A 124,054-nucleotide genomic window follows, 5' to 3' on the forward strand; every position below is an offset into this window, starting at 1 on the left:
TTCAGACAGCAGTTATTGCAGTATTTAAAACAGCTGGACAAGTCACAACAAATAACATTGGCTAACACCAAGGATGCAGTGTTATCAAATGAGGAATGTGTGGCAGGTACTACTCCTTTAATATTGGCTTGTCGTGATGGATATACAGATATGATACAGTGGTTGTTAAATAATGAAGTGGAAGTGGATTATCATAAAGATGATAGGGTCACTGCACTAAACATGGCATGCTTTAAAGGTTATTCGGCTATTGTGAGTATGCTATTAGAGAAGAATCCTAATGTTGATCTATGTGAAAAAATCGGCTGTAGTCCTTTATTAATGGCAAGTCAGAAAGGATATGCTTTAATTGTTAGGTTACTGTTAAAGAAGAATCCTAACGTTGATTTATGTAACAATAAAGGCAATAGTCCTCTGTTACTGGCAAGTCAGAACGGACATACTAATATAGTAAAGTTACTTTTAGAAAAGAATCCTAATATTGTTCTATGTAATAATAATGGCCGAAATGCACTACTTGTAGCAATTCAGAAGGGGCATACTACTATTGTAAGATTGATGTTAGAGAGGAATCCGAATATTGATCTTTGTACCCATTTGGGGGCTTCTGCACTTACCAAGGTTTGTTATAAAGGGTATACTCCAATTGTTCAAATGTTATTAGGCAAAAATATTAATGTTAATTCATCAGATAATAAAGGCTCTAGTCCACTCTATTCGGCCTGTCAGGAAGGACATGTAGATATAGTAAGGTTGCTTTTAGAGAGGGATCCTGATGTTGACTTATGCAATAAACATTTCTGTAGTCCGCTGTTGACTGCAAGTCAGAATGGCCATACTGATATAGTAAGGTTGTTATTAGAGAGAAAACCTAATATTAATTTGTGCAACCATAATTTCAATAGTCCCCTTTTCATGGCATGTCAGAATGGATATACTGATATAGTTAAGTTGCTTTTGGAGAGAAACCCGAAGGTTGACCTTTGTACCATAGATGGGGTCACTGCCCTCAACAGGGCGAGCTATAAAGGATATACAATTATTGTTAGTATGTTATTGCAGAAAAATCCTCATGTTGATTTACGTGATAAAAATGGCTGTAGTCCTCTGTACATGGCAAGTCAAGAAGGACATACAGATGTAGTAAGGTTGCTTTTAGAGAGAAACGCTAATGTGGATCTATGTGATGAAGATGACTGTAGTCCTCTGATTATTACAATCAATAAAGGATATACTGATATAGTGTTGTTGCTATTAGAGAAACACCCTAATGTTGATCAATGCAATCACAACGGGGTCACTGCACTGTCCACTGCATGTTATCAAGGTTATACCAATATTGTGAGTATGATTCTGGAAATGAGTCCTAATGTTGATATGTGTCAACATAATAGTTGTACTCCACTGTATATAGCAAGTCGGCATGGGCACACTGGTATAGTAAGGTTGCTGTTGGAGAAGAATGCTAGTGTTAATATATGTACCAATGACAGCTGTAGTCCTCTGTACATTGCAAGTAAGAATGGGCATGCTGACATAGTTAAATTGCTGTTGGAGGTAAATGCTAATATTGATTTATGTAACAATAGTTCCTGTAGTCCTCTCTTGATTGCAAGTCAGAAGGGACATACTGACATAGTTAGGCTGCTCTTGATGTGTAATCCTTATATTGATCTTCGTAACAATCAAGGTGTCACTGCACTCAGTTTGGCATGTGAGGGAGGTTATCCTGATATTGTGAACATGTTATTAGAGAAGAATGCTAACATTGATCTATGTGACACAAATGGCGGTAGTCCATTATCTAAAGCTAGTATGAAGGGACATACAGTTATAGTAAGGATGCTGTTACAAAGAAATCCTTGTGTTGACAAACGTGACCTCAATGGTTTAAGTCCTCTGTTCGCAGCTTGCTTGAAAGGACATACTGATATAGTTCGGTTACTATTACGAACGAACCATGAGGTTGATGCATGTTGCGTTCAAGGTTTTAGTCCTCTGCTCATAGCAGCCATGTTAGGACATACGGATGTGGTAAGGTTGCTTTTACAAAAGAATCCTTGTGTTGATCGGTGTTGCATTTATGGAATGAGTCCTCTGTTCGAAGCATGTGAAATTGGACATTATGAGATAGTACAAATGTTGTTAGCTACGAACCCTAATATTAATTTATGTGTCAATTTTGACTCAGCTAGAATTGCTCCCTAATCCCTGTAACATTGAAAATGGAAACTTTCCTCTGTACGTAGCTAGTCGTGCAGGACATACTGAAATAGTTAGATTGCTATTACAGAAGAATCCTAACATTAATCAATGTGACAAAGATGACCGTAGTTCTCTAATCATTGCAATTCAGAATAGACATACTAATATAGTTGGATTACTGTTAAAGAATAACTCTAACGTGGATCTATGTGACAAACAAGGGTGTAGCCCTCTGTTAACTGCAATTCAAAATGAACAAATTGATATAGTTGGAATGCTGCTAGCGAAGAACGCTAGTGTTGATCTTTGTACAACAGATGGGTCCACTGCACTGATCATGGCATGTTATAAAGGGAATACTGCTTGTGTGAGGATGTTATTAGAGAAGAATGCTAATGTTGATTCATTCAACCGTAGTGGTTGTGGTCCTCTGTTTCAAGCAAGTCAAGAAGGACACACTAATATAGTTAGGATGATCTTAGAGAGAAAGCCTAATCTTGATTTATGTAAAAAATTTCCGTGTAATCCTCTGTTGATTGCAATTTTGAATAGGCATACTGATATTGTGAGGTTGCTGGTAGAAAATAATCATAGTTTTGATCTATGTAACACAAATGTGTTAACAACACTGACCGTTGCAAGTAGTCAAGGGAATGCTTCTATTATGAGTATCTTATTAGAGAAAAATCCTAATGTAGATTTATGTGATAAAGATGGCCACAGTCCTCTTTTCATGGCAAGTGAAAAAGGACATACTGATGTAGTAAGGTTGCTTTTACAGAAGAAACCTAATGTTAATCTTTGCAATTCAAAACAATGTAGTCCTCTGTTGATTGCATCTGCGAGAGGATATATTGATATAGTTAGGTTACTATTAGAGATGAAACCTAATATTGACCAATGCTCCATTGATGGCTGGAGTTCAGTATATTATGCATGTAGAGAAGGACATGTTGATATACTACGGTTATTGTTAGAGAAAAATCCTAACATTGATCTATCTGACGTAGATGGGATAAGTCCTCTATTTCTTGCAAGTCGGAAAGGGCATACTGATATAGTAAGGTTGCTATTACAGAGGAATGCTAATGTTGATCAATGTTACACTAAGGGCGATAGTCCTCTGTTTGTTGCAAGTCAATTTGGGCATACTGATATAGTAAGGTTACTGCTAGAGAGGAATGCAAATGTTAATCTATGTAACAGGTATGGCAGTAGTCCACTGTTAATAGCCATTCTCATTGGAAGTATTGATATAGTAAGGTTGCTTTTAGAGAATGATCCTAACATTGAACTGTGTGACGAGTCTGGTCGTAGTCCTTTATTTGTGGCAATTGAAAATGAACATACTGATATAGTAAAGTTGCTATTAGAGATGAACCCTAACATTGATCTCTGTGACAAGTCTGGCAATAGTCCTTTATTATTAGCATGTGACAAAGAATGTACTGATATAATAAAGTTGCTATTACAGAAGACCCCTAATATTGATATATCAAGAGATGACGGTGTTACGCCACTGATCACATCATGCAGCGCCAACAACACCAGTATAGTAAAATTATTGATTCAACATAACCCGAAACTTAACATCAATGCCCAAGCAAATGATGGTGGCAATGCTTTATATTTAAGTTCACTGAATGGAAATGTAGAAATAACCCGATTACTTTTAGAGAACAAGGCTTACTGTAATATGTGTATCCATAGTAAACAGTGTATAACAGATACATTTACTGACCATCCAACTATAACGTTAAATAAGGAAAAACAAGATTTCATGGAGAGCTTTATGGAGCTTGGTTCATCAAATGTAAAAGATCATGTCAGTAAGAAGTCGTTAGATTATGCATTTGATGTAGTAGCTGGTTCTTCACCGTTACACATTGCATGTTTCATGGGTTGGAAAGAAGTAGTCAGTTGTCTTCTGGATCACCATGCTAACATCAGTTTGAAAAAAGAAGATGGCACCACGCCTTTGTTTTATGCATGCGAACTAGGACATAGTGAAATTGTACATTTATTGTTAGAGAAAGGAGCAGATACAGGCATATGTAAAATTGATGGGAAATTCCCTTTAAACATTGCAATTGATAATGGACATAAATCTGTGATAGATATGATGAAGAGACACATTCTACATCATATGCTTTTGGTATTGATGGGTCATGTTTGAATTCAATCTTTCAGTCATAATGTCAATTTTTCAATTTTGTACTGGTACTAGATTATGAAACTAATTACCTGAAATTTGTGTCATGGCTTTATCAGTTTGAATACAAAATTCTGAAAGATATGGATTGAGTAATTGAGGATAAAAATGCTAAAGAACAAAACAAAAAGTTAAAATTAGTTGAATTCTATGAAAAAAATAAGTCAATTTCCAAAACAACACGAGAATAACAAAGTCACTACTGAAGATCTGACATTAATGGATAAAAAAAACCACTGAAACGTAAAAAAATTACAACGAAATATTTGACATATATACCAACGCAACGGAAAAAGTGAACAAATGAAAATTTGATATTACCAAATAGAAAACAACAACGCCAAAAGTAGCTAGAGAACATTAAATGGATTGAAATTTGGACGCTTAACGCAAGTTAATTCAGATTTTCAACATCTCAGCTTAAACCGTTCCAGAATAAGTGTACTTGGTTGTTTTAAGCTGTAAATTTTCACACGTTATTACTAGAACACAGACGAAAAACCTATACGTACAAATAAATCAACATGGTATTCCTGTATTTATCCTTATCTAAAGGAGTAGATGTCTGTCGATCACTTCATTAATAAATAACGGTTGTTATTTAGATTTATTATTTCTTTCATAGTATCATCTGAAAATGAAAAAATAGCAAGATAAAGGAATTTGGAAAAATTCCTCTTAAATAACTTCTTTGGTTGAAATCATTGTAGTGTGTTCTTTAACCCCAAACTCCCCCCCCCCCCCCAAAAAAATAATACCCAAGACAACAGAACAAAAACAACAAAAAAACACAATAACAAAACAAGAATGAATCCCTAAACTAAACGACTCTCTAGCCTAGAGTGACCTAAATGTAAAACACTTCATTAACTTTGAGTAGAAAGTATTTTTAAAAGAAGTTAAAGAAAATTTTATCTGACTTGTAATGGACATAAAGTGTTCTAAAACTTTTTTTATAATATATATATTTGTAGTTAGATTTTACGCATATTCTGTTACAGAAAGTGTTTGGAGAATTTAAGAAATAATTAGGTTCAATTACTTCACACAGTGTAATGTGTTTGTTTAATAATCATGTATTTCATTCCATCTAGTATGAAATATAGTAAGATATTAAAACCAAGTGTAGCACTTTTGCTAACTAGCTCGCCAACTTTTATTGATGGATAGTATCAGTAAATTATCAGCAATACTAGAATTACTAGAGTAAAGCATGAAAAAACGTTGACGACGTCACGGTCATATGACAAATTATGACTATGAGCTGATAAACAAAACACCGTCAGCCAATCAGAAGACGCGTTACATCCATAATTAAATTATTGTTTGATAGCTACCAAGGTATTTGTATATACAAATATATGACGTAGTCTTATTTTTAATGCCGTTGTGTATATTTAAAAAAAATAGATATTTTTCTGTTACCTAACTTTGAATGATTTCCGCAATATAGCCTTTTTGTGCTGATGCGGGATAAGGCAATCAACAATCAATCAATTAATTAATCAATCAATTAATCCATCCATCAATACATTAAATTACTGTAAATACTTTTTTCTTATAGAGATATTTTGATATACCCTTATGTTTAAAGTTTGTCACTATGTGTGTATAGAAATATAGTATGTTGATTTGTATTGTCTGTCGTTATGATTGTATCTATATAGGAAGAACAATTTAATGCAACTTTATATTTATTAGTTGACAATGTGTTTATACATGTACTCACATACATATGATAGATTTTGATGCAAACATAATTTTACCTATATATGTAAACATATTATAATAAAACCTTTGTATTTCATGTGTAAATAAAAGTAGATATAATTGAACCATCTGGGGTTACTATCCCTATGTCTATGTATTAATGACTGTTGCATGTAACAGTATTGTGATACTCTTATATATACCTAAAGGTAAATAGCTGTCATTATGTTATTATAATCAAAGACTTTGTTCTATGCTTATTGAATCTTCGATTTATTAGCAACTTCTTAATTCTTATTTATTGGTAAAATATATATATGTATTGCTTTGAAATATCAAGGTCTAAATCTTCAATTAATAGCTTTCATGGTACATTTTCGTTGACCCTAAAAAAAACTCTGATTGATTTACAGTATTATTCCTCAACATGCAATACTTTGAAATGTCTAGATTAAAAAATTACCTAGAGGTTTATTTTTCAAACAAGAAAAACGTGAGATTGGTAATTTAATTTTGAAATCAGAATATTTCATTCTTAATTTTTCACTGATCATTAGCTATCATAAAGTATCTTTCCCTTACTGTGGATTTTCTGGGATATTTTGTATTTTGATTTTAAACAGATTTTAGACAAAAGTATATGTGTATGTAAATCTTGTTTTTTTAATACAACATAGTATACTTGTATAGCGAATCGTGTTTTAATAACATTTTACTTATATGTATATAGCGAATCTTGTTTTTTTTTTATACCACTGTACATATGATATGTGTATGGTGAAACTTGTTTTGAATGCCGTTGTACAAATAATGTGTATGGTGAATCCTGTTTTTAATTCCACTGTACAGATCATGTAATATGTGTATTGTGAAACTTGTTTTTAATACCGTTGTACATATAATGTATAATTATGACGAATCTGGTTTATTTTTGTACCACTGTACAAGTAGTATATGTATGGTGAAACTTGTTTGAATACCGTTTTACATATAACATGTATAATAAGTGTATGGTGAGTCTTATCTTTTAATTCCACTGTACATATAATATGTGTATTGTGAAACTTGTTTAAATACCGTTTTACATATAATAAGTGTATGGTGAGTCTTATCTTTTAAGACCACTGTACATATAATATGTGTATGGTGAAACTTGTTTTGAATGCCGTTGTACAAATAATGTGTATGGTGAATCCTGTTTTTAATTCTACTGTACATATAATATGTGTATTGTGAAACTTGTTTAAATACCGTTTTACATATAATAAGTGTATGGTGAGTCTTATCTTTTAAGACCATTGTACATATAATATATGTATGGTAAGTTTAGTCTTTATAATACATAAGTACATATAATAAGTGTATGGTGAAACTTGTTTTTAATACCATTGTACACAAAATATGTGTATGGTGAAACTTGTTTAAATACTGTTGTACATATAATATGTGTATGGTGAGTCTTGTTTTATTACCAGTATAGACATATTAGGCAGCAACCATTTGATTTTCGGGGGGGAGGGGGCTATGGTCATTTTTGGAAAAAAAAGTTTGTTTCCAGTTTTTGGAGAACAAAATAATTTGTTTCTGACCCTGAGAAAAAAAAGTCGTTTGTTTCATACTCAGCTGCCACTGTATGTAATGCTAAAATTAAAAGAAAAAATTGTTTCCGACTTGTCGCCAAAAAAATAGATTGTCTTTTGCCGAAGGCGAAAAAAAAATTTGTCCAGAAAAAAACCCATAGCCCCCCCCCCCCCCCCCCCCCCCCAAAAAAAACAAAAAACCAAACAAATGGTTGCTGCCTTATGTGTATTGTGAATCTTATTTTTTTAATACCACTGTACATAAAATATTTATGGTGAAAAATATGTGTATGGTAACTCTTGTCTTTTTATATCATTGTGCATTTGTACAGTAAATGAAAGTAATACCATGATGTAAGCAGTCGGGTTTGGCGTGTGATATGTTCACCCTATCAAATTATGAAGTGACAGAAAAAAGAAATAGTTTTACGAATATATTGACATTGTTAATGATAGTGATGTTTTTATTTATTTTGTATTTATAGTTTGTAAGACACAAACACTGATACCCTGTTGGTGGTTGCCCCCGAGGTAAATGGGTAGTTTCTCAATAAATACATATATAGCATTGTAAGTGCATGAACGACATAGCCAATATTTGTAGTGACAGCTGTGTGTTTTATTTTGAGTTTACAATGCTTCTTCGTGATAAGTTTGTAATTAAACAATTGTAATACAATTTAGTTTGATATTGAGTTAGTATGCATGAGACACAGATTGGTTTATTAGGTTTGAAAGTGTTTGTTTTTTGTTTTTACGAAAGTCAATCCAGAAAAGAACTTCGGGTGCATCAAATATAGAAGTGTTATTTTTTTTTCATTTACACGAATTGTTTTCATTGTTTATATATCATGTTTTATGAATCATAACATGTCTGTCATTGTTTAAGAAATAATTGATGCAAGCTATACTTTATTGTAGTTTTAACATGGGTAAGCATTATATTCGTGATTATTTTTGCCCGAGCGATAGTGAGGGCTAAAATACCACGAATGTAAATTGTAATGCCTACCCATGTTAAAACTACAATAAAGTATAGCTTGCATCAATTACTCCGATTCTGATTAGGACAATAAATATAATTTCTATGTCCGATGTGTATAAGCGTAAAGCAATTGTGTGGGCTCTTCCGTGAACCTCCCTTTTTTGTTTGTAAAGAAGAAAACAGCTGGGACTGTGATTTTTCAGATGAAGGAGTATTTAAACAACCAGCATAAACGGATTTCGTATCTTGGTCAAATAATTTCGGAATGCAACACATTTAATCATTACAGTCATAATAAATGAATTAGTAACAGCATGTTCATTTTTAAGAGTTTGGATGTGTTTTAAGTTTGTGAAATATATTAAATGCATGCCAGTTTGATAAAATTCATTATTCTGCAGTAGTCAATATACGCATGTGCAAAAACAAATTATTGGATTAAGAGCATGGGTTAATTCATGAAACGAAAGAAGCACGCCATATTAGAATTGTATATATGCATCTAGATCCTCAACACAGAAAAAAATCACGAAAATAACAAAATAGTTCAGTAAAATTTTAAGTTTCTTTTTTTCTCGAAGCTAAATACAGTCATTTTATATGTCTGCCTTTTATTAGAATATATCGCAAAAAACCTTGAACCAACCATTATATTTCATATAATTGAGATGAACTGTACCAAAAGCTGATTCACAGTTTTCAAATTAATGTCTTGAAAATCGGGTAATGACAAGAAAAGTGTGTTAAATGTGTTTTTGTCACTTTACTAAATCGACCCTCTGTATTGCACTGTTTATAGTTCTAAATAATATTTAAAAAAAAATCTGTTATTTATTCAATGGCATTTAATATTTGGCACTCATCTCTTTGTACCTTTCCTGAAAATATTTAAAAAAAAATATTTGACAGTTTTCTACCAATATTTGGATTGACATTAAAGTGCAATGAAAATTGATTAAAAAAATAGTTGGATTGATAAAATATTGATAAACAAAATTATTTACATAATTAATTTGTTTTATTATATTACTTGAATGTGTTTTTTGTAGATAATAAGTCTTTTTTAGTATTCATTAAACAAATTTAAGTAAATGATACGGTATGATCATATGAATGTTAATTATTTTGTTAAAAAAAGTGTCACGTAAGCCAACTTAATGGCTGGGTATCAATTGTGCTAATGAATAGTTTTTTTTCGTGTTATTGCATAATGTACAATCAATATGTGGAAATAGAATAAAATATATTCATAATTTATTTATCTAAATCCTTATTTTTCTAAACTTTTCTTCAGGCCATGGATGAAACGTGTGACAGAAATAACGTACTCGGAGTTATTTTTTTTCAAAGAGAGGAAGTCTCTTGGACCCCGATTTGGACCAACTTGAAAACTGGGCCTATAATCAAAAATCTAAATACATGTTTTGATTCAGCATATCAAAGAACCCCAAGGATTCAATTTTTGTTGATATCAAACAAAGTTTAATTTTGACTACGATTTGGACTAACTTGAAAACTAGGCCCATGATCAAAAATCTAAGTACATGTTTAGATTCAGCATATCAAAGAACCCCAAGTATTCAATTTTTGTTAAAATCAAACTAAGTTTAGTTTTGGACCCTTTGGACCTTAATGTAGACCAATTTGAAAACAGGACAAAAAAAATAGAATCTACATACACAGTTAGATTCAGCATATCAAAGAACCTCAATAATTCAAATTTTTATGAAATCAAACAAAGCCTCTGGGTGCGGGAATTTCTCGCTACATTGAAGACCTGTTGGTGACCTTCTGCTTTGTTATTTTCTACGGTCGGGTTGTTGTCTCTTTGACACATTCCCCATTTCCATTCTCAATTATAAAGTTTAATTTTCGACCCTTTGGGCCCCTAATTCCTAAACTGTTGGGACCAAAACTTTCAAAATCAATCCTTTTATTGTCATAAACCTTGAGTTTAAATTTCATAGATTTCTATTTACTTATACTAAAGTTATGGTTTGAAAACAAAAAAAAATGTTTATTTGGGCCCCTTATTCCTAAACTGTTGGAATCAAAACTCCCAAAATCAATCTGAACCTTCCTCTTGTGGTCATAAACCTTGTCTTCAAATTTCATAGATTTCTATTTACTTAAACTTAAGTTAAAGTGGGAAAACCAATAAGTCTCCAGACGACGACGAACGTCGTCAACGTCATACCAATATTTGACCGCAAATTTTTTGCAGTCGTATAAAAATGTAACACTGAGCAATAAACTGTGAAAATGAGGTCATGGTCAAATAAAACCTGCGCGACTGACCTATGGATCATAAAATATTTCCATACACCAAATATAGTTGACCTATTGCATAAAGTATTAGAAAAAAGACCAAAACTCAAGCACTGAAACATGAAAATGAGATCAAGGCCAGATTACACCTTCCAGCTAGACGTGTTCACCTTGCAATTATTCCATACACCAAATATAGTAGACCTACTGCATACAGTAAAAGAAAAAGACCAAAACACAGAAACTTCACTATAACTACTAAACCATGAAAATGAGGTCAAGGTCAGATGATACTTGTCAGTTGGACATGTACACCTTACAGTCCTTCCATACACCGAATATACTAGACCCTGGACTTGACCACTAAAACTAACCGTGTTCACTGATCCATGAAATAAGGTCGAGGTCAAGTGAAAACAGTCTGACGAGCATGAGGACCTTGCAAGGTAAGCACATACCAAATATAATTATCCTATTACTTATAATAAGAGAGAATTCAACATTACAAAAAATCTGAACTTTTTTTTCAAGTGGTCACTGAACCATGAAAATGAGGTCAAGGACATTTGACATGTGACTGACAGAAACTTCGTAACATGAGGCATCTATAAACAAAGTATGAAGCATCCAAATCTTCCACCTTCTAAAATATAAAGCTTTTAAAAAGTTAGCTAAAGCCGCTGCCGCTGGATCACTATCCCTATGTCGAGCTTTCTGCAACAAAAGTTGCAGGCTTGACAAAAATCTTTAACTTTTTTTCAATTAATCACTCAACCATGGGAACATGAGGTCAAGGAAATTGGATATGTAACGGATGAAAACTTCATAACATGAGGCATCCATATACAAAGTATGAAGCATCCAGGTCTTCCACCTTCTAAAATATAAAGCAATAGTAATAAGGTGTGTTGGTACTAAATATAACAAGAATGTGTCCTTAGTACACGGATGCACCATTTACACTATCATTTTCTATGTTCAGTGGACTGTGAAAAATACCTCTTAATTTGGCACTAAAATTAGAAGGGTCATGCCATAGGGAACATGTGTACTAAGTTTAAAGTTGATTGGACTTCCACTTTATCGAAAACTACCTCGACTAAAAACTTTAACCTGAATCAAAAGACAGACGAAAACATAATGCTCCTCTACTATTGGAGGTGGGGCATAGTGGGGCATGAAAACTTTGATTAAATAACAATAGATGGTATGCAAAATTGTCTTTTTATTTCAATAAGAAATATTAATTCTACAGACAAATCCATTAGTTAAAATATACATTACACCTGGACTAAAAATACCATTGAGAGATTACTTCACTCTCTCAATATGTATCAGCACATGCAATTAAAAAGTGGTTGTACACTCCTCCAAAACTGAAAGGTTGAATGAGATTCTGCTGTCTATAGTTATTTGCAAAATGATCTCTTGAGTACATAAAGGTCTGGATGGGGGGTCCTTCATTTCTGTCATCTTTGACTTTTTTCTTTACTTTAAACCCCCATCCACACTTTTATAAATCTGTTTATCTAAATCACTGACAATATATAAATGAACTCAAACTTATGGTGATAAGACATAAGATTTTAAATTGATCTTTCAATGGTATTTCTAAGCATGGTATATGAGTTCTGATGACTTGATTGAATTAAAAATGTACAACAACAACACAAATAATGTATCATGATTGCTGAGACTCCTGCAATCCAACACATGGTTGTACTTCTAATTTGACTACAATAATGAGATGAATGATGTACAGCACAAAACATCATAACAGTTGACTTTTCTTCTCATTTGTGGCCTCAACATGTCAATCAAAGTATTGGATGGTTCAAATCGGGATCTTATTATTAGTAAAATTTCATCAACCACATTGACATTTGTATGTAATAATAAAAAAATATCTCCTAGGTTTAGTTGCCCACTTGATAATATCTAATTTCATTATTTTACATGATATATATGAATGTGATGTGAAATGAAAGATGATGAATAAAATATAAAACTTATCCTATTAAAGACCTCTTAAAACATACTTTCTAAGTATAGCCTATATTGTAACATATATGAAAACAACAGTGGGAATTAGTTTTTTCTAAGTATAGCCTATATTGTAACATATATGAAAACAACAGTGGGAATTAGTTTAACCTATTACATTATTTGACACATGATTTTTTTTTTTATGAATAACAAAGATCTTGATAAAACAATTTTCTTGTCATAATAATTGAAAGAAAATCTATTCAATATATCCAATGAAATGTTTCAGTGAAATTGGATGTCATACACACATCTATACTGTAGCAGGGTATTCCAATGAAAACAACAATATATCAGACAAAATGTCTGACATCACATGGTCAAATCACGTGACCACATCACATGACCTATTCATTCCCTATCTTCTCTATCCCCTCTATCTCCTCCTCCTCTGACTCTCTCCATTCTCTCTCGTCTTTCTCCAACCTCCGAGATTGTGTTTGGTGAGAAGCACAATTTAAAGATGAATGGTGCCTTGCCAGCTAAAAAAAAAAGATAAGTACATGTCAATCTAATGAGTTAAGCCTTTTCAACAGATTTTTTTATAGTTCATTCTTATGTTGTACAGTTACACCAAGGTAAGGGAAGGGTTGAGCACTCACAAAAATGTTTAACACCACCAATATCTTTAAATGTTTGTCCCAAGTTAGGATCCTGTAGTTGAGCTGTTGTGGTTGGTTCATGTCTGTTATTCATGTCTTTTTGTTAATAGTTTTATTATAAATTTGGCTGTCAGTTTTATCAATTTTGTTTTTCAAATTATTCATGTCAGGCATTTTATAGCCGACTATACAGTATTGTTTTTCTCATTGATAAAGGCTGCAAGGTCGCCAACAATTGCTTACATATACTTTATTTGAACTTTGGTGAATAGTTGTCTCATTGGCAATCATACCTCATATCTTTATTTTAATAAAGGTTATATTGTTGTCATGGTTGGTCTTATATAAAACCTGTGAGTAAATTTCTATTTTATTGACACACTCAAGTAGATAAGCTGTAATCTTTTAAGGTTATATTTAATGTTCAACTTACTTGGATTATCAATAGACACATGGTTTGTCAAAATCAGAGCCTCGATAGCCCAGGCTTTACTCTCAAATTCACATAGACCAGTGCAACTTCTTTCACCTTAAATATAAAGATAAAAAGTTATTAATGATGCATTTAAAATGTTAATTAATCTACAAATATAAGAATTCACTAAAATAAATATATCAACAGTATATTGAATATAAATACATAGGTGTGTTCTTCTTTTCCAGGAGTGTCTAAATTGACGTCTTCAGTTTTTAAAGTTTATTAAATAATGCATACCAGTTTTTACAAAAATCCATAACAAGTGAAACTTCGACCTACTGCTCACTGATGATACCCCTGCCGCAAGTGGATAATATTAATAGTGTAAAAATATGCAAGTGTTCGGTAAACAGGAAGTTGTTGAGTGATGAATCTGAAAACGCATCACACAGTATAGCTGACATATATAAATCCTGAAACCAAATTTCAGAAATCCTTGTATTGAAGTTCCTGAGAAAAATGTGACGAAAATTTTCAACTTGGCCATCATGTGTAAAGTCATACAAGTGTTCGGTCAACAGGAAGTTGTCAAGTGATCAATCTGAAAAGGCATCACACGGTATAGCTGATTTAGATAAACCCTGAAACCAAATTTCAGAAATCCTTGTATTGTAGTTCCTGAGAAAAATGCAACGAAAAATATTCATGGGACGGACGGACTGACAGACAGAGGTAAAACAGTATACCCCTCCTTTTTTAAAGCAGGGGTATAAATATTACTATCATTTGAAAACTCTTTATCATTAATAAAAGTTTAAATAATACTTACTTTTACTGGGAAAGATTTTTACTTTGGATGGTTTCTTTGCACCACTTCTGTCAAACAGCTAAAAAGAAAAAGATAAAATATTATAAGTAAATACAATTAATATCACAAGTGTGAAATTACCACACAATCCTGAATCAATAACTATAATTGGAGCCTTACATGTATGTTGTATGCTATCTTAAGAAGTGCTCTGTCGTAAATTTTATCTCTGGTAATTTCGTTCCAAATGGTCATCATCTGGGGAAAATTTAATATTTAAGGGTTTCCATGTATAATTTTTTTTTTTTTTAATATAACATCAAAATTTGTAAATAAATCAAAGCTGCCAAAAGCTCAGTATCTATCTGGCTTCAACTGAATTTCATTTAAGATGACATCTCATGCAAAATACTTTTGTCGTATCATGATTGAAAGAGTTTGAATAAATAGAGATTGTTGTAATTCAAGTTGTAATCAAAGTATCTTATTTATTGTATTTTACTATAATTTAGTAGTCAGTCTGTAAAATCTCAAGTTTGGAATATGTTTTGAAACATTTTTCTTATATAGATTAGACTGTTGGTTTTCCTGTTTAAATAATTTTACACTAGTCATGGCTGGGGTCCTTTATAACTTGCTATTGGGTGTGAGCCAAGGCTTTGAGTTGAAGGCCATACTTTAACCTATAATGGTTTACTTTTACAATGTGTTACTTGGATGCAGAATTATCTCATACCACATCATCTATATCTATGACAGGTATGACAATTGGCACCTTGATATTTTACTTAAAACAGAATAAAGACACCTTGCCATTTTACTTAAAACAGAAGCAATAAACAAAATTTTTAAGAAGTACTATTTGATTTGATTTTTGTGTTTTTAACGTCAATTTAAAGCACTGCTTTGGGGTTATTTTGTGGCAACTAGATTTTATTGGAGGAGACCGGAGTGCATGGAGAAAACCTTCTACATTCGATGGATAAACTGAAAATCCTAGTCAATAAATATTAAAGTTGAGGGCACCTAAATGAGCGGGATTTGAACTCACAACCTCAGTGCTGACTGGCTAGTGATTACAGTAGTAACTACTTAGACCACTCGGCCCCCAGGGCCACGCACAAAAAGAGGAAAGAACATGGTACAACAGCTGTTTTGCATATGGATGGAGTTTTCACATTACCTCAAGGACTTCCTCTTCAGAAAAGTTAGGTGGGATGTTATACATATAAAGCATTTCAGTTGGTGCTACAATACTTAAACAGTGTTAAGGAAATGCTGTAGAACATCTGTTATAGATCTGACCATATAAAAGATGAGCTGCTAAAACATAATGGATCTTCATTTTATTTTGTTAGGGCTATTCCATTTAAATTAATAGGAAAGAACTTCTGATTGCCTCCCCTCCCCTTCTACAAACACACATACTCAATATGAATAATTTTTCACATATCCAATGAACATACCACCATTAATGACAGTCTTCACGCTCAGTGGCAGCCCAGGCTAGTAAAATTGCTCTTGGGCCTGTAAAAATCATATCTACAGGCCAACAGAATCTAACTAAAAAATTTCAAAAATGTAGCTCTGGGCCTGTAGATTTAAAAGTTCGTCATAAAGACTGTAATGACCCACGATCCCAAAATGGAACTTCCATTTCAACCCTCTAATGTAATATGGAATAGCCCTGATAAACTTTCTGTCAACTCTATTACACACCAATCAAACTACAAAAAGAATGCAATTGGGTGTAAAAGAAAAGAACAGTCTAGATATATATGTGTTAGTACAAAAAAATATAACCAATTAGTTTTAACTCCAAGATTAGTACAAATTCTTATATTTTCTTATCTGTGTAAAATTTTGAAACATGAAATATTTTTTTAAAATGTAGATAGCAGCTCAAGTTTATTAAACAAATATATATAATCTTGATATGTGCTGAATGAACAAATATACTTTATAAGAATTTGTACCAGCTAATTAATAAAACTGTATTTTGCTGTACTCTGTTTTATCTATCAAAAGGAAAAATCATTAACATGAATTTCATATTTTTATACACATATCAAACTCGTAAAGCAGTACAGCAAAATAGCAGTTTGTAAAGAAACGTGTCACTCAATATGTTTTAAAACAATACCTCAGAAATTTCTTCCTCTGTAATGGTTGGTGGAGTATTAAAGAAATGAAGTATTTTGGACGACGCTACTATACTTGCAAAATTGTTAAGGAGAAAATTTTAAAGTTTAGAATTCTGTCCAGCAGAAAAAATATTGAGAAAAGCCAAACTTTGTCAAACAGAAACTCATTTGCATACAAATTTCATTTTCTTGAATATTTAACAAAACCTTCACCAAAATACTTTTCAAATACAACATATTTTCATAAATATTCACTTTTCTCTAATAACCTAGCTAGTCTGGGTTTCAAATCAGTTCCAAATATTTCAAATCCCCCAAATAATGCAAAGAAGGGCTATTTAAAGTCTTTTTAATCTTTTCAAAATTTTGGAAACCAGTTTTCATTATTCAAACTTAGTATTTTTTTTGAACTTGTATTTTTAGTTTGTTTTTATTTTCAATGTTGTTTTTATTAATGCATATTCCTGACATAGTAGGTGGACCATTCAAAATACTTCATCATCAAGCTAGAGTGATATTCATGACCAATCATTTTTTCCTGTTCTTTTTCAAATTGTCTTTTTAAGTGTACCCTAAACAGTCACTAATAGCGTCGCTGCGATAATAAATATTTATTGACTTTTTACAGCCAAAAAATGAAATGGAAGACATGTAAATTCCTTCCCACAACATCAACTAGAATTCTTACAATTTCAAAATCATACAACACACAAGATTTTCATTTATTAAAGAGGAGAATTAGGAGTGACAAATTTTAGTATTATCTGTATTATCTGTATTCTCTGCAAAAGATTTAAAGGAGGGAGAGTCAAAATTTCACAAAAATAAAAATAAGGTCATATCATTGTTTGAATTTTCATTGCCTCATACTTTCAACCAAACACGTTTTAGTGTACACTTATGAATATTTCACCCAGAATGCATTAGACTGAAACAAAAAATTGGAGGTGCATTTCGAGTGTCACCTTTTGGTATGTCCATTATTCTAGGTAACTGAAATTTTAGAATGGACAGCAAAACAATTTTCAGAAAAAGGATATGATTTTTGCTTGCAGCTTCAGGATTAGAGAATCTGTTGTTTCGACTTCCCATGAAATCTTTAAATGAAGTGGTGTTGTCAGGTAAATCATGTGGTTGGGCGACATCCTTCAGGAAAGCTTGTTTAGAATGTCTGAAAAGAAACATATAATTGTGCAAACTCGGCTTATTATTCCTAGATCTTTTAGGAACATTTGGAACAAATCTCTGACAGGGTTAAATCTCCAATTTCACAGAAGTCAACAAATTTTCAGCATTATTTCACATTTATATCATTTGGATGGGAATTGTAAGAATGTTCATAATTCTATTGCACCAATTAAAATCAATAGAGTCAACAACAAAGAGAAATTAATAAGGGCTATTCCAGAAAAAAATGTGTGTGGGGGGGGGGGGGGGGGGTGGAAGGCACATTGTATCAATAATACATGGGTGATGGGTATCGAGCAACTTTTCACACTATAATGCACTATAATTCTCAATTACAATTGTCTGGGTGGTGGGTGCTGACAAAAACTGCCTTCCAACCCCCCCCCCCCCCCCCCCCCCCCCCCCATACATTTTTTTCTGGAATAGCCCTAAGATCAATAATCATCTTCTTGGATATTCATTCTCGTTTCTTATATACATTAGAATGTTGGTTTTCCTGTTTGAATGGTTTTACACACAAATTTTTTGGGCCTTTTATAGCCTGGTGTTTGGTGTGAGCCAAGGGTCTGTGTTGAAGACCGTACTTTGACCTATAATGGTTTACTTTTATAAATTGTGAATTTGATGAAGAGTTGTCTCATTTGCACTCATACCACATCTTCTTATACCTATGAAATATTTGGGACTGGACATAAAACAAACAACAATCAATCAATCTATCAACTGAGTACGTACCCTAACTGTAGTTTGTTTCCAAAGAAGTAGGTATTATTAAGCATGTTCATACACCTATCAACTGCCAGGGCATCCCCCATCTGTACCATAGCAGCATTATCCTTGCTCTTCAAAAACTTAATCTGAAAGAAATAATAAACATCATTGCATACTACAACCTATCAACTGTCAACTTTATATATTCTATTTTTTTTAATTCAAGCGTCACTGATAAGATTTGTATTTTTGTAGACGAAACCTTTATCTGACATATAAAATTATATTCCTGGTATCTTTGATCTTTTTTATCCTATCAAAACGATTATATTTGCTTGAAACACATTTTACAGTTTCCTTAATACAATTGATCCTTTCACAATTTAAATGTTTTATTCAACAGTTTCACCCCTGCTAAATTAACTCAAATGATTCCACACTTGAATGTTTTAGTACAATCATTGATTCCCAGCACTAGCAATGAGTTGTTTGAAAATAATTGTAAAGCAGAATGCCTTTGAGTGACTGTCATTTAGTCTGAAATATATACATTCAATAAATAGTTTTAAGTGCCTAGAAAATCAACCTAACAATGTTAGAGTAGATTTGATTCGTAACTTCCTCAGCAGCGCCAGGGCTGGAACCTGTACTTTTTTCTTACTTCTACGACAACACCGCCTAGCATTGTGCAGAGACCTTATCCCCTCCTCTAACTCTAGCTTATAAAAATAAGCTTTTGTTTCGGGAGGTGTAACCTGCTTGTAGGAATTAAACAAGGATCTCTGATACAATACAATATTGGTATATTTTGGAAATTGTCTCATGCATGTCTATCTATGAATGGTTTATTAAAAACACTTATCCTAACACGAGATAAAAGAGTTAGTTATTTTCCTAATGCATGTAGTTTTAAGGTTTGGTTGGCCTGCTTGCTTTGTTTAAATAAATGTTTGCTCAAGCATCTAACAAGTGAAACTGCGAGCTACTGCTCACTGATGATACCCCCGCCGCAAGTGGATAATATTAATAGTGTAAAAATATGCAAGTGTTCGGTAAACAGGAAGTTGTCAAGTGTTGAATCTGAAAGCGCATCACACGGTATAGCTGTCTTATATAAATCCTGAAACCAAATTTCAGAAATCCTTGTATTGTAGTTCCTGAGAAAAATGTGACGAAAATTTTCAACTTGGCTATCATGTGTAAAATCATACAAGTGTTCGGTAAACAGGAAGTTGTCGAGTGATGAATCTGAAAACGCATCACACGGTATAGCTGTCTTATATAAATCCTGAAACCAAATTTCAGAAATCCTTGTATTGTAGTTCCTGAGAAAAAAGTGACGAAAATTTTCAACTTGGCTATCATGTGTAAAATCATACAAGTGTTCGGTAAACAGGAAGTTGTCGAGTGATGAATCTGAAAACGCATCACACGGTATAGCTGACTTATATAAATCCTGAAACCAAATTACAGAAATCCTTGTATTGTTGTTCCTGAGAAAAATGTGAAGAAAATTTTCAACTCGGATATCATGTGTAAAATCATACAAGTGTTCGGTAAACAGGAAGTTGTCAAGTGATGAATCTGAAAACGCATCACACGGTATGGCTGACATATATAAATGTTGATACCAAATTACAGAAAGCGTGGATGTGTAGTTCCTGAGAAAAATGTGACGAAAGTTTCATTGGACGAACTGACTGACACAGAGGTAAAACAGTATAACCCCCCTTTTTTAAAGCAGGGGTATAATAACATTATGCAAGCTAAATCCTTGCATCTCTATTGATTGCAAACGTAAATCTTAAAAACAATGATTGAACCAACATTTATATAAACAAAGACTTATAGTTGTTAATTTCTGTGTCATTTGGTCTCTTGTGGAGAGTTGTCTCATTGGCAATCATACAAAATCTTCTTTTTTATATAAAGCCAGCAAGCCAACCTAACCTTTAAACAACATGCATTAAGGAATAAGCTCTCAATTTAAATACATACCCTGACTACATTGCCATACAGACAGAATAGATTAAATAGTCGTTCGCAGTTCATTTCATTGTCTAATCCATACACCATAATTACTGCTCCCTGGGAGAGTCCACTAGCTCCAGGGGGTCCATCACTGTAACCTGATCTGTAGCCACCTCTACCTCCCTGTAACAAATATAATTCTTGTTAATAAGACTATTTTCCTACAGCCTTAAATGTCATCTTAGGGGTGGAGTTTTGTGAACATCTGTTGCAACCTTGTTTTTCAGATTAAAAAAACATTTAACAAAGGTTTCTATAACAAAGGATGATTTAAAAAGGGGAGACAATTTCGAGGAAGAACCATTTTTCAGTTCAGGAAAAAAATGCTGCAAATGTAAACACAATTTCTCAGTCTAAATGAAAATCATTTAAGTAAGAATTTAAGAAAATGTTAAAAGACTACATGAAAAAATGAATTTTCTTATGAGAATTAATTTTGAGTTCATCCCCGGTTTTATTCAAGGTTGTTTTCTTTAAGTTTTCTGTGTGGTGTTCTATTACTGCAGTCTATTGAATGAATCACTAGATAATTTCTATTATACTGTAAGCAAACCTATTTATTGTGTATATTTTATTGCATTAAGCCCTTTCTAGTGGAATTAATCATTAACTGGCTATTTTTTTGGGCAACTTTCTTGCTGTATTTCTTAGAGAAAGGATATTATGAGTTCTGCATAAGCATGAAGATTTATCTTTGTGTTATTGTACTGCTTAGGAAAGTTCCAAAATAAATCCATCACAAAAATTAATTTGTTTATAGTATCCTTCAGTTATAACTCTTACCCTTCTATCCCCAGAATCATAGCTGCCTCTATCCCTGTATCCTCCGTCTCTTGGTGGGTACCTGTCATCATATCCACCACCTCCTCTGGGGGGTGGTCCTGAATTATAACCTCCGCCATATCCATCTCCCTCACCATAGCCTCCTCCTCCACCTCCGCCATAACTGTTCGATGGTGGTGGTGCACCATAGCCTCCTGATGGAGGTGCTCCATAACCACCCTGTGGTGCTCCGTAGCCTTGGTTCTGCCCATATCCTCCCTGGGCTCCACCATATCCACCTCCCTGTGGTGGTGGAGGGGGTCCATATCCTGAATTTGGAGGTTGTTGGTACCCTCCTTGGCCTTGTGAATAACCTCCCTGTGGTGGTGGTGGTCCTGAACCTGCTGTTTTAAAAATGTAAATATAATGTCAAGTCACCTTTTACATACATTCAGTTGTATGGTTATTTATTACCTTTTGAATTGAAATGGATTAGTGATCAAAGACTTAACAATTTTAAACAATGCAACAAATTTGAAGAAGCTAAATAGCACTCTTATAGGAATTTTTAACTCTTTGACAAAATGGAACATTTTTATCAGTATTGTTAAATAAAAGCATTTGTAACTAGATTTCATTGAGATGGGAGCCATCTCTTTGGGCCCCGCTGTCAATAATGTGGGGTAAATAAGTTGTATGGATAATCTGATATGAAGCATTATTTGGAAGTTATTACATAGTCTCACATGTGATTTTAATCTAAGATTTTAAGTTAAAACTGATAAATATTCTCAACTTACTTTCATAGTATAATAGTGATATGACTGCATGATGTGAACTCATTGTTGACTACTCTAAGGTGACTTCTGGATATATGGATTGATGTTTGAACAATGTTTAAAGATGCTGCCCAATTGATATTTGTCACATATTTTTAGAATTATGCCTTCAATATATTATGACCCACCAAGTATAAAGTATGAAATATTAACGGTTCTCGAGAGGTAAAGCGGACACAATTTGTTAAGAACAACGAACGGATGGACAGACCAACGGACTGACCTTTGACCTAGGATGCATACATTATGACACATTTAATATATATGTTAAGTTGAAAATGTTTGTCAGGTATAAAGTATGAAATAATAACAGCTGTCCTCTCAAAATATAGTGTGGATCAAATTTGTTAGCGATGGACAGACCAACAGACAGACAGACCTTTGACCTAGGAAGTGGTACATACATCATGACACACCCTCTGGTGTTGGTTAAAATGGATGTCAAGTATAATATTTGAAATCATAATGGTTCTCAAGATATAGAGCAGACACAATCTTCACAACAGAACACAGGGTTGTCAACTGAAACCAAAGTTTTTTTGACGTTGACCTTTGACCTAGGAAGTTGTACATACATCATGACACGCCCTCTGGTGGTGGTTAAAATGGATGACAAGTATAAACTTTGAAATCATAACGGTTATCTAGATATGGAGCGGACACGATCTTCACCACAGGACACGGGGTTGTCAACTGAAACCAAAGGTTTTGACCTTGACCTTTGACCTAGGAAGTTGTACATACATCATGACACACCCTTGGGTGTTGGTTAATAATCATGTTAAGTATTAAGTATAAAATCATAACGGTTATCTAGATATGGAGCGGACACGATCTTCACCAAAGAACACAGGGTTGTCAACTGAAACCAAAGTTTTTGACCTTGACCTTTGACCTAGGAAGTTGTACATACATCATGACACACCCTCTGGTGGTGGTTAATATACATGTAAAGTATAAAGTATGAAATCATTATGGTTCTCTAGATATGGAGCGGACACGAAAGTGTTACGGACGGACGGACAGACTGATCACTATAGGGCGACCCGCCTTTTCGGCGGGGCCCTAATTACATTGACTACAAATTTTCTGTTGTTTTTGCAATGGAAATTGTATTTTTTTGGTTTAATTTAAAAAAAACTTGTGCATAATTTTGGACTAAATTCAGTTGACTTTAACTTCAAAATGCTGTATTTTTTTCAAACTTTCAGTCACATTGTGTATTTTATAACCATAAGAGGATAGCTAACCTTGATATCTAGGATCTGGTAAAAGAGGTCGTCCTGCTCCTGCTGGTTCATTTCCTGTACAAATAAAATTTCAAATTGAAACTAATAAATCATGTAATTGTATTACTTCTCAATTTTGTGGTTTATATATATTGAAGAATGTTAAGCCATAATCATCCATTGTTTACTTGCAAGATCTCATGAATGCAATAATTTCAATGTATTCTCTTGACTTTTATATATCCATAAACATATATATAGAAATATGTGTGGAATTCTCTCCTATTCAAAATCAAGTGCCAAACTTCATTCAATCTTTTTTCCCTGGTGGTCCTTGCAAAATTTACTGGTCCTCACGTTTATTTCTATTGTAAAATATCAAAATTGTTTTGATCTTTTGCAAATTAATTCTACATGTTTTTTAAATTTGTCAAGTTTCTAAATTTCTTGGTTTAAATATGCAAATCCAAAATAATTATCAAAGTGCAATATGTCATGAAAATAAATATTCAATATTTCTAAAGTTTTTTTCTAATGAAATGTACAACACTGTGTATATTTTGACAGCCAATTTTATCTGACATTCTAAAAAAAAAACAGATTTGAAATTCCAATTTTGGCTTAAAAATACCCATTTATCTGAAAAGATAACAACTTTCTCAACATTTTCTAGAACTAAAACAAATTGATCAAAATACATGTTTTATGGTTATCCTGGTGTATAATGTAAGAAAGTCTCCATTAATAAAAGCTCCACTGATCGCAATCATAACAATATAAAAAGACTGCAAGTATTTGTGAGGTTGTTTACATGTTTGTAACATTCTAATCTATAATATAATGCCTCAGTAGGATCTTGTACACCACTGATGACTCATCCACTATACAGGACTTGAAGAAGTCTGCATCCAAGTTGTTCCCATGGTGCTGTTAATAAATAACCAATCAAAACAATCAGTACATTATAAAGAGAGGTTTTTGTTTTTGTAACCCCTGTTTTGATTGGTCTGTTTGAATTTAATTTCCCATTGGGTGATTGTTATGTTGTCTTTGGTCTGTCTTTGTGGGATTTGGATGAAACTTCTGCAGAGATTTATTTTTAACTTTCCAACTTAGATTTTTTTCGTTTTCTGATTTATATACAGGTATTGTAGGTAAATCCATTTATAGGTATCAAGAAAATGATTTGTTTCATCTGGTGGTAATAGTATAAGTCCATATTTGTCACAGTTCATTTTGTATGAAATTTCAAGGTTCTAGTCCTGGTCTTGATTGGTCGGAGTCTTCATTGATTCTGCAAGTTTTGAATGTTGTCTGGTCTATTTTTAGAGTTTGATTTGTAAAACAAATGAGAAATCCATCATATTTCTATTTCTATGAGAGTAGGCTAATGACTGGAATTATTTTGTATGTTGAAATACAGGTATTTTTATTCTGGTTTCTGCAAAAGCATTTCTAGGTATTGCGTAAGCTTTCATCTTCCAGGCTACATCCATTTGTCATCTGCTAGTAAGTTGGCTTTTGATTCAATGTTTGTTTAATCACATTTTATTCATATTCTCTATGCTGCTAGCTAGGTAATTATCCACAATGCTAAGTTTTCCAAGTATAATGCTGAATCTTGATGTAGTGAAATGAATTTTAAAAGGTACATGTGAAATAATTGGTCACTGTTTACCAAGAAAATTGATTGTACAAATTCCATTGTCTCTATCACGAGCATTTTTTTTATTGTTTGCTTATAAGTCTAACCAATACCAAAACAATTTCTGATAAACAGTGAATAGTTTTTTTTACAAATATGAATGAAAAAGTACATTTTACAGGTAAATATCTTTTCATGACCGTCAAATTTCAGTTTTGGTTTCTTTATTTCTGTATGACAATTATATACTGTAGAAATAGACATCAAAGTTTGAGTAGATATTTTTTTATCTGAATTTAACATAAGAAGAGAATATGATGGTTCTGGTTCCAAACTGTTATATTTTAGTGTTTTCTTTTGAAGGTTGTTAATTTTGTTGATCAAAAATTACAAGTCAAATGTTCGTAATGATGCAAAAAATTATTTAATTTGTTAACTGTTAATATATTTTTGTTGCTATCTTTGAGAATGAATGAAATGTTTCAAATTTTCTTGTAGAAATAGTAAAAATAATGCAAAATGTACCTGTTAATTTAATATGCTTTGTTGAATAATACAAAAAAAAGGTATTGTTTTAATGTTGAAATACATGTAAAAAGTATGATATAAAAAATCAATAAACTTGTAAAGTATTTGTTTCTTTGTCGTACAATCATATTTTGTAAGTTATTGGAACTACAAAAATTACAATGTATGTTTTCAAAATGTTAAAAGGTTTCTAGTAAAATAGTTTACAATGTAGTTATAACAGAATGTACATGTATTATGTTAAAAAAGAAATATAAATTACAGTTTTGTGCCTGAAGTTAAAGTACAACTGGAAATTTTACAATTTTGTGGACATAAAAAAATTAATGCTAAAAAAAAACCTCAACAAAATCTAGACACAAAATCTTGTTCTTTAAAAAAAAAAAAAGGAGTCTAAGCAATTTACAATTAAATCTTCATGCTTCTTCACATAATTGGTGCACATTTAATGGAGAAGCAGAAAATATCAATTACAGACAATAAAATCCACCGCCTTCCATAATGCTTGAGAATGCTAAGGTGGTGATTAAAATGTAAAATTGCCAATTGTACTTCAACTTACAATTAATAGTTGTATATCATGTATATGTAGAGTTTCAATGTTCTTGTAACAATGTTTGTAAAATTCATATTTAAACAATTATTAATGAAAATTTTAGTAACCTGTATGTCACAAATAATACTTTAAATGTATGAAACTTTTAAAATGTCAACAACAATGCAAAATTAAACATCAATGAATAACAAAAAAAAAATAGTCAAAGCTCAGATCCAGGTAGTAAAAAGCCAATTAAGAAATCCACACCGATGAAAGATTTATGAAGTCTAAAATAACTTAAAAATTTACAAGAATTTTAAATTCCAAAACAGAATATTAGCATTTTTTCCGTAAAAAATACTAGATGCATTTTTTTTTAATTACTTTTTCATTATAAGATCTTGTAAAACTATGTCCCTCTTAGGGAAAATTATTGTATACAGTTCTAACATTGTAAACATAATATTTTTTACACTGGATCTATCCTTTACACATTATGACAGACATACCATTTACAGCTTCCTCAATACCATGTTTTTTATCTTAAAAAATCAATTCATTCTTTCTATTGGTTGGTTAGTTTTGTTTGAACCTTTTCTATTGGTTGATTAATTTTGTTTGAACCCGTTCTATTGGTTCGTAAGTTTTGTTTGAACTTTTCAGGTGGAATAAGGAAAATCTATATGAAGTATTAATAAATTTTTGACACAGAGATATGTCTTGCCTGTATGTAATCTTGATAGTAAAATGTAAAAGTAAAAAACTTGAACATGTTACATTATGAAAATGAACCATGACTAAAGGTACAAGGCCTAGAAATTTCTGTGGAAATAAGATTTGCCAATGCATATACAGCTGAAAACCAAATATCATTAACTTATCATAAGTGACTTAATCACATTCTTCAACAATTTGTTGCCACTGCAGTTTGAAACAGCATACCTAAGTCTGGCTTTTTGACCATGTATATTTTGGTGAAAAAATGGGTACAAAATATAACAAATCTTACCTAGATTAGGGTTTGTGTAGTCCCAACTTTCAGAGTCATTTCTGATTACATTAAGTCTTGTTTGCTGGAAAAGTAGAAAAAACAAATTTTACATACAAAATAATATACCTTTACATGTACTTGCATTGCCAAACTATTGTCAGTTAGAGAATTATATCACTTGAGAATAATCAATTCCAAAAATCCACCACAGATAATATATATTCCAAAATATATAATGTTGTAAACAACCTATCTGATACAATTTCAGAAATGGATTAAGCATATTAAAATGTGGTGGAATTAATCATTTTTTTTCCAATATTGTAACTGTATGCACAAGAATGATTAGGATAAATAGAAAGACCAAATGAACAGAATGCATGTATGTGCCAACTTTTTATAGGGTTGGCTGAACTGTATAAATGTTTCCTTTTCTTCATTATCAAACAATTTAACATATTATATATATTTTTTAGTCTTAGATGCATGATTTTTTTATTACTTGTTAGTGGCTTTGAACTAGCTGTCAGAGTACTCTTAGATCTGTCCATTGTGTCTTTTTGTGTCGGGATGTATAAGTACCCGGCCACTTCCACTTGTATTTTTTGTCTATCTGATGAGTTAAGTCTTTTTCAACTGATTTATACAAATCGTTCTTACCACTGTCCCAGGTTAAGGGAGGGTTGGGTTCCAACTAACATATTTAACCCCGCCTCATTATTATGTATGTGCCTGTCCCAAGTCAGGAGCTTTTATAGCGGACTATGCAGTATGGGCTTTGCTCATTGTTGAAGGCCGTACGGTGACCTATAGTTGTTAATGTTTGGGTCATTTTGGTCTTTTTGTGGGTAGTTGTCTCATTGGCAATCATACCACATCTTCTTTTTTATATATAATTCAAGAAGATACAGTTTCCAATTAATAAATTGTGTGACAATTGCTTTAAATAGAAATGCATGGTGGGGATTACCAGCTTACCCAAAATTATCTGTTTATTTAGTTTATAGAAATGTTGATAAGTGTCTTTGAAAGGACAGAAATTCTTCAAAAACTGGGTACAGCAAAATTTTAAGTTTTTCATGGTAAATTCTTATTCTTACATTGGCAAACTCAATCTTGAGAGTACAACAACCAGAGTAGATATCTGCTCCATTTAATGCCTGCTTGGCCCGTGTAGCACAGTCAACATTCTCAAACTCAATCATAGCCTGTACACCATTCTTCTTGAAGATGACTATTCTCAGTACTTGACCATGTGCTGAACAAATTGTCTGCATAACATCCTAAAAATAGAGAAAACAATAACAGTAAAGTTTCCAACTATATTTCCTTGGTTCATGATCGAAATGCATGAGGGAAAAAAAAATTCAAACTATAGATCGGTTTATTTACAGTTTCATATCATGTATATATATATGTAGTCTAATCCGTACCACAAAATGAAAATGGCATTCTGTCATTGTTTGAATTTCAATTGTTTTAAGACATTCCATTGAAGCATTTCATTTTGAAAAATATTATCAAGAATTTGATTCTGAAACAGCAAATTGCCAGCTCATCTATTGATGAAATGTTATTGGTAGCTTCACTGATGGCAACATTAAGATCTCTCTGTTTGGTCATGGGTTTGTAAACTTACATTGTATCTCCTACCTACTTTATTTATTTTCATATTTCACCAGACTGGTTTAATATCTAATAGTAAAATTTTCAAGTTTCAAAAATGTTCACTTATTCTGGTTGAAATTTCAAATTGAAATTTAATACCAATTATTCCCATTTATCAGTTAGTTTCAAACATAATTCATTGCAGCAACACTTGCATCAAAGATATGTCTGTACTAAACAAGGATGGAAAAAGGCGATATATAACTCATTATTAGGTAAACCAATGAAAACTGTTTCTAAAAATAACTGATCAATTGGAAGACCAATCTAAACTGTTGTTCAACATGTTTAATAATGACTAGATAAAACAGTAGACCAATCAAAACTGTTTTACTTACCACAGTGATTGGATATTGTGGATTCAGGACTGTGAACAATAGTATATGGTTTGGTGGTCTATTTGGATCATCTCCCATCCTGTAAAAAGTAATATAATAATTTGCAAGTATAAACATATGGATTTTCCTACTGAATCAGGAGTGGCACATTTTGTCACTTAATAAGTTTAATTTATTATATTAAAATGTTGAGAGAGGAATATTTCTTCCTACAAAAAATACTTTCATTGACATTAGTGGAATCTGTTTATTTACTGATTTTAAAATAATATGTTGGCTAAAATTAAATTGATAAAATAATACTTTGATTACTTATAGTGTTCCTTCTTTGAGGCATGCTCATCAAATAGTAAGATCATAGGATCACAGGTAGATCAGAAAAGTTATATTTCTATATTTTAACCAATGAGTAACATAGACAACTAAATTAACGTATGTGTGGTTAAAAAAATTGCAACAGTGTTAAACATGAAGTGAGCTCAAACAGAACAAGTACTTAACCCTTACCATGCTGACTGTCATATGCACCATAACCAAAACACCTTTATTTGGCTTTAATGGCCTTCCATACTTTTAGAAGTAAACTTTATGAAACTTATTTCGAAAGTTATGCATGTTCAGTCATGTTTCTCATGCATAAATTGCATTTTGCGCTCAAATACAGACCTTGGAAAATTAAAATCAGAAGAAACACGGTTTTCTTAAAGGGGAGGGCTATCCTTTGGTGTCTTACACAGGAAGTTCAGAGGCTTAAAACTTGAAAAAATAGTGCAAACCCGCAGGCATATAACTACTTATCCTTAGTATTATTGAAATACTGATTGGAAATGACAACTTCCAGTTTCAGGTTCAGTTGAAGTCAAAAATAGGAAAAAATAGTGAAATTCCTATGCTATGATTACAGTTTCCATCAAATTTTCACAATACTTTTTTCACACCATCAGTTAGTTTTTTTAATTAAACAATGAGCATTTATAAAAATTAATCGTGTTGCTATTGGTTCAAAGGGTGCAAGAGCTGATTAAGGAAATGCAGAAAACTGCTGAGCTCACTTGCTAGGCAATGCCTAAATTATATAATAACAATTGAAAATTCAGAAATGTCTGTGAGGTTTACTTTTTTGGCGTATTTTTTTAATTTATCAGGTATTCATTACTTTTGTTATTTTACTTTTTCAAGGAATTATTTGTATATAGCATTTAACGAAATTCATTGATCATCAACACAAATCTTTCTGAATTTTCCTGAACAGTATGTAGAATTCTACATTCTAGACAATGCCTAGATTGTACAATATCTATAGATAATTTTCCTGACTAACAAACGGTTCTACAATTTACATGTAATTGGGATCATTATACCCAGGTGCTGGCCTTTGAATTCTTTGACTGGTGGAGTAGTTGAAAAATGCTGCTTGTTGTCCAACATAAATTGGATTGTTCTGAAAATCAATGTGAAAGTCATATTATGTGATAAATTATTAAAAACACTCCAAAAGAAATTAGTTTTCAATTTTCATATTTCTGTTGTTATATTATCTATTGATTTAATAAAAGTCATTTAACTAAAAGGTAAAAGTTAATAGTTTTCCAACTGACCCCATTTGAAGCACCACAAGTACAGACCCTATAATTTTTATAAGCATTTGTCTCACAAAAAATAACCAAATTTCAAATTAGCTGTTATTACTTACTTATTTCATAAATATATGTTGTGTAACAAATAACAAATTTGTAAAACCAGGCAGCACTAGTTGATAGATAAACTTAAATTGATGGAAGTTCTGGTATACTAAATGAAAAATTTCTTAAAAATACTCTGAAAACTAAATTTTTTCAAGAGTATTACAGAATAAATTTTAAAATACTTATTGCAATAATAAGACCAAAGTTTTCATACTTACTAAGGAATAGTTGACACAGTTTTTTGCTCCAGATATATCCTGTAGAGAAAAAATAAAAACATTTAAGCATATTTACTGTTTAACTATATATATATTTAGATAGTTACTTTGCATCTCCTGCTTTATGCAAAGAAAACAACATATTTTTTAATATTTTTTTATGCAAACCTCTTAAGATTTTCTCTAACAAAATATGAATTGAACTTCTTGTTTTTTCTAGTATGTTTTAAAACATTTCTCTGATTAGTTTCATTTCATATAAAATAAGATCTCCACATATTTTCTTTTAAAAATAAACAGATATTTTGACTTTCAACAGGTAAAGATTACTAACACATTACTGTACTTCTTGTTCAGATCTTGAGGTAATTCAGTCCATGATTCACCCTCAGTATTTTTTTCAGTATTCACGTAATATGGAAACTCAGTTAATATTTTTCTGTTTAGTGTTTTAGGAATGTTATTTATCATTATGTTTTTCTGTGTGTCATATAATATCATTATTAGCTTTTATTAAAGTGTGTTCTTGGCAAACTAATCTCAGAAAAATTAGAGTTTTATGATATTTATGCCATCAACTCTTGCTAGTATTCATCTGTATATTTAATAATATTTTATTCCATACTTACTGCAAATTCAACTAGAGCCTGGTGTCTTTTCCCCATCATCATTATGTAACTACGAAAAGAATACATTTATAGCTTAATAACAATATGTATCGATATCATGAACAAATACAATCAGAAAACCATAATATCTCAACTTTTTATTGTACTTACAAAATGTAGCAATTCATTTAAAGAAAACACCAAGACTGTTAAAACCACCACTGACATGACTTATTATTGACCATAAAATAAGTCTTCAACTTTATTTCGTGCGAGTACTTTCAAAGAATTTGTTGCACAGCAACTTTGAAATTGTTGCATGATTGTGTCATGTAAGGCATACATACATGTACATCACCATGCATACTGTCACCAAAGATAAAATTGAGACTGGAAATGAGGAATGTGTCAGAGACAACAACCCGACCAATAAGCAGACATAATTTTTTTTATGCAAAAATTCTTCCTTTAAATATATATATGAATAAAGTCTGATGTACATTCCATACATATGTAATCAAATTGTATTCCTTAAAACCTACTTGACAGTTCCAAAATGCTGCACAGCCTGCATCAAATCTGCCTCGGTAATATATTCCGATAATCCTCTAACATGGACCACAGGTGATGGTTCAGGGTTGTGTCGGTCTTCCTGAAAGTAAAAAAGTTAGAATTTCAACATCACAAGAGAAAATCATTTGACACAAAAGACAAACCAAGCATGCAATTTTGAAAATTCTAATTAAGAATTATAAATTTTTCACTGAAAAATACACATTAACATGATTAACATTTAGTCATTTCCCTTCCATGTTTGGTAGTAGGCAAAACTTCTGGGAGTCTTCTTTTTCTATCTGTTTCATAAGATATACCATATATTTTCTTTCCTCATACAAGTGACATCATCTTGGCTATCCAAGGGTTACTATCCACTCCCGCTCTCTTCACCCTTGGCGGATTGAGATAAAATTTCGGAGACACAAGATAAAGATTTTTATTGGTTGCAGTCAAAACTCGCTGCATCCAATCAAAAAGCGGCATTAACATGATCACGTGTAAATGTAGAAAGTGTTTGTAAACAATTACCACATGTTTATTGTGCGACAAGTCTTTACATCCCTAAACATACGACTATATTTAGTGACAACTTGAATGTTATTAATCAACCAATAAAAGTTCCTGTGTATGTTTCATGCACAAATGCATGAATGTTGACGTATATTTTCATTTCCGGCTTTACCAAGTTTGTAGAATTTAGACGCTACCGTGTTTTTACCTCCAAATTGAAGAGTTCAAGTGCTACCATTGGTCAAGAATAATGTATTCGGAATGGGCGTGATTTTAATCTTCCAATAGATGGCGCAACATTATTATCACAAATGTTAGCTCTATCCGCCAAGGGTGAAGAGAGCGGGAGTGGATTGTAACCCTTGGCTAGCGAAGATGAAGTGACATAGGATGGCATCACAGCAAATAAAAAACCTTTTCAAGACTATACGATTATTTGGACTTAGGTGAACCAGACAATGTTTTATCGTAGTCTCAGTTTAACTGTACCTTAAGTTGAATATCTCAGAGTTCGCGAAAATGGTCGGTCCTGTCGGTCCTGACCGCCAAAATGAGACTCGGACCAGTATTTTGAAACCTAGTGCCTGTCCTGATGACCGATGTAAAAACGGCCGTTGTAGTTCCCTTTTTATCGGTAATTAGTTGTATCGCAACTATTTCCAATACGTATTTACATCGGTCTTCAGATGTACCTGCAGGTTATTTCCGGTACTGGATTCCTGTTATTATAGACAAGCTGAAACCTATGGAAAACTTAGTGCCGATCTACACGTGGCCTGCTAAATTTGTTCTTGGCAAACAATCGGCGATTGAAATCTTAGATGGAGATAACAAATACTGAGAAAATGATTCAGTTGATGAAATTGATAGTTCAGATGACTATAAGAACAATCAGAAGAACAGAACGTGCCCTTCATTATTAATTTGTCCGTGGCTGTGAAAAAATAAAAATAAAAATAATAATAAAGATATTTTTGGATAAAATATGTTATTATTTTATATTAGGATCAAATTGACAGATTTTTTAGGACTGGCAAAAATTTTGTAGGACTGACAAATAATTTTGCTTTGTCGGTCCAATGACAGACGGATCAAACGAAGTTTTCGCGAACTCTGATATCTATATCCAAATTATCCAAATTAAATTAATTAATGCTGTAATCCATGATCACAAATCGAATGCTATGTTTACGATTGTTGAAAGCCATGTGCTTTTTGGCAGGAAAATTCAGGAACAGGAAACAGTTACATTTCATTGTAACTTGTTATTTATAAATAGTAAGAATTTCATTTTTGAAATCATTTTGATTAACTGCTAGGATTTTTTCATGAAGAATTAATTTGGAATGATTAAAAATTAAATTCAATAATTATCAGTAAAAGTTTTAAAAAAAAGTCAAAGGAGACATCAAAGCAAATCTGCCACGGTATTTTCTATCTAATAGTCAGGGAACATTAGCTATAAATTGGTCATTGTACTTTCAATTTATATACATCATTTTAAAAAACCCATTTAACTGCATTTAAATAAGTTGTTACGAGCTGGGAACAGTATATCAATATATGTTCCTATTACGAGTTAGCAGTGGTACGAGTTGACGTTGGTACGAGTTTTTTAAAAGTGGTACGAGTTGACGTTGGTACGAGTTTACAATGGTAAGGGATAACTATAATTCTTTCTTGACAATCGTTAAGGTGGAATCAGACCACCTACACCTACCCTTTTACATTGGATGGCAATTTTGCCTCCTTTTTTTCTATGGAACATTTGTTAGTAAATATCTAGGACATATATTTTTACATTATATCAGTAGAAATATAAATCCACAAAAATAATACAAGTTATAACAATACTTATGAACTTTGTAAACACATCGATATTCCTTTCGAAGTGTAGCAAATTTATTCCAATTTTGAATAATTTTTCGTTTTTGGCTTAAAATTAGAAAAATCGTTGAATTGAACCAGAAACCATTAAAGATAACTATTAAAAACAAATGTCAAAGGACGGAAGACATATTACAAAAAAAAATAAGAGACAAAATAACAAAATAAAGTTAATAATCAATAATTATGGTAAATTGTCTCCCCTACCCACGCGGTCAAACTTTATCCTGGTTCAAACACATTCGTACTACATCATAAAGAATTTGTGATTTTATCAACAGATGGATAGATTTATCAAAATATAAACATAAACTTACTCTGTCATAATGTGCATCGTCAACTCTTTGTCTTTTATTAACATGACCCTCGTAGCCGGCCATTTTTATTTGCAAATGTGCGAAGGAGAGAAAAAATGCAGTAACAATGACGGAAAGATCAATAAATCCGGAAAGTTCGATCGTGCCGATTTTATTCATGTAGGGATTGGATAATTTATGCAAAATATATAAAATAGCTCTCAGGAACTACGAGTACTCTACACTTAGTGTTTTGTTGTTTTTAATACCTGGCCCTGTCATCACAATAATATAAGTTCCAATAAAGCCAACCCTTTAACATGTTTAAGTGCCAGTCTGTCTAAGAATCAGGCAGTGATGAAAACATGACCAAAAAACCCCACCCAATATTTGACATTGATTTCAGTTCATAATATGTAGTTATGCACAAAAATAACATTCATTTCTGTTTTCTGTTCTGGTAATAGAAGATACAATTTGGTTGAAATGCACTAGAAATTAACAAATAAGGGGAGATAACTCTGTGATTTGTTATCATTCTAACCAATATTCTAACCAAGTTATTTGATATTACCAGACACACACAAACGAAAGACTAATAATTTTTAACTCAGGATGCTGGTTAGTATTAAATAAAATGATTAGCTCGGTGGGTTTTTTCTGATCATGTTTTGATTTTTACATAAATTGCCTGATTCTTACAAAGACTGGCACTTAAGTTGTTTATGTATGAATTATTTTTCTTGAGGTAGCCTTGATCGCCTAGTACATGAAAGACATTTAAATATAAAGAGTTCTATATCTTCAACTGATACAGCCTTAATTTTTATTAACACGATTTTCTAACATCCTCATCGTATATATTATGTACACGACACGGTAGGTATTAAAATGTGCTGCATGGTTGATCCTTTTCATAAACTTAATTCTAGCTGCTAATATTTATACAAGAACATGCATATGCAGTACTTTATGGAAAAAAAAACAACACAAAAGGCGCAATACATTACTATGGAATTCATTTAAAAAACACGCTATTTGAACCTATAATGCGGGCCATATTTCAATATATCATGATGTATTTTCAATTTAATCTTTGGTGTATCTGATAGTACAGTAAAATAAAAGTATGCTCTTCCCCTAAAAGCGTTAATTTGTTTGTGAAAACCTTGAATTTTGTCACACTTGAATTTTCATTAAACTTGATCTTGAAAGATCAGGCAACGCATCATTTTGATCGTGATAGATAATGCGTGACCAGACTTACTACTAGTTATCAGAAATCAATATTTCTTTTACCATTTGATATACCTGCAACTCATGGCTGAAGCCTGTAACTATTTTGATAAGAATGAACATTAAAGCTATTATATTTTTTAATTCAACATGGACCTCGAAAGTTAAAAAAGACAACTAAAACGTGTCTAAATCAGTGTGAAAAATTCAGCTCTGAGAATCAGTCTAGTACAATTCAGGCAGACCGCCACTATTTAGACAATAATTTGGGTATGAAACGTTTAAAATGTTAACCCTCAACCCTCAACCAAAAACTTATAGCAAAAACAGCATCTTTCTGAACAATTTGAGATTGAACAATAACCAACATTTTGTGCAACAGTACTTTCTTAAGTTCTATGTATCTTTTTATACAACGTAGCAGATGTGGAATGATTTCCAAATGAGATAACTATATACTACAGACTATAAAATACCAGAGAGCAAATGCTGAAATGTCTCGTCTGCTTTACTTATGATAGTATATTTGTTGAACGTCTGTAATATTAAGGGTTTTACGCGTAGTGTCGAATACGCTTAAGATTGAATGGTTCATAAAAAATAGGCCAAGGTCAGATGAACCATGTCATGCAGATCTCTACAGACATCTCGTAAACACAATATAGGTGTTCCGTTCCTAACAGTATCTTCGAAACTTACAAATGTAAAAGTTATGTTTGGCCAATTAATTCGGAACATTAGGTAGAAAGTATATGAACCCTGAACAACAGCCAGACAAAGACATCTTTTAAAATTCCATACAATATATTAAATACAATTGACGACATATATAAAACATGCTCTCATACAACAAATACCGTGGCGCTATAGCATATGTACAGGTACAATGTATATCAATAAAAGGCCAAACAACATAAAACGAATATTGCAAAATGATGCATGATAATGAGATTAATTTTATTTGAGACCTTGCAGAAGTCGAAAATGTAAACCTTACAATCTTAACAATCTTAACGAATCCGCGATATCAATATTAATTATCTTATAATTGAAGAATAATTTGAACGTCTCCGTAGCATCAGTTCTATAACGATCCGTTTCACGATTTTCAAAAAGCGGTACGTGATCTTTCACGATTCGAAAAATAAATTTTGTGTTCCAGATTATGTTTATAAAAAATAACTACGAGAACCATTTGATTCATTCAAATAGAATGCCCTTATTCGGATAAAAGTAGTTTATTTTATTTGAATTTGTGAAAAAATAATGTTTATTTACTTTTTTTTTGGTCATTAAAATGTCGAGAAGTAATCTGCCTTTTGTTGCTTTGTAAAAACTATGTACTTTAAAAACTTGATTTTCTCACATACTGATTATAAAGTTGAATCATTTTGACAGACAGTTTTTTTTTGTAAATTGTCTCTGTAATTAATCAAATAAGATTATTCTGTTATTTCGACGACTCTATAGTTGTCACCAGTGGAACAAGAACAGAGTGCCCTAGCCGTTTAATCCTAAACGGTGGATTTTGTGGTATAGAATATTTACTTTTCGGTGTGGGTTTTTGATGGAGTATTGCTTTTCTCTTTGAAGTTTTTTGGCCATGGTGGTCCTTTTGTTCGAACCGGGAGGTTTCGATCGTTTTTGATGTAAGAAATCCAAGTTGTATATATATATTCATAACATTTTAAAATTATTTTGTTGAAAACAAACTTCAATATTTCAAAGTATTGAACCCACACCCAAACTATTTCGTTTGTATATTTCTTATCCCTCACATTATTGTTTGAAATATATAAGTACACGGATGTCTGAATCCAATTTTAGATTCAAAGACAAACTATTTAAAAAAAGATGAAAATATAAATATTTCATTAGAAATAAAGCCGTTATCTGATATCCGATAATTTTTTACGACAGCCATGATGACTTTTGCGTTAAATTTTGTTTGTTTGCATGTATAAGGGTCTGAATGGGGTCCTCAATTCCTATATTCTTTAATTGTTTTGTCAATTTTTATCTTTTATTGAATTGTCTGCCCCTGCATACTTTTCTTATCTTTGTATTTCAGAAATTCACCAGTCTCTGTTCTTTATATTTCATCACTGTTATGTACTCTGTATGCTTTACATTTCAGTACCCTATCATTCTCTATTTTTTAGTTTTTGGTCTGTTTTTCTCTATATTTTTATATGTTTTGCCTTTCTTTTGTTGTTGCTCATTTTCCCCATTATGCACTATACTTGTTGTTGTAAAATGTGACATGGATGAATTAAGTGTTGTCTCATTGGCACTCAATCACATCTTCTTATATCTATATACTGTAAACCAAACCAAGACCATCATGTACTTATGATATATATGTTATATATAATGCGGGGTTCACACATTGCCGATTATTGCCCCCCTTTGAGATCAGACCACATTACGACACGAAAAGTGAAAAAGTCGAATTAGTATCCTCAATTATCTGGAATGTCCTATCATTGTCTGAACGCAGTTGTTTTAGTTCGTAACAGATTCCTACGGGTCGGGAAGGTTCCGAATAGTTCGGCAAAGCATCCCGACAGTTAGGTGCGTCCCGTAACATTCGGGGCAACTCAGCCGATTTTGTCTAGTCGGATTACTATCGTGGCTATATCGTGACAGATTCTGCTGTATCGGATCGAATTCAGAACAATGTCTTGTGTATTCTGGACGGTGTCCTGTGGAACGGGAATGATCTGGAGTAATTTTTCATAGCTGTTTTTCTGCCGATTGAGTCCAGATTGCATCCAGATCTTGTCGATTGCGAACCTTTGTTTACCGAAACCGTTCCGAAACAGTCTCGTTATTAATACGAAATTCGTCAATGATACCCACGTCCGAGTCCCGACTATTACAGAATACAATACGACTGAGACCAGACAAAGCCGTTTGCAATGCGATATATCGGATCATGATAGGATTACGTTCCGATAGTACCTGATCATCCCGAATATGCCGACAGTTTTCGAACGGATAACTTCCGTCAGCGTCGGTTCACTGTCTGATCTTTGTCGGATTACATTCGGTAGAGTCGGGACGCAGTCGTGACAGACTCGGTCGAATTTTACCTGGCGAAAAATACAAATCGGATTAGATGCTGACTCAGAACGGGATTATCGGGTCTAATTCGCTTAGAAACGGTTGAATATCGACGCTTCCTGAACACTATCTGATTGTTGTCGTGATCAAATTATTTTTTTTACAAATTTTAATTTAAGTTTGAATTTCCATCCACGATTCACAGGATCTTGATCAGACTTTTGATTTTTTTTAATCGGGAATGGTCCTGTCAAGGACGGTAGTAAAAATCGTGAATGTGTGACCCCAGCTTAAATCATTGATAATACACACACATTTCATTTGAGCTGAATCGGCATTTAACACACGACTAACCATTTATAACAATACAATTTGGATTTAGTTTTCAAGCTTGGAAAGTTTCATTAAAAAAATAATATGTACTTTTATTAGAATAAAAAATTAAATTTGCAAACGCAATTTAGTTTAAATCTATAACAACAACATGTGTTGATCATGCAGCACAATTGATAATTAAAAGGCGCTACAATGTGATATTTTCTCCATAACTTTGTCTAGACGGTGAACTGAAACCAAATTGAAACACAATTGAAAGGATTGGTGCTTCTTCTGTAATTATATTTTGTCCATTTGGGACACATCTTTCCTCGAATCAATATGGACATACGCAGATGTAGTAACTGATTCTCAATGAATTGTTTATCCAGTAAGACACTTCGGATCGAACATATATTTACAATTTACAATACCGGATAATGGAAATGATAGACGGTTTGCAAGTGGGACATCCAGATGAAGGGCGGTAAATATTGAGCCAAATTACAGTAATTGTAATTGGATGTAAATATCTATACGTTCATAAGGCCTCGCGATAGAATACATGGACAGGCAAAAAGTTTTTGCAAGAATGGCTATTTCACCTAAAAAAACATTGTTTGACGTCCTCGTTTGGACAGAACATTGTTGCATATCCGTATACCTCGATGAGATAAACATCATATCCTCTTTTTGTCATTCGGTTTACATGTAGACGGGAGAACATATTTTATCTATCTATCTTTCTACCTTTGGTGTTCATTAAAAGAACATAAATTATAGATACGTGGCAGTGTATCTGTGAATGTTGATGCTACCCTCTTAAGTCGATTTACTCATGGTAGATACTACTTTAAATTATCGGACCACAGATGAATTATCACGTTGCGATTGGTTAAACGCCATCACGTGGTGACCCCCTATGAGACCGTATGGGGTTAGTAAGTTTCATATGGGGTTCATGATGCGTTAATGGCGATGTCATCTATTAATGTTGTTGTGTTTCATTTTTTTTTCTCAACAAAATGCCGCAGAAAAAGTCCAGTGTCTTATACATTCGTTATTCAGTTAACTACTGACCCCTTACGGATCCATAGAGGGTGAATACAATTCATAGGGGACCCAGCCTCACTCCTATGGATTTTACTAACCCTCTATGGATCCGTATGGGGTCAGTAGCGAACCATATAATTATAATATCTACCCCAATTATATATGATTTGCTCGAAAGACCGTCCATCAAGCATACATTACTTATTGATAAAATGAAAGCACTGCTGCAAAATTAATATTGTTTTTGTTTTGTTCTCACATTGTTGTCAGTATACAGGAATTTTATACGACTGTCATACAAGTGAAAGGTTTAGCTAGTGATAGACACATGAACAAGTTCACTGCAAAAGCTGCAACTAGCGATACATCACTGCAATCGAGAAAATGATTTTTTCTACAGAACATATGACTTAGTTATATTGATTTGTAACATTCGTTTGAGGTTGTCGTTTGTTTGTGTGGTTCATAAGTTTTCTCTATTCTCATTTTTTTTTTAGGCCGTTGGGTTTCCTGTTTGAATGATTTCACGCTAGTTTTTTTGGGGAATCTTTATAACTTGCTGTTTGATGTGAGCCAAGGTTCCTAGTTAAAGGCCGTTCGTTCTTTGACCTGTAATAGTTTACTATTAAAGATTGTGACTTGGATGGATAGTTGTCTCATTGATATTCATACAACAACTCTAATATCTAGATATAATTGATACAAAATCTGATACGATAAACATAATTACAAGTAGGAAACCAACATGCAGCTGCAGATATATATGTTGTGCTCGTTTGTTTTTTGTTCGTGGAATAGTTTTTCTGCAACACGTTATTTTTGCGCTTATGTAAATTTAACATATTGTTAGAAAATAAACTTATCATAGATACCAGGATTTAATTTTGTATATATGCCAGTGGTAGAAATATAAATTGTGATCCCTAGAATGAAAACATATTTGGAAAATGACTCGATGAATCACTTTACAAATCTATTTTCACAGAATTCTGCTTTCGCTCAGAAATGACAAATTCATCCAAGAAGGAGAACATTTATAATTTAAAGTATATAACACAATTAAAGTAGACACTTATTGATATTCCTTGAAACAAATCTCCTGATAATGTAAAAAACACACAGACGAATTAAGCCAAATAATTAAAGTTTGATTAGATTCAACATTAGACAGATTATATTGACGTATATAAAAACACTTATTTACTAAGAACTTCACTTTTACATTTTGTAAGACCAGACAATGCTATTTACAATTGATATCAACCATTTTAAGTACATTTTAAATAATATCAGCAAACTTACGATCCTGTTCAATGTCCTATTGTTCATTGATGAAAAGAAAACTGTATCTCTGTATTTTAATATTCGATATCGTTTTTTTTTCTGGAATTTTGTAAGAAGATTCTCACACAGTATTTGATTCGAGTGAAAGTAAACAAAAGAAGACATTGACAATAAATATATATAGTATATACATTTTAACATTATGCTAGATGTTGCATATTACGTGATGTATATAAAACGAATGACAAGACACCATATGACAGCTAATAGTTTCAAAATAATATTTACATATTTAACTGTCAGTTGATATTTTGTTACCTCTTGATTTTTCAGTACGGAATGCATTTACAAATAAGTGTCTTACATTATATATAAGTACATGTGATTTGAGTGGCTATGAATCAACTATAGGTCAAGGTACGGCATTCAACACGGCTTTTCCCCGAAATTGTTCATTATAAGGTATGGGTGGAAATCTGGATTCAGATGTTTTTTTCCATCTATTTGACAACACTATTTTTTCACCCATAAATTTAGGGAAATATAAAATCCTTGCTGGATTGGAACCGAAAACAAAACTCCAAAACGGACTAGCAACGAACAACAGTCAACACAACACTAACTGATCATCACGTGCATCTCCTGCAACTCCGACCATTAAAGGGATCAGCTACGGTGCTCCGCAAAAATCGTTGATTAGCTCCAAAAAATTGCTTGGTGTTAATATCTATCATGAAATGTGTCCGATTTGTTCCTTGAATGAGAGCTTTCTAGTGGGTTATTTTTCGGCTTTATGAAGGGAAGACAACATTGCAGATGTCTTGTCAAGAGTGAACGGAGTTGTCTGCTCATTGACAGATAAACAATATAGTTTGCCGCGAACCCGACACCTAACGTTAAATCGCTGTAGTCATATAATGACGTTTTACAGAGAGTATCAGATTTAGTAAATGTTATTTGAAATATACACAGAATTGACAAAAATTCGGACACAAAGAAAATAAAAACTACCAAAACAACTATGACGGCAGACCTCCTATGAATATTACGTACATGCGCAGTTAATGTTTGTTGAATAGATGAGCTACAGCATGTTAATTTTGCGCTGATGTAAATGGAACAGATTGTAAGCAAAAATGTTGCTGAAATATAAACCATAGAGCTCAAAAAGAAAATGTATTTGAAATAGTACTCGAAAACCCAACTTTGAAAGCTGATTTCACAAAATCCTTCTTTCTCGTGGAAGTGAAACATACATCCATAAGTAATATACGTTGCCATAGGTACAAAAAAAGTGATCAGGACACAGACTACGGATGTCCTCTTTGTAACAAACCTCTTGCTTCTGATTGGCCATCCAATGACAGCAGTCTTTTGCAATGCAAGAAGTGTAGTTAGGATTAAAGAAATAATGTGGAATGCGGATATAAGGACACTATCCATCCAAAATATGAATCCACAATATGGATATCTAGACACAATTTTATAAGACACGTTGTAGTTGTTTCCATATTCCAGCTGATGAAATAGAAATCCAAAATGTTTTGGTAGGAAGAGACAAATGGCGGTTACAGTGTCTGAAAATGCTAGTGCTGCAAGAATAATTGTAGATGGCGAAATGAAATCTTTTCTCAAGAAAGCTGATATTATAACAACATTAGCGCTAAAAACAAGATACGTGAGCACAGCACCTGTGTGAATGATCCACAAGTCTGGAGTCACAGTTACACTTAAGAGAAAAACATCTCTTGAATATGTCATATCAATTTTATCTGAAACTGACGAATTATTCATATTAGCAAGATTTTTTTATTCAGGTTTTTCTACGCTCCGTTATGTCGATGATATAGAGGTAAACATTAATTTATTCCCGTCTGTAATCGGCAATAATTCCTCCTGTTGAACAATAGGAATATTTAGATCCTCGTATTTTAAAGAATAACTGTTTATCATGTAATAGTCAAAAGTATTTTTTTTTGCTTTATTGGTAGTTATAAGTCTACCGGTCCTAATCACCGATATTTTTTATATTAGTCTTTCAAACTTGTTCGTAATAATAAACTAACCAGTAATTGTCTTCTTTAAGAACAGTCGCAATAGAAGTGCTCTCTAGACATTTGAATGTAATGTTTCTCCTTGTATGTTATTCGTAAACAAATAGTCGGATGACGACAGACAAATAATTTTAGCCTGATTAAAGACATGTTCATTACTGAAAATAAATACGTACATTAGTAAACATGCTTCATATTGACGCACTATTAATTAAGGTTAATTGCAGGTACTCTTTGATTAAAGTGATCCACTTCAAACTCATTCACAGGTTATAGCCTATAGCTAAGAAGATACGATTTAAAATTAATGGAATGAAGTTTGTTACTAGTTATCGTCAATAATTCTCGTAATTGTATAACTTAATAACGTGAAAATAATTATGATGTTGAATATCAAAGTCGCTAATTCTCCAATGAAAGTGATAATAATCTAAACAGCCGATCTTTAGTGGGATTAATTCATAGGTTATCCTTAATGATGCAAACCATCTCTTCAAGTTATTAAAGAAGTGTGAAGTTAATTAATTTTATTCACAAAATATCATAGCCCAGAACGATTGAGATAAACTGCCCTTTGACACATTGTTATAAGTCAATGGACATATTTAAAATTTGATTGGTGCCCCATGGTTTGACTAATGTTATCTCTTCCAACGATACCACATATATTCTTGTCTGTCATATTTCACTAATATTCTGGTACCTTTGATAACAATTTACACCACTGGGTCGATGCCACTGCCGGTGGACGTTTCGTCCCCGAGGGTATCACCAAACCCGGTAGTCAGCACTTCGGTGTTGACATGAATATCAATTATGTGGTCATTTTTATAAATTTTCTGTTTACAAAACTTTGAATTTATAAAAAAACTAAGGATTTTCTTATCCCAGGAATAAATAACCATACTAAATTATAATCCTGGTACCTTTGATAACTACTTAGCCGTATTTGGCACAACTTTTTTGGAGTTTTGGAATCTCAATGCTCTTCAAATTCGTACTTAATTGGCTTTATAAATATTTTGATTTGAGCGTCACTGAAGAGTCTTATGTAGAGGAAACGCGCGTCTGGCGTACTAAATTATAATCCTCGTACCTTTGATAACTATTCGTTATCTATATTCATTTTTGTGTTTCTTTTTTTACATATGAAGCACTCTTTATAATCAAAGTTGCAGGTACTCTGTGATCAAACTGAATGACTATAGACGCATTCCCAGATTAAAGCCTATGGCTAAGATTTAAAATTAACGGAATGAAGGTTGTTACTAGTTATTGTCAATAATTCTCTTAATTGTATAACCTAATAACGTGAAAATAATTATAATGTTAAATATCAAACGTTGCTAATTCTCCAATAAAAGTGATAATAATCTAAACAGCCGATCTTTAGTGGGATTAATTCATAGGTCATCCTTAATGATGCAAACCATCTCTTAAAGTTATTAAAGAAGTGTTTAGTTAATCAATTTAATTTACAAATGATCTTAGACCAAAACTATTTAGACAAACTTTTGACATATGGTTAAGATATAAGTCAATGGGGAGATTTAAAATTTGATTGGTGCCACATAGTCGGACTAATGTTATCTCTCCCAACGATGCCATATATATTCTTGTATGTCATATTTCGCTTATGTTCCTTATCTATATGCATTTTTGTGTTTCCTTTTTTTTTTTTTTTTTTTTTTTTTTTTACATCTGACGCACTCTTTTTAATCAAAGTTGCAAGTACTCTGTGATCAAGTGAATGACTATTAACTCATTCCGAGATTAAAGCCTATGGCTAAGATTTAAAATTAACGGAATGAAGGTTGTTTCTAGTTATTGTCAATAATTCTCTTAATTGTATAACTTAATAACGTGAAAATAATTATGATGTTGAATATCAAACGTTGCTAATTCTCCAATGAAAGTGATGAAATAATCTATACAACCGATCTTTTGTGGGATTAATTCATAGCTCATCCTTAATGATGCACATCATCTCTTAAAGTTATTAAAGAAGTGTTAAGTTAATCAATTTAATTCACAAATTATCATAGCCCAGAACGATTGATATATAATCTGACCTTTGACATATTGTTAAAGATATGACAGATATTAGTCAATAGAGAGATTTAAAATGTGATTGGTCTCAAATTGTTGGACTAATTTTATCTCGTGGAATGATTCCATATATATTCTTGTCTTTCATTTTTGCTAATGAATGTTCTTTGTGTACATGCTTTTTTGTGTTTCTTTATTTCCGATGACGTGACTCTGTACTTACACATCCCATAGTGCTGCAGTAATTTTTTTTATTTTCATCTTTTATTTTGCTGATGGTTTTGTATATCTGCCTTTTTGAGTTTCTTTGTTACATACATGCATTTGTTACATATTTATTGGTTTATAATGTGATTCAGATTATGACACAATATTGACTGCTATATGCCCCAATATTGACATTTTTGCCTATTATGTATGTTTTTTATTCACCTCAGAAACTTACAAAACCTTTGAATAGACTTATTAAGAAGGGATATAATTACGATACTGTTGTCAAGTCATTAAAGATTGCATGTTTTGGCGTTAATATTGAGTCACTGATAAGGTCTTTGCGTCGGAACTAAACACATTTATTCTAAAAACAGTTGTTGGCATGACACGGGTTATGTTCTTCTCATATATGTTATGATGGTATGATACTAAACCCCTAACGGAAAGTGTGCCTGGTGTTCATATGATGAAATCATAATATTTCAGTCAGTTTAATTGAAGTCTGGAGCTGGCATATCAGTTAACTGCTACTAGTCTGTTGTTATTTATGTATTATTGTCATTTTGTTTATTTTCTTTTGTTACATCTTCTGACATCAGACTCGGACTTCTCTTGAACTGAATTTTAATGTGCGTATTGTTATGCTTTACTTTTCTACATTGGGTAGAGGTATAGGGGGAGGGTTGAGATCTCACAAACATGTTTAACCCCGCCGCATTTTTGCGCCTGTCCCAAGTCAGGAGCCTTTGGTCTTTGTTAGTCTTGTATTATTTTAATTTTAGTTTCTTGTGTACAATTTGGAAATTAGTATGGCGTTCATTATCACTGAAATAGTATATATTTGTTTAGGGGCCAGCTGAAGGACGCCTCCGGGTGCGGGAATTTCTCGCTGCATTGAAGACCTGTTGGTGACCTTCTGCTGTTGTTTTTTTAATTGGTCGGGTTGTTGTCTCTTTGACAAATTCCCCATTTCCATTCTCTTTTTTATTGTTTTGTTCACACATCGTTGCCAATATAATGATATTTAATAAGACTGTCATACACGTGAAAAGTTAAGATGGCTTTAAGACCAAGTTTAATACACCATTTTCTATATAAGAAAATGCCAAGTCAGGACTATAACAAATGTTATCCGTTTATTCGTGATTAACTATGATTGTACGGGTTTTATAGTTCTAAACATAAATATATGAATCTCCGCCAACCATTTGAGTACGTCTTGAAATACTAGTAGTAATCACAGTAAAATATTATCTGAAATAATATGAATGATTTTAATAATAATTAAAGATGCTTTATTAAAAGATGATAACACATTCATAACCAGTCTAGTCTGAAGTAAAAAAAAAAAAATATATATCCAGGACACTCAACAACATAAATATATAAAATCATTCATATACAAAAACACTTAATCATTTCATATTCTAGCCAAGATGGTAATACCATTTGAGTTCATAAGGTTTTACACAATATTTGCTATGAAATATAGTAATCTGACAATAACAACTGTCAATAAATAACAATTTATCAAATAAAAAGACATAATTGAAAATTCCATAGCAACCGATAAAACATTGTATTCTGTATGTGGAATCTGACAATAATAACTAACAATAACAATGTAATCAAATACAAATTGATAAGTAAAAATTCCATAGCATATAAATGTATAATAAAAAACCCATTGTATTCCGTTTATAATTTGTATTATGCAGATATATATTCACGCCTTGAACGAGCTGGACTTTTTATTGACGTTGTCAACGTGAGTTTAGTTGATAAGGTTTTTTTACGTCTTGGTCTAAACATTCTATGGTTTATTGCAAGGACGATGATTGGATTTATCAAGCTGTTGAGTGGAGACAGAGCTTGCATAATGTAGAAGGCTCCTCCAAGTTTTGTTTGGAAGTTGATATAGGTCGCCAGTGATGCTGGAAGCCAACATAGGATGAAAGCTAAAACAAATGGTTAAATATATATCATCCAGACAAATTTATGTGTCAGAACACCAATTCACCCACTTCAATTAAAGTAGACCTTCTTTTGCAAAAATAGCGTTGTTGATGCCATCTTCTACTTAAACTATCCAGCACATTTTCAGAAATGAAACGTTTAATTAAAGCGAAATATATGCAAACCATTTCATAACAGGCTTTTCTTGTCCATGAGTTTGCATTAACAGTTGAGGATGAATGCGCTTCATAGTATACGTATTTAAGATTAAAAACCAAAGAATCAGGTTTTTATTTAAGCCATATTTTTCTTCCGAATTTGATTATTTTGCTAAAGGACTTTAAACATAGGTTGAAAATTAGAATGCATAAAGGTGAATCATTGAATTGGTGGTCTGACACTCCTACTTGACACAAAGCAACACAATTAAGTCATTGGAGTGATTTGAATATCGAATAACCTACACATGTGCAACTTTGTATTATAGTTATTTATATAACATGGGGGGATAAGGTCATTTTGCGTTTTCGTCTATCATATTAAATGGTGCGTTTAATAAACGTTAAATATTTGCTTAAAAAAAAAAGTTGTTACAATTTTGAAAAATGCAAGCAAATCACATTCGAACCGCTCATTCACGATGAAATAAAAAAAAATGGAATTCATTTTCAAACACATTTAATGCCGTTATAGACAACATGTGTTTATTGTGTAAACTTACACTTAATAATAATATAGAACTAAGTATACCAAGACAGGCAATTGTTCTCTACCATGTCAGAATTGGAATACGGCAGTTGTTATCAAATAGTTCGTTTGAATGTGTTTTTTTGTTGCACAGCAGTGTTCCGTTTTCCTCTTATAGTTGCTTTGTTTCCCTCAGTTTTGGTTTGTAACCCGGATTTGTTTTTTCTCTTTCGATTGATAGCTTTTGTCACCGGTATACTACTGTTGCCCTTATATGGGGGTGGTCTATTCAGACAATTTATGTACAACTTTTTGAAAGTTTGGGTCCCTTATGCTCTTCCCCTTTCTACTTGTTAAGCTTATAACAATTCTGATCTTAGCGTCACTGATGAGTCTTATATGGACGAAACGCGCGTCTGGCGTATTAAATTATAAGTTTGGTACCTTTGATAACTATATACCTACCTATTCCTACAACAAACGTTATGAGTATACTTCTTTTCATTGCATTATCTAATGCTCGTGACTGATTTGTTCTTAAAGCATCTAAAATAAAAATAAAAAGTAATCATATTACTAAGGCTTATTTTGAAGGAGTCTATTATGAAGGAGATTATGATCGAACGAATTAAAAATGCGGAGTGTGGCTAGTCGTCAGAAAACCAGGTTCACCCAACCATTTGTTTTCTTAAATTGTTCTGTACCAAGTCAGGAAAGTGGCAGTTGTCTGTTTGTGTTGCATTGTCGTTTTGTTCAGTGTTTCTGTTGTTTCGTTGTTTTCCTCTTATAGTTGATGTGTTTACTTCAGATTTAGTTTGTAACTCGAATTTGTTTCATCTCAATCCATTTATGTATTTCAAATAGCGGTATACTACTGGTGCCTTTATTCATTCCAGATATGAATACTATGATTCATTATTTTCGTGGATATTAAGTTTCGTGGAATAATGAATTTTTGAGTGAGTTGCACAGCACTTAAATAACTAACAAAACGTTTAATCGACAACGCCCTTTTTCTTCTTTTAAATATGAAGGTATTTAATTTTTATACCATTTAATCGCTTCCGACTTATTTCACCATTATTACCATACAAATAAAGCCCTCCTATTAATATAGGTTTACTAAACTGCCGTTGTCAATTATGATGTTAATTCGATTTTTTTAAAAAGATATTTTCAAAAATCGGTGAGCGCATTCATAACCGTATGGTATAATATTAAAATATTTGTCTACACTCTTAATTAATATTCATTATACATAATGATAAAAAAATCGGCTACATCTTCTCATTAAGCATTTCCATTTTCTTTACAAATAGGAATCGGAAATACGCATTTCTTATTCATGGTCACCAAATGCATACTTTATTTTTGTTAATACATTTTTAAATTGTTAGGTTTCAACTATCTCGAACACGATGACTTTAGATTGAGTTTTTTATGTCATTTTTTATGATATAGCTGTTTCTTATGATATAACTGGTTCGGTTTTTATTCATCTTTTGATTTCAAAGTTTCAACTTTGATCGTTCCTGATGGAAATAAATCTAGAGAAGGTGTTATGACGCATGAATATGAAATAGTGATGTTCTCATTTTTTGGATAAGATCCAAAAGGATTTTTAAAACAATACCTCAAAGAATTAATATGCTGATAACCTTTTTTTGATAAAGAATGATCGAGTAATATTAGAACAAAAATAGTACAAATGTAGCAACTACTGAAGATGGATGTGAACCGATCTATTATTATGTTGTACTGTTATACCACTGTCCCAGGTTAGGGGGAGGGTTGGGATCCCGCTAACATGTTTAACTCCGCCACATTATTTATGTATGTGCCTGTCCCAAGTCAGGAGCCTGTAATTCAGTGGTTGTCGTTTGTTTATGTGTTTCATATTTGTTTTTTGTTAATTTTTTACATACATGAGGCCGTTTGTTTTCTCGTATGAATTGTTTTACATTGTCTTATCGGGGACTTTTATAGCTGACTATGAGGTATGGGCTTTGCTCATTGTTGAAGGCCGTACGGTGACCTATAGTTGTTAATTTTTGTGTCATTTTGGTCTTTTGTGGATAGTTGTCTCATTGGCAATCATACCACATCTTCTTTTTTTATACTATTGTCCAATATAATTACAAATTATTACAAAGTACCTGGTGCTTCACTATCTGTAGCTAAGTAACCATTGTTCTTTCTGACCCAAATGATATATGCAATATAACCGTAAATCGTAATCATGACAAGTCCTGGAATAATCACTAACAATGCCGAATGTATTGGCAGCCATACCTACAATAACAAAAATTGAAACTAACATATATCTGGAAATACCAGAACAAGAGTAGTAAACGAATATTACAATCGCGCACATTTATTCAATTTAAACTCAAATGAAAGTTCACCAGAGTGTTTTTTTGTCATGTTGTCCCCACTGTCTGATTCTTAGACAGATTGCCACTAAACTTGATAAGCGAATTATAAAAAAGTAAGAATAAGATGTGAAGTGCGAAATTTCGTTAGCAAAAGATATTTGCATTCAAAGATAGATGTAAACTTAATTTCGTCGTATTCGTATCACTCATGTGGTGAGAATCCGAAAGTTTTGAAAAACTATCAGAATTTGTAAACCAAAAATGTTTATTAACATTTGATACTCAATAACTTTCTAAACAACTTTTAATATGCAATTTCAGAGCTGCATATATATTACTTTTTTCGTGTAATCAAATGCACGTAATAACACCTTTAACCTAAATTGGCCGTTTCAGAATCATGGGTTATTTCATTGTTCGTTTCCCAAAAATGAAACTAACGTCACGTCATTGGTTGAATTTTAATTGTTTATGAAATTTTAAACCAATCACGACGTTCTGATGTACACTTTTGAAAATGTTCTCATGATGTATTAGATTCTGAAACGGTGAATTGATCAATATTTGTTCGAATGACACTATGAAGTTCTACCTTCTTTTTATTGGTTTTTGTTAAGGTGGTTCCTAACATTACAGGGAGATAACTCTGTAAAATCAGCTAAACGTTTCAATTACGTTGTGTTATAAAGAGGAAATTAAGCTTTTCAAGGATCAAAAAAAGTTTTTGTCAAACTGCTATATAACCGGTGTAAATTTTCTGATAAAACGGTTGGTTCAAATGTTTTGAAATTTTAATATTTTTGTCACACTGTCATAGTTAATACTTTGTCAAAATTTTACGAAATTTAAACAAGCCAAATAGCGTCACTGATGAGTCTTTTGTAGACGAAACGCGGGTCTGGCGTATATTAAATTTAGTCCTGGTATCTATGATGAGTTTATTTAATTTTAGTTAAAGTGTTGGGTACCACCTTAAGAATATCCTTACAGCTTTTTTGTCAAGATCGGACTTGATCGAACCTTCCATATGCGGGATTTGAATTCAAAACCGTGATAATGACTGTCTAGACATATAATATATATAGTTGGACCTTAATTTTGACATTTAACACAAGTAGTGCATCATGAAATGTACATACCTGGCCATACAGCCCCGCAAAGAGTGGAGTGCACCATATTTGTCCAAGATGGGTATAAAGTCCACTTTTTAAGTTTGGTGTACTGAGATAGATTGCTGTTATCCAAGGAATTAATACCATGCAGGATCTTGTTAAAACCTTCTGTCTACCTGACCATAGTGGACGAGTTAATGCTACAAGTCGGTCAACACTCAGTGATACTAATAAAAATGTCGAGGCAAACAGAGCGACATCTTGTGTATACATGAAGGACACACATAAGAATCGTCCGTATGTCCAGTTATTATGTTGTTGTACTGCCCTTGGAAAGTCGTGCAAAAATGCAACTGACAAATCTGAAAGTAAATATTATTAATATGTTTACATAAAAAAAAACGAATGCATCTTTATGTTAATTTATTGGGGGTGTAAAAGTGTTGACAGAAGTACATTTTGTATGAAGCGCAGAAGAGCTTCATTCCAAAAATGTGCGCATGGTCAACGCTTTTACAGCCCTGTGAAATTACTGAAAGAAACATTCAATATTTTCTCTATGATCAGAAAACACGATTACTATAGAGTTTTATTTATTTACCGGTGCACTTAATGTGGAAATGTATGTCATCATGGAATTTACTATTCATTTTGAAATGAAAGTTAATTTCAGAATGCCGAGAGACTGCAGTCAAAAAAACGCTTTATAATGAAACATACATTTAATGGTAAAATTACCTAATATGAAATTCTGTATTATAGCTGTACTTATAATTTCTGCAAAAAATGCATAATGCGAAAAAAATCGGCTGTCCATGGTAACAATTCCTAAAAGATTCCAAATTTGGCCATGTTGACTTAGTTGTATATCATAATTTGCTGACAATTTTGGTATATGATTTTACAAACATTAATGCGAATACATCCTGATTAAAAGTCTAATACCAACAATGATGCAGTTGACGAGTTCAGCAATGCTTTTTACTTTAAATGAGGGGGGATTGGGGGGGGGGGGGGGGGTCGGAGGATCCTGATCCCAAAATCCCGGCCTAAAAATATAAAATAAATAAACTCATCATATATACCAGAACTAAATTTTGTATATAATATAAAATCCCGAGTTCCCGAATTTAAAGAAATTTTAATCCCGACATCCCGAAATTCGAAAAAAGAAATCCCGAGCTTAATAAAACCCGATCCCGACGTCCCGTAAAGGTCATACTCCCCTTAACTGAAATAAACACTCATCAAAGAGATAATGTTGCTACAAGGCGCTTCGTGTTTGTAAACAATTAACATATAACTATATCAATATTACCATATCTTTAATATTTCATGTTAGCAATGAAGTGCTGACAACTGTGCTAGATTTAATTTTGATGGTCTGTCTTACTTACTTCTAAAATTGGATAAAGGAAGATATGGTATGATTGCCAATGAGACAACTCTCCATCCAAGTCACAATTTAAAAAAGTAAACAATTTTAACACGGAGCCTATGCTCACACCTAACATCACGCTTTTCTAAGCAACAGCTGTGATATTAGTTGACAAGATTACATTCCTGGATCAATTTGAAAACGACATTTAAAAATATCACGACGGTAAAGTTAGGTAACATTTTGCATAAGAGAAAAAGTAATCTTAAACGTTTACAAGACGAAGACTACAAACGACGAACGACGAGAATGAACGCCGAGCAATTCAAATATTTATCAAGGGGAGGGGAGAATGCTGTACTATGGATGGACGAAGTGACAAACAGTGTTTACATTTTTAATTTGGTACAGGTCTTTCCTTGTGTATAACATGGTGGATTAAACTTGGTTTTATAGCTACATGTAGCTAAACCTCTCAATGATACGACAGGCACATTGCATATCATAATATTGATAACAAAGTGTGTGCTAAACATAATAAGTAAGAAGTCATCAAAGGTACCAGGATTATAATTCAGTACGCCAGACGCGCGTTTCGTCTACAAAAGACTCACCGGTGACGCTCAGATCAAAATATTTATAAACCAAAAACGACACAAACTGGGGTACAATAGTCAAATGGTAATATGATTTTAATCATTCAAAAACAAAAAAGTACTAGTGTTTCAAAAACTAAAAAAAACCAACAAAAAAAACCACAACAACATGTGTACTTCTCTTACCTGCTATAGCTAAGTTTATCAAAAGAAACGACATATTCGATTTATTATTCCTTCTCACTAACAAAATAATTACTAGACCATTGAAAATGACTGTCAAAATCCCTTCTGCTACACATATCCATCCTGATATATAAATCTGAAAAGAAATTCATTTTTGTATAGATAAAAAATAAAAGTACAAAAATACTGAGCAACAAAGAAAATTCAAAATGAAAAGTCCCTAATCAAATGGCAAAATAAAAAAAGAAATAGATGTCAAGTGTCGTATTCCTGAAACAATTGAGTACACAAATATGAAGGAGCGATATGAAAATCCATATTAATGAAAAATTTATTTTAAAGAATGGTAGGAACCACGTTTTTACCTAAACCAGGAACAAAGACTCTACATTTGTTAATCACGAACATGGATCTTTCTAAATGATTGACTGCAGTCGTTGAAATCGACAAAAAAGAAGGAGCGAAACGAAAATAACAGGTAATGAAAAACAATTTTTTAAAGAGTGATAGGCACCTCGTTTTTACCTATACAAGAAACAAAGACAAAATTTGTTGACCACGAACATGAACCGTTCTGGATTGCCGGGGTTGATTGACTGCATGTTGGGCCTTTCGACTGGGATCGGGATGCAGTGATTAAACCGGGTTTTTACAAGTGCAAAAGAGATGTTTTGACTAATATAAAAAAGAAGATGTGGTATGATTTTCAATGAGACAACTGTTCACAAGAGACCAACATGACACAGACATAAGAACTATATGTCACCCTACGGCCCTCAACAATGAGCAAAGTCCATACCGTATAGTTATCTATAAAAGGCCTCGATAAGACAATGTAAATCAATTCAAATGAGAAAACTAACGGCCTGATTTATATAAAAAAATTAACAAAAACAAATATGTAACACATACAGAAACGACAACCACTAAATTACAGGCTCCTGAGTTGGGACAGGGACATACATAAATAATGTGACGGGATTTAACATGTCGGGTTTTTATTGATTGCACCACGGATTTATTGACTACTTGGGATATGTATTGACTTCAAACGGGATCCGTAGACTGCAAACATGGTTCATTGTATATAAACACGGTGCATTTATCACAAAAGAAGTATATTGACTGCAACCGGCATTCATTAACAATAATTAGACCCCCAACACAATGGGATGAATTGAGTACTTTTGTTTTATATTACCAATCGTATTGTATTTAATGAATGGCTATTAGTTATTTTGAATTTGTTGCACCATAAAATTAAATTTTTACATTGAAAATCTGCGAAGCGTCAAAAAATAATTTTATGGTTTAAAAAATTAAAATAAATTATTGTCATTTATTATAAATTAATTTCTATAAAATTAAAGCCGAAAGAACTTTTGATACTATTCATATTAACAATTAAAACGTACACACGTTATAGTGTATGAAAACACAACGTCAGAGTGATCGTGGCGCCATAAACATTGACAATATTGAATATGAAATAATACTTAAAACCAATCAGAAGACAGTTAATACACCCAAAGTATTTATTAAACGATACTCACTGCTAACGATTCGGTTTTAGAAGAATTGGTACTATTCATTTCTGTAGAATTCAGATTCACATCCATCCTATCTGAAACCAAACATAAAGTTCAGAAATCCCACAAATATATATACAGATTAGTGTTCTACAGGTACATTCCTTATAATTTATTTTAGATTTTGTCCCCAAAAAGCGTTGGTCTGTCTATACAAGAAAAAGTAAAATCGCAAAAATACTGATCTCAGGTGAAAATTCTAAACGAAAAGTTCCTTATCCAAATTACAAAATCAAAAGCTTAACACATCAAACGAATGGACAACATCACACTCCTTATTTAAATTTTTCAAAACTCAATTATACTTGGAACGATGTGAAATATGTTAAACCTCTGCCAGTTAAAAAAAAGCATGCATGTTAAAGTGCATCAAATTACTATGCATTGTAAAGTAAAGCCTTATATTTTTAAAATAAAATGAAAATTGAAAATTATACCGGTCTTTCGTTTTGATAGTTTTGTCATTTGGTTTAGGTTGTATAGACGATTACGTCATATCTTATTTTTTTATTCTTAAATTATCCAGCTCACACTCTTCCTAAGAATTAACAGTAAAATATTGCTTTACGTATCAAAATGCTTTTTTACTATGTGATATACTCTTTTTGTTGACTTGAAGTTTTATTATCTACGTGTGTTAAAATCGTTGTTGCTTCAATGATTTCTAGGACATAATCATAATTCATAATCATTATTAATTTATCGCTTTGACATGTTTAAGCCAAATGTATAAAGTATTTTCTCATAAATTGGGTTAAAATCAATATGGCTTTTCCATAAAACAGAAATAATTAATTGAACTTATTGAAGACATTTTGATACACTTTTAATTATTCATATGCCGACCTTCAGTATCATCAATATCTGAAATAAATATATGGCATATCTGACGTGTGAATCAAAAATAGCTAACATTGGAGGTTAATTTTAATTTCTACGTGTTCAACTATCTCATTAAAATTTAAAGAATATATTATACGGAGCTGATCAAATAATATGACACAATTGTAGCCTTGATATGAATTTGATAGATGATATATCGACCTACAAGAGATGTATCGAACTGAATACGAAGCGAATTGCTTGAGAATGTTGAGAAGTGCACACTACCTTTGGAAATTTACTATTTTGAGGACTTAATATTTGTTTTCCCCTCGTTCACATCAATATTTATAGTACACTCGTAGAAAGGGTGGCAGAAATACCAACAATAATTGGTGTGAACAAGAAAAAAACAACCCAAGACCCGCTACCTTTCAATATAAGTGCTGTTTTTGAATCTAGGAAAAGTTCAAGCATTTGCACTTGTTTTTAGTAAGCGTTCCTGTATTGGAAAAATATTGAGACTTCTCTACATCATCAACCTACGAGCAAATCATTTCTTAAAACAACAATTATTTTTAAATTGAAGTACACATTTATATTATGTAAACAAAAAAAAAACAAGATTTATTTACTGTGTCAGGTCAAAATCGACCACGCCCGTTTGGTAAGTAAATATATCCGCTGTACCGATGATACACGGTCGCAGAGAAAATTAAAAACAAAGATACAATTACAAATTATGCAACTATGGGAACGCTATTAACTATGGAGTTGGAAATATTGTCTCATGTCTCGAGTATGCAACACAAAATTAGACGTTTACATGTTTTTTTTCAAACTCTGAGCAAAACAAAATTATTTTTAATATTCTAAAAGTAATAACCAAAACGATCTGTTCATCAATCAATCCCTCACATAAAGTTATCTGTGAAAGTGCGAGACGTTTAACGAGGTAAATGAAAGTTTTCTACATGTTAATATGCTAATTTATTCAAATTCTAAATCATATATAAATGCCTACCTAATAAAATGATACCACTGTGCTTCTTAGTTCAGTCGGTAATCGGAGTTAATTAATCATACTTTATAACTAAAATGCTTTCGTGAAAATTCAGAAAAGTCATACTTAAATGCAACAGTAGTATACCGGTATTCAAAAAGTCACAAATCAGTTAAGAGAAAACAAATCCAGGTTAATAAATTATGGTGGTACAATCACCTTGACTAAAATTAATTTGGCTCGATAAATTATCACCAAATTATTGACAAAGTAATAACTTTGACACTTTGAAAAAAATATCAAAATTTCAAAAGACTTGAATAATGGATATATAACAGTTCGACAAACACTTATTCTGATCATTTAGAAACTTAAAATTTCCTTAACAATACAACGTGATTGAAACGTTTAGATAATTTCACAGAGTTATTTCCCTGTAGTGTTAGGTACCACCTTAAAACCAAAAACTTACCGAGGGCAATTTATTTTCCGAATAGCGAAAATATGAATTTGCTTTTTATCTGAATGAGAATTAACATTAAGATTTGTTGTGATAACACAATATATATTTATAGTATAAATGTTATACATTTTTTCTAAACTTGATTATTTCCCTTATATTGTCGTTTTTAATATCAGTTTACATGTGTCTAGTCGTCTTCCTGACATTGACTCAGTATTCATCTGAAAATATCATGTCAATTATTGCTTCATCAAATCTTATTCTGTTCACTTAGCTTTAATTTTAAACTGTCTCTCTGTGAAAGATTTAATAAATTAAATGGGAATGGGGGAATTTTGGGTCCTCAATGCTCTTCTGCTTTGCATTTGTTTGGCTTTTTAACTGTTATAATTTGAGCATCACTGATGAGTCTTATGTAGACCAAATGCGCGTCTGACGTATTTAATCATAATCCTTGTACCTTTGATGACTAAGTAAACGACATTGACTGGCTATACAGCATTCGCACGGTCAGTATCATTTAATAGACGACATATCAACTCTTGTTAATTTGATTTTACGTTAAGAAAATTTAAAACAAATCAAACTGAAATGTAAAAAGCAGACCAGAAATGTCAGAAAAGTTTATAAATGTTTAAAAACTTAACCCCTCTTATTCCTCCATGTTCTGTATAGACATGTCCCAAGACAGAAGCCTGTTTTTTCTATTCTTATTTTGGACATAACTTCAACCGTTATAATTAGTTTTCTATTTTCATTTGTTTTACATTAGTAATTTTAGAGCCTGTAATAGGTTGCGTTTCTGTAAATATCTACAATGCAATTTCATATAAGAAACCCTTTCACGGTTAAAACTGTATCACATTTTCTATGAAGTTTAAAAAACCCTATCCTAGAATGGAAAGTTCAAAGGCTATTCAAACTACTATTTAATGAAAAGGTCAAAATATAGGGCTGTCCGGGATATTTTCAACGTTTATTTGCCCGACCTTTTAAAATAATTATATATATACAACTCGTCTAAACATCAACCCAACAATGTTAGATCTGTAAATTTGCTTTCGCAAATGTTTTGTTCTTCCCTCGCCGGGATTCGAACCCATGCTACTGTGATATCGTGACACCTAATCGCCTGCACTGCATTGATTAATTAGGTGATCAACCTTAACATACATAATAGGTTAATATGACAATAATAGATCCCAGAAAGTAACATTTATTCGTGCAGTTAGATATTTCGGTTTTTTATTAGTGTTTTTAGAGTATGGTTTGTCTTTTCGACATCCTTCCTTGAGTAACTGACATTATTTCAACAAGATCACGAGGAAAACAGTCAACCTTCAAACATATCACATGCTTACATGCAATGAATAGTTTCAAACAAACATCTGATTGATTGACAGGCATACGATGGCAGTACTTCCTAGTCAATTCGGTAATCGGAAGTGATATAAATAAAATTCTGCATAATGAATTAAGAAAAGTAAAACTTACCGAGAGCAATGTATCTTCCAAGTAACGTATTTGTATGTTTGCTTTATATCTAATAGAGAATTCACATTAATATCCGTGTTGATTACAAAATTTACATCGTCATGCATAACATTAAGAATATATTTGTATATATTTTCTGAATGTAATTTTATATTTTCTATACTCTACAATGCTATCATTATTTACGTGTTATATTCTCCACTGTCAATTGTCATAGAGTGAATCCGCAAATGTCATGTTCATTATAGCACCGTTATATCATATTCTTGTCAATTAGCTTTAAACTGTTGCTCCTTAAAATATTTAAATATTCATAATGAGAATATATCAATTCCTTTTTTAATTCTCTGAGTGACGAAATGCCAATACTGTGGATCAAAATGATTATAACAAATATTCCATCACTAAAAAATGCTTTTACGATATAATCGTGTTATTTGAAATTATTGGGATGCATATTAATGTTTTTATTTATGAATATCTATTTATTTTTAATATTGAGGTTCGGTAAAACCTTTAAATTATGAAATTAATAGGAGAAAATCTTTGAGGCGTTTCATTTGAATGAATAACTTAAATAATAAATGGAATAAATCATCTTTTCAGATTAAAGTACAGCTACATAAGACTCATCAGTGACGCTCATATCAAAATATTTATGAAGCACAAAAGTACAAAATCCTGTTTTTAGAAAAATTCAAAGTTTTGTTATCAGGATATTTATAAAATGACCACATTATTGATATTCTTGTCAACGCCGAAGTGTTGACTACTGGGCTGGTGATACCCTCGGGGACAAAACGTCCACCAATAGTTGCATCGACCCAGTGGTGTAAACAGTTATCAAAGGTACCAAGATATATGAACAATATCGTTTGTATGCACATTTGTCATTTCAAACAGAATTATAAAGCAAATAGCATTTTATTGACAATGAATTGTAAGATAAGTCCAGGATTTATGACTCAAGTATATTATGCATTGATATCTAGATAACTAGTTTATATCCCATGACCGTGTACCCTCCCGATATGGACATATTAAACCTGCTGCAATTGCCAAAAACCTAATTTTCAGTAGTTGTCGTTTGTTGATCTGGTTCTAAAGCTTTTATCGTATCTCGTTTTATATAGATTTGTTGGTTTTCCAGGTTGAATGGTTTTACACTAACTATTTTTAGGGGCCCCTTTTGCCTGCTGTTTGCTGTGAAAATAGGCTCCGTACTTTGACGTATAATAGTTTACTTTGACAAATTGTGACTTGGATGGACAGTTGTCTCATTGGCCCTCATACATCATCTTCTTAAATCTATATACATTTCCTAAGTAAAGAACAAAGACTAGTATATTGCAAATAAGGAGCAGTGATATGATCCCTAATAAAACAGTCTATAGTACTGAGGACAGGGATTTCTTGAAATATATATAGAATAATAGGTAGTTTTTGATACTGACTATATCATGTGGAATATCTAGACGAACCCGTTAGTGCGAGTTAAGATATTCCACATGATATAGTCAGTATAAAAAACAAAACTACCTATTACCGTATAGCGGGTTATTTTCGCGGGGTGCAAATTTTCGCTTATTTTCGCGGACAGACCTAAATCGCCAAAATAAATATACGGTCTTCTGTTTATCTGTAATTATGACGTCACAAAATGCATTGCCTAATATTTTCAGTGATCATCCCGTACATTGATACTCGAAAATATTAGGCAGTAAAAGCAAAGGGAAAGTATACGAATTACCGATAACTACTTTTATCATGTTATGTTAATGATTTTGTTGTTATTTTTTTCAATGTTGTGTCACATACTATAGATATGTAGTGTTGTGAAAATAAGCATTTTAATATTATAAATTATTATAAATTAAGGAATGTATCTCCCTCATGCAAAGCTCTGATTCCTTTTACGGATTTGGCTATACTTTTCGGACCATTTGGATTATAGCTCTTCATCTTTTACATAAGCTTTGGATTTCAAAATTTTGGCCACGAGCATCATTGAAGAGACATGTATTGTCGAAATGCGCATCTGGTGCAAGAAAGTTGGTACCGTTATTTTTATTAATAGAATTGAAATAAAACCCCGATGTCAGATGTCAACAAATTTCGAAAATTGTGCATGTCTCAAGCCAAACATATTATTGGTCATAACATTCGTCATGAGAACATGAATTTCACTGATTTAATAGTTTTATTTAGAACATTATAGTCAACATGAAAACGTAAACAAAAGACTTGTAAATAAAACAATTTCAGAAAAGCAGACCCCTTTTACATATATAGATAATTATGATCACACGATTTGTTGAGCGTGTTAACTTAACATATTTGAAACTTTTGTTTACATATCCAGTGTTCCTTTGGTATTCTGAGCAGGTACGATTTGCAGAGACAACTTATTGTGCAACAGCTATCTTTCAAATTTGAATTTAAATCAGTGTTTGATTGAAAATACTATTTCAGATATAACTAAACATGTCCGAATTACTATAATTCATAAACATAGCGCAGATGAAACCAAATTAACAGTTTAAATTCATTAAGACTGCAGTTAAAAGTACATAAGTCGATCAACACTTTGGTAAAACATGTTTCGTATTTATTGTTAATCATCATCTACTAAGCAAAAACACGACGCAGTATCGACTGTTACTAAGAAAAAAACTGATATCATTCTTCTCAATCAGATGAAATTTCTTTATCTTCTGATATTTCTTTTTAATGACAACGTAATTCTAGTTTCTGTTATACCATGTCTGATGCCTGATGCGTAGTTTTTGAACACAAGTGTGTAGAAAAAGTATAAGATTTGAGGTTTTTCCTAGAAATTATAACTACACAATATTTTGTGAAACTGAGGATTGTCGTTTCAAAACAATTATGTCGACTTTTTGAATTCATTTATAATTTCAAAGTTAATATAATGCATGTTCTAAAGCTGTTTATTTTTTTATACTACGCGTACAACATAACAGATTGATTACAGAGAGCAAATCCTGTGTCTTCAAACTTTCTTATGCATGCACTATCTAGTATTTTAGATGATAATAATTTGGGACGGGGAAAGCGTTTGTTCTCATGGAAATAAAGTAAAATCACAAAAATACTGAACTTAGAGGAAAATCAATTCGGAAAGTCCATAATGACATGGCAAAATTAAAGTACAAAACGCATCAAAAACGAATGGACAATAACTGTCATATTCCTTCCCAGTATTCCTGACTTTGTACAGACATTTTCAAATGTAGAAAATGATGGATGAAACCTGGTTCTCTAGCTCTAACCATCTCACTTTGATGACAGATGTACAAAAATCGAGACTAATCTTTTCAGATATTTCTTTTTTTTTTTTATGACGACGTAATTCTGCTTTTGGTATAACATGCGTAGTTGTTAAAAACAAGTGTGTAGAAAAAAGTCTAAACATTTGAAAAATGTTTTCCTTTAAATTTATAACTACACGTAAAACATAACAGATTGATTACAGAAAGCAAATACTGTGTCTTCAACCTTTTATATGCATGCACTATCTAGTATTTTAAATGATCATAAATTGGGACGAGAAAAGCGTTTGTTCTCATGGACAGATGTACAAAAAACAAATATAATCTGACATAATAGACGTTTTATTGGGTGTGTACTAACATGAGCAACACAACGGGTGTCATATGTAGAGGGAATCTGTTTACCCTTATGGATCATCCTAAGTTTTAGTGCGGGTACGTTTTGCTAAGTCAATATTTTTCTTTGTTTTGGTTTTGGTAACATTTTTGGTTTGTCTGTAATTTTCTTTTAGCCATGGCATTGTCACTTTATTTCCAATTTGTGAGTTTGAATGTCTCTCTGAAATCTTTCGCCCCTCTTTTAAATCTATCTTTAAGAACTGTACATACATATATATATATACGTTTTCATACTTATTTTGGCATTCAAATTTCAATGTTACTGCTGTTGATCGTTTCGTCCCCGAGGATATCATTAACCCAGTAGTCAGCACTTTTGTTAAAGAAATGATTAATAATTCAAATGAAAAAGATTTTTCTTGCACATTAATTGATTTCTTTACAGTTTTGAGTTCTCAACATTTATACAATTTTCTGCACCATATTTTATCTGTCCTTCAAATTAATCTTAATCGAGGATCAATAAAGAGTCTTATCCATACATAACGAGCGCCCAAAGAAAAGTTTATTATATAGATATAAGAAGCTGTGGTATGAGTGCAAATGACACACCTTTCCATCTAAGTCACATTTATAGGTCAAAATACTGTAAGCTGATATTTGTGATAAAATGTGGCATTATGATTGAAGACATAAGAAGCACATTGCTGTTAATCTGGTAACAATTGAAACTGATATTATCATGATTATAATGCAAAATACTATAAATTTTTTTTTTATATCAACATGTAAAAAATCTTAAATTTGCTGATAGAGGATAGAAGAAAAATAATTCAAATGATAAAAAAATCTTCACCATTTTGTTCCACGTTTTTGTATTAGAACTCAGCACTTTGTATATTAATTCTTAAACAACAAACACCGCCAAAATGGCCTTATGTGGAGCTGAAGTTATTGATATATTTAGCTTCATCTTTCAATGATCTAGCTACAAAAAAGGGGCAAAAGATGCTAGGGGGACAGTTGAACTCAAATGTACTTTAACAAAGATATATATTTGTGAAAATTATGTTGCTCATAGATGTGTTGACCACAACCCATATTGGAAATTACTAATTTGGGTAAAATACGTAAATCACGAAATGATGTAATGTCAAAGTGATATCTCAAAGAACCAATCTTATTCTCAATGTTCATATTTTATCTACCTATTTGCTTATTAATCAAATAAACATCGTTTTAAATTGTTTGAATAAATTTGCTTTTTTTGCCCCAAAATGACCCTTATATCCTGCAAATAGGTGGTGCTTTCTAAAGTGAGGTTTTGAAAGGGAAAATTTGTATCGCTTATGTAAAGTAAGGTAAAAGTAAGTTATTGATGACACATTGTTTTGAAATATGGAGTGCAATTAATAAAGCAGAAAAAGTGGACATGTATATAGAAACAGAAAAGTCTTTAATTTTTTTTAAAGGTCCTTTCTTTTTATTGAAAGAGCCATAGTACATACGAGGTAGTTGTTGGTTCCTAAAATGGATTATATGTACTAAGCTATTTCTAAATGTTTCAAGTAAATATACGATATATAAAGAAAGTCGTGTAACACCTACATTAAGATGAATTGAGGGCAAACTTTGAGGTTCATTTATTTAAAGGCAATGCTAAATATTATCTGAAAGTAGCACCATTCCTATTGTAAAGGTTGTCTAAGGGGCGCGAAGAGTACAGCTTTTTTGTAAATTAGTTCAACCATTAAACGTTGTAAATGCTTTAAAATTAGGGAGGAGGTAAAAATAATGCCACTTCAAACGTCGAATTTCAGCATTTATATAACTAATTATGACATGGGATTCCCATCTCAAAGATTAAGCGATGTTATATTTTTTTCTTAAGATTTTTTTTTTTTTTTTTTTTTTTTCAATTGTGGCTTTCAATTTTGACCTCTTCTCTAAGGGTCGCGAATAGTACAATTTTTTGAAAATGACCAACATATTTGAAGTTCTTTGAGAAAGAAAATAACTGAAGATAAAAAAAACTTGAAAAATAAATCGTAATTTTATATTATTTTTTTTAGTATGAAAGCCTGTTTCTTTTTTGTTTTGAGCAGAAATTATCAATAATAAAAACAGCCGTACTCACCAAGCACAGTGTTCCAGAAGTTGAGTTATAGTTCTGGCAAAGAATAAACTCGTATATCCATCTTGATTGTTATATTATCTATGCAGTATATAGCTCTTTGTATATTACTATCATTATTAATGTGTTAAATCCTAAACTGTTATTTGGCCCAATATGAATCTGAAAATGTCATGTCAATTATTGTTCTAAATTATATTCATTTCAATTTTTTTAATTTACCACGATTCAAAGAGCTTAAATTGTGCGAATCAAAATCTTATTAAATCATTTTCATGCATACAGTTCTTTAAATATATAATCTGATAACAATAATTCAAAATTGATACTGAAAAATAAAGTCAAATTGTGCTCCATTAACATTCTAAATGACATTATGGCGAATTTTGTTTTAATAATAGTCACTATTTGATAGTCATCACTTTGAAATCATATATTACATTATATTCCTATTCGAACGCAAATAACAAGTCAATATGTTTAGAGAAATGTATTTAAAAAAAAAATCATCAATCAGTTTACAGCTGATGATAGACTTTCTTTTCGTAATTCCATAAAGTATGAGAAATGTAGTAATAAAGTTCAATTGATTAACATTAAGCATGAAAAGTTATTTTATCACATAACATTCCATTTCATCACTAAAACATTCAACATTTCCCATGAGATAGACGATCATGTTTTACTACAACTTCATCGTTAACAATCAGTATAAATATTTCATCTGGATAATCGACATCTAACATCCTGTCCTGATATTTGTTAAAAAGACAGCGTATTGAAAAATAGTTTTCTTAAATATCATTCTTTACTGGTGTTCATTTCAAATTTTTCGTGTAAAAAGTGTAATATTTTCAATTATTTCTTAATGAACGATGTCAGCATAGATTTTTACAAATGATTTAACTCAAAACAACTTTTTTATACATCCTACACATCAAGTGATTTTATGAGTATTACAACATTATCGCTAACAATCAGAATAGATGTTTCAGCTATTGCTGACGATTTTCCATTATTATCATCACTTAACATCCTGTGCTGATATTCGTTAAAAACATCATATGGAAAAGTAAAGAAAACTTAATAATTGTTAAGAAAATAAAATTCTTTACTGGTGTTCATTTCAATCTTTTAAAAATATAATTCGTTTAAAAAGTGCATTGTTTTCTCTTTTTTATTTGCAAATGTACGATGTCGACTAGGCTTTTTACAAATGATTTAACTAAAAATAACTTTTCATTTACTACAAACATCAACTGAATTTATTTTTATGTTTGTTACAACATTCTCTCTTATAATCAGTATATATATTTTAGCTCTTGCTGATGATTATTTCTTATCCTTATTACTAATATCCTGTGCTGACATTTGTTAAAAATATACAATTATTATCATATTAAAAAGAAGTTTAAACTAATGTTAATAAAATAAGATTCTTTCCTGGTGTTTACTTTAATCATTTAAGATAATTAATTCGAGAAACATGTTTATATATAGTTTTCTATTTTTTATTTGCAATAGCTCGATGTCCACATGACGTTTTACATATGATTCAACTAAAAACAAAGTTTTATACATCACAATCACAAACATCAAGCTAAAGTCTTTTGATGTTTATTATAACATAATCTCTAAAATCAGTATAAATATATCAGCTGTTGTTGATGATATTTCATTATCGTTACCACTAATAAAATGTTAAAAATACACAAATATAAAAAAGTAGTTTAAACTAACTTTATAAAAATAAAACTATTTCCTGATGTGCATTTCAATCTTGTGTAGGAAGTTCATTGCTTTCTCTTTTTTATTTGCAAACACACGATGTCAACAGGGCTTTTTACAAATTATTTAAATATAACTTTGTATTTACCACAAACATCAACTGAAACTATTTTTATATTTATTACAACATTATATATACGTTACAGATTATGTGTATGAATCTTCCATTAACTTCACTTTCCGTTAATATGTGATTCAAAGTACATTTATGAAGGACAAATCCGCTACTGTTTTGAATGGTTTGAAAATAAAAACTTGCATGTATACATAAAGAAATGGTCAACATCCTGTGTTTCTATAAAATATGAAATATAAATTAATGTAAGAAGACCATTTTTTTTCTCTTTTTAGATTACCTTAGCCGTATTTTGCACAACTTTTTGGAATTTTAAATCCTCAATGCTCTACAACTTTGTACTTGTTTGGCTTTATAACTGTTTTGATATGAGCGTCACTTATGAGACTTATGTAGACTGGCGTACTAAATTATAATCCTGGTACCTTTGATTTATTTTTGCAAATGCACGATGTCCACATGACGTTTTACACATTCCACATGACGTTTTACACAAGATTTAACTAAAAATAACTGTAAATACATCATAAACATCAAGTAAAACTATTTTTATGTTTATTACAACATTATCTATAACGATCAGTATATATATGCTACATATTATGTTTATGACTCTTCTATTAACTTAATAACTAGCAATTTACGTTAATATGTGATTAAAAGTACATTGATGAAGAGCAAATATACTACTGTTGTAAAAGGATTGAAAATAAGTACATGCATACGTAAACAAATATATGGTCAACAGCCTGTGTTGATATTTGATAAAAGTACAAAACTATCAAAAAGTTGTATAAACTATAGATAAATGATATAGAAATAAAATTATTTGCTGCAGTTTATTTCAATCAGTTAATATAATATAAATTCAATTAAAAGTGTATAATCTTTATTTAATAAGTCGAATGAACAACGTCAAAATGGCTGGTACAAATGATTTCACTAAAAAAAGCTTTTGCTACATCAGAAATCAGCGCAACTATTTTTTAGGTTTGTTCGTAACAAATATGCGTCGGTAGATGTCTTCAACTCTACCATTACTAACAATATTTTCCGTTGATACGGGATGAAAAATAAATTTGAAAAGGGAAAATGAAAAAAACTGTTTTGAAAAGTCATCAAATAAAAACTTGCATACGTTAACACATATATTATATAACATCACAGTAGTAATAGTATTGAAGATAATAAATTTCAACGTAGTCGATAATTTCTTAGCATCTGACAGATAAAAACATATGATGTTACCTTTGGTTAAGATTTTTGCTTATTATCTAAATAAAATATATTACTGCTGATCAAAACAAATAAGTATAATATTTAAATTGATATAACCAAAAATCTGTTAAAAATTAAGCTGTAAATACATGTGTGAAAATCACTTTCAGTATTATAGCTCAAAGTTAACACGAAGAAATAACGGCAAAAATATTTTCCTTATTATTTTCAAAGACATATTGTTTTTTTTGTTTGTTTTCACAGTTATGGCCACTATTGGATACTCATCTCACTGGAAACCATACATCGTATATTCCTATTCAAACAAAATAAGAGGTCAATTTGATTTGAGAAATGTGTGTAAAATAATGGTAACTACTTTTGATTTATTTATAATAGTACATTGTAGTTTGTTTTACTTTTGTTAATTTATAAAGCATGGTAAGGGGAGTAATAGAAATACGATTTATAAACAGTTAGCATGAAAAGTGACGAAGTCGTTCAACTTTGCCATGAGCAAGACGATAATGTTTAATATATTACCTACAACAATAATATAAATATTTCAGCTTGTGCAGATGATTATCTGTTATAGCCATCACTAACACCATGTGCTGATATTTGTAAAAAATACATAATTATGAAAAACAGTTTAAACTTATGTGTTTAAAATACGATTCTTTATACTAGTGTTCATTTCAATCTTTAAAGAATATAAATTCGTGTAAGAAGTGTTGTTTCTTTTCTATTTGCAAGTGCACGATGTAAATATGACTTTTTACAAATGATTTAACTTGAACTAACTTTGAAAATATCATAAACATCAAGCGAAACTATCTTTATATTATTACAACTTAATCTTTAACGATCAGTATAAATATTTTTCGGTAGATATTTACAACGCTACCATGCATTACTTATAGTTATTAAAGGTACCAGGGTTAACTTTTAATACGCCAGACACGCGTTTCGTCTTAAGAACACCAGTGAAGCGCAGATAAAAAAAGTTATAAAGCCAAATAAGGACGACGCTGATGAGAACTGAGAACCAAAAATCGTAATTTAGAAAATCCTGAGTGTTTCGAACATTCGTAATTTGTAAAACATGACATTTTATAAAAAATGACAATATTATTGATATTCAGTTCAACACCAAAGTGCTGACTACTAGGCTGTTGATACCCTCGGGGACGAAACGTCGAACAGCTGTTTCATCGACACAATGGTATTAATAGTTAACAGTCAAAGATAACATTTTAAATAGATATGTGAATCAAAATGTGAACTACTGTTTTGGATAGCTAGTTAAAAAAATCTGATACACGTGTCAAAATAACTTTTACTATTATAACTCAAAGTTTACATAAAAAATAACGCCAAAATGTTTTAGAAATTGAAGATATTATTCTGAATATTTTTAAATGACTATGTTAGTTCTTTAATGGTTCACAGTTATTGATTTATTGGGTTATCAATGTTCGTGGGTTTCGTGGATACATGTGTGACCCAATAATTTAAATGTTCAAAGAATAACATATTTCAATTGGCATTGTATGCAGATATTTGCAATGCTACGAAATTAAATATTCATGTAAATACAACCTTTTAGCAAACAACGAAAATTGGTACCAACGAAAACAAATGACTCCATAGTATGACCTCTATTGGATAATCAGCTTATTGGAAATCATACATTATACTAGAATAATAGGGCAATCTGATTTGAAAAATGTTTGTAAAAAATGCAGTTACTAATTGATAGTTTGTTGTACTGTTCTATATTCAAACAGTATGATAAGGGAGGTAATAAAAATACTTCTGATTAAACTTTAGCATGAAAAGTCATTTCATTATATAATATTACCTTTCATCATGAAAATGTTCAACGTTCCTATGATGCAGACGATTATCTCTTATTAACATATTACCTACCATAAAAACAGACTAATTATTTCTGAAGATGTAGATGACTATCTAGAATCGTAATAACTATCTACATGTGCTGACATTTGAATGAATGTTTATTCAGTTTTTGGTTTATAGTTATGACGTGGATTGGTTCTTATGCATCCCAATATTGTGTTGTTTTGTTATGGTAAATTTTGAGTAATTGTAAATCATTTTTTCTTATGTACTTTGCCCTCAGACTGTGCCTTTATGCAATTTTGATTTTCTTTGTTGTAACAGTTATTTGTGTTAATATTTTGAAGATTGTTGACTGCTGACCTCCAATTTTAAAGTTTGACATATTATGTCTGTTTGTATATACATCGTTGTCAATATGGTGTATATTGTATGCGACTGTCATACAAGTGTGAGGTTGAGATAACTATCAAACTAGATTTAATCTACTACATTTTCTACATAGGGAAATGCATTTTCCATGTCAGAAATATGACAGTCGATTTTTCATTTGTTTGATGTGTATGTGTAGCAGATATTATCATATGACAAAGGAATTTGGACTGTCCGTGTACAATTTCCTTTCAGTTTGGTATTTTAAGGTTTTTTGTCACATATCTATGAAAATAATGCATAAACTAAGATATTTTTGTTATGTATTTAATTTCTATCTTTGAAAGACGATAGTTCATATGAAAAGAACATTATGTTTCTTCTCTGTTTATTTGAAATGAACGAAGTCAAGATGCCATATAACAAATGATTGTCGAATAAATTTAGTTTTAACATATTTCTTTAAAGTGGATTGGGAAACAAATTATTGCAATTAGTTATCAAAGGTACCAGGATTATAATTTAATACAAAAGACACGTATTTCGTCTACATAAGACTCATCAGTGACGCTCAGATCAAGAAAGTTATAAAGCCAAACAAGAACAAAGTTGAAAAGCATTGGGGATTCAAATTTCCAAAACGTTCTGTTAAATAGGGCTCAGGTAATTTATTACTGGGATACAATCTCCTTACTCTTTATCGAAATCTACAAGGGTGCCTTAAACGTGCAAAAGATATGGCTCTCTCTTAACACGGGTCAGCCATTTATCGTCTCCTTCCGACGGACTATCATCGTATTCTCAGGACCATACTCACAAATGGTATCAAGGGATACCCGAGCATTAAGACCCTACAATTTTCAACCCGGAACGGGTATTGAACGAACCAGGAATCTTTAAGTTAAACGTCCGATGCAATAACCACTATACCACGGCTCTCTATTTTTTTAATTTCAATTACACCACAAACGTGTTACAGCTACCTTTTTTGTTATAATATAACTTATCATAACAAATCACTTAACAGTCAGTTTTACTTTATAGAAATGGTAATCGAACAATTCAAATACAAAAATATTCAAATAGTGACCCATTTATTCATGAGTGCGCGTAGTCAATCAGATATTTATCAGTGGTGTTTGGTCGCATGTTAAATATTTTTCGACATTTAAATTCTTTAATTTGTTACTCTTTTTATTACATTGAAAATGGACTTTTTAATGGAATAAGTTAGAAAATTAGAAGTTAGTAACTATATATTTTTTTCTACGCATTCACGATATACAATTTTTTGATGCGATGTCATTCAAAACAGGACATATTGTTGCATGACGTCAGAGTAGTGAAATAACCTAGTTCATATCAAATGTGAAATTATACATTTATATATCATTAGGAATTTACGGTAATTCAATGGAATGAATGTAGATTTTGAAAAAGAGCAGGCTAATGCTGCTACAAGGCAGCACTCGCACCCGCTAAGTGGACAGGGATTAATAAAATGAAATCGATTCTTTCTCAATCCACTATCAAACATATGCTTAAATTTAAAAATAGATGAAATTTTATGTATTTTTCATTTAACCTCATAGAAAACAGTTTCCGTTGATATTTGACAAAAGATAGAGATGTGGTTAGCGGCCGGTTCGTTATTCGTCATTCGATATTCAATATCCAATCGGCTGCTAGCAGTCGGTTTGAAATTCAACTTAAGTTGAAAAACATATACAATATTTGATAACATTGAAAGCACCATTTTCATCGTTGAAAGGAGTGAAAAGATACGTAGAAAATAGTTTTCGTGCCCCCTTTGGTTGTCTTAAACTCTTGTTTTTCTCAACTATAACCCCTTATTAATGCTTATTTAAATTGCATATCTGTCTCCTTGTTATATATATTTTTATCAACAAACCGACATAAAAACTGAAAAGTTATGTCTAAATAATAATTATAAAAAAAAAACCAAAAAACGGACAAAGTCCACAGGACAATGGTTAGAGCCCCCTGATCTCTCAATCTTTCCAATATTATGCAGACAGTTATTAGATAGTTATATACGAACGTGACTTTAAGGAATAAGGGTAATCTTCCTGTCTTCTCTGTTTACGGAGGGCCCAACGTGCCAGTTGGATATATAAAATATATAGTGAAAACCTACCTGAAGCCGCTTAAATGACGATGAAACCCTCATATTCCAACGTCCATAAAATTCGACGAAATCATATACTATGTATATATAAGGGGTATATCAAAAGGACTGAAAAGTGACAATCTAAGTCCTCCGTAGATATCGAAGATGACATTATTCTAGAAAATCCTTCTAATACAACCTTAACATATACAGATTCTATGATTTATTTGAATTTTATAGACAATGAAAAACCAGGAGGGTTTCATCCTCATTTAAACGGTCTCAGGTAGGTTTTCACTATAAACCTCTATTTTGGAAGTTTTTTTATTATATTTCTAAATGTTTCTAGAGTTATCGGTATTCGGCACAACTTTTTGGAATTTTTGACCCTCAATGCTCTTCAATTTTGTACTTGTTTCGCTTTATAGGTATTTTTTTATGAGCGTCACTGATGCGTCTTACATGTATGTAGACGAATCGCGCGTCTTGTGTACTAAATTATAATCGTGGTACCTTTGATAACTATTTAGAGATGTCATATATAAAAGTGCATCTATGAATATGTTTAATTGATGAAACTCTATATTACATGCAGAGAAATATGCAACTTAGAAAATAGTTTATATACTTGGATAACTGGAATTAACGACAGCTTGAAAAGGTAATTAAACGAAATCCTATGTATCTTATCAGTCCTTTTAACCATGAAAATCATGCTTTTAATGTTATCAAGCATTTAGTTTTTCATGATTTTCAAATAAATTTTGGATATCCAATTCAAACCGAGTGCTAGCAGCCGGTTTGATTTTTAATATCGAATATCGAATAATGAACCGACTGCTAACTTCATACATTGCGAAAATGACAAACAACTGTTGTTGGTCAATCATATAACAAAGGTCAATTTAATTTGTCCATAATTGTGCTTTTGTAAAGTTGTGTTTTTTTTAATTTTTTTTCCTTTATCGTAAAGAAAAATCTATTTACTTTTTGATACGTATTTAACATTTCACTTTTGCTAGTCCTTTTAAGGTAAATTCGGGACGATTTGATATCGCGATTTGATATTTTGTTTGATGTATTTCAAAATATAAAGTTACATCTAAGTTTTACGTATTTGCAACAAATTATGTTTGCGTTCATTTTAAACTCGCGAAAAAATATCGTTTACGAAAATAAGTTGGTTAACACTTACATCTATTCAAACATTTACGCATAGTTTGCGTAAAGTTCGTTTCAAACTACATGTCAAAGGTAGAATATCAAAATATCGAGTATACAACACGGTGCAAGGTTTTATAGCTTGCAATTCATCTCACTTTTTGTTACAGTCGCATACCATTCTATTATATTGACAACAAATTTGCCTCCTCAGAGTCATTGGCTATTGGTAATCTTATTGTTCTTACACCAAAATGAAAATAACTTTACGCCATTGGATATATTTCCATTGTTTTGAACAATTTAAACCAATGATAATGTGTTGGTTTACACTTTTGAAAATATATCCCAGAATGCATTAGATTCGAAAACGGTGAATTTACAAAATAAAAAACCCAAACATGTCATTAGTTTGATTTATTCGTCTTGAACACCACACATATACACCTTTCATATACATCTTACAAACACACCTCACATATACACCTTTCAGATCCACCTTACAGATACACCTCACAGATACACCTCACAGATACACCTTACAGATACATCTCACAAACACACATCACATATACACCTTACATATATACCTTCCAGATACACATCACAGATTCACCCACGTCACAAATACATCTCACAGAAACACCTCTCAGATATATGCGTTTTGGCCACAATTTTTAAGATACATTGAACTAAAATGTATATGAATGAGGGATTTTAGAATTAAGAATAGGTATAAAAAGATGATGAAAATATGTCTGTTCATCAGCAAAATACACAAGATACACTGTCCGCGATGATTTCGGAAACGTTCTTACTATCTTGAAAAAATATCAAAAAGTTTTAATCATGTGTCAATAACTTTTCATTTATTTATAAAATCTCAATTACGCACGCAATTCAATTATTTAACACATTATATAAAAAGTTGAATCATACAAGGACGGAAATGGTATATTGTAACGGGATTTTGACACTTTAAATAAAACAGTTCAATTATATGAAATTAAAACACACGTCAAGAATTAGGATACATTTTTACAATCATAGTTTTCCAACTTGAAGGTAGGACAAATGTTTTGATTTTTTGACATAAGATTTCTTTGTTTACTTTAAAAACTTACGGGTTTTCTATCTATCATCGGATTGATCCACAGAGTGTTATCCTGTGTCATTTTGTCATTTTGTCAACCACGGAACGAAGAATATTGAGTTTGTCAGCAAATAACGAACTTTTCTACTAAACCATGGTACATCCGTCTGCTTAGCTTGTATAACAAACGTACACTCCACACATATTGTTTATCTCACGTGACCTTAAAGGTTAAGTAAGCTTTCTCCTTACTTGTCGTCAGTCGTTAACCTACAACATTTTGAACTTCTTCTAGCGAACCACTGAAAAAAATCAAATTAAACATGGAACGACTGTTCCTTATGAGATTCTGACCAAGTGTAGAAATTTTGTAGGCAAACTACTGCTCAAGATGGCCACCAGCAGAAGAGTGAATTAAACATAAGAGCTTATGGGGAAAACATACAAATGCTTCTTCTAAAGTCAAAATGAATAGAATGAAACCATGTCCAAACATGGCATAAATGTGCATTATCTGCATTACTGATAAAATATTGCTACTTTGTTGTCGATTTACTGTTCAGGATGGCCACCAGGAGATTTGATTAGATAAGGGGACTGATAGTTAACCAAATTTAGCCTCAATCATTATAAAGATATCACATTTGATTTTAACCTATTTTTACATTTTTTCGGAAACCAAAGTAGAATCAGGTGAGAGACATAGGCTCTTAGAGCCTCTACTTTGAAAATTCCTGACTGAGATTTTCTATCCATATGTTTATAAACATAGAGTAGTCATAGTTTAGAAAAAAAGCTTTAAGTTTGCTTTTTTAATTGCACGTTTTCTTTTGAATAAATAGCATCTTTGTTAAAAGGGGATAAGCATAAAAAAATCAAGTTTTCAGTGTATATATGAGAAGATGTTTTCACTAACACAGGCTAAGGTACCTAAATACGTTCCTAATGACTAAAAGCATGAGTAATTTCTTACAATGGAATAACTTATAAAGCAGAAGATCTAAATCATAACTAACTACTAAGTTGATATATCAAATTACATACCGGTTTGTGAAAATGGCAAAAGACAATTTATACCAAATACTACCCATGTAAAACATGTTTTGTGTACACAAGTTGTATTGTTCACATCTTTTCGATAAAACAAATCAGTTGTTTAGCAGGTGTTTTATTTTATATTATGTCGTATAGTATTGCACTTTACTGTATAAATATAAATAAATAAATAAATAATCTCTATTTCAAGATGATGATCTAATCAGTTAAAATTAATCTACCTGAGAGTTCTCAAAATAATGCACATACAGTAATATAATGACGTATTTTACACAATATACAATGTATCTAGATAATAATGAAAAAGCATATTAATTTGCACAACTGATGAAACATTTGTAACATTTTGTTTAAAAGATACAAGTGTATTAATATTTTTTATTTCATTTGGTAAACTGTTCCATATTTGAGAACCTGAATGTGTAAATGTTGGTTTTTTTAAATCGTTTTTGGTTTTGGAAAATTTAATATCTTTTCATCAGCTGAACGTAAATTATAATTTTGATTACCAGTAATATATATTTTTTCTTGTAAATAGTTACGAACCATTTACTTGTTCTATATCACATGCTTATGTATGAGTATATGTATGTGGTTGTGAAATATAAGTCATAACGGAAGAAGTTGTAAATATCGATATGTACATCCTGTCATTTGAGGATCTACAATACAGGGTAAAATAGCTTGCCCTATATCACACACTTTCCTTTTCATAGTACACTCCGATAGCTTATAAAAATGCCATTATCAACATTAAGGCAGATTTGATTTTTTTTCTGACGATTTTAGACAAATATAATGCCAAAGTTAAATATCGGGTAAATGTCAAAGTTAGCCTTTTGCAGTCGTTTTTAAGAGTCGAATATCGCTAAAAGGAGTTCCATAACCTATCATTATTATATGCCTAAAACGTTCATTAACTAATGCTTTACTGACTTATAGTACCAATGCTTAATTCTAGATGTGTTTAGTTGTTGCACCTAACATAATCATTCAAGTAAACGAACATCATTTATCTTTTGAATTAAAAGAGTGATAATATAGATACTCTTTTAAAAAAAAAATGTCTTGTACCAAGTCAAGTAATGGCCATTTATATATCAAAGTTCGTTTCTGTGTGTTTACAATTTTAACGTTGTGTTTCCGATGTGTTGTTTGTTTTCTCTTATATTTGAGTTTGTATTCACATTACTATAAGACGTGTCACGGTACTTTTCTATCCCAAATTCATGTATTTGGTTTTAATGTTATATTTGTTATTCCCATCGGATTTTGTCTAATGCTTAGTCCGCTTCTGTGTGTGTTACATTTTAATATTGTGTCGTTGTATGTTCTCCTTTGATATTTTATGCGTTTCAGATTTAGTTTGTTACCCCGATTTTGATTTTTGTCCACATATTTACCAGTTTTGACCAGCGGTATACTACTGTTGCATGCATTAAGCTTTTGGAGGTTCAAATTTGTTTACAAGAAGGTGAAAGTTAATAATGCTTGTTCCAAATAGTTTACACACATACGAGTCAAGATATTGGTACGAATATATAACACCTCTCAACAGGAGAAAATACGAATATATTTTCTTTCGATATCTTTTTTTTTACCATAAGTGTATTATATTTTTGATTTTTTTTATGTCGTAGTATGTTCATAGAAGACATTTCAGTTCAAGATTGTATAACTGCATATATTTTACTTATATGTTATTTCTATAATGTTGATGTAATCATTGCTGTTCAACTAATGTTCAAAAATGTAAACGATGAAATATAGTGATTGTCATTTGTCTTTATTGTCATACAAAACAACCTATAAAAAGGAAGATGTGGTATGATTACCAATGAGACAACTACCGATACAAAGACCAAAATGACACATTAACAGCTATAGGTCAACGTACGGCCTTCAACAATGAGCAAAGCCATTACCGCATAGTCAGCTATATAAAGGATCGATAAGACAATGTAAAACAATTTAATTCATTGAGAAAAAAGCAAAAGTCATTGTTTACAAACACTACTTGTAATAAATACCTTGTATAAATGAGTGTATATACAACACTACTTGATTGTTTTACAATCGTAAAAGATTAAATTCCCAAGGATGACACAGCAGTGAGGTAAACCAATCAAATTTTAAACTTCCTCCTGTAAAATGTATAATATTATTCGTTTGAAATATTGACAGTAAAACATAGACATATCTTATATAGATTCTGTGCGTATAAAGCACTTTAAATTTATGGATTTGCCTTCTGTAGTAAGGGTCAAACGTTAAGACTATAATTCAGGAAAGTGTAAATGCATAGAACAGATAATTGCTTTATAACTGCAAAGGACGTACACGATTTGCTAATTTATCTAAAGGTCTGATATTCTGAAGGAGCTGACATATATGTTTTATTAACAATTATTTATCAACAAAGAAGTTCAGAATAGTGTGTGATAAATCCACTGAGTGTCCATGCATTGACTCCTGGGAACTATCGTTTTAGAAGTATCGACCCCGCGCTAAAATAACCATTTATAAATTGAATGTCTTCAGAGGATTGGCCTCTGTTGCTTTTTCCATCACCAGGAAAGCTCGCAGCTAATTATCCGAATTCAGGTACGTGTGAGTTCTATTATCCACGGGGGGGGGGGGGGGGGGGGTCTCAACATGAGATTTTGGGTACAGGTGTGCAGCTGGGATTTTAAAAACACCCCCCCATTCATATATTGAATAATTGTGAAATTCCTACCTATACATATATTTCACAGCGAAATCATAACCCATTCATATATTTATGACTCATTGATATATCACAATCGGTCAATTACTACCTATTGATATATTTCCTCGGTAAAATTGCACCCCATTGATATATTTGACGGATCAAAAAAGGGACCCATTCCAGCGGCACATATGTATATACCTTTATATAGGAAGAGACCCCCCCCCCCCCGTGCTATTATCCTATATGTATTGAATGTAACTTAATGCATTTTACGAATATTTCTTTTGTTCTCTTATGATTTCACAGGTTGAGATGATACTGGACCAGGATGAGATAATGAAAAAAAACAACTAATTATAACCACACTACTTTTAATTTTGAAAATAAAGTTAAGGATATCTGTGTTGACTTTGTAGATTTTAGCGTTCATTCCCCCATTTTACTTTGTACTAAGGAGATAGAAATGAACCATCCTCCCTAATAATTTCTAAAAAACGTAAGAAAAGCTATCTCCTTCAATCATATGTGGTACTATATATCTCGTTTAACCTAAAAAAAATCACTTTTCGGCAGAGCATATATACCACAACTTTTCAGTTTAAGTTGAAATATCTATGCAACTTATTTATATATAATTAATCTAGACTTATGTATTATAAAAATACTAAGCAAAACGTCAGCCGGTACCTAAAATAATTGACAAAATGCAAACATAAAATCTTACTTGATCGTATCTAAATAAAAAAAATGACTAACATTTAAATCAACGTTAGAACAAATCTTATCATGAGAGCATAATTGCTTTAAATTCATATTTCTTTTTTCTTAGACAGCTTCAGGTGGTACCAAATACCTTGACTAAAATTAATTTGGCTCGTTTAATTTGCATAAAAGCTTTACAAATTATTTACTTTGACCCTTTGACAAAAATATATAAATTTCAAAAACTTGAACCAAACACTACTCGGAAATTTTTTATTGGATATATAGCAGTTTTATAAACACTAATTTGATCATTTTGATCATTTAGAACCTTAATATTTCCTTAAGTGTAGAATCAGCCACTTGATTAAAACGTGTATCTGATTTTTACAGAGTTATCTCCCTGTAGTGTAGAATGAGCCAACCAATATGCGTGTACTTCAATACAAGGAATGGATGTAAAAATGGGGATCGATGTAAATTCGTTCACCAAAAAATTGATTCTTCGCAAAGATCTAAATGCAGGAATTACAGGTTAGTAAACATTTCGAATGTAGGTAGAAGGCTTTACGAAAATAAACTGACAATGCAATGGCAAAAAGAAGGAGACAGACAAACATACAAGAGTATTCAAAACAAAGCATAGAAAACTACAGACTAACATCACGAACCAAACCAAAATCTGAAGGGTCAGCAGATATGCTCTATATGTGGTAAATGTGTCACCTGTCGTGTTATTCAAACAGCTATTATTGATTAATACTCTTCCAAAAAAATAGCAGGAGTATTTGATGATATTGTCGGATAACTACATATATTTCAAAAGGTGAACATTCGATTTAAATGACACCAAAAATAATATGTAAGGTTTAAACTAATAATTGAAAAACAAAAGGGAAATGCGTTGCATGTTTTGACAATCATTTGATTGATTTAAGCTAAATTATAAGAATTTTATTAAAAAGCGGAAGGTATGCAAAATTTTCAGACCGCTTCATTTGGGACATGTTTAACATTGATAAACCAGACTAATTATTAGCTGTTTCGTAATGATTTGTTACATGTATTATTTGCAAATGAGTGTAACACGTCATAAATATCGAGCATCTTAAATGATTTTCTGCGTTTGCATTCCCAAGAACTCTTTAACATAACCATTTAAAGTGAGGGATGTTCAAATGCATAGAAATACATAGCAAATGTTTCACTTTAATCACAGGGGACCAGGCACCTGTAAATATTACGATAACTGTTTTTTCCGTCATGAAGAGTCAGAACCAGATATTCTCGCCACGCAATTACAGAGTTTGGTAATATCAGATCAAACGAATGATGAAAGATATGCCAAAGAGTCCGTGGTTGTTATGGATATTTTTCCAAAACTCACGCGAGATCTCGTACACGACATCATTAATCCAACTGAGATATTTCATTTGTTACAAGACGGTTCTATTCGACACACATTTACAGAGAGAGAAAATGACATGGTTGATAGCCTTGTGTATAATGGGTACAATAAATGCGACGTTGATTTCATTTACAAAATAGTATGGCAATTACTTCCGAAACCTCCTTGTGGGTGGCAAACATTTCCGGAAAACTCCGACTTATCAGTAGGTGATGATTTGCAAAGAATCTATCTGAGAAGCAAATTATTCTATTCACGACCTCGTTTTGAAATATTGGGAGAAGAATTCGCCGCTTGGTTCAAAGAATTCAAAGATGTGGCGAAGCGAATCGATATTTTTTTGCATAAGCAAGCAGACGAAGCATATCTGTGTAAGATTTCAAATATAGAAAGTAACAAGTTCGATAAAAGCTACATAAAAAACCTGTATTGAAAAAGCTCGTCAAATTGAAAACATGCAAGGTAAGGTAATAAAAATATTAAATTCATTGTTATCCTTAAAATGTTTGGGGCTTCTATCTGTATTTCATATTTATAAACTAGAGGCTCTAAAGAGCCTGTGTCGCTCACCTTGGTCTATGGGAATATTAAACAAAGGACGCAGATGGATTCATAACAAAATTGTGTTTTGGTGATGGTGATGTGTTAGTACATTTTACTTTACTGAGCATTCTTGCTGCTTACAATTATCTCTATCTATAATGAACTTGGCCCAGTAGTTTCAGTGGAAAATGTAAGTATTTAAAAAAATTATGAAAATTGTTAAAAATTAACTATAAAGGACAACAATTCCTTAGGGGGTCAACTGACCATTCGGTCATGTTGACTTCTTTGTAAACTTTACTTTGCTGAACATAATTGCTGTTTACAGTTTATCTCCATCTATAACAATATTCAAGATAATTACCAAAAACAGCAAAATTTCCTTAAAATTACCAATTCAGGGGCAGTAACCCAACAACAGGTTGTTCAATTCATCTGAAAATTTCTGGGCAGATAGATCTTGACCTGCTCAACAATTTTACCCTCTGTCAGATTTGCTCTAAATGCTTTTGTTTTTGAGTTATAAGCCAAAAACTGCATTTAACCACTATGTTTTATTTTTAGCCGTGGTGGCCATCTTGGTTAGTTGGCCGGGTCACGCCACACATTTTTCAAACTAAATACCCCAATGATGATTGTGGCTTAGTTTGGTTTAATTTGGCCCGGTAGTTTCAGAGGAGAAGATTTTTGTAAAAAATTACGGACGAAGACGACGACGGACGACGAACGACGGACGCCAAGTGATGAGAAAAGCTCACTTGACCCTTTTGGCCAGGTGAGCTAATAAAGGAAGACGTGGTATTATTGCCAATGAGGCAAATCTCCAAATGACACAGAAATTAACAACTACAGTTCACCGTACGACCTTCATCAATGAGCAAAGCCCATACCGCAGGGTCAGCTATAAAAGGCACAGAAATTACAAATATAAAGCAATTTAAACGATAAAACTAACGGCCTCATTTATGTACAAAAATTAACGAGAAACAAATATGGAACACATGAACCAACAAACGACAATCACTGAATAACAGCTTCCTGACTGGGGAAAGTAACAAACATACAAATGTGGCGGGACTAAGCATTTTAGCGGGATCCCAAATAACCTGAGACAGTGGTGTTTGATTGGTCACTTCACCGGCATATCTTTACATAACAAGTATTTTGATGTAAAGAATTCAGACAATTACAATTGAATATTGATAAGATGCTGATTTTCTGCTTGAAACAATGTAAAAATATTTATAAACTGAGCATCGCCAATTAAATGTCTTATTTTGATACTCTGTTTTTTTTCTTTAATGGCCATTGCTGGCCTAGGTCTGTGCTGTGCAACATTCATGCTGTTATAGTACTTGAATCTACCGTGTATTCATTATGATTTGTTCGACACACATGTTTATGGAGTGATAGTTTTACGTTAAGTGCAAATTTAAATCGCGAATGCTAAATGAAGTACATGTTTTTTTTATATACTTAAATAAGAGTTTTTATCAAATGAACAGAAAAAATATTCACGAATATCATAATATTCCTAAATCTTCTAAAATTAGACTCTTCGAATATACACGAATAAATAGTACGCCACTTGATTTAAATCCATATTATACTTATTTCATTTCTTTCAGTGGGCAGAACATGCAGAAGCAATGAAACCTCTATTAATCTTTTCATCGGAAGATCTGGTAGAGAGTGTATAGATCGTATCATAAAAGAAGGCAAGTTAGACAGTGCTTTTTTCTTAATTTATTCCTCATACTTTCTTAAATATAAAAATAACCACTTGACTATGATTAATCCACCGTTTCAATTGTTTATTTACATTACAGTTATTAAAACAAGCCTTAATCAAATTGCATTACGATAATTGTTCCAAACAAGATCTAATTCTTACGAAGTGTTAAACATGTTTCTCTGATGTTCGACAGCCTCCATTGTGTTAAATGAAAAAAAAAACGCGAATCGTTGAGCTATTATGTGGCACATAGTAGTATGAAATTATGTGTCCTGCTCCGCCATCAAACTTTAACATCATACATTTAAAAACTTTGCTTCAGCTTCAGAATAAAATTCAAATTGCCAAAAAAAAAAAAAAAAAAATCGAATAAAAAAAAGTGTTAGTGTTTTGTATATTAAGGATTCATTTATGGTTGATACCATGAATGAAATGTACATCGTCGTAACCTTAGAAAACATTAATGATCAAACAAAAGGGCAATAGAAATGGCGTACTATTGTCTCATGACGCTGATTAAATCATTTAAATTAAGGCAGTTTTCGAATTCTATTTTTGTATCATATTTCGTGTATTATTATGCGAGAAAAACATAAATAGCATGCCACAATTGCAACCATATGTGATTAAAATGTTATTGTCTCATGAATTAAATGCGTTATTTTTTTTACCCTTTTCAGGGTCAAAAGCGGAAAAGATGAATTTAATTGTAACAGGAGAGATTAATGGAAATGAAGTGGCTGAAAAGTTTTTAAGAGTTAATTCCAGTGAAAACTTGTTTCAGACTGAAATTGAAGATATTCAGCCAAATCGTATAGTATTGATGGTGAAAGTCAGGGATCAAACTCTCCAATCTAAAGACCAATTCATGGAGAAAATGCTCAAGTTATTACTCAAAGTTTTGATACCTGAAGAGGAGAATCAATTTCCAAATTCAATAATTGACACCGTCATTATTGGTTTTGCCGAAAGAATAACTCTAGGTACATGTATTTTATACTACATATTTTTTTTATGACCTATGACTTCAGAACCGAGGTATACAACTTGTTTTTGTTTCCTGAGCGCCCATGAGTGGTAATTTAAGAGAAGGAACTATTGATCCTTTCATGAGCACTTGAATTCTTCCTAATTTTTCGGTGATCTTTGGGTTGCTAAACCTTCGTTTTAAGTATTGTGTTTTGATTTTTGATAGTGTTTTCGGGTCTTATCGTTCGTTTGTTTGATTGTTTGTTTGTTCGAATATTTGTATGTTTATGGTATTAGCTAAAGATCTTAGTTTATATACCGGTTACATTTCCTTCCTTCTACATTTGTAATTGTTTTGTAATAACAATTCAAATAATATAGTTGACATATCTAACCTTGTGTCGTTTTCAAATTCTGATTTAAAGAATGTTTAAGAGAAATCCAGATTTTTTTCAACGCTACTTAATTACTATCATATGAATTAAATTAACAGTATAACCCCAATGTTTAATTATCATAAATCGTTTTGAGAGATCCAAATCAAGATGACAAACAATAACTGAGGGAGTCGCGTGAACCCTGAACGGAAAAAAACTAGGTGCGTCTACAGGATAAATAAACTCATCATAGATATAACTTGAATAATCTCAATGCTCTTTCACTTCTTACTTTATATGGCCTCTTTAACTTTTTTGGATTGGAGCGTCACTGATGAGTCTTTTGTAGACGAAACGCGCATCTTGCGTATATACAAAATTTCGTCTTGGTATCTATGATGGATTTATTTACTACTACTGGGTCGATGCCACTGCTGGTGGAGATTTATTTCCCCGAGGGTATCACCAGCCAAGTAGTCTGCTTTTTTGAGCTGACATGAATTATCATTGGAATGGTCATATTTATAAATTTACTGTTCAAAAAATTTTGAAATATTAAGGCTTTTCTTTCTCAGGCATAGATTACCTTAGCTGTATTTGGCAAAACTCTTAGGAACTTCTTTGGATTGAAGCGTCACTGGAGTCTTTTGTAGAAGAAACGCGCGTCTGGCGTATATACAAAATTTAGTCCTGGTATCTATGATGAGTTTATTTACTACAACTGGGTCGATGCCACTGCTTGTGAGGATATAATGCCCTGAGGGTTTCACCAGCCAAATAGTCAGATTTTGTTTTATTTATCTGACATGAAATATCATTGATACCATCAGTGACGCCCGAATCCAAAAACAAAATCAAAATGTCAAATAAAGTACGAAATTGAAGAGCATTGAGGACCAAACTTTCCAAAAGTTTTGCCAAATACAGCTAAGGTAAAATATATTACTGAGGTAGAAAAGCCTCAGTATTTAAAAATTCAAAATTTTGTGAAATTTTGTGAACAGTAAATTTATAAATATAACCATATCAATGATAATTCATGTCAGCACAAAAGTGCTGACTACTAGGCTGGTGATACCCTCGGGAAAATGTATCTCCACCAGCAGTGGCATCGACCCAGTGGTAGTAAATAAACTCATCATAGATACCAGGACTAAATTGTGTATATACTAGTACGCCAGACAGACGTTTCGTCTACAAAAGACTCATCAGTGACGACCGAATCCAAAAAATTTGAAAAGGCCTAATATATTAACATCGCATATGTTATTACGTCAAAGAAACAGCACACATAGTACGCAAATAACAAAAATGACATCTATTTCAAAATGTTTTATAAACACTGTATTGAGATATACCGGAATGCTCCTGTGAATAATTGATTATGTTCGATTTGTATGTTAAAATGAGCAACACGACGGTTGCCACATGTGGAGCAGAATCTGCGAACCTTTCCAGAGCACGTGAGATCACATCCAGTTTTTGGTGGGGTTCATATTGCTTATTCTTTGTTTTTTTCAATGTTGTGTCATGGGTACTATTGTTTGTCTGTCTGTTTTTTTTTGTTTTTTTTTTAGCTATGGCGTTGTCAGTTTATTTTCGATTTATGAGTTTGATTGTCCATTTGGTATCTTTCGCCCCTCTTTTCAAAGATAAAATTTTTTCATGTTTTTATCACTATCTTTATTTTAGAAAATCCACCATCACAGGAAGAACTTGTCAAATATGCACAAAGAGCTGAGGGATATAACCTGTTTCTGTCCGTAAGTCTCAACAGAAAATTCGATTTGAAATCTCAAGATGACGGGTATTGGGACATTTCAGATTGCACAATTCTCAGCACGAAAATGGTGTTCACGGATAGTAAAGGAATACTTATATATGATACAACCAATGATGCTACCGATTATATATCTCTGTCAGAAAAACCACGATATGTCACTGCGATAGACAACGATACCGTAGCAGTATCTTCAGAATGGGACTGGGACATTAAAATTATAAGTTTGACAACTAAGGAAGTATCCAGGACAGTACAAACAAGCGGTTGTTGCTATGGTGTTTCATTTTATGATAACAAGCTATATGCCGCTTTCAAAAATGGTAGTAAAGTTGATGTGCAAGTTATAGATCGCGATAATCAAAACGAATTTCAGAAAAGCAACGTCATACCAATTTATTCCGATAGCGTTCGCTACATCACAGTGAACGGTGGAAAGTTATTCTACACGGCCGAATCTATTTTATACTGTTGTGGTTTAAATGGAACAATTCAATGGCAGTTTTCTGATGACAAATATTCATGTTTGCTAGGTGTCACGAGTGATGGAAATGGAAATGCGTTTGTGTCTTGTTTGAGTGCGCATACTGTCTTACTAGTCTTAAGTGGCGGGAAAAAATACAGAGAAATTCTGAATAGGTCAAGTGAGTTGACTCTTCCAAGAGGAATTCATTTTGCCAAACATGATAACTTACTTCTTGTCTGTAATAAAACCGGTAAAGTGTCAATAGTAAATGTTAAATAATCTGGCATAAAAATGTGTAGATTATTCCAGATTGAAATCCAAAATAGACATTTTTATGTTGAAATGAAACCAGTTGTATATCTTGTAAAGAATTTCAAAATGCAAATTGTTCCTATGTTCGATACATTATTCAGAATAATGTTTTATATTTGTGGATAAGTTAAGACCCTTTGCAATCTATAAATATATGTTTTAAATATTATTGTAATTCAAAATGCTAACCTATATGTTCTGAAGTAGCATACATTTAGAAACTTTTAATTGACCGTGTAAATATTTTCCGAAAGGTCGTACAAATCCTAAACATTCTTTCTTTAAATTTGCCATATTCAAAGAATCTGGTTCTGCTATCCAAAGACTGTTTCATTAGAAACGACTTTTAATGCTTTATAATTTGGTAGTACAAAATATTCTTGCATTAACCAAATATAAAATTGTGTTTGCTTATAATTGCTTATATCCACTTCATTTTTAGCTCACCTGGCCTAAAAGGCCAAGTGAGCTTTTCCCATCACTTGGCGTCCGCCGTCCGTCGTCCGTCGTCCGTCGTCCGTCGTCGTCGTTGTCGTCGTCGTCGTCCTGCGTCCGTCGTCGTTAACTTCGTTAAATCTTCTCCTCTGAAACTACTGGGCCATATTAATCCAAACTTGGCCACAATCATCATTGATGTATCTAGTTTGAAGTTTGTGTATAATTACTCGGCCAACCATCCAAGATGGCCGCCATGGTTAAAAATAGAAAATAGGGGTAAAATGCAGTTTTTGGCTTATAACTCAAAAACCAAAGCATTTAGAGCAAATCTGAAATGGGGTAAAATTGTTTATCAGGTCAAGATCTATCTGCCCTGAAATTTTCAGATGAATCAGACAATCCATTGTTGGGTTGCTGCCCCTAAATTGGTATTTTAAGGAAATTTTACTGTTTTTGGTTATTATCTTGAATATTATTATAGATGGAGATAAACTGTAAACAGCAATAATGTTCACCAAAGTAAGATTTACAAATAAGTTAACATAACCAAAATGGTCAGTTGACTCCTTTAGGAGTTATTGCCCTTTATAGTCAATTTTTAACCATTTTTCGTAAATATCCATGATCTTTTACAAAAATCTTCTTCTCTGAAACTACCAGGCCAAATTAATCCAAACTGGGCCACAATCATCATTGATGTATCTAGTTTAACAATTGTGTTTTCTGACCCGACCAACCAACTAAGATGGCCGCCACGGCTAAAAACAGAACATGGAGGTTAAATGCAGTTTTGGTTATTACTCAAAAACCAAAGCATTTAGAGCAAATCTGACATAGGTTAAAATTGTTTATCTAGTCAAGATCTATCTTCCTTTTTTCAAAGTAATATGAAACAATGAAATCATTAGTGTACTTGTATATGAAAACATACATAATTTTCCTAGGTTAGATAAATTAAACATTCATATTTTCGGTATAAATTAACACTTTTGCAATATATATGCATGTATATATGTATGTTTTAAGAACCAAAATGGCAACACTTCATGTTCTGAAAAACCATAACTGTTTAGCTTTATTCTATCGAAAAGTTTTGATTGATCGTTTAATTTCTTTATGCCTCCAGCTGAGTTCGTAGTTTAAAATACATCTTTTTAACTATTTTATTGAGTTTAAAAAGTTTTTCTTATTTACAATCGTCAATGCTGTATTGCTATTCAATCATCTAAATAAGACTTTTGTACACTCACATAACTTTATATAAAATTTCATCATAATATTCCTTGTATTGTTGCAGAGATTAAACATGTTTAACAAAATGTTTGCGTAGTTTTCATTGCTTTTCAATCCGAATAGTTATTTAAGATATAAACCAAGATCATATTTTAGATATATCTTTTGCTACACCAGAATATAAATAAGCCGGAAGTAGATTTTTAAGCGGAATAATTTTCTAACAGTTTATCGGACATGACGACATAGGACAACGGCCCCTCAAAACAAGCTAAGGAGGTCCTCAAAAGCTCGAGGATTTCTGGGAGCATCTTAAATAAGCATACCTAGTGTAATATGACTGATTCACTGTTATACTCTGTACTGGTTAATGGTCTCATTTTTATGAAACCTATCCCTTTCATGAATGGGACCTACCGAATTACACTATTTACCGGATTTGTTATAACGTAAGCAACAAGACGGGTGCCACATGTGAAGCAGAATCTGCTTATCCTTCCGGAGCATCTGAGATCACCTCTAGTTTTAAGTGGGGTTCTTGTTGCTTATTCTTTAGTTTTATATGTTGTGTCATATATTCTATTGTTTGTCTGTTTGTCTTCTTTCATTTTTAGCCAGGCGTTGTCAGTTTATTTTTGATTTATGAGTTTGACTGTCTCTCTGGTGTCTTTCGTCCTTTTTTTTTTTAAAAAGAAATATTATTTTATCAAGCGATTTTTTCAATAGATTTGAAAAAAAATTGAATTTGATGTATAGATAGGATACAGAAATATGTTGCAATGGGGAATCTAACCATACGATTTTTTACTTTTTAATTTAATTTCACATTAAGATACATTGGACGTTGCTTGAAAGAAGTAAAAACCTCATATTGATTTCTGTGTATTTTAATGTGTAAAGCAATACATATGTGCAAATGTGAACAACAATTTTAAGTAAAGTGACAATATACAAGAAAATATACTAGGTATAAGTTTAAAAAGAAACTGACATAATTAAGTGTCAATAAACAATGTTTTTCGAACTTAACAGGTCTTTTTGCGTATGTTTTGCAATACTTAATTTTGTATAAGATAATACACCGAAAAACATCCACATCAAATACGATGCCCTACAGAGCATGTGTCGCTCACCTGTAAATATTTTCATCTTGAGCCATTGCCAATCTCTCACAGCAGAGACTAGAATATAATTTTATGTCAAGTTTTATAGAGCTTGTCATGTTGATAATTTTTGGTCTAAGAGGCTCATTTTAAGGTACAAAAATAGTTGCCAGAAAAACAAAATAATTCCTAAAAGGCAGTTACTCCAATAAGGAGTTCAGTGAAGATTTTACTTTTTTGACTACTAGTAATTACATAATCTTGTTTATCTTATGATGTTTGATATTGAACGTTTCTCTATGTCATTTGAACGTGTTGTAGTTTTCAATAAAAATAGGCCAACAAAAAAGGTCGTTTGAGGGCAATAAATCTTTAAAGAAATGAGTTATTGATAGATTTTGCTGTTTAGAGTTGTATGTAAAAAAATTAGTTTCAAATATAAAGTTAGAAAAAAGTGTAATTTGATTTTATATATCAGGTTTAGAGAAAATTAAGATAAAAGTTAACGGACATCAAATGACGACTAACGTTGCGTTGACAACAACGACAAATGACGGATGCTGAGTGATATCAACAGCTTGCGCTGACGCTAACCCTGTGTGCCCAGTGATTTCAGAAACTTATATGAATATAAAAGTGAAAGGGGTACTTACTCTCTATATTTTTTTTACGTTTGAGACTGTTTCTGTGTTTTCTTTAATCAGGATCGCTCAAAGTCAAAACATTGAAATAAAGGATATGTAAGCGCCACAAATATGTGACCAAAATAGAAGTAAAAAGCAAAATCAGTTAACAAAAGTCAATGGTTGGATAATAATTAGACAATGACAAAAAAGTAAAAAGTCTAATAGAAAAATATCCATCGCGGAAGGTAACGGTAAGGGTAAGCAAATTTACCAATCATTCAATAAATCAAAAGGACTATCATTAACACAAATGAGTGCAGGTATATCAAAAGCTCACTAAACGATGTTTATTCCGGGCAACAAAATCGAGCTTTCAATGACTTAAGGTAAGTACTTAAGCTTTGACCCTTAGTTCTTATCATATCATACGAGAAAAGGTTTCAAAAATGCGCATTTCAAAAGACCGCTTTTTAATAACAAAATTAAGCTTAAAAACCCTAAGCTAATGTTGAATTATATACTAATTTGATTCAAGGGAGTGCTGATCACGCACACAAATAAATACGAAGTGTTAGTTTCATTTTTGAATTTTTCATTTAGAGCAATATTAAGACTGATGATATTTAAAATTATACATAATCATTGACCAAAAATGATAAAACAAGATTGTTTCAAATAATGTTGATGCATTCAAAATGAAACACACAGTGTGTAATACGTGGTATATTTAACAGGTTTGTCAAAATAACCACTTGTTGATAAAAAAAAACCACACAAACGAAAAGTAAATAAAAAAAAGTATCAAGTGATTTTTTGTTAGTAATGTTCCCTCTAATTTGGTAAAAAAAAGAAAGTATAAAACTCATATTTAAAAAAATTAAAAGAACTGTATACACTCCACTTCATGTGTTAATAAACATTAAACGTGTTCCTATCTTACATAATATCACTTATCTACTCCATCTTATAGTCTATGTGTCGACATACATATGTACCGTGGCATTGATAAAAAGAAAGGTAAATAATGTTTGATTAGCACAACAAATTAAATGAATTAGGTTAAAGGAGAGGCTTCTTTCTGAGACTTATCACCAAATTCCATGATGTCCTAGATGCAATCTTAATGCGCTGTAAAACACTTCTCGTGACGTATCATAAACCAATGAAATGTTCAACATTTATGTTTTCCCCTTCGAATTCCCTAAAAAAAGAGTCATTTTTTTATTTTTTTTTATTGATCACAGTAGTCATTATAAAGTTTTATAGCTGACTATGCGGTATGGGCTTTGCTCATTGTTGAAGGCCGTACGGTTACCCATAGTTGTTAATGTTTGTGTCATTTAAGTCTTTTTGTTGATAGTTGTCTCATTGGCAATAATACCACATCTTCTTTTTTATATACATTTCTTAATGATGATTTAACTTTTGGACAATCCACTTTGACGTCCAATACATAACATGTGGACACTAGGAACAGAAGACACATTAACATTTATGGTTTTGATAAATATACTTTAGATGACGAAACGATATTTCCTACTCTTTTTATTGGATCCCTGAATTATTTGTTTAATCTTATAAGCAACGTTGATTTGGTTTGGTAAATGCACAATGAAATTCATTTATGAGTTTTCTATAAATTTAAACATTAGAAAGGAAACAACAAAATCAATTCCTGTAATTAATTGTAAGTAGGTTTTGTATTGATTTACGTCCTGCACGCCAACTAGATTATCTTATTCGTTTTACAAAAACATGAAAAAAGACATATTGCAATTGCCTACAAATAACTAAGAGCGTATATCCAAAGATCTAAATTTCAAAACAAGCCGACCTTGTATACTTAAAAGATCATTCGATTTCTTCGTATTCAACAAAGTCATGCAAGTATGGTTTAAACCAATTTCTGAATCACATGAATATGTTTAACTTTCACTATAGGAACCATAATTATTATTGTTACTGACACACTTGTTTCAAATGGCTGCATTTAATAAAAAGAATCACAGATATCACTTATAAACTTTAAAGATTACATTATAGTGCGATCTGTTCAAATAATAACCAACTAAGATTACTCCAGGCAAAAATATTCGAAAGCGAAATATTACAGAAAAAAGATTGAAACCATTTAACCCGGCTAAAATTTGAAGAAAATGGTTAGTGAAGAAAACATTTTAAACTTAACAATAGAAGAACATACAATGTACTTAATATATTGAAAATATATTGTACGCACTGTTTCCATAAACAAAAGTTCTTGCTAACAATTAAAGAGCTAGCATGCAAAATGATATTCTTTAATTTGTAAACTTAATTATGAATTATATTCAGATAGAAATCAAAAATGCTAAATTATGATAATTATATGAATTACATTTAAATAAAAAGATATCTAACAAGCTGGAAAAGTGTTTAACTTGTGCATTGAAATCAGTAAAATAATCTTGTAAACAGAGGTAATGTGTTTTCCAATATGATTTTAGTTAAAATGTTTTTGATGAATAGTTTCGAAATAAATAGATCGTATTTATGACTGATTTGTGGAAATAATCTTTGAGAAATGAAGATGACGTTGGAGCATTTTATTGAATGGACATATAAACTAAAAATCATATGTTAAACCAGCAAGAATTCATGTTATTCAACAATACATGTGCAAATGTTCCGCTTATACTGATTGCTCATTGAACTTGTCAAAAATAAATGTGTAAAAATCAAAGACATATGCATGAGACGCATGATTCAGAAGAAGTCGGCCAAAACGTTTTCGATGACTTTTATATCTTTACCAATGTTTTGAAAAGCTTCACCAATGTGTCTCAGAGATGGTCTGATATTATATTTTGTGCAAAATGTAGTCTTCCACTCTTGCAGAATATCTAGGTTAAGTCTCGCCAAATCCCTCTTCATTTGTCTGTATCGGATGTCTTCCCAGGTATGAAAGTCCATACCAAGCTCAACAAGTAATGCCAGGGAGTTGTTTCCCACAAACGGAGCCAGTCTATCGAAGTGTTCTTCTGTTGGTTCCAAATCCCATTTTTCTGGTTCATGATCTATTAAATGCAAATAATATTTGTTTAATTGTAATCAATAGGTTTTGAGAAGTCTACATGAAATGCATTGTAGTGAATTTTCTTACTGAAAAAGGAAACATATATACACATGGAAAAAAGTATTGCAACACCTTGATTTTTTAAAACTTGAAAAAACAGCCGCTTTTTTAGGAGGAAATATAATAAGATATGTGTACAATATTATTAAAACATAGTTTATAATAACATTGGCTTTAAAACGAACAAAAAATGTTTGTAAAGAAATGATTTATATAACCACAATTTTAATAACAAAAGGAAGTGTTTTTTGTACCAATAAATGCATTTTATAACTTTTACTGTAGTCGGACTTTTCAATGTCAGACATTTCAAAATTAATCTTCAGATGACTGTTCACATCATGGTTGATCGTTATACGCCAAAGAATTAGTACTTTGTGCGCAGCCTCCATTCAAACGGATAACCGCATCTAAACGTCTTCTGATAACTGCCATAAATCGACTAATTTGGTGCTAAGGCAGCAGCAACCATTTCTGATGAAGGGCATTGTTTATTTCATAATGTGTTTGAATTTGGGTGTCCTTTGGCGCATTTTCCGCCCAATAGTGTCTCAAATATACTCGATATGGTTCAAATCCGGGCTACGATCGGGCCAAGGAAGCTGAACCGAATTCCATTTGAACATTGGATATTCCGCCACGATGCTAATTTCCAACTTTGTCGAGCTCTTCACTACATTGGATACGGAAATCTGTGTGTCTGTTCGTTAGCAAAGGTATCCGAAATGATCTTATCGAAAGATAACCAGTAGCAATGAGTCGATCTCGAACAGTTCTGGTTAAAGGGCTCCTGTATTGCCACCACTTATTTTTTAGGATTGTCTTGTATGCAATGGGTTTCCTTCTGACCAACCTTCATTATGCTTTCATGTTCAATAGCAAATGGTATAGGGGGTCTTCATTATCTCGGAAGGTCTTTAACAGCGTTTATTGCCTGATTTTTATTCTCAAAACGACTTATAGTGGAATGGTGATGACCAACAATACGTGCAGTTGTTACAGCGACATCCCTGATTCTCTTATGCTGATAATCTGCCATCTTGCTGCAGTTAAGAGTTGTCAAGGACCCATTACAAGGTGTCAATCACGTAACTTTAAAAACCTGGTTATTTAAAGTGTTGAAAACAATGAGGATAAAAACATCTGCTTTGCTGTTTACGGGTACAGTAGCTGCATGTGCAGATAAAAACTTATCGAGTCGATATTTATTGATTAAACTCATGTGATACTTAGATAATTTTTAACTAGTTATATTTAATCAAATTATATCACAAAAAAAAAAAGTGTTTTTCTAATTTCAATTTCAATTTGGTGTTGCAATACTTTTTTCCAAGTGTATATGTTGCAAGTATAGTCTTATCGTATGATACAATGTATATATATCTTCAATTTTGAATGTAACTTACCGAAATGTATAGGATTTCCTCTCACCACCTGAAATTTAAATCAAAATTAAAATATATATTTTTTAATCGAACTTTTAATTTTGAAGGAACATGCAAATATTTAAAAGAGCCTTTTTTACGACACAGTTAAAAGAAGCTGTATTTACGATATCTATGATAACCGAGAGTACAAAAATTCGTACGACAATATTGGTTGTAAGCTATACTGAAATATTTATGACTCAAAAGTATGTTATTCTTGTGAGGATTATGCGTTAAAATGACAATTTTAACTATTGCATGTATGTCAATAATACTAACCTTGCATAGCGTGTGTTGATTCTGTATGCTACTGGTTTCAATTGCCTTTCTGATATCATCAAAAGTTTTGTGTGCACAATCAAGGCATCTTCGTAGTGCTTCAAAATTCAATCTTTCTGGTTCGTCAACAATTGTCTCTTGCAGCCTCTCCCATATAGAATACTGCATTCCAAGATGAATTGCCAATTCTCTGGTTTCGTTGATGCTGTACTGAAGAGACAATCGACGAAGGTGAAGATCAGTTGGACTCTGCTTTAAAAATTCGCTGTCGCTCACTGAAAATTTCATAAATCTTATCATTGTTCAAATTGATAACATTTAAAAAGCTTACATGTAACAAGGGTAACCACGAAAAATATGAAATGATACAAGACTAACAAAGGACAGAGGCTCAAACTTTGGACAGGTGCAAACATGCGGCGGGGCTAAATATGTTTTTTTTACAATCTCAACCCTCTCCCTATAAACATGTATTACATCTCTAGCCAGTGTAGAAAAAACAAACACAGAACAATACGCACAGTTAAGCTCAGTTGAAAAGAAGTCCGAGTCGGATGTCAGAATAGGTAACAAAAGAAACTAAACAAAATGACAATGATACGTAAATTAACACAGAACTACTAGCATTTACTGAAATGCCAGCTACAGACCCCAATTAAACTGATTGAAAGATTATGTCGTCATTATATGAATATCAAGTACAATCCGTCCCGTTAGGGGTTAATTGTTATACCATCATGAAATATGTGAGAAGAACATAACCCGTATCATGCTGTTGTAAATGTATGCACTTGGTTGTCCCAAGTAAAGGTATATTGTTACTATTGTATTGAGAGAATTTTATAAGTTATAGGAGTGAATAATTGTGTAAAGTATATTATTTTCAATGAGTAGTCAAAGTACGTTTTACTTTATGCATGCTATTAGCTGTATCAATAATATCATATATGACGCAACTTTGTCATGTATTGTTCAAAAACTTACCGTTGGGTCAATTTTCTAAGCGTGAAACCAAAAAGCGTACATGTATGTCTAGATTTGTTTATTCATAAAAGTGTATCATTATAAGCATTTTCAATCAAGAATACCTATATTTTATGTCAGCGTTTGACGATGTGTTTTTCTTCCTGTTTAGAATGTTTACTTCCGGTAATTTCCAATAAATACCAGTGCAACGTCACATTCGTCAGTCGTTGCTGTGTTAACATTTGGCTTACATCAAAGCTCCGGGGGGATCTAGAGGTAAGAGGCATCGCATTTATCTGTATTCATCGCAGTTTATCTTATGAGTAAGGGTCGTAGTAAAGAGGTAAGAAGCAGCGCAGATAACATTATGCCTTTTATTTATTTACATTGTCATTGTAGAAATTAAGATAATCCCGTTTGGTCCGTACATAAATACAAGAAAAAGAATGTTATTTAAGTATTCCCTTTCATGAATTTGACCTACCGAATTAGACTTTTTACCGGATTTGTAATCACATAAGCAATACGACGGGTGCCGCATGTGGAGCAGGATCTGCTTACCCTTCCGGAGCACATGAGATCACCCCTGGTTTTTGGTGGGGTTCGTGTTGTTTATTCTTTAGTTCTTATGTTGTGTCATGTGTACTATTGTTTTTCTGTTTGTCTTTTTCATTTTTAGCCATGGCGTTGTCAGTTTGTTTTAGATTTACGAGTTTGACTGTCCCTTTGGTATCTTTCGTCCCTCTTTTAAGTAGCTACGCCTGTATGTTTCTATTATATATTGATGTCAGGATATTGTACATGTAGTGACATAAGTGACAGCCGTATTACCCCCCCCCCTTTTTTTGAAGTTGAGTTTTATGAGTTTAGTCGTATTTGCTGGATTTTAGAACTATACAAAAACATAACGAGAAGCAGAAGTTCTCTTGTATTTTTGCATGGAAAAACTGGTTTTCGAATAAATGTGTGTATTTCCGATGGAAAGACCCTTATATAAGTAAATCCATATTAAAACAACAACATCTTCGTTTTTATATTTATTTATCTGACAACTATATCCCTTCTTAATAAGTATGTTAAAAGTTGTGTTAGCTTTTGAGGTGATTGCCGACATTTTTGTGCTTTGTCATGGATATTACCATAAAAAAGTGGATAAGAAATACCTGAATGTATATTATGTCTGCATGTTAAATTATATAGTAAGAATATAAGCCAAAGTGGTATATAGGGGTAGAAAAATAAAAAAAATGAACAGAATAGCTAAAAGTTAATGTTTGTTACAGATGTCGTTTGTTACAGATATAGTTTTCATTATAATAGGTAAAAATGAGAAAAAAATAGAGGCTCTAAAGAGCCTGAGTAGCTCACCTTGGTCTATGTGCTGATTAAACAAAGGTTGCAGATGGATTGATGACAAAATTGTGTTTTGGTGAAGGTTATGTGTTTGTAGATTTAACTTTACTGAACATTCTTGCTGCTTACAATTATCTCTTTTCTATAATGAACATGGCCCAGTAGTTACAGTGGCAATATTTTGTAAAATTTTACAAAATTTATGAAAAATGTAAAAAAAAATTGACCATAAGCATGATAAGGGGTAATAACTCCTTAAGGGTTCAGTTGACCATTTTGGTCATGTTAACTGATTTGTAGATCTTACTTTTTTGTACATGATTGATGTTTACATTTTATCTCTATTTTTTTATTAAATTATATTCAAGATAATAACTCAAAATAGCAAAATTTCCTTAAAATTACAAATTCAGGGGCCGCAACCAAACAATGATTGACTGATTGGTCTGACAATGTCATGGCTGATAAATATTGACCTCCTGAACAATGTGATTCTTGTCAGATTGGCTCTAATTACTTTGGATTAAGAGATATGATTCAAAAACGGCATTTTTGTACTATTTTTAGCCCTGTCAGCTTCTAGGTTAGCGGATGGGGTCTCCGAACACATTTTTAAACAAGATACCCCAATGGTGATTGTGGACAAGTTTAATCAAATTTGATTCAGCATTTCAGAGGAGAAGATTTTCGTAAAACATTACAAAAAATTACAAAAAATTGTCAAAAATTTAATATAAAGGTCAATAATCTAATTTTGGATGTAACGCGTCTTCTGATTGGCTGACGTTATTTTGTTATGAGCCCATAGACATAATTTAGTCATGGTTTTCTAAGGTTTAAAATGGAATTTAGAATTAAATTATAAGAAATGACTGTAATATTTTTTCTGTCTATTCGAAATAAATAAATAAATGTGGTGCACACTGAACCACGGATGGGCCGAAAAAATGGGGGGAAATCTCTTATTTGGCATTAAAAGTAGAATGATCATATCATGTGGAATATGTGTACTAAGTTTCAAGTTGATTAGACTTTCAAAATAAACTTCATCAAAAACTACCTCGACCACTAACTTTAACCTGAAGCAGGACAGACGAACGGACAAACAGACGGTACGACAAACGAACGGACGAACGGACGGACGGACAGACGGACAGACGAACGAACAGACGGACTAACAAATGGACGGACGAACGAAGTGACGGTCGAACGGACCCACAGACCAGAAAGCATAATGCCCATAAATGGGACATAATAAATGGGGAATAAAAATGTTAATTGACTATGAAGGGCAATAACTCTTAAAGGGTTCAATTGATTATTTTAAACATGTTTCACTTATTTGAAGATCTTACTTTGCTGAACAATTTTGATGTTCACAGTTTATCTCTATCAATAATAGTATTCATGATGATAACACAAAAACCTGCAAAATGTCCTTAGAATTTCAAATTCTAAAGCAGCAATCGATCAACAGGTTGTCTGATGCATCTGAAAATTTCAGGATAGATAGGTCATGACTTCATGAACAGTTTTATTCCATGTCAGATTTTCTATAAATGCTTTAGTTTCAGAGATACATGTAGAGTCTCACCTGTGCAATCTGACACACGGGAGGACCAGACAAAAATTCGGATTAAGCATTTTTTTTCTGCAAGGAAAGGCATATTCTGTGACCATGAAAATGTGTCGCTTTAAGCAGGATTTTAAGCAGGATGTCAGGTGTCAGATTAAGCAGTTACGCTTTATAAGCCAACACTATTGCTTATAGTATCTGAGATATGGACTTAACCACCAAAACTTAACCTTTTCCCCTGATCCATGAAATGAGGTCGAGGTCAAGTGAAAACTGTTTGACGGGTAGAGGACATTGCAAGGTCAGTACAAACCAAATATAGTTATCCTATTACTCATATTAACATAACAAAAAAATCTTAACCTTTTTTTTAAGTAGTCACTGAACCATGAAAATGAGGTCAAGGACAATGGACATCTGACTGACGGAAAACCTCGTAACATGAAGCATCTATATACAAAGTATGAAGCATTCAGATCTACCATCTTTTAAAATATAAAGCTTTTAATCGGAACTAAACACATTTATTCAAAAAACAGTTGCTGGCATGACACGGGTTATGTTCTTCTCATATATGTTATGATGGTATGATACTGAACCCCTAACGGGAAGGATTGTGCCTGATATTCATATGATGAAATCATAATCTTTCAATCAGTTTAATTTAAGTCTGGAGCTGGCATGTCAGTTAGCGGCTAGTAGTCTGTTGTTATTTATGTATAATTGTCATTTTGTTTATTTTCTTTGATTACATATCTTCTGACATCAGACTCGGACTTCTCTTGAATTGAATTTTAAATGTACGTATTGTTATGCGTTTACTTTTCTACATTGGCTAGAGGTATAGGGGGAGGTTGTGTGAATATAAGATATTGTCAGTCGAGGTTTGCTTTTGGTGCAGCAAAATTTCCCCACCCTCCGATCAGAAAAAATGTATTTTTTTTAGGTTATATTTCATTATATGATTAGTAATGTGTGTAGAGAGGGAATTTGAGTCCCAATTTGTATCAAAATTTTGTGCAAATAATGAAAATAGTTTTATTCTTATAGATTATTGTTTGTGCTTGTTGTATGCACCTGACTAGGCAAGGAAAGGCATATTCTGTGACCATGAAAATGTGTCGCTTTAAGCAGGATTTTAAGCAGGATGTCAGGTGTCAGATTAAGCAGTTACGCTTTATAAGCCAACACTATTGCTTATAGTATCTGAGATATGGACTTAACCACCAAAACTTAACCTTTTCCCCTGATCCATGAAATGAGGTCGAGGTCAAGTGAAAACTGTTTGACGGGTAGAGGACATTGCAAGGTCAGTACAAACCAAATATAGTTATCCTATTACTCATATTAACATAACAAAAAAATCTTAACCTTTTTTTTAAGTAGTCACTGAACCATGAAAATGAGGTCAAGGACAATGGACATCTGACTGACGGAAAACCTCGTAACATGAAGCATCTATATACAAAGTATGAAGCATTCAGATCTACCATCTTTTAAAATATAAAGCTTTTAATCGGAACTAAACACATTTATTAAAAAAAAAGTTGCTGGCATGACACGGGTTATGTTCTTCTCATATATGTTATGATGGTATGATACTGAACCCCTAACGGGAAGGATTGTGCCTGATATTCATATGATGAAATCATAATCTTTCAATCAGTTTAATTTAAGTCTGGAGCTGGCATGTCAGTTAGCGGCTAGTAGTCTGTTGTTATTTATGTATAATTGTCATTTTGTTTATTTTCTTTGATTACATATCTTCTGACATCAGACTCGGACTTCTCTTGAATTGAATTTTAAATGTACGTATTGTTATGCGTTTACTTTTCTACATTGGCTAGAGGTATAGGGGGAGGTTGTGTGAATATAAGATATTGTCAGTCGAGGTTTGCTTTTGGTGCAGCAAAATTTCCCCACCCTCCGATCAGAAAAAATGTATTTTTTTTAGGTTATATTTCATTATATGATTAGTAATGTGTGTAGAGAGGGAATTTGAGTCCCAATTTGTATCAAAATTTTGTGCAAATAATGAAAATAGTTTTATTCTTATAGATTATTGTTTGTGCTTGTTGTATGCACCTGACTAGGCAAGGAAAGGCATATTCTGTGACCATGAAAATGTGTCGCTTTAAGCAGGATTTTAAGCAGGATGTCAGGTGTCAGATTAAGCAGTTACGCTTTATAAGCCAACACTATTGCTTATAGTATCTGAGATATGGACTTAACCACCAAAACTTAACCTTTTCCCCTGATCCATGAAATGAGGTCGAGGTCAAGTGAAAACTGTTTGACGGGTAGAGGACATTGCAAGGTCAGTACAAACCAAATATAGTTATCCTATTACTCATATTAACATAACAAAAAAATCTTAACCTTTTTTTTAAGTAGTCACTGAACCATGAAAATGAGGTCAAGGACAATGGACATCTGACTGACGGAAAACCTCGTAACATGAAGCATCTATATACAAAGTATGAAGCATTCAGATCTACCATCTTTTAAAATATAAAGCTTTTAATCGGAACTAAACACATTTATTCAAAAAAAAGTTGCTGGCATGACACGGGTTATGTTCTTCTCATATATGTTATGATGGTATGATACTGAACCCCTAACGGGAAGGATTGTGCCTGATATTCATATGATGAAATCATAATCTTTCAATCAGTTTAATTTAAGTCTGGAGCTGGCATGTCAGTTAGCGGCTAGTAGTCTGTTGTTATTTATGTATAATTGTCATTTTGTTTATTTTCTTTGATTACATATCTTCTGACATCAGACTCGGACTTCTCTTGAATTGAATTTTAAATGTACGTATTGTTATGCGTTTACTTTTCTACATTGGCTAGAGGTATAGGGGGAGGTTGTGTGAATATAAGATATTGTCAGTCGAGGTTTGCTTTTTGGTGCAGCAAAATTTCCCCACCCTCCGATCAGAAAAAATGTATTTTTTTTAGGTTATATTTCATTATATGATTAGTAATGTGTGTAGAGAGGGAATTTGAGTCCCAATTTGTATCAAAATTTTGTGCAAATAATGAAAATAGTTTTATTCTTATAGATTATTGTTTGTGCTTGTTGTATGCACCTGACTAGGCAGACAGTAACTGGTGACTTTGTTTATTGTTGCATAGTTGTCTACCTTATGAAATGAAATCTTTGCTGCACACTATGAGGAGAGCTTAGAACGTAAAAAGTGATGAGTTTTCTTTGTATATAATTCTTTGTTCGATTGATGTCTGAGTTAAAACACAATATCTGTTCAGAAACATTCACCAAAGATAAAATATAAAAACTACCTGGGCATGCTAATCCACATTGAATGTCTTTCTGAAAAAAAAAATCATTGTATCATTGATAAGTTAATCTAATGTGGCAAGTACTATAGTAATATAATGAAAATACGGATATTTTTTATTGGAATTTGTTGTTATTTAATTTTTATATCAAGGACATTAATAAATGCTTCGCACTAATTCATTGCTGTGAATGTTGTGGAGTAGAATTATTTGTGATTTGTTTGATTTTATCTGCTTTTCGTATCAGTTCTTTGCCTCTACTATCACGGATGAGACATTGATTTCGAAATTAACATCTGGTATATTCATATTATTACTAATAATGGAACGTGATTCATGTTAATGTCAAAACCATTTTACATTGCGTTCAAGATTTACAATTCATCTATGTAATGATGTTTTTATTTTTTTAACATAAATTATAAGTTCAAAAAATTGCAGCTGTTTTTCGAAAATCCGTCATACATTATGAGAAAGCCTAAGGTGTTAAATGTAAATTTTATTTAAAATGGAAGGCAAAAATACTGTTACAAATAGATAAAATAAAATGTCGTAAAAATGCATAATTGTAGGTTAATTGATCGTACTTTAGAACTAAAACACAGATGTTTTCTCCAACGGTCTCATGACAACTTACCTTCTGCACGATCCAGGAAGACAGCATATCTTTGGTGTGTTCAATTCTATGCTTTGGACATATCCACGAATTATCTAGTTCTTGAAATTGTGTCATTTTAAAGAGACAAGGATCATCAGACGAACTGCAACAAAAAGCTTGTTTAAAAGAACCTGCACTGGTATGAGCTCCTGTGCTGCTTGTTCTGACATAAAGCTGACTGATTTTCTCGAGTGCTACAGCTAAACATTCTATTAGACTAGATGCAAGATCTCTAATTATAAGTGTTCGATTTTCAGCATGAACAAGACGGACAATAATGATCTCATCATCACAGTTTACCAACATATCTAGGTGTGGGTCGATGTTGAAAACAGCTGACCTATGAAACAGCATTTCATCGTTGTTCTGTCCATATGTTTTCACTGCAAAGATACCAAGGCAGTAACTGATAAATCTAAAAGACAAAGCTGGAGGTATCATTGAAGAAGGTGGACAAAACGCTAGACCGATATTTCTGTGTCCGAATGTTGACAACCTACGATAATCTGTTGCATCACTGGTTCTTACCATGCTGGCTACGTAGTAGAAATCAGAAGGGACACGACTTTGCGACTTATCATATCGTTTTGGTTCAACTAGTATATCCAGATATGTCATGACACCCAATAAATATTCCTTATGGTCTTGAAACTTCTTATACTTTTTCTTCTTCCAAATATCTTCTATGGACTTCTTCCCAATAACGCCTTTCGTACTCATCAAATCCCATGACTCCTGTCTAAGTCTGTCACCTGCGCAGAATCTCCTATCAGTAACGATTGATTTAAAAGCATCAATCAGGTGAGTGGGTGCAAGAATGATGTATTTATCCAATTTTGATTCTTCAAAGTACAAAATTCGTCCAATGGAGTGTTGAAATTTCAGGAAAACTTTCATTTCATCTTCTGTCAATGGTCTTACAGGTTGAAGCGAGTTTATCTGTTTCATGTGTTCCATCGTAATCAATGGAATGTTGCGACTTACAAGTGAATCAAATTCTACTTCAAGTGGAATGAAACATTTGGGAAGTTCCTGGCCCCAAGTAGGTTGTTGAAAGGCTTGTTCAATAATAATCCTTTTGATCCTGACCATTTCAGGATCACGTGCATTTTTGGCATTTACAAATATCTGGTCTTTAATGACTAAATGGGAAAGTAACGTACTCCCAGAAAACATCTTCTCGATGTCAAGGAAAAGTTGTTGCCGTTTGAGTTCAACGTCTTCCTATAAATAAGAGTATTATCTTTTACAAAATTATACTTTTTTTAATCAATTTGCTTTTCTAAACTTGTTGCACGTTTGTTTTTTAGTATTGGCTTCGAGATTTGAATTTTAAACGTCAATCATCAGTTTCAAGAATGCGTTCATAATTGAACACTTATATATTCACCAACTAAATACGAGTACGTCTATTGAAATCTGTATTAATCTATTATTGTTGATCATTCTATTTATAAAACATGTAAAAGCACAAGTCCTCATTTGTACAAATCACTGTAAAATAGCGAAAAAATATCAAGGAGTACAGTACAAAATGTGTATGTTCAACGACACGTCAAGAAACACAATGGTATAAACAGAAATGTATATATCATAAAGACATTATCTCTCAAACTACATAACATATATAGACTAGTCATTTTATAAAATTTAAATATACTACTGAATACAGTATCCTTCAAACAGTGTAACAAACAAAATCTGATACATTGTACATTGATAACGTATGTATATTCTACTGAAACAGCATTCCCCACACAGCATAGCACACACATCATATTCTGATAAATTTATAGAATATGTCCATGTCTGTGAAACAGTATCCCGCAAACTGCATGCTTAACATAACCTGATTTATAATTTTTGCTAAATCGTTGTAGTAAGCTTTTATTCACGGAGGAAGCCGGAAAGCTCTGAGAGAAACACAAATCGTTGTCAAGAAATTTTCATATAACGGACAATCGTCGTCAAATATAATCAGTTCTTTTTGTTTATTTTCTTGGGGGGTGGGCCAGTTTATCTACTGAATCGACTAATCAGCAAGAAAGAAATTGTCAATAGTTTGAAAAGGTGTATTAAAGTAGTTACAACCATCAAGGGAAGAACGCATTTTAACCTGTTACTTTAGCTTAAACTGAAGAAACTAAAAAAAATCAAAATTAACATTAAGATTTATATTGACTTCTTTCGTTTTTCAAATTACTTGTCAGATAAATGTATTGTGACCAGAGAAAAGGTCGTATTACGGGTACTCGTACTTTCAATAGATAAGCTATAATTAAGTATTGTACTTTCATATCACAGTAATATTAAAAGTGTGTTTTCTCATTCATCCTTGTATTGTTTTGAGAGTCAATACAGCTGATTAAGACCCAAATTGATTATACAAGGAGAAAATATTTGACACCTTTCGTAACCAATGACTGAAATTGCAGAAGATATGATTGAGGATAAACACGACTACTGCAGGAAGAATCATACATGAATACAAATTACTTGATATTTACCGCTTTCACTTTATCCTTGTGAGTTAAGACAATAATGATTTTAGGAAACCCTGGTCCACTTCCTTTACAGTATGTGACTATAGTATTGATCCAAAACTTCAGGTAGTCTATTGAAAAATAAATTAAAACAGTTCATGTAGAAAAATTTATAGTATGTATTTGTAAACTTTCATCATAGGTGTATAGCTACACCGGAATTTTTTCTTGTCAGTTTCCAATACGGCACAAGTTGTTTATAATCTTTTTGCGTTTGAATATGATTTTAATATTATTGCAAACATATTCTGAAACTTTCTGAAATATATGTGGGCTGTACATTCTCATGATTGGAACGAATAAAGATATCTTAACTAATATTAACTCCACCACATTATTTATGTATATGTCTGTCCCAAGTCAGGAGCCTGTAAATTCAGTGGTTGTCGTTTGTTTATGTGGTACATATTTGTTTTCCGCTCATTTTTTTACATAACTAAGGCCGTTAGTTTTCTCGTTTGAATTGTCTTATCGGGGCCTTTTATAGCTGAATATCCGGTATGGGCTTTGCTCATTGTTGAAGGCCGTACGATGACCTATAGTTTTTAATATTTGTGTCATTTTGGTCTTTTGTGGAAAGTTGTCTCATTGGCAATCATACCACATCTTCTTTTTTATAAATCAATATTACCTCGTGCTGTTTTTGGTCCACTCTTTCCTGGGAGATACTGTTCGAATGGACAAGGATCATCAAGAGTTCTACTACCATCTAACACTATCAAGTAGATAGCTCGATATGTCAAAAATGTTTGATGAGTACTATAGAAAACATCTTGGCCTCCAAAATCCCAAATGATGACAGGAACTAGTTTCCTCTGATGTAACTTCTTTCTTCCAACTTTTAAAGATTCTTGCAAAAATCTTTCTTCTGTCATATACACCTTAACTTCCTCCACATGCCTTTCAATCCCAAAAAACTTTTTCAACATTCCAATGATACCAGGGTTCTTCACAACTTCTGTATTTTTGCTACGTTCAAAGGATTGTGTTTCTGTCCCTAATTGGTATAAAGTAAAATCACAAAAATACAAAACAGAAAGTACTTATTCAAATGGCAAAGTCAAAAGCTCAAACACATTAAACGAATGTATAACAACTCTCATATTTCTGACATGATACAAGCATTTTGGTTTTATTGCTAGATAAACCTCTCACTTGTATGACAGTCGCAATAGTCGCAGTATAAATCCCATTAAATTGACACGATACATGAACAATACAAACGTACATAATAGGTAATTAGAGGTTTTTAATGTAATTCCTAATGACAGTCTATTAACTACATCATTCAGTAAAATTTGCCTTTTTAATAGAATTTGCCTTTCTGATATTTTTTTGTAATCTAAGTGTTTATTATCTATTTCAATTTAAATCTGATTAAGAATAAAAAATCAAAGTTTTCATAATAATAGTCAAAAATGAAAAAAAAAATTGGTAAAATTTGTAATTTATGGACAATAGCTCCTATACAAATTTGTCTTGTCTGACAGTTTTAACGTATATGGACAATTGGTAGTGCTCATTGATTTGAGCCATCCAGATTTTCTTTGTTCATAACGGGTTCAAAAAATAATAGACACCACTTTTTAGTTATATTGTCCATGCTAATTAATAGGCCGGGTCATACGACACATTCTAAAACAAGATACCTAAATTATGATAGTGACCAAGTTTGATTTAATTTGTCCTAGTACTTTTAGAGGAGAATATTTTTGTACAAGATCTTAATAATTGTCTATAAAGGGCAATAACTTCTTGGGGGTTTAATCGACCATTTTATTGATACGTAATTATTTGTAGATCTTATTCTGCTGAACACTATTGCTGTTCACAGATTATCTCTATATATATAATAATATTCATGATATTACCAAAAACTGCAAAATTTCATTAAAATTACCCACATGACCAATTAAGGGGCAGAAAACTAACAGTGGATTGTCTGATGCGTCTGAATATTTCAGAGCAGACAAATTTCCACCAGTTGAATATGTTTTTCCCGTCAAATGTTATTTAAATGCTTTAGTTTAAGAGATGAAAATCAAAAATTGCATTTTACCCCCATGTCCAATGTTTAGCAAAGGCGACAATGTGCGTGATCATCGGATTCATTTAAATGAAAATATATAACCCTTAGAAAAAGGCAGCAGTAGTATACCGCTGTTCGAAAGTCATAAATCGATTGACAGAAAACAAATCCGGTTACAAAATATAACTGATGTAAGCACGTCAATTAAAAGAGGAAAATAACGAAATGGTCACCTTTTAAAATTAATTTCATCATCATTCCTGATTTATATACGATGATTGTTATATCCTACGTTTTGTCGAACATATCTTCTTATGACTTGTTTTAAAAAAATGTAAACTAGAAGCTTTGTAATATGTCTATGTATATTGCTATCTTGAAATCCAAAGCTTATTTAAAAGATGAAGAGCTATAATCCAAAAGGTCCAAAAAGTTTAACTTACTTAATAAGGCAGCATATATTTTGTTCGTACTTTTAATATAGTAAAAATTGTGTGAACTGAACAAGTTAGTCAATCGTATTTGTTAAAGCCAAACCTGCTTCATTCTTTCCTTCTGTAGAGACAGGTGCATTAATTGTTGTAACCCTATTGTCATTAAAACTTTCCGCTGTAGATTCACACATAACTGGCAAAGGGGTAATTTCTACATTTTCTTTTTTTGTTTCGAAAGCTGATTTTTCTAAAAGAATAACAAAATATTGATACAAGCTTGCGAATACCATTATCAAGAATTTTTCTTTTACTTGAACTGAAAACTAGTATTTTGTATTCCTTCGCAAGGAAAGCATCAATACATTGATACTAAATAATGTTTAATTCAAAACTGAATATCATTTTTAAAATTGATTATACATTTATGTAAAATTGTTTTATAATGTATCTCAGTCGTCTGTTGTAGTTTAATCCCTCAGACATCGTATTTGGAACAAACACTTCTTAAGCAAAAGTTGCAATTTGCATCATCGCAGGTGTGTCCTTATTTTGAAGTTGTGTGAATGGCCTGCATAAATTTGTAAATTAATTGCAATGATTGTAACGCAAGATATATTCAAAATTGAAACATTTGACTTTATTATATTTGTTAAAGGTGTACCTGTCTGATCTAAATTCTCTTGTTCGTTTGCAGGGACATATAATTCAATTGTTTGCAACTGATTTCCATCCAATATGTCTTCTTTAGGATTTCTTTCTTTATGTTCTGTTTCTTCTGCGGATTCTTCTAAATTATTTGCCGATGGCTCTTTTGATGACTTGATTGTGGTATGCTTTTCTTCTATAATTTTGTCAACAGTACATGCTTGCTGAGTTTCCTTCATGTAACTACTGCACTTATTTTTCGTGCTTGTGATCTTGCCACTTGTGTCGGGTAATGGATTATCATCTCCCTTCATAACAAATGGGTCATGTTCCTCATCACCAGGTAATATATTTACCACAATCTCTTCTTTATCATCATTCATAGAATCTTTCAAAGTAAATTGTTCTTTTGTTGCAATATATTGTGCTGATTTATCAGTCACTAATGACAAATTTTCAGTTGTAAATTTTGGATGTGAACAACTATCATGAAAAATTGTATCTTGATCTGCCGTCTTCGCCATTTCTTTGATGTTTATCGAGGTACTTGAATCTGTTCGTAAGGATCTGCTGATAGCAACTTCTAATAATGTGAAACCTAACAATCAAACACAAAAAGATTGATGAGACTCTAAGTGTATTGCTTTATATAAATTTTAAGCGAACTAAACTTTCTAATTTGTCTTAGAAAAACAATTAACCGGTACCACAATTAGACAAAACACTAGTATGTAGCGATGTGTAATATGAACGGTGTTAAAAACCTAATAACATACTGAGTGGAGTTATTCAAATTTATATTTTTGTTCCGCCACAACTATCATCTCTAATTCAACTATGCACTGTTAGAAACCGTTTTTGAATTTTGAGTTTATTATGTCAAGTAAATTAATTACGATAACAGTTTCACGATACATGTCATTTTTTTTAAAAGATATGATTTGTAAAAAACAAACGATATTGTGCAAATGAAATATTAATCATCTCTGTGTTTATCTGTAGCAATTATCTATTACAATATTTAAGCATCATGTTAGTGTCTATAAACTTTCATGAAAATTTAGATTTCAAATGTATAACTCATGGATAGTACTTTGACTGTAGGTAAACATTTTTTTAGTGATTTTTTCATGCCGATTACGACTGCGTTTATTTATGTTTTGGAGTAATAAAACCTTACTTTTTTCCAATTTTTCAACATTTAATAAATAGTTAATTTATAAGAATTGAACATATGAATGACATTTAATGTCAAGATAAATGTTCTGATTACTAGGTATGTGAAATCATTGGGGACGACACGTCCATCAGTAAATCATATGTTGTTGTAATGTTACTAAAACAATGCAAAGCGCAAAACCTCCTGAAAGTGTTGAGCTTCTTTGACTTGAGTTGGTGATGGCTTCTTTTTTTTTTATTTACATTCATTTCTTGAAACGAAATCGTATATTTTTCTTTAACAGAATACTATGTAGTAACATTTTTTGTAATATTGTGTTAAAAGTTCATAATAAAATTATTCATCATAATATGAATGTGCATGAACGTATATAGAGATATGACATAACACACGTTGCACATTGATTGGAACATTAACGGTCAATTACCAATATCAAACAATATCAAAAATGTAAAATCACAAAAATACTGAACTCCGAGGCAATTTCAAAACGGCAAAATCAATTGATAAAACACATTAAACGAATGGACAACAACGGTCATATTCGTGACTTGGTACATGCATGTTCAAATGTAGACAATAGCGGATTTAACCTGGTTAAATAGCGATTAACCTCTCACTTGTATGACAGTCGCATCAAATTTCATTATATTTACAACGATTCGTGAACAAAAATAGGCATAAGAGGTAAAATTGTCAAAATATGGATACATCAGTCATCACTGTGCCACAATCTCAAAACAAACAAATAATTAGCTAAAAAAACCAAAAATTTTTTTTATCAAATTTAAGAACCACATGCATTTCTTCGCGTGTTTGACATCAGAAAATGTAAAGTCACATAGGAAGATAAAATAAAATAATTTTGTCGTTCTACGTATATAAAAAAAATACATAATTTCACATGGGCAATGGTTGTAGACAGGGTTATAAAATCATAATTTCAGTAAGATCTAATTTCAGAAGAAGACTGAGATTGAAAATCATTCAAAAGTAATTTAGAACTTTTAAGAATCCGTTCATGGTTAATAACCCTGCACGGTTTAAACAAAATTGTCGTTCAAAGTATTTTCAAAATTATAATAAAAACAATAACATAATTGCGGGATATATAAAAGTGTAGAGCCACGCCATATGTACCAAAGAAACACAAAAAGTCACAAGTACAAAACACACCAGCAAAAATGAAAAATAATAAAAACACATTGACGGGATGGATAAGTACCGAGCCACGTCAGATGGATATCACAGAAAACAGACCAATCAGTAAAAGTATTATAAATAATAGAGCAAAGACAAATAAAAAACAATATAACACATTATTAAGATGATACACAAAGTCAAAACGCAAAATATTATTATACATCAAGACCATCATGTATTATTTTTGAAGTTAATACGTAATATTTATCAACAAGGTCTTGGTAATTTCCGATGAACTTTTTTAGAAAAAGGACGAGACGTTCTTTGATTTACCCCTGGTTCATTAACTTTCTGCTCAGACACTGGTGATGTTTTACAAAGTCTGTAAGCTCTTTAATATCAAATAAGTTGGAAAATGTATAATCCATATGCAGGTGAATTTGGTATATTGCTACTAAGGTGTATCGACCCAGTGAAACATGGTTCAATACATAATTTTCTACATTTGAAATGCCTGTACCAAGTCGGGAATATGACAGTTGTTGTCCATTCGTTTATGTGTTTTGTCGTTAGATTTTGCAATTTTTTTCCATTCGAATTTTCCACGGAGTTCAGTTCTTTGTGATTTTACTTTTCACAGCGGACAGAATTTTAGTCAATCTAATAGACATTTTTTTAGTGGAACATAAAGGTGAGCCGGCAATTTACCGTTGTTTGTATGGAATTTTGTGAAGCTTAGGTATCCAATACAAACAAGGTAAGTCCTCCGATTTGTTGTTTAATGTAATGTTCATTGAAGGCAAGAAGGATTTATAATAAGCCAAATCTCATCCTTGTCAAATGATATGTCTTTGAATGTGGGATTACATGAGTGCTCATTTATTCCTTATTCTTTTGCAAGACATTCGTAGAAATACGATTTACAGACAAAGACAATTATATTCTTTTATGTTTTGTCTGCAGGAAAAAGAACATAAAGAAATGATAGACATTTCACGGACTATTTGTCTCTGAAAACGGACATTGGTCTATCATTTAGTGTTATCAGAGACCTGATAGTTTGACACATTCTGACAAAGTGTCCAGTCTTAATTCATCTCGTTTAACCCATGTTCTAGTGTTTATTCTCAAGGAATCCATAATTATTTTGAAGTTATGGCTCCAATTGATGTGTTGGGCTTCTGTATACTTAGGACAATGAGAAATCACCTTTCAGGTTTTATATGGCTTGTTCTATGATAGGCATAATGTTTGGTATTTGAAAACAAAATTATAGGAAACAGGATAAAGCAAAATACAAAATGCATATCTGGTTTAATATTCTGAAACATCTTATTATTGAAAAAGGTTAGGCTGTTGACATTGTTGTTCTAGAATAACCTTATTAAACTATTAAATTCACAATTAATTGGACCAATTTGTTACCGATGAAAAAGCGCTGAACGCGACGTCATTGCCATTTGTTACGTTATTGAAGGGAAATTATTAAATACAGCACACTTAGATACGTTATGTTAACTATTTGAAAGAATGCAAAAATACTGAAAATCTAACTACTGTAGCGTTTGTTGTAATATTTTATGGTTGACCAAATTTGCTTCATGATACTATTAGTAAACATCTATATTTAAAGAATATAGAAACATATATACTGTCAAATCATTACCTTGTTTTCCACGCAACCATTTTTTATTTTCACGGTCGATAAACGACAATCCGTTAAATAAGTCTATTCCATCTGTCGATATTGTTATTTTAGTCGGACCATAACCAACTAGGTATCTTGCAATAGTAGTTTTACCAGTTCCTTGTTCTCCCGCTAACATAACGCGAACTTCATAGTGCTCATATCTTTCTTCCTCCAATAAACTAGCAAATACTTTTGCTGATTTTTTGTCAAGGTTTTTAAATTCCATTGGTAAACCTAGGGATTTTAAATTTTATTAAGACAATTGGTAAGTTTACAAAAAGTCTATATTTAAAACAGATTGATATCAGTGGAAAACATAAAAAAGATGACATAAGATTTGATGCACCGAGTGCTCAAATATAAAGATTAATTTTTAAAATTGGTCTGAATTAACTGTAGAAAATAAAGATAAAGGTAAAAAGCAAATATATTCATAACTTTGAGAAGACACTTCAATTACACAAGGTTCCCGTTAATTAGTACAAGAAGGATAATCTCCGTATGTACATATTTCACTAAAAAAACAAACAATTATCTCCATTATAAACATCAAATTGGTCATCATACATAGACTTGGGTTATTTGTTAACGTATTCATTTTTGAACCGCTGTGTCATCAAACCAATGTCAGAAATGCAAAATCAATAACACCATATTTTGGGTGAATTCGAGACTATTCTAAAAGTCATTTAATTTATCAGTTAAGGATGCTCAAAACAAAATATAAGAAATCAAACATTTCAAACAAATGAAAAATTCCTAAACGAATGAAAGATTGAATTCATTATTTGCAAGAAGCGTTTTCATGCTATGGCAAACGAAAATATATACAATATATGACAAACAAAAGACAGCAGAGAACAGTAGTTACAGAGTATACAATAATACTATAACAATATATGTGATCTAATTTTTCAAACTGCATTTAGATAATTGCATAGTTTTACTGCCTGATATTTACAATGAGCTGGTAATAAATTAATTTACTTGTACCGATTTTGCCAAGAACAGTAAAATATAGGTAAAAGTTCTATTCGCATAGATCTATACGCTGAACATGATAAAACAAAACGATATTCGTACTTCAACACATCATATTGCAACATATACATGTCTGTAAGTATTTAGATAAAGGCTAACTTCAACATTTAATTTAAGTGTGCCGCTACTCAATTTAGTTAATGTAGATACATTACAATGAAAATCTAAGCTATTTCCAACAGCAAATACTAATTTATATCGTTTATAAATACAGAGTTTGTTACATTCGTCTAAAGCTGTATTCCAGCTTAAAGTTTGTAAAAATTGACCCTTTATATGTGTTTTTGTACAATCAAAAGATAATTTACTAGTATCTTGTGAAATGCACAATCAAGGTTACATAACAATTTTGTTTATCGTTAGACGCCCACTTTATATTACCATTAAAACATCAGATTCACTTCTCATGTTTATCATTTTCTAATCAACAATTAAAAAGTTCTGAAATAATTATGAGCATTTTTAATGACAACTCACCCAAATGCCAATATTCTGCATACTCCTGGTAAAATAAAAGTTTATCTTATTCATTTAATACAATTGAAACGTTATCCTAATTGAAAAAAAAACTTTAACCTGACATGTCCAAAAAAAAAATCAAATCGTGTGTACAATAATCCTTTAAAGTGAAAACGTGAAACAGTGCAAAAAGAAGAGCAAATGCCGAAGATGCTGACAGACACGCAAAAGGACTCATTTATACTTATTTCAGCTTAAGACTTATGTTTCAGTCTCTTTATAAGTTCGTCTTAGAATGACTCCCTAAACATGTGATACAAGTGGATAATATCAACGATTTTTAAATATATTATAAACAAACACAACTTTTAAATTGAGAAATGATGAAAATATAGTAATAAAAAGGCAGATAAAAATTCAAATTGTGTTATTTTAGACCGGCTAGACTACACAACAGAAGTAACAAGACAACATACTCAACATTAATGCCAATTAGATTCATTTAACATGGCAAAATTGAAAACCCAGATCATTGAGTATGTCAAACCATTATACGAACATGAATTTTGGTCCTCAATGCTCTTCAACTTCGTTATTTATTTGGCCTTTTTAACTTTTTTGGATTCGTGCGTCACTGACGAGTCTTTTATAGACGAAACACGCGTCTGGCGTATATACAAAATTTAGTCCTGATATCTACGATGAGTTTAGTTACATAATTGACAAAATATCATTTTAATTTTTAACAAATAATCAAAAATTCACCTTCAAAAAACGGAGCCGTTGAAACAACTACAACATGATGGATTAAATGATTGAATGTAATTCCACCTGTCAGGACCAATGGTATCACAGTGTGGTTTCGTAACTGAACTCATAGATTATCAGGTCGATGTATTACTACATTTGTTGAGAATCATTTTAGAAAACAATGTGTTTGAATATGATGGAAAAATTCATAAGCAAATAATAAGTACGGTAATTGGTGCTGTTCCTTTAACGGAAATCTGTGACAAACTTAAATTCGAAATAATGTTAAATAAATAATTACCGCATTTCGTTAATATAAAGACAAAATGTTCTTTCATGGAAAATATAGGGACGATGCATTCATAATATATGACGGAACATCAGATGAAATTATAGATTTGTTTTGTCTAGTTCACTTATGAATCAAAAACGATAAAAGGTCGTTCTTATATGTTGATGTAATTAAAGCTTAAAATTTACAACATATGGCGTTTTTGACCTTTAAATACAATTTAAAGAAACAAATTATTATCTGTTTGTGCACAGAAATAGCTGTCACTCACAGCGTGTATTCAGAGAATTTATTAAAGGTGAAGCAATACGGCAAATTAGAAACACGAGTGATCATAACAAAATGATAAACAATCTAACTGATTTCAAAGTGAAATTTTTAGATAGTGGTTATGATAACGTTGAAATAGATGATAGTATTACTGATGCTTTCTAAATTGACCGTACTGATTTATTACAACAACAAAAATCAAGAAAAACAGAATATTCCGTAAGTTTTAATAACTTCATAAAACCTATATCTACGTAAAATAAAGAAACGTACAATGAAACACTGGCATTTATAACAGTTTGACGAAGATTGTGTTAAAATATTCAATACAGCAACAAAATTGTATGAAACTGTAAAATAAGAACCTACCTCTAGTTCTTTAGTACAATTATTCAAATTGGTCCACTTTATCTTTCGTGAAAGTATGAACAAAATTTGAATGATGAAAAATTAATGAAAAATGGAAAAATCATCAAAATTGGGTTTTTTCGAATAGCTGTTGTAAAAAAAAAGAAGTGCATCATCATTTGATGTTCTCTTCATTAATTGTTTTTACGTCCATTTCAACCTAGAAATCATGGTAAAGCCCAAGTCCCACTAAACAACTTGTACCACGCTCACCGCGATATCAAATAAATTCAGATCGTGGTGAGGTCGCGGTATGAGCGGCATGAAAATGTAAATTTGCGTTGCTTTCACGATGCTACTACGTCCTCATTACGCTTCTACAACGATCCCGCTACGATTATACCACGTTCCCGATGCGCTTATTCTGTGACCTCACTACCCTTTTCGAGATCTTCCTATGCTCAACACGTTTTCACTACGAGAATTCCACGAGTTATCCGATTGCAACACGATCTTACCACGATTCTACTGCGATAATTGCACGTTCTTACCACGATTATACTATGTTCAGAGTTTCCGCTGGCGGCCAGTTTCGTAATTTGCGAAAAAAATATAATTTTGGCGATTAAAATTCGTCATTGGCGAAAGAATTTGGCGAAAGAAAGAAATATAATGATTTATTTTCACCCATCTTGTTTACTTACTTTTTCGGGTTTCTGGGACTTTACCTGATTAGACAATAATCGGAATTTACCTGGAACTCGTTCAGATTATGACAGAAAATCAATAATCAACTGGTTGCATTTTATAGCTATCGACATCAAAGGACTAATTAATAAAGGTGTTGATTGTATTATTTATGACAAAATGATATGGTTAAATGGCGCTCATCACTATTACATAAAGTATTATAAACCACTTTACAACGCACGTGTTTTGAAGCAAGATTTTGAAGACTCCTCTCCTTCTTTTCATGATAGTCCAGAAAAGAAAACTGTTGTGATGACAAAAAATGTACAAAAGCAAGAAATGTCTCTGATATAATACTTTATCATTTAACTTTACTATCGATAATTGATTTTATTGGGTATTTTGAAGTCGTTTCAGTGACACACGTGTTTCAAGCATAGTTTTACATTTTTAAGATTGTCTAGAAAAGAAAACTGTCGTTAGGGAAAAAAAAATATTTAAAAGGTTGGGAACAACCCCTCGAATGAGAGTAACGCTTCAATGTAATAACTACATCTTAGATAAGGGATCCATATCAAGTGATGAAAAACTTTTGTCTTGTTGTAAAAACTACTTCTTAGTACAAAAAGGCAAATGTTTAAATTTTTGAAGAAACTTTCCCAAAATGCTGTACATCTTTCAGGTATCCAAGTTTTTTTTTATATTCCAGGACATGATCTTCTTTACCTTTAAAAGAACGTGCCCCCCTTTTTTTTAAGTTGTTAAAAATATAATAAATTTTCCCTATAAAGTTCTTTTTTTTAAAAGGTAAATGTTTAGTATTTATTCATTACAATATAGACTCTTAGACAAATTTGAGAGAATAACCATAGACAGCAATGGGGCAAACTCATCTCATTTAAGGGGGGGGGGACTGAAAAAAGGAAGATTTTAAAAGAAAAATATGTTTGTGTTACTTGGCGAAAACAAAAATAAAGTGGCGAAATATATATATTTTTTTGGCGAAAGAGTTGGCGAAAAAAATAATTGACCCAGGGGAATACCTGACTATGTTCATACCGCGATCTGACTACATTCTCAACAATAACGTCAACATCGTGTTCCATATCAATACAGTTCCATTTCTTCTATTTCTGATCAATACGTATATTTCGCGGAAACAAAACAGTCATGCCACAAAAATTTAATAGAACACGTGGGCGAAATGGTAGGGGTTGATGTAGAAACAGAGGGAGTTCAAATAGTAACCAGTCATTTTTAAGCAGAGATGTCGGACCGACCAATCCAACCTAAATTACAACCTATTGCTGGTCCATAAACTCAAATGACGATTTTTTAGTGTACGATACCAGAGATGACACAGATGATATAGATATAATAAGATGTGGTATGAGTGCTTATGAGACAACTCTCCATCCATAACAATTTATAAAAGTAAACCATTATAGGCCAAGATAGATCCTTCAACACATAGCCTTTGCTAACACCGAACAGCAAGCTATAAAGGGCCCCAAAATTACTAGTGTAAAACCATTCAAACGTGAAAAACAACAGTACAATTTATCAACTAAAAACGAGAATCATGGTTGAGCCGTTATTGAAATTAAACAAGAAGGTAAATACAGACAAACAAACCCTGAACATATTTAATATATTGAATGCAAAAATGACAATGAGAATGATGGTCGTAGTACGAACATAGTCAGTTCTTAGGAAGAGCGTGATGAGGACGGTAAGGGCGTGATAGAATAATACTATGGTCGTGAACAGCGTGCTATAGTCATAGTGGAAGCGTAGAATGATCGCGGTGAGAACGTGATGGTCGTAGTGAGGTAGTAATAACGTCGTTGAGAGATCGTAGCGCAGTATCTCCGAATATAATCACACTTTCGCTACAAGGAACGCATCTACTACGACCTGATTTCGCCACGACCGCACCACGATTGTTTTAAACATGTTAAAAGTTGGCCACTCTCATTACGATATTGCAGACCTCACCACGACCGTGATATGACCTTACTGCGATCTGCGGTATAAGAAAAACATTTAATTCTAGAAATATTTGGCGTCTGAGAGTTGTACAGCCTTAAATATCGTGTATAAAAATATTATTTTTAAAACTAGATGTATTAAAAAGGATATTTTCTATGACTTTTATATTAGTAAACACATGTCTAACCCCCATCTCAATAATTTGACGTCCGTGCTAACAAAGCTTCGGATGAAATAATATTCTAGATAACATATTATAATGTAACGCCAGATAAAGACATCATGGTATTTACAACTCGTTTTGATATTTCATTTTGTCCCACAATTACAAACTTAGCCGATTAAATATACTTTGACGTAACGAGGTAATTTTGAATCGTTTTAATGCATGATAATGTTTTTTTTTATCAGATTGATACCGAGTTAAAGCCCCTGAAAACCGTTATAACTACCAGAGTTAATATGAAAATATAAATAACAAGTAAAAGGGTTAACATTGCTTACAATACCGGATATTATGCCTTTAGATCACGAGTGTGAGCAAGTTACGAAAATTAGTCCGCGTATAATGACTCAACCAATAGTAACAACCAAGAAAATGAGTGACAATGATAATATGTATATGTATATGTTTATAACTAAGAGTAAATTGGTCAAGACAAACCTTTTAATTTCTTTTATTATTAATCCGGACACTTATGTACAAACTGTATTTCTGATGACGGTTGTATTAAATAACATCAGTCTTTGAATATGTTAACCGCACAAGTTTTACGATAACAACTATTATATTTGTCAAAAAAGAACAAAGACGATCAGTCAAGAACTTTGCTCATTAATGAAGTCTTCCCCTATATAAATTACAAAAGTTACAAGCAATGAACAGAGCAGTCGTGGAGATTTAACCTTTAATTCATATATACAGGAAAAAAGTATTGTAACGTGCTGTTAAAAATCTAAGCCATCATTAGGTTTTTGTTGTTATTTTTTAATGCTTGTTTATATTTGTTTTGATGTTATACAGAGTAGTATTTGAAATTTTGAAAATTTAGAGTATTTTTTTTCAAATATTTCACAGTTTTTTCAAAAACGTTAGATTTAGCTATCTAAATCAACAACATACATGTAATGGGAATAATAGTTGTCACTTGACAATGATGAATGCTGTTCATTAACCCGTTCTTAATACTAGTGTCTATTTTCAAAGCGAGAAAAATGGAATGCATCATTACGAGACGCATCATTTACATACATTGAACTTTATATTGTGTTTTTTTAATGATATGTAGTTTTGATAGTTAAGATTATATCTAATTTCCATGAATGATTACAGACCAAAAAACATGATTACTGAAAAATATTTGTTATAAAATTTCTGATATTTGCCGTAAATTATTTAAATGAAAAGTTAATTGTTAAGACAATAAAGTATTGATTTGAAGTGCAAAAAAATCACATCATGAAACGGGATCAGAATGTTTTTATTCAAGAAATAATTAATACCAGCTCTGAACATGGCGGTTATATTCGAATTTAATCTCGAGCGTTATAAAGTTATAAAATTTACTAACATAACGACCAACGCCATATGCAAATAGGAAAAGAGTTTTGGCTTGCATAAATCATATCGATTCTAATGAAACAGATATGATAATTAGGAAAAATCTGAAACGATGATTAGGTTGCAGTGTGTATGACTTTTGTATGATACCACCTGTAAGATAAAAGCCACACATTTCAAATATATATAAAGATTGCCTGAATCATTTCTTAAATAAATACTAAAACAAATTTGTTTAAGCCTTATAATTATAAACCCACACCTTTTAGCAGTTGACATATCGCAACTAACGATATGTTGATCTTCTGGCATGTCGGCATGAAGGATCGAATGATGCAATATAATAGAAAGTGAAACAACCGAAAACTTGATTGAAATGCTATTTTATTCGAATTTAAAGCGTAAACGTACACGAAACGGAATATTCTTAATATTGAGGGTTATCATTCGTATGAAGTCCCTTTAAACATGCGTTAATGCGCCAAGATCATTCATGAAATTTCGCGAATTTTATCTTATCTTGATTTGATCCATTTTGTTTTAGATTTACTGCTTTTTTCGCCTTGTTAAGCATTAGAATAGGAATAACGACTCTCTCGCTTCTTTTTCTATTTCAATTTGAACAGAAAGAAATCCTTATAGTATTTGCACATAAGTTACGATACATGGGAGGTAAATAATAACAGTCATTAATATGTACATCTTTGAGTCTGCGCTAGATAGATCGATAAATGTATCACAATGTTGTTTACAATAGATATAGGAAGATGTGGTGTGAGTGCCAATGAGACAACTCTCCATCCAAATAACAATTAATAAAAGTAAACCATTATAGGTCAAGGTTCGTCCTTCATCACGGAGCCTTGGCTCACACAGATCAACAAGCTATAAAGGTCCCCAAAATTATTAGTGTAAAACCATTCAAACGGGAAAAGCAAAGGTCTAATCTATATAAAAAACGAGAAACGAGAAACAGGTATAAATTACTTAAACAAACGACAACTACTGTATATCAAAATTTCTGACTAAGAACAGGTGCAAACATTTGCAGCGGGATTAAACGTTTTAGTGATAACAAACCATCTCCCTTTTTCTGAAACAATAATATAACATCAGAACATAGAAAAACACACGATAAAATATCAATTGGAACTTAACTCAATCAAAAAAGGCAAGATGAGATTGTCATATTATAATTTATTTTTCAGTCAATTACTTCTAGTCATGTTATTTGAACCCGAACATAATTGAACAGTTACAATCGTCCTTTCCATAATTGGGGAATTTAACAAAATGTTTCTTACTATAACATGTATAACATGTATAAATGCGTGCGAAATGAAAAAAAAATCAAAATAAAATGTAATTCATAGGTCGGTTAAAGACTAGTAAATGGAGAAGTTGTTTACCTTTAGCCTGTTTAGTATTATCTGTTTAGATTTAATTTCTTCAACAATCTCCTTCGTATATTTGCTATCACTGCGATTTCTTAACTGTTCCTGCAGAAGCATATAAGGAGTCTTGCCCTGAATAAAAGATCTTCAAATGATAGATGGTTATTTAGTTAGTAAGATGAAACAAAAGTGTAACAATAATCAGATGTAATAGCTTTTATTTCGTCATATCATATTACCAAAAAATTATGTTCTTAATCAATAAATGTTTGCAGAATGTTGACTATGAATTGGGGGGTTTGTCCATGCGACATAGCTTATGTCCACGCTTGCTTATCCATTTATAAATAGCACTCTATAACAGTAAAAGAAACGCCACCCACATTTAAATTTAATCTGCGTTTTGTGTTAATAAGCATTCTTGATCAATTTTATAACATTGGGTTGAAGCAAACTAAAGTTAGCGAATAGAGACTAATTTTTGGATTCCGGTTGAACAAGAGTAACACGTAATGACCCGTCCGCAACGACCGGGGTATCAAAACATTTTATTATTCAAATATATAAGCAGTTACGCACTTTCTGCCTCTTCCTTCAGGTTACCACGTGGTCTGATAAAGATTAAATTGGAAACAAGGATGCATTATTCATCTTATCAAAAGAGCACAAGAAAAGGGTAGTGCTATTCTACATTTGATTTGACATACCAAACTTGCCATATTAGCTGCATTGAACATCAGGAAAATAAAAAAACATTACATCAAAAAACATGATAAGCTTACTTTTTCGTACCATATTACATTTCCCTTTAGTGATTATACGTTTTGTTTTCGGTTCTTGTATATTTTCTCCAGCTCTATGTTGCTGGCATGTGTATGTATTATACATTTTCTTCAAAATTATTATTTGCATTCCATAAATTATGATTATTACATATATTGATCGTATTTATTAATAACTTTATTGAAAACAGGATGTCTTTTTATGAACTAGAAAAACGATAGGTTTAATTTTTTTTGTCACGAACTTATATCAAACAAAACCAATCATCACACGTCACACGGACATGAAAAGAATGTCGCACGATTTAGACATAGACTACTGAAATCATTAAAACATTATTGAGGTAAATTTAGAATTCATCAGCAGCACGATTCGAACTTATTACCAAGTATGGCAACCATGCAAAAAGACATAAAGAAGATGCACATTTATTGTAGTGTGTTAACTTGTCATTGTTTGCCCACCTACCAGCAAATGCATTGATTTTAATGTTCAATAAATAACGGTCCGGAATAAAAATTATATTCTGTTTTAAATGTAAAATATGATTGTCATGTGCATAATTGTTATTCCTACAAACAAAAACAAGATCAGAAATAGAAAAGTGACAGTTGTCTTTCATTTCGAATGAAAAAAACCCAGCTAATATTACTTGAGTCATAGATTTAAACGAACGCGATTAATGCATCACTAGTAAATTAGCATGTCATGGATTTCGTATGTATTACTATTAAATACGTAAAACATTCACCAAATTCTTGCATAGACACACATACTTGGTGATTTAATTTGGCTTTCGTGTTAATTTTAATTATTGACACAATTGGTATGCATTTCTGTTATTCAATGCTTACTTATTTTTTGTTATATTTCGTCTTTTTTTCTTCTTTTTTTCGGTACAACAAAATCATGATATTTAAATCAACCTGTGTACGTTGTTTTCTTAACATAACATTGTCCTAGGTAAAAGGAGTTTTTCCTATGTCGTTTTTAAAACTACATGTACCTGTACCTAAGTTATAAAGACTCCAACGTTTTCATCTTGTATTTGTATTGTGTCATA

At 31.9% G+C, this 124,054-nt stretch overlaps 4 protein-coding genes and 1 long non-coding RNA gene across 13 annotated transcripts in view; 3 read left to right on the forward strand and 2 right to left on the reverse strand.

Moving 5' to 3' along the window:
* LOC134694224 (serine/threonine-protein phosphatase 6 regulatory ankyrin repeat subunit B-like) overlaps positions 1–4,381 on the forward strand; it is a 15,059-nt gene extending 10,678 nt beyond the window's left edge. The window contains exons 6-7 of the mRNA XM_063555222.1: positions 1–2,034; positions 2,192–4,381. The exon at positions 1–2,034 is cut by the window's left edge and continues 86 nt beyond it. Of these exons, the coding sequence (XP_063411292.1) occupies positions 1–2,034; positions 2,192–4,381 (4,224 nt within the window). The remainder of the gene's footprint in view (positions 2,035–2,191) is intronic.
* Positions 4,382–12,168: 7,787 nt separating this feature from the next.
* On the reverse strand, positions 12,169–35,358 carry LOC134694934 (heterogeneous nuclear ribonucleoprotein L-like). 6 transcript variants are annotated; one of them, XM_063556047.1, is made up of 18 exons: positions 35,230–35,358; positions 32,500–32,609; positions 31,979–32,027; positions 31,350–31,388; positions 30,808–30,887; positions 29,447–29,525; positions 28,541–28,723; positions 27,459–27,522; positions 26,959–26,991; positions 23,760–23,813; positions 21,692–22,074; positions 20,876–21,031; positions 18,902–19,023; positions 18,019–18,149; positions 16,018–16,091; positions 14,856–14,913; positions 14,042–14,137; positions 12,169–13,488 (listed from the first exon to the last, which is right to left on the reverse strand). In XM_063556047.1, the coding sequence occupies exons 1-18, from the start codon at positions 35,290–35,292 to the stop codon at positions 13,358–13,360; spliced, it is 1,905 nt and encodes a 634-aa protein (XP_063412117.1). In that variant the 5' UTR covers positions 35,293–35,358; the 3' UTR covers positions 12,169–13,357. The 6 variants fall into 6 exon arrangements, with proteins under 6 accessions (XP_063412117.1, XP_063412116.1, XP_063412114.1 ...); XM_063556046.1 differs by having other exon boundaries at positions 21,692–22,071; positions 30,787–30,887; XM_063556044.1 differs by having other exon boundaries at positions 30,787–30,887.
* A 12,418-nt stretch (positions 35,359–47,776) lies between these two features.
* On the reverse strand, positions 47,777–66,254 carry LOC134694737 (cephalotocin receptor 1-like). 2 transcript variants are annotated; one of them, XM_063555785.1, is made up of 7 exons: positions 65,909–66,254; positions 56,322–56,392; positions 54,769–54,904; positions 52,636–52,970; positions 51,278–51,413; positions 49,587–49,667; positions 47,777–48,436 (listed from the first exon to the last, which is right to left on the reverse strand). In XM_063555785.1, the coding sequence occupies exons 2-7, from the start codon at positions 56,385–56,387 to the stop codon at positions 48,189–48,191; spliced, it is 1,002 nt and encodes a 333-aa protein (XP_063411855.1). In that variant the 5' UTR covers positions 56,388–56,392; positions 65,909–66,254; the 3' UTR covers positions 47,777–48,188. The 2 variants fall into 2 exon arrangements, with proteins under 2 accessions (XP_063411855.1, XP_063411854.1); XM_063555784.1 differs by lacking the exon at positions 65,909–66,254 and adding an exon at positions 60,140–60,537.
* Positions 66,255–75,469: 9,215 nt separating this feature from the next.
* On the forward strand, positions 75,470–83,748 carry LOC134694775 (uncharacterized). Of its 3 annotated transcripts, none has more exons than XR_010102604.1 (4): positions 75,470–75,579; positions 80,472–80,612; positions 81,298–81,948; positions 83,658–83,748. It is a non-coding gene; the product is annotated as an uncharacterized LOC134694775 (long non-coding RNA). The 3 variants fall into 3 exon arrangements; XR_010102605.1 differs by lacking the exon at positions 75,470–75,579 and adding an exon at positions 79,017–79,267; XR_010102603.1 differs by lacking the exon at positions 75,470–75,579 and having other exon boundaries at positions 80,427–80,612.
* Positions 83,749–84,448: 700 nt separating this feature from the next.
* On the forward strand, positions 84,449–88,099 carry LOC134694777 (uncharacterized). Its single transcript, XM_063555828.1, has 2 exons — positions 84,449–84,747; positions 86,803–88,099. Exons 1-2 carry the CDS (start codon positions 84,462–84,464, stop codon positions 87,633–87,635), a joined length of 1,119 nt encoding a protein of 372 aa, XP_063411898.1. The 5' UTR covers positions 84,449–84,461; the 3' UTR covers positions 87,636–88,099.
* Positions 88,100–124,054: the final 35,955 nt, after the last annotated feature.

Source organism: Mytilus trossulus, chromosome 13 (genome assembly GCF_036588685.1).
Source record: "Mytilus trossulus isolate FHL-02 chromosome 13, PNRI_Mtr1.1.1.hap1, whole genome shotgun sequence".
Taxonomy (NCBI): Eukaryota; Metazoa; Mollusca; class Bivalvia; order Mytilida; family Mytilidae; genus Mytilus; species Mytilus trossulus.

What these genes read in the sequence shown, in the direction of transcription:
- LOC134694934 (XM_063556044.1), bottom strand. Translation starts at nt 35,292, where the DNA reads ATGGCCGGCTACGAGGGTCATGTTAATAAAAGACAAAGAGTTGACGAT. An exon ending in TGAAGCTGCAAGCAAAAATC is followed by an intron (nt 16,092 to 18,018) that starts ATATCCTTTTTC and finishes AACACTGTTTAA; the next exon opens with GTATTGTAGCACCAACTGAA. An exon ending in CTGAAGAGGAAGTCCTTGAG is followed by an intron (nt 14,914 to 16,017) that starts GTAATGTGAAAA and finishes TTTTCTTTTTAG; the next exon opens with CTGTTTGACAGAAGTGGTGC.
- LOC134694737 (XM_063555785.1), bottom strand. Translation starts at nt 56,387, where the DNA reads ATGGATGTGAATCTGAATTCTACAGAAATGAATAGTACCAATTCTTCT. An exon ending in CTAAAACCGAATCGTTAGCA is followed by an intron (nt 54,905 to 56,321) that starts GTGAGTATCGTT and finishes ATTTCTTTTCAG; the next exon opens with ATTTATATATCAGGATGGAT. An exon ending in TTGCGGGGCTGTATGGCCAG is followed by an intron (nt 51,414 to 52,635) that starts GTATGTACATTT and finishes TTGTTATTGTAG; the next exon opens with GTATGGCTGCCAATACATTC.
- LOC134694777 (XM_063555828.1), top strand. Translation starts at nt 84,462, where the DNA reads ATGAATTTAATTGTAACAGGAGAGATTAATGGAAATGAAGTGGCTGAA. An exon ending in TGCCGAAAGAATAACTCTAG is followed by an intron (nt 84,748 to 86,802) that starts GTACATGTATTT and finishes TCTTTATTTTAG; the next exon opens with AAAATCCACCATCACAGGAA.